This window comes from Microtus oregoni, unplaced genomic scaffold (assembly GCF_018167655.1).
Source record: "Microtus oregoni isolate MIOR12 unplaced genomic scaffold, Mior012 000113F_000, whole genome shotgun sequence".
Taxonomy (NCBI): Eukaryota; Metazoa; Chordata; class Mammalia; order Rodentia; family Cricetidae; genus Microtus; species Microtus oregoni.
The window spans coordinates 2,048,769-2,192,947 of record NW_024544739.1 but is presented as its reverse complement, the minus strand read 5'-3'; the positions used below and the strand labels follow the sequence as shown (position 1 = coordinate 2,192,947).

At 45.9% G+C, this 144,179-nt stretch overlaps 1 protein-coding gene and 3 pseudogenes across 1 annotated transcript; 2 read left to right on the top strand and 2 right to left on the bottom strand.

The window, feature by feature from the left end:
* Positions 1 to 13,616: 13,616 nt before the first annotated feature.
* Positions 13,617 to 19,426, top strand: LOC121443826 (uncharacterized protein C12orf45 homolog). Its single transcript, XM_041645600.1, has 4 exons — positions 13,617 to 13,731; positions 15,667 to 15,753; positions 16,849 to 16,985; positions 18,605 to 19,426. The coding sequence occupies exons 1-4, from the start codon at positions 13,617 to 13,619 to the stop codon at positions 18,821 to 18,823; spliced, it is 558 nt and encodes a 185-aa protein (XP_041501534.1). The 3' UTR covers positions 18,824 to 19,426.
* Positions 19,427 to 60,008: 40,582 nt separating this feature from the next.
* LOC121443797 lies at positions 60,009 to 104,651 on the bottom strand (annotated as a pseudogene).
* Positions 104,652 to 113,428: 8,777 nt separating this feature from the next.
* Positions 113,429 to 113,597, top strand: LOC121443828 (annotated as a pseudogene).
* A 17,456-nt stretch (positions 113,598 to 131,053) lies between these two features.
* LOC121443821 lies at positions 131,054 to 131,847 on the bottom strand (annotated as a pseudogene).
* Between the last annotated feature and the right edge of the window lie 12,332 nt (positions 131,848 to 144,179).

The following is a 144,179-nucleotide window of genomic DNA, read 5'->3' as shown; positions in this document are numbered from 1 at the left end:
GGAAATTTGAGAGGCCATAGTGTATGGAGCAGAAGCATCTTCAGAACCTTTGGAAGTTGGGGGTGGGGCGGGAGTCAATGAAGACTTATAAGAGGACATAATATTAGATTGAAATAAGAAGCATCGATAGTCATGGAAAGATAAATTTTAGGAATGGGGCATAAGAAAGGAAGGAAAGGGGCTAGAGAGATGGCCTGGGGGCAAAAGCGGTTGCTTTGCATGCCTAAGAACTTGAGTTCTGCTCCCCCAGAACCCACACAAAGCTGGGTGTGGTAGCTTGTGTTTGTATTCCCAACACTCCTGCTTCACGATGGGGGATGGGGGATGAGAAGGGAGAACTCCCACAGACTCAAAGACCAGCTAGTCCTTCATCCACAATGGTGAACAAGAGACTCTCTCTCAGATCAGGTAGAAGGTGGTACCCAACACCAAGGTTGTCCTTTGACCTCTACTACATGGTTGTGAGGCACCCACGCCGCTTGTTGGTTCCCACCGCTTAGCCCCAAAATGACCACACAGAAACTGTATTATTTAAATCACTGCTTGGCTCATTAGCCCTAGCTTCTTATTGGCTAACTCTGACATCTCAATTTAATCCATCTCCATTAATCTGTGCATCACCACAAGGTTGTGGCCTACCAGCTAAGTTTCAACACATCTGTATCCGGCGGCAGCTGGCTTCTCTCTGACTCCACCCTTCTTTCTCCCAACATTCAGTTTAGTTTTACCCACCTAGCTCTGTTCCCCCATAGCCCTTCTATAGAACCAAAGCAATTCCTTTATTAACCAATGGTATTCACAGCATACGGAGGGGACTCCCACATCACCATGCTTGCATCCGCACACAGACATGCATGCACACACATCCAGGGAAAAGCAAAATGAACTCCTGCAGTGCTGCCAGAGCACCCAGAGTGGCCAGGGGCATTTCTGTTTGGCAGCTGGGAGTGTCTCTGAGCTGTCCCTGCCCCCAGTGTCTTTAGAAGGTGCTCTGCCCTGTTAGATCTCTATCAACCTGGACCACTGAGTTCTTGGCCTCCAGACCTTTAAGCTCCTTGTTCTTTTTAATGAGGAAGACTCCATTCTACCAGAAATCTGCCCTGATCTACACCCACCAGACAGACTGAGTGTCTGTTTGTTGTTTCCACAGTAACCATTCCTTAAGGTTTCAATAGCACCCAAAGCCACCCAGTTGTGAAGATTTACCACTTGTCCACCTCTCGGAGTTCATACTCACTTGACTTTGCCAACCCTAAGGGAATATTCTATAATTATCCACTTGAAATGAATGAATGAACACATCTAGAATTTTTTTTTTTTTTTTATATTTTCGAGACAGGGTTTCTCCGTAGCTTTTTGGTTCCTGTCCTGGAACTAGCTCTTGTAGACCAGGCTGGCCTCGAACTCACAGAGATCTGCCTGCCTCTGCCTCCCGAGTGCTGGGATTAATGGCGTGCGCCACCACCGCCCGGCCCGAATTCTTCTGTTTTTATTTGCAATTTGGGTTTTGATTCTGGTTCTATTCCTAGCAGAATAATTTATTAATTAAAAAAAATGAGCTAGATGGCTCCAGCTGGCCTCAAACTTAAAATCTGTCTGTTTGACCTTCAAGTATTTTGGATTACAGGCTTACACCATCATCCTGGATATTACTTAATGTAGAATTTTTAACTGTAGGAGGCTGGAGCGATGGCCTAACGGTTAAGAGCACTGGTTGCTCTCACAGAGGACATAGGTTTAATTCCCAGCACCCACACAGTGGCTTACAACCGCTTACATCCAGTTTCGGGTGATCTGATTCCCTCTTCTAAGGGACTAGGCACATGGCAAGCAGATATACTTGCAGGCAAAACATTCATACAATATAAATAAAGATATTTATTTAAAAAAAAGAATTTAACTGCATACTGTATGCTTTAAGCTGCGTTGGTGGAGTTTTTTGCTAGGACACAGACTTTGGGTAATGGCCCTGCTTCTCTGTAACTGGAATTGCAAACCTGTGCGACCAGGCCCAGCACCTCTTACTCTCTATAGTTTTTTTTTTTCTGTCAACCGATTGGCTGTTTTGCCTCTTGACCTATGGGGTTGGCTTCATTTAATCCTGTTTACAATATTCAAGTAGAAAGCTCTTGGATTAAAGGTATGTGCTAGGGTTGAGCCATACCACAGCTAGAAGCAGGTTTTTTCAGTAAATAACTCAGTCTTGGGGTTCTCAGTATTATAAAATATTCTGCAACTCTACGTAGTGAGTTCAAGGCTAGCCAGGACAACACAGTGATATTCCATCTAACAAAAAAATACTCTTGAGTCCCTAGTGTACCCTTCCTGCCTCATCCAGAAAGAAAAATTAAGCCAGGAGTGTGGTGGCGCACTCGGGATGCAGAGGCAGGCGGATCTTTGTGAGTTCAAGGCCAGCCTGGTCTACAAGAGCTAGTTCCAGGACTGGCTCCAATGCTACAGAGTAAACCTTGTCTCAAAAAACCAAAAAAAGAAAAGTTAAAAAAAAAGAGAGGCAGAATGTACTTGTCTTGGAATCTGCATAACAGGTATATAGCATTGCTTTTACAACTTATCTATAAGAGAAATTATAGCAATACAACAGCAAAAACAAGAATGGGAGACCAGGGACTTAGCCAATACACTGCATTCTGCCGAGTTTCTGCAAGCAAAGAGGTACAAAGTGTATGTGCTGTGTCCACATCAGGTCCTGCAGCCATCTCTGGCCTTGTCCTCCCCATGTTCTCTGCTAAATACATCTGAAGTTTGTGCCCACTGTGTAGTATTCTGTTTGTGCCATTTCAAAGGGAATAGCGGATATTATGACCACATGAACGTATTTATTTTATGATAACGAAGACCTCTCTGTCCTGGATAGGGTCCTGGGAGCGCCTATCCCCATTTGTAATCAGAATGTGTAAACTTGTAAAACATTCTCAACAGGAAATAGATGGAAGAAGATTGCAGCTGCAGGACGAGGAGAGGAAAAGGTACAAGCTGTACATGGTTTGTCAACCTGGGAGAACAAGCGTTTTAGCTGGTCCTCTCCCACAGTTTAGCTCTCGACTGTTCCCCCTCTTGAGCTCTGCTGTGTTGTATTGATGCTATCCACAGTCACAGGAACAGCTTCGTCTTCTCTGTCAGTGGAAGAATTAAAGGCCAGGAAAGGACCGTTACTGAAACTTTGGGGAACCCCGCAGAGCTGTTATAGAATACCTGAGAAATCAGGGACCGTTCTTGGGGTTCTTAGTTTTGTTAGTAGAATAATTTAAGGATGGACACAAACAAAAGCGTGGGGACAATTTATTAGGTTTAAAAGGCAAACTCCAGGCAAACTCCTAAGCCTGCAATGGGAGGAGGAGAACGGAGAAGGAACAAACCCCAGTTGGCCTGAGATAAGGCCTTGCGGAGGTCTGTCACACAGAGGCACGCAGCCAAGTGCCCTGTGGAGGAGAGCTTTGTAAAAGATAAGGAAGCCTAAGAATTAGTTCTGGAGTCTGAAAAACATCCTCTGGTCAATATCTGAAAAAGACTAGAAGAAATAGGTCTAAGAAAGGCAGGCTGACTTGCAGGCATCGCGAGGCAGCGCAGCTGGTGAGGACAATGTTAGGGGCTGGGAATTCAGAACAGGAAAAGCAAAGATGAACCAACCTTCCTAGGGGTCAGCTAGCCTAGTCCTCACCTGGATTAACCCTTTAAGGAGGAGACAAGGGTCTCAACCTAGAGGTCGGTTCCATCCTTTACACGCGTCTGCATTGTAGTAAACATTTCTATCAGAAAGCCAGGCTAGCTAGTGTCCTAATTCTGAATGTATTTTTTAAAATACTTTAGAGCAGAGGCTGAAAAGCTAGTGTTAGATGCATTGTTGTGAAAGACCCCAGTGCTGGGCAGTCTTTCAGGCTGAGGAGACCCTCCCAAGGAGCAGCGAGTCACTCTTCGGATGCAAATAGCAAGAGGCTTTATTAAGTACTTAAGTACACAGGTACCTGGGGCGACTTAGTCTTTCGGAAGACAAGCGCGCCTGCAGACTGGGGGAAGGTCTTTTTATAGGAAAGAGGGCAGCAGAAGCAGATTACAGAAGCAAATGCATTGTTAGTGGTCAGTTGGAATGGGGCAAGGGGCACAGGGGGTTTTTCCTTTTCCCAGCACAGATGTATGGGAACAGACATCCTGTTAATTGATGTCCTGTCCGAATCTATGGATATAAATATCCTGTTTTGCAGCCAGGGACCCTGACCTTACTCTGCACTTACAGTCGTTTGTCAAAAGCTTTGTGAAATGACGTTACAGCAGCCAAGCTGGGATCTTTCATAGGGGGAGTTGTCTCTTCTGTGAATTACTGATATTCTAAGTTGGGCACATGTGCTGACTATAGGCATCCTGTTTCCCTAAGCAAACGGGATGTTCTCATGAGAGCCGGCTAGCTGCAGGTCCTGAGAGGGTCCTGAGGGTCTTAAGCGAACAGGATGTTCTCATGGGAGCAGGCCAGCTGCGGGTTCTGGGAGGGGGGGGTGTCCAGAGGGTCTTTCATTTCCCCCTTTTTCTTTTTTATGGATTTAATCATAAATCCATGTGTTTAAAAACCTCTACGTCATTCTGCTTTAATATCTGATATTGCTGGGAGAGTACCATGGTTTGGATAACTGAAAGCCTGTCTCTTATAAATTGTACCAGGCGATTTAAAATGCAAGGGCCGATTGTAAAGATGAGAAGTAAAATAAGTAGGGGGCCCAGCTATAGTGGAAATTAAGGTTTTTAACCATGGCGACTTATTAAATCATCCTTTAAATTATCCTTGTTGTGATTTAAACAGCTTTTGTCTCTGCTTTAATCTTTCTCTAAGTTTGATCATGAATCTTCTAACCAATCCACTATGGTCAGCATCTAAAAACAACCGAACCAGGCCCCTCCTGTCATGGAGCACCATCTCTGAAATATTTGCTCAGACAATAGCCACATGAAAACTAGTACAACTGATGGGACAAAATAACTCATACTTTACAGAGCAGTATTGGGAGAAGATAGTAAAACATCTCTAGGGTGTGCAGAATAGCTCTTAACAAAATTATCTGAATGAGGCTTGAAAGTAACTACATGGTAGACATTGTGAACCACTGTAGACCCGAGAATAGCACCCAACATTGTGGCAATAATAGTCTATTGACTACAAAGAGCTTAACTCAGCCCTAAGAAACACATGGATGCCTTCTCCTAAGAGGCAAGTTTAGTATTATGGAGACAAATCTCTTTTGCTGTAGACACCGGGAGTGTTGTTCCTCAGCTCCAGAGAATGTGCCGGAGAAGTCAGTTTCGGTCCAGCTGGCACCACATGGCATTTACGAGTTTCCATTGCATCCCGTAGCATCAGCTTTATCCAAATGTACAGGGTTGTGTCCATTGTGAGAACTTTAACAAACAATGAGAGAAAATGCAATACAGGATGACAAATGTTTAAAACAAAACAGAAAGCCCTAAAGCCAGAGGACAGCCAATGGGGACATAAATATCTTTTTGAGACTGACCTTACCCAGGCTTCACATTTGTAAGTACAGCATTAAAAAGTTTTAACATCCCATTGATATCTATTTTATCATATATTAAATTACATCTGTTTACCTTTTGAAAGCCATATCATTTTATAACCCCATAGATTAAAACAAGATTTTCCTGTAGAAAAACAAAACCTGTCAAGAGGTAAGGAGGCTTTAGGTGTGTTTGCTTCTCTCTGCAGTTATCTGCACAAAACGGTCTGATCTGGAAAAGTCTCAAACTGTACTAAATAATTCCTGTCAATAGGTCCCAGACACACAAAGGAGGAACAGAACAGAATTGTCTTTTGCTTCTGCTGTCTGATATTATGCTTTAAAAGACATTAAAAATGAGCAGAGCCCTGTGGGTTTCTGACTTTAGGAAAGAAGAGCCTTGAAGGTGATGTAAGCCCATCTTACAGCAGATGTGCCTACCCTGTGCAAGCCTTGAGCTCAGGATTCCATCATCAAGGTCAACCATTGTCAGCAGATACATGAGCAGCAGCTAACTAGCCAGGCAACAGAGCTAGTGGCAACGATGCCGGGGTGTTTTGAACCCAGAACAGGACAGGAGGGAGGGAGGTCTGTCCAGTCATTTTTGCTGGTCTCCAGGGCCAATTATATCAATTTGTTTTTTTAGAATCTTACTTATCCTATTTATCTGACCTGAGCTTTGGGGTTGGTAAGCTTAAGTTCCAATTGATTCCCAATGTCCTGGCCACACCCTAACTTACCTGGGCAACAAAGGCAGGCCTATTATGGGACATGATTATCTTGGCCATCCCAAACCTTAGGATGATTTTTTTCTGATCTTCTTAGCCATTACATTGGGTGTCTCAATCTTGGTCAATGTATGATGGCTATCTTCTTTGGCAAATGCGTGGCCTCCTGGAGGCTCAAAATTTCCGCAGATGTCAACAGTCCTTTTTGTCTGTATATTGCTTTATATATATATATATAGGTGAGGGCAAAAGCATACCTGCTGTTAGTATAGACGTTCCCTCTGCCATCTGTAGAGCTTGTATCAAAGCCACAAGTTCAGCGTTCTGGTCGGGCCACCATCCCTGAAGGGAGGCTACTGGCCCAGATCATTTGCTTCCTGTCCACCAATGTTGCCCCCGCCTTCCGCTTACCTTCGGTCTTCTGTACCTGCTTAGCTCGGACCGCCAGCCTTGTACCCCTGGCAAGCTTCACCCTCATTTTCGGCTCTGCCTGGCACAGCTTAGCCTGCCATTTTGCCATTCGCCTGTCCTTTAGGCAGATGCTGGTAGGATCCATAGTCCATCGACGTCAGCCCAGCACAGGAGCAGTAGTCTGGCACAGGAGGGCACCTGTGGTAGCATGGTGACTGCTGTATCGCAGTCTGACATGGGTGAGGGGAGCAAGACTGTAGAGTGAGCAGTCAGGGCTCATGCAGGCTTTAGAGCAAGCACAGCACCAAGGCAGTTGCTAGGAGGTGAGGATTTCTTCAGCAGTGAAGGCAGGAGAGGTGGTCGTCCTGGTGAGGAGGGCGTGGTAGAGACAGAGGCAGACAAGCAGCCTGTGTCTCCTGCAGAACTGAAAACAGCAGCGAAAGCAAAAGTCCCTCGTTTGGTCAACAAAAGGCTTTGGTCATACATTCAGAAGTGACCAGGGAGGAACGAGTCATTTATTTGTCTTTTTCCCAAATTTATAGTTCGTAAGGTGTCCAGTTTGTATTCTTTACTCAGTTCCAGTGTCCCTCTTTATCTGTCTTTGATCTTCTGTTGCCCAGGCTCCTAATCTGTCTGAGTCCTATCTTTCTTTTGCTTCCCCCCCCTCTCTCTCTCTCTCTCTCTTGTGGCTACTGCTGTCTGCTGACCTTCAGAGGTTGGGTAAAATGCCTGTAAACTTTCATTAATCATTTAAGGAACACAGATTTTAACTGGCCCCTGGAGAACCTCTCTTATCTCAGCCGAATTAGTGGGGTGCCTTGCAGCCCCCGCCTGAGATTTGCCATGAGCCCAGCATTTTGACTGTCAGTTTCTCCCTTTAGAAGAATGAAGATAGGTCCATATTTTTCTCTATGCACAAAACTGAAATCCAAACAAATTAAAGACCTTAACATAAAACCAACAATATTGAACCTTTTATAGAAGGAAAAAAGTTTAAAATTTATTTTAGCAAAGGATATAATCAACAGAACGTAATATCAACCTGTAGAATGGGGAGGTATCATGAGACGTATAAGGAATTTAGGAACTTAATCCTCATAAAAACAAATATTTTAGTACAATTACGTCACAGACCAAAACTGTAAATTCTCAACAAATGAACTTGAAGTGACTGAAAGATATTTAAAATTTGTTTAAATATAACATCCTTAATCATCAGGGAAATGCAAATTAAACAATTTTGAGATTTTATCTTATTCTTGTAAAACTGACCAAGATTAAAAATATCATTTGACAATTTATGCTTACAGCTACTTTGAACATTAGCATGGTGGACTTTCAAAATTAGATAACATATTACCTTAAAAACTTAGCGACATCCTTTATATTATCATTGACAGAATCTGAAAACAACTCAAAATGCACCTTTTTTATATTAATAATAAATGAGAATCTTCGCCATGTTTTTTTTTTTAATAGCCATAAACATTATAAAGAGTCAAAAGGACCATTTTAACTCAACCTCATCATTTAGTAACACCCCCTTTGCCATTGTAGTGGGGTGAGAGGCTTTAGCAGATCTTTGTCTTGTGGGGCAACTCAGGGCCCCCACCTTATCACAAGCATTGTGAGCAGACAAGTGTTAAATTCAGATCTAAACATGGGCTGGCTTAAAAGCTCAGCTGGGCTGTTCATATGGCCCCGGCCCTGTGCCAGGCCTTCTACAGCAATAGTTCTTGAAGACAGTGTAGTCCTGCATCCATCTAAACAGAACTGGGAATTTACTTTTCTTCTAGACACACTGCATAGTAGTTTTTTTTTTTATCACAAGCATATTATTTTAAAGTGACTTAATTTAATTTTCCCAATTTTTAAACCAGAGGCTTTTACCTGGATGCAGCACATGATGACTGGTATAGAGCATCCCCAGAAGACAGATGTTATTAGGGCTGGCAGGCCCTTTTAATGTCAGCTTATTCCATTAGCTACTACTCCTGAATCCACACTTATCATTTATCAACAGCCACAGGGAAATTTACTTGCAATCTCTTGCCCTACTGCCAAAATGGAAAGGTCCAGGTTCTTTAGGGGACCTTTGCTTTTTAATAGGGTATCCGACCCCAGAGAAATAGCCTACTGCAGGTTCCCAGGCTTAGTTCTGTGACCCTGGCGCTAGCACCAGCTATTTCCCCTGGGCAAGGGCCACAGATCTTTAGTACAAGGTTTTACATGGCATTTGCAGATGGGGGCTGCCATTCAGTCTCTAGCACCTTATTTTCTAAGGAAAACAAGCCTTCTCCACAGGGAACCCCACTGGGGATCCTCCCAGGACCTGGCTTCAGCCTCAGCTCTGTCCACAGTGAGCTCCTAGTTGTATAGCACAAGCTTCCCACATCCCATCTCTATACTCACAGCAATCTAGCAGCTTTTCTCTGAATGGGATTCCAGAGGCCCCAGGAGGCATTCCCTCCAGGGAACTTGTGAGGTCAGGATTGGTCCACTCAGTTCCTCTTAGCCCTCACACTGCCAGTAGCAGCTGGGAAGGCCTTTGCATTGGCTGTAGGGGGAGGGAACACCTTGGACTGTCTAAGGCAGCCCTCCTCCCCCAGTCCTCCCATGCGGTGCTGGTGGACTTCAGGTCAGCAAGGGAGGACGTCATTTTCAGCACAGGGATTTCAGGGGGGGCCACGGCTGCCCCCTTCTCTGACTCGGGCCAGGGTTGCTGCCATGCCCCGCCCTGCGTCCTGCTGAGAGGTTTGCTCAGAGCTGGAGCCAGTTGCCCCGCCTAGGCCTGGCTCCAGGCTGTGCCTCAGGAGATCACAGTCCTGTTCCCTCCCCCCTCGCGACAGCAAGCAGGGCAGTTCAGCAGCAGAGCCTAGAGAAGTAAAGGAAGGGCAGACTGTCTGCATTTCTTTTGGATTTTCCTAGAGTTAGGGTCAAAGAGATGGTTACTTACTGCCCCATGGTACCAGATTTAGACTCGAGTACAAACAGATATACAAAACAAAGAACATATTAAGCACAAAAATACACAGACAATACAGATGCGCGGGCGCGGTTTCGGCATAATGCCGAAAGCAAAATTTCAGACGGAGACTCTGAGGATCCGGATTCCTCGTCTCCCAGAAGAATCACGTACCCTTCGGACTGTGGGGGTGCCCCGAACAATCCTATTCGGTAAGGATTCACAGAGTTACCGATGGGCCAGGCACCACATCCGGCCCCCAGATGCCTCTGAGACGTCTCCCAGGGCTGCGGTCGGGAGTGAGAGCCCGTCGGCTCCTCCGCGGTCCGCCCGATACAGATCTAGTCAGCCAACTAGTACAGAGTCAGTCGCAAGCGCAAACACAGAAACACCGAAACACGGATACACTGAAACACTGATATTCAGGGGAAACAATCGCTGGCCAGCTTACCTCCCGGTGGTGGGTCGGTGATCCCTGGGCAGGGGTCTCCAGATCTCGGTGGGACCTCCAAATGAAAGACCCCAGTGCTGGGCAGTCTTTCAGGCTGAGGAGACCCTCCCAAGGAGCAGCGAGTCACTCTTCGGATGCAAATAGCAAGAGGCTTTATTAAGTACTTAAGTACACAGGTACCTGGGGCGACTTAGTCTTTCGGAAGACAAGCGCGCCTGCAGACTGGGGGAAGGTCTTTTTATAGGAAAGAGGGCAGCAGAAGCAGATTACAGAAGCAAATGCATTGTTAGTGGTCAGTTGGAATGGGGCAAGGGGCACAGGGGGTTTTTCCTTTTCCCAGCACAGATGTATGGGAACAGACATCCTGTTAATTGATGTCCTGTCCGAATCTATGGATATAAATATCCTGTTTTGCAGCCAGGGACCCTGACCTTACTCTGCACTTACAGTCGTTTGTCAAAAGCTTTGTGAAATGACGTTACAGCAGCCAAGCTGGGATCTTTCATAGGGGGAGTTGTCTCTTCTGTGAATTACTGATATTCTAAGTTGGGCACATGTGCTGACTATAGGCATCCTGTTTCCCTAAGCAAACGGGATGTTCTCATGAGAGCCGGCTAGCTGCAGGTCCTGAGAGGGTCCTGAGGGTCTTAAGCGAACAGGATGTTCTCATGGGAGCAGGCCAGCTGCGGGTTCTGGGAGGGGGGGGTGTCCAGAGGGTCTTTCAGTTGTTCTAGGACAAGATCCTAGAAACTTAACCCAGGAGAAAAAATTTAAAGGTATGGAAATAACTACAATAGTTTTGACTTAAAAAAAACGCAGTGTTTGTGGATGTAGCTTAATTGACAGAGTACGTGCCTAGCATGCAAGCACAAGGCGTTTGTTTGATCCCCAGAACTACACAAACCAGCTGTGATGAGGAGAGACAGGAGTATCAGGACATCTTTGGCTACAGGGTGAGTTTGAGGCCAGCCTGGGTTACTTGGTGGCAAGAGCCCGGAATCCCAGCAACCAGGAGGCAGAAGCAGGGAGCTGACACAAGTCTGAGGCCAGCTCGGTATAGAGTCCTGGCTCCTCCTGCCCCTTTCCACTTCCCAGCTGGATCACAGGTCGCTGTGCAGGGGAGTGGCCGTGACTTTCCTGGTGCAGGGGAATGGCCGCGACTTTCCTGGTGCAGTTCTTGGCAGATGGCTCAGCCTCACTTGCTGCCTCTTCTGCTGCAGCACAGTCAGGCAGCTGCCACCACGGCCCACTTAGAAGCCTGTCCTGTGTGTGCTCCTTTCAGGGACTATAACATAGTCTCCAGTCCCTCAGTCTGCTTGGAGACGGTCCTGGACTTGCGTGTGTCTGTGTGTATTGTGCATGTGAGCTCAGTTGTGGTCAAGGACGAATGTTCAAGCGACTGGTTGCAGTTCTGGAGTGACAAAGGACTGTAGCAAATAACCTCAGGCTAAAGATGTCACTGAAGGGTACTTTGAATGCAAGACGTGTCCAACGAAAAAAGCTCGTGCACTTTCAAAAAAGAAGAAATATGTATTCAAGCCCTTGGACCATATTTTGTGTTATCTGGGCTGACTGATAGCTCATCAGGTAAATTTGTCTGCAGTTATAATTTTTTGATTCATAGAATCAGGAAAGTGGAAGGAAAGAACTGACCCCCTAAAGTTGTCCAGGCTTCCACACCCATGTCATAGCATGTGGTCCCCGACCCCCAAACACTCAAAGTTGTTTTGAAATATAGATTGACTGTGTAGTTCTTACAGGTTTATGTCTTACTCTCTGGACCAGGCTGGCCTTGAACTCACAAAGAACCACTGGCCTCCTAGCCTTCTGAGTACTGGGACTAAAGGTTTGTGTTACTATTCTTAGGTTGAAGCAACATTTGCAGCAGCTCCTTGTTCACAGCAGCCATGAGGTGGAAGGAACTCAAGTATCTAAGATCAAAGAAAGCGTGCTGTTGAACTAGTCCTGGTACAAAGCCTGTCTGTAATCTGAACACTTTGGGAATGTTTGAGGATAGCCTGGGGTTCAACTACAGAGCCTGGGCTATATAGTGAGACCCTGTCCTCCCAAACAAATCCCTTCCTCCACAAAAGCAGATGTGGTACGTAATCCAATGACATATTATTCAGCATCAAAATAGAAAGGAATCCTTTCTGGTAAACCTTAAAGGTATTATTTTCAGTGAAATAAAGTAATCACAAAAACAAGTGGCTTACGATTCTGTTTCTATGAAAAGAGACAGGAGAGCCTCAGTGTCAGGGGCGGGAAGAAAGGAGGAATGGGGGGTTTGGTGTTCAATGGGTCTAGTTTCAGTTTCTTTTTTTTTTTCTTTTGATTTTTTGAGACAGGGTTTCTCTGTGTGGCCCTGGAACTTGCTCTTTAGACTAGGCTGGCCTAACTCACAGAGATCCACCTGCTTCTGCGTCCCCGAGTGCTGGGATTAAAGGTATGTGCCACCAGTTTCAGCTTTCTTAAAAATTGTTTTGGTGCGTGGCGGTGGTGGCGCACGTCTTTAATCCACATGCTCGGGAGGCAGAGGTAGGTGAATCTCTGTGAGTTCAAGGTCAGCCTGGTCTACAAGAGCTAGTTCCAGGACAACCTCTAAAGCTACAGAGAAACCCTGTCTCGAAAAACCAAAAAAAAAAAAAAAAAAATTGTTTTGGTGCTGGAGACCAACCTCAGGGTCCCCTTCATATTTTACCATTTAACTATCACCTGGAACAATCTTGTAGGATGTCAAGATGGAAAATGCTCGAAAGGCTTGTCGCATGGCAAATGTAAAAACTGTACTCTGAGATGCTGAACTTCGTGTTTGCAGTTCTATAGTAAATTTAGCTGGGTCCGCTAGTCCAGGTCTGTAATCCAAACTATTTAAGAGGCTGAGTGACATAGGGGGACCTTGATTACCAGACCAACCTGAGTAACTTGGCAAGATTTCATTTTACAAATATTTGAAACCAAGTATGATGATTAGCGCTGGTAGATTTAAGCACACAGGAACTGAAGCGGGAAAATGGTTAGTCTGAGATCAACCTAGGCCAGGATGACAAAATTATATATAGTTTAAGAACAGGATAGAGAAGTTGGGCGTGGTGTCTCCCACCCATAATTCTGGCCTTAGGAGACTAAAGCGGGATTTCTGCAAACTCAAGACCACAGAAACCTCCCCCCAAACAACAACAAAAATAGAAAGACAAAGGCCTCTTTGGGCTAAACCGAGCGCGGCTGAGTCTTTACCAACAAAAACAAGGAAGATTGTTTTTGCCCGACCCTCGGCGGGGGCGGATCAAGCCCCACGCGTGCTTCCCCGGCGCTCCGCCCACGCTGCCTCCCCCCCCCCCCCCCCCCCCCCCCCGCTTCCGGTCCCCAGCTGCCCACGCTTCGGCCACGCCTCCTGCACGAGGTCTCGCCCCGCTCCTCCCACTGTCCCCGCCCAACTCCCGGTTTCCGCCAATTGCCGCCTTGGCCCCGCCTCCCGCCCCCGCCCCTCGACCCGTGCCTTTCTCCATCCGGGTTAATTTCTCTCGTGCTGTCTTGCAAGCATGGAGCTGCACGGTGAGCGCGTATCTGCTCCCGCAGCTTCGTCGTCTTCTGGGGATCGCTCGCAGATCACGGTGTCCAGGAAGCTGCTGACCGCGGGGAGCTCGGGTTCGCGAGGTGAGCGGCGGCGGAGGGACCTCTATGCTGGCGGGGCTCGGTTATTCCGCAGGGCCCCGGGCGCTCCGGAGGGTGGGGTACTGTGGCGCCCAGGGCTCCGGGGCCTGGGATGCCTAGGACACCGGGGCGTTCCGGGGGATCGGGAATGCTTCGGATGGCGGGGATGCTGCGGAGCCCGGGACGCTCCGGAGGGCGGGGCACTGTGGAGCCCGGGGCTCCGGGGCCAGGGATGCCTAAGAGGCCGGGGCACTCCGGGCCCGGGGATGCCTAGGAGCCCGGGACGCTGTGGGGCCGGGGCGCTCTTGGGGACCGGGAATGTTTCCGGAGGCGGGGATGCTGCGGAGCCTGGGACGCTCCGGAGGCCTTGGTATTGTGGAGCCCGCGACGCTCCGGAGGTTGTGGTATTGTGGAGCCCGCGACGCTCCCGGGCAAGGGGTGCCTAGGAGGCCGGGGATGCCTGGGAGACCGGGGTGCTCCGGGGGACCGGGAATGCTCCGGGGCGCGGGGAGGCGGGGATGTCTAGGAGCCCGGGACGCTCCGGAGGCCGGGGTACTGTGGAGCCCGGGGCTCCGCGGCCAGGGATGCCTAGGAGCCCGGGACGCTATGGGGCCGGAGTTGTTGCTGAGCCCTGGATACTGAGAAGCCTGAGGCGTTGAGGGGGGGCGGATGGGCATGCTGAGGAGCACGGGGCGCTCCCGGGTAGCCGGTAGGCGGGGATACTGTAGAGCCCTGGATGTTGGGGGGCGGGGATGCTGAGGAGTCAGAGCTGCTCCGGGGGCGGGGACACTTGGCCCGGGGGCGGGGGGGGTGTTCCGAGGAGACCGGAACACTGTTAGGGGTCGCTGGGGGTTGTCGGTGATACAGGCCGGGTAGTTCTTAGGGAATGCTACAGGGAGGACCTGGGATAGCTTGGCCAGGATGGTAGGTACCATTTTTAATATTTGTCTTAGGCGCGCCCTCCTCATTGTCACCTTGGTGGAGGGAGACGCGTGTGCGTGAAATCCTCTCAGCATTTCAGATAGTGTGGTACAGAAGAGAAAAGCATGGGTTCAGCCAGGCGTGGGGGCTCACACCTAAATCCAGCATTTGGGATCCAGAAGCGGGCGGAGGGATACAGAATGGAAATTGTAGGTTCAAATCCCTACTCCGCAGTGGGACTTTTTATAAAAGTAGCCTTCTTTAGGCCTCCGTTTTCACATTTTGTTTCAAACAGGTGGGGGCTACCCATAGAACTTTAACGAACGCATAAAAACATAAAAGTTCTTGTGTCTGCGTATTAAGTATAGTGGGAACCTTTTGAGAACGAAGTGTATCTGAGGGAGTTGCACTCCTGATTGCCAAAGCTTGTGTAGAGAGTGGTAGTGTCAGAAATTAACCAGCTCAAGCCTCCCTGCATCCCCGACGCCTGCGGAAGTATCCCCAAAGCTTGTGTAGAGAGTGGTAGTGTCAGAAATTAACCAGCTCAAGCCTCCCTGCATCCCCGACGCCTGCGGAAGTATCCTGAGGACCCCGCTTTATGTAGGAAAAAACCGGCATGGTGGTAGTCACTGGCTGGGAACAGCAAAGCTATTGACCCCAAGCTCTGGCTTTGCTCCGAACGTAACACTAACCAAAGCACTAGGCTTTAAGGAGCATTCCAAGTCTCCCGGGTCATCTCTCCATTGAGAGTGACGGGATTTTTGATTTAGAAAGTAAAGAGATTTTTCTGTGCGTGAAAAGGCTTGAGCGGTCAGTGTATGGGATGGACAATTGGTTTGTACATAAAGAATCACAATGTTGTAGAGTGTTTGTCCCTTCTACCCCCGGGTTTGGAATGGTCCAGGTTGAAGACAGTCCCAGGAGCTGTTACTGATGGTTCCCTCTCATTCTTCATCCGTGGCTGAGTGGCACTCCTGGCTTGGCTGCATTCTTGGTGTCAATTGTATGTATTTTCAGGTATCTGGGACCAGTTGCTCATCAGCTCTAAGCCCCAGCCCAGGAAGACCTCTACTGTTCAAACAGTTCGGATGCAGAGGAGCCCTTGTAAGTACAGCCTTTCCACTCTAGGGGGCGCTCCCCCAGTTTAGGCCAATTAACTCACATTTGATGGGATTGGACGTCGTGGCTCATATCAGACCACAGAGTCAGACACCGCAAGTCTTGTATTGTGTAAATCCTTGTCTAAGGAGTAAAATTTCTCATCGTAATCTGCCTGAAGATTTTTTTCAAAATACATTTCTTTTTCCTTTTTGAAACTGAAAGTACTGTTGCTGGCTGCGATGCAGTGGGAAGGCTGAGGCAGGAGAATGGTAGCATGTTGGAGACCAGCTTGAACAGTACTCAAGACTCACTTGTTTGGAAAAGCACTTACCGTTCACATGATCTGGAATATTAAATACGGTTCTGGGGAACACTATTGTTAACGGCTTTGCTTTGATGCTGCTTGTGTAGCCCCTGTGTAGCCTGTGTTTACAGAAGTGTCCTCAGAACTGAAGCATTCCCTCCTAAAATAAAACATTTTCTTAAATGACATAAGGCTCTTAAGATAAGTAAACCGGGCGGTGGTGGAGCACACCTTTAATCCCAGCCTGGTCTGGAACTCAGTCTGTAGACCAGGCTCGTCTTGAACTTGAGATCTTTGTGCCTCTGCCTCCTGAGTGCAGGGATTACCGCCTGGCAGAATTCTCCGACTCAGGGTCTATGTTGCTCAGGTTGGCCCTGAACTCCCTGTAAGCCTTACTGTAAGGATCAGGCGCTCTTAGATCCATTAGGTCATTCTGCCTGTTTTCTCAGTCCCTTCGTGGAATGCCAACCTTCTAGAATTTTATAATTTCAGGGTGAAAGAGAAACAGAACATTTGAATAATAATTGCTGAATCGTGCGGGCTTGTTGCTCTGGGAGTCCCAAAGAGGGGCTGGGACTGTGACTGGTGGGTAGAGCCCTTGGCCTGGCAAAAGCAAGGCCCTGGTTCAGCCCCCAGCCATCTGAGCTGACCCCTCTGACCCTCCCACATGAGGCAGCTCAGAAGCTGGGCCTGAATTGTTGATGGGTTCATTGCTGCACTCCTCCGAAGTGTTCACCAGGAGTTGTGGAGTCTGGACATGACTAACATGGCTGCATTCTGTGTTTGCTCTCTAGTGTTAGACCAAGTGCAGGCGTTCCTCCCACAGCTGGCCCAGGCCAATGAAAAGCTTCGGAAGGAAATGGCGGTTGCTCCAGCGGATCGCTTCGATATTGAAAACACCGAGGGGACATCCGGGAACATCGTACAGATGGTAACTGCCCTGTTGACTCATGTGATGGGATTAGTGTACTTGCCACGAAATGGGGGAAGATAATGGGAAATTTTACTCTAAAGTAAAATGTGGTTTTTAAATTGTCGAACATTTCTCATAGGCTGTGCTGTCTCTGTTGCCCTGTTTCACGTGCTGTTCAGTGCCAGGCACAGCTGTTGACATTAACAAGAAAGCGGGACATTGTATGTTATGGCCACTAAAGCATTTTTAAGGCAAGAGGCTATGCATTTGACTCGAAGTTCAAGGGGAGTGTTTTTTTCATGGTAGGAAGTTGTGCCTGGGGCTCTCTGGTGGCAGAAGCTTGCAGTAGGCTACAATTTTGTATTTCATTCAGTATTTAAATTTTTCCCCTTTTCAGCCACTTTCTGGGGGCATTGGAACCATTTTTAGTTCAGGAGCTGGACAGAACCAGGGAGCAGGTGGGATCCAGCCTGCTGGGTATAATTTGCTGGTCCTTGCTCAGAAATGTAAATCTCATTAATTAATGAAGGAGCTGTAGGGTGTTCTTGAGGGAGTGGAGTTGGGTGTCCAGGCCTTACCTGAGGCCTAGGTTGGCCTCAAACTGTTCTGTCAATCTCCCCATTGCTGGGGTTAGAGGTTGGGATTGTAGCTGTGTTACCATGGCCAATGTTCCTATCTCTTGTTAAGTCTGAGGTGTTTGATGGGATGCCTGGTGGTTCTCAATCTGTGGGCCTCCACCTGCTTAAGGTCATCAGAAAACACAGACACTTACGTTGTGACCCCTCCCCATTATAGGTAATTGTGAGGGACTGGAACTCAGAACCTATAAGCAGCCAGTTCCATTAAACTCTGAGTCATTTTTCCAGCCCCTACATTATGATTCTAACAATAGCATAACTAAGGTTATGGAGTAGAAATGAAATAGTTTTATGGCTGGGGGGTCACTACAGCACGAGGAACTGTATTAAAGGTCACAGCATTAGGAAGGCTGAGGCCCACCGCTCTAGTCTGTTTTTATTGAGAATGGTGTTGGGTATGTACTAGGCAGGAGCGACTTCTTTTTCCATGTGCATTGGTGTCTCCCCGGCATGTCTGTATGAGGGTGTGATATCCCCTGGGGTTAAAGACAGTTGTGAGCCAGATGGTTGCTGGGAATTGAACCCAGGTCCTCTGAAAAAGCAGCTCGTGCATTCAAGCGCTGAGCCATCTCTCCCGCCAGGAGGAGCCTTTTTAACAACATCAGTAAAATAAACCCTTCAAACCAACCCTGACTTTGCTCTGATGTCTTCTGGCCACCGAAAGCGTTTACCTGTTGTTCATGTAAAACTCACAGCCCAACCCGTGCTCAAGAATCTATAATAAATATTAGTAATTTCTTCTGCTTTCATTTAAGAATTACTATTTTTTGTGTGCATGTCAGTGTGTGTGTCTGTTACCAATGTGCGTGGCTGTGAGGGTCAGAAGAACTAGAAGAAAGGGTTAGATTTTCTGAAGCTTGGTAATGGGTGCTGGGACCTGGACTGGGTCCTCTGGAAGATCAGTAAGCACCCTGATCCACTGAGCCAACCCTGCCACTTTATTAGAAAATGTTACAGAACTGCCCTGAAGTAGAGTTCTCAACGTGACACTTTCTGCAGGATGTGGCCTTATTCGAGATTAATCGGTCAGATTCAAAGGAAGAGGACAGCTCCGAAGAGAGCTCCCCTGACAGCTCCGCGGACAGCTCAGAGTACGAAGATGAAGACTGCACCCCCTCCGAAGTCACTGTGGACAACATAAAGCTTCCGAGTGCAGAAGGTGGCAGAGGCAATATTGAAGTGCTAGACAGTCCGGCAAGTAAAAAGAAGAAGCAGTGAGGTAGAGGGATGGAGAGAGGCAGGAGCCACACCTGCGACCTGTGGGGAGGGCGGCCCCCGGGGTCCTGGGCTTCAAGGTCCCTATGGCGCCTTAACTGTCAAAAAGGAAAATTCACAAATTTGGGGGTGTTGTACATAGAAAGTGTTCAGACTGCAGGGGGGGTCGTGCCCTTGGAAACTGAGAAGGGAAATATGGAAGAAATCACTGGGTTGGCTACATGCAGATATTTGCCCAAGTTGGTATGGTCTGAACTGTGAGGTCTGGGACTCATTGACGCTCATTCATGCTAAAATCAGGGTATTGGTTACAAAATTCCCACTTCCAAATTAGAGTTTGGTTTGTTCGTGTACCAAAGCAGGTTCCAGTTTGTTATATAGGAACCGGGTACTGGAGACCAGCCCAGGATAATGGCCCCCTGCCATTGAAGGTGTTTTTATTTTATTTTATTCACAAAAACCAAAGCTGCCTTTTAAAGTTCTGTAATGGACAGCATGTGATTGACATCCCGTGAGGGTAGACTGACCTTTGCTCTTGCCGTGAAGAGGTTTAGTGTTTACAAATACCTGCTATATCACTGTGTATATGTTGGTGTATGAATTCATGTAAACGTTGTCTTCAAACTGTAACGGTGCCGCAGCCTAAAGAATGACTCCAGTTCTCCTGTGACTTGGGTAGCTGTTCTGACTCAGCGGTACTGATTTATGAGGACTAGTGCCCGAGGTGAGAAGAGGAGGTACCGCCCCCCCCCCCCCCGCCAGGCGACTTGAGTGTAGGACCAGGCAGGTCCTGGCTACCTGGAGGGCATAGCAACAGCTCTCACCTACCTAGGTGGCTTGACATTCTGTGCTGATGCCTCCTCTGACCCTGGGTCTCTAGTTGGTCCTCTGGCAGCTGCTGCTCCTCCACAGTAAGGACAGGTTAGGGCATCAGCCCTGAACCCAGTCTCCCCCCCCCCCCTCCAGCTCTTGGCGCTTTCATGCATCTTCTTCCTTTCTCGTCCCTGAGCCTTAGAGATACTATTTCCCCTGAGAACTGAGCCATTGGGCTGCTGTACCAAACCAGGAGCAGACAATTGTGGAGCCTTCCTCCGAAAGCGATCCAGGCTGTCAGAAGGGCACACACTCCTGAGCCAGTGGTCAAAAGCATCCTGCATGACCAAGTATTGTATCTTAATTGGGTTCTCTGTTATCCAGTGACTGCACACATCCTGACCACAGCTGTGTGGTGTTTTTCCATTTACCAGAATTTTAGACTGAAGAGACATCTGATGGGTGTAGTTCTGAGTTTGGTAATAAGCTTAGCCAGGGCTTTGCTTATATTGCCAGCATAGGGCCCTTGCTTAGGGACTGGGTATTCCTGTGACAGATAATGGCTTCACACCTTGGTGAGTGCCAAGCTGCATAGCCACAGCACAGGCGTAAAAGAGTAAAGCGTTCTTTTTTACCATGTGCAGGAAAACAGATTGTATAGTTTTCAAACTGGACATGCTCCCCAACGAACGCTGGACTCTGTATTTGGGAAGTTTGTGCATAATTACAGAGGGAAGGCGTGTTGGAGGCCGATCCATTTCCCTCTGCGTACTTGGTTACAGTTGTATCTCAGAGAGGAAAGGTGGCAGGAACATCCTTAGGAATTGCCTATGTTGTAAAGACAGGTGGAGGGTGGTCAGCGGCTGACTGGGATAGCTAGGTTATAGGAGGTGACTGACAGCTCAGAGAGGGCCTAGGAGTGGCTCTAGGTGTGTCCCCTCGCATGGGAATAGAAAGCCCCACACATGACTGCTGTTTGTTTACCTGGTGCCCTTTTGCAACTTAAAGGAGGCAGCCACTGCACCCACTGGAAGTAGTGTCTCACTCCTTCTGGGCATAGTGGATCAGGATCATCTAATGCCCATTTCGGTCCAGTTTCATGATGCCCAGAAAGAAGCGTGTTCCGTGGCACACCTACCTGACTAGAGAGTCCGTCATGTGTGCAGATGTCGGTTTGTCGTCACCATGGTTTATAGTGGCTGCCGCCCGGTGCAAGAAGAGGCAGCTACAGTCTGACTCCAGTGCACAAATACTCAGAGGATAATTGTCTTAGTTTATTCTCCTATTTCTATGAAGAGGCACCATGACCAAGGCAACTTGTAAAACCGAGACTTCAGTTGGTTTCTTCCTGACAGTTTCAGAGGGTGAGTCTGTGATCCTCGTGGGGGAGAGGGGTGGCAGGCAGAGCTCCTTAGCAGCACATCTCTTACCCAAGCTGGAGGCAGAGAATGAGACTGGGCCTGGCTGAGCTTTTGAAACTTGAAAAGCGCATCCCTAGTGACACACCTTTTCCAAGAAGCCCCACCTCCTAATCTTTCTCTTTTTTTTTTTTTTTTTTTTTCGAGACAGGGTTTCTCTGGCTTTGGAGCCTGTCCTGGAACTAGCTCGTGTAGACCAGGCTGGTCTCGAACTCACAAATATCCGCCTGTCTCTGCCTCCCAAGTGCTGGGATTAAAGGCGTGCGCCACCACCGCCCGCAAAGGTCCACCAACTAGGACCGTTCTCTTTTGAACTGCCACAGTAATTGGGTATATGTTTTGTTTAGCAAAGTGGTGGCTGTCTCTGGATGTACGTTTCTGTTCGTTACCTAATGAGCGTTCTAACGGGGAGGGGCCTGGACATAAACTGGAAGACTGTTGACTGTACTTGTGCTGATGGCACCACAGCTGAACCTGCTGTTACCTGTGTAATAAGCAGGTAATGGGGTTTTTGGGGTCCATAGCCAAATGAGGCTGTATGGCCTGAACAGCGCCCCCTGATGCTGACAGCTAACCACTGGGGATGCAGTGTATCCTGGTTCAGTCCCGGGTTGGTGTTCTAGTCTCCTGAAGGCATATCCCGTGTTGTCGTTAGCAATGGGTAGATAACCACTTCTCTCAGCTACACACCAGGTCTAGTGTGGGAACCTCTGGGATCCATCTCTCTGGCAAGCAACAGCTAGGAAGGTAGACCACCCCTGCCATTGAAGTTTTTATTCAACAGCCTTGTGGTTGCTGGAAGCACCATTTGTGTGCACGTGGTGTCTTTATTTAAATGTTGGCTGCCATGTACACATTCTTGCCATTTCTGCAGTCTGATTCTGTGACACCTTAGAGACTTGGCAGAAGGCCCTCCAACGTCCCCTGTTGGATATGCTGATTTTACTCTCAGTGCACCCTGCTGGACCCACCTGCTTCAGGCTTTCCCTCTTTGGCCAGCAGTTGCTCCATTATTGTGGATATTGGGCTTAATACCCCTGTCTGCCAGTGAAATGAAGCCCACTGAAAACTGTTGAGGAGGGGTAGGCCCTAGAGACCTGATCTTGTGTGGCCCTATCCTTCAAACTCCTTTCCGCTCCCTTGTCCTTTTGTCCCATCTGTCTGTCCTCACCACTGGTTATTACTGACTTTTAAGACCGCACCGGTTTGCTTATGTCATATTTGAAGGGGCGTAAACAACCGGCAAATAGAATTAATCAGACTAGTTTTAATTTAAAATATTCCGCTTTAATAAGGGGACAAAAGGGGGGGAGCTTACAAAGCCAGGGTTCCAGCGAAGAGCGGCAAAGAAAGAAAAGGTGGGGAGCAGACCTGCCAGATTTATAGGTAAATATTGGCATAAGGGGTACCCGACCTACAAACAAGGTGATTGGCTGGGGCTTCCCCTTCACACATTATAGGTTGGGATCTCTACATGAGGGAAAATGGGAAGATTTTCTTCTTTTATGCCCAGGTTTTTGCAAATTTTATTTTCTTTTTATTCAAAACTAAAGTGTGTTCTGGTGTGTGTATATTATCACATTTTTGTTATCTGTTCACTGTTGATAGACAACTAGATTGGTTACATGTCCTTGCTACTTTGGAAGCAGAAACACCGATGTGCAAATGTCTGTTTCCTGTATATGGAGCCCTTTAGGTCTAGACCCAGGAGTGGTAGAGCTGGGTGGTGGTAGATCTGGTTTTAATTTTTTGAAATACCTCCATGATTTCCATAATGGATGTGGCTAGGATAATGATCTCTACCCCTCCCTCCCCCCCGACACCTGCACAGGCTTCTCTGTAGCTCTGACTATCCTGGAACTCTGTAGACTAGGCTGGTCTGGAATTCAGATCCACCAGCCTCTGCCTCCTAGGTGGTGGGATTAAAGGTGTGCATCACCACTGCCCACCTGAACGTTTTACAAAAAAGTACTTGGGGGACATGTGTTTCTGCTCTAGAGAACTCATTGTATTAGCCCATTCGTTTGTCAGAATTGCTTTTAATTTGTCTTAGTTGTTTTTAAGTTCTAGATATTAGCCTTCTGAGTATACTTGGTAAAGATTTTCTCCCATTTTGTGGGCTGTTGATGTCTTTTGATATAAAGAAAATTTAGTTTCATGTAGTTCCTGCCATTTGTTATCAAGGCTGTTTTTTGTGTTTCTGGAATAATGTTTAGAAAGTTCTTCCATACACTAAACATCTTTTTCTTTTAAGATTTATTTATTTATACAGTATTCCTTCCATGTGTGCCCGCATGCCAGAAGGGGGCGCCAGGTCTCATTATAGATGGCTGTGAGCCACCATGTGGTTGCTGGGAATTGAACTCAAGACCTCTGGAAGAGCAGTCAGTGCTCTTAAGCACTGAGCTATCTCTCCAGCCCCTACACTAAACATCTTAAAGAGATGTGTTTTCCTGGATCAGCCTCAGGTTTTAAATGAAGGTCTTCGGTCTGCTGTGCATTACTTTCCTAATTACTTCTGGGCACAGAGTCCTTCACTGTAGCTGAGTCAGCTGTAGACTGGGCTGGCTGTGATCTCATACGCACTCTTGGCTTTCTAAGTGCTGGGAATAAAGGCAGCGTCACTGTGCCGAGCCCTGGGTGAAAGATGGGGGTGAAATGATCAGATGCAGGTGAGAAGAAAACACGGGACACGAACAAAACCCACTTAGGAGTTTATTAGGAGGGAACGTGCACACGCCTGGGAAACGGTGTACAGAGAGAGCAAAGGTGGTGTGTCCAGCTTTTAAATGCTGGGGTTGGCGTGACTGTCATGCGCTGATGACGGACGACCCACGCCTGGCACATGTGCACAGGGTTTAGCATGACTGTCACACGCTGATGACACAGATGACAGGCGTCCCACGCCAGGCACCTGTGTACAGGGGGTTGGCCTGGCTACGTCACACACTGATGACGAGCGACCCACGCCTGGCACATGCCTACAGGGTTTAGCATGTCTGTCACACGCTGATGACACAGATGACAGGCGTCCCACGCCTAGCGCATGCACATAGGGGGTTGGCATGACTGTCACACGCGACCTGCACATGCACACAAGGGCTTTAGTTGAGTGCCACGTGGATCACGCTGGGCGTGACCAAGGGTCCAATCACCTGTGCCTGCCTTTAGAAGCCAGAAGTGCAGGGTCTGAAAAAGCCTGGGATAAAACCGGACTCGCTGAACATCGTGGACAGTGAGGACTACTGAGAAGTCAAGAACAATGGCACTGGGTTTTTGATCCTACTACATGTTCTGGCTTTGTGGGAGCCTAGACAGTTTGGATGCTCACATTACTAGACCTAGATGGAGTTGGGTGGTCCTTGGACTTCCCACAGGGCAAGGAACCCTGATTGCTCTTTAGGCTGCCGAGGGAGGGGGACTTGATTGGGGGAGTGAGAGGAAAAGAGCATTTTGACGTGCGTGGGGTAGGGGCTGCTCAGCAAAAGGGAAAGTGGCACCAGCGGACACCAGCAGAACGTTACAGATTGGTGACCGATAGTTTGAGGGAAAGCAGAGCCGGTGGGACACTGGCAGAGCACTCACGGGTCAATGGCTGATAGTGTGAGGCTTTATATTCATTCCATAGCTGAAAACACGAAAACCTGCAAAAACTGCAACACCGCAAGGCCTATAGGAGATCTTCTCTCTGCAGGCGGGGTGTTGATGAAGCCGACTGTCACCCATCTGGGTGACTTGAAGCAAGAGGCTTGAGTCAGTCCTGGATGCTCTCATAGCAGGGACTACTTAGGAGTGGGCAAATAGAAAAGATAAAAATGCCAAGGATTCCGTGCCCCACAGTAAAAAAGCACTGCTCCATGTATGTGGAGCTAACGCAGGAGCACTACCCTTGATTGTCCTAAAACTTTTAGGTATGGAAAGCTAACGTGGGAGCACTACCCTGCTATGGAAAGCAACTAGAGATGAATGTCAGCACAGGGCTTTACTGTAGCAGTGAAGGCTGTGGTTGGAGCGGATTCCCATCCCCTCCCCCTCGTTTGTAGTAACACCATAGGATTGCTGGGAGCTCAGTGTCAGTTCCTTGGGTTCAGAGAAATGGTTTAGCTGACTGGAAGGGGAAAACTCACCAACGAAGCTGCTGGTGTGCTTAGAGGTCGGCGCTCAGGTGACCCCCAGGTTCCTTGTATCCCCAGCTGGCCCGCCTGTGCACGGGAAGGAACATGGAGAGAGTCTGTTAAAAATGCTGCAAGATCCCCGGCGGCAGTAGGCAGCGGGCCCACCGAGCAGCTAGTCCCAGGCAGAGAGTATCGGTGGCTGGTCCCGGGCGGGGTGGTCCCAGTGAGCCTGGGGATGTGAGCAGGTGGTGGGTAGAAGGCACATGGACAGATACATCATACAGACTAGAATTGGATATTTACTACTTAGAGGAGGGGCAGGGGGAGAAAGGGAAGAGAGAAGAGGACAGAGATAGGGATTGCAGGGAATGTGTGCTCTGAAAGGAACACAGAGAAGCTAAGGTGGCGGGGGGGGGGGGGGGGGTTGGCTTCGGGTGTGGGCGTGGGTTGCCTCTTAAAGAGATGAAAGCCATAACAGTCTGGTCAAGTCACAGAACTTGAATGTTACGGTTAAACGGCTCATTTCCCTGAGGCTTGCTGCAGGCCACACTGTGGGTAATTCAGGGAAGTGGTGGGTGGGATACCCACCAGCGGAATGGCTGCCTCAGACCAGGGAAGCCCCGTCTCACCCAAATGTCTGTGCTGTGTCCTTGCGGGAGGCAAACATTACAGTGCATGGGGACTTGAAGCCAATACAAGGTGTGTAAAGAGAAAATACAGTGATCTGCAGCTGCTTCTTAGCAAGAAAGGCAGCTGTGTGAGATTCTCTATTGAACTGCTGGCTCTATGCACAGGCCACGGCCTGCTGAGGAAGGGCGGGCTCGCCGCCAAGCTTAGCACACTCCAAGCTGGCTGCAGGCAGCACAGCCGGGGGATTCTGAAACAAAACGTTGGGCACCACTTGATGCTGTAAAATAATCTCAAACCAGTTCAGAATTAGGATAATGAAAGGGTTATTTATTTAAGGGGAAAACTTAGAGATCACCATCCTAAACTTCAGCACATTGTCTGTTGAATGCCTTACCAGTTTGTCTACAGCACTGTCTGCAGCATTGAGCTTTTAGAAGGGGCAGCTAGCTACAGTGATGGTTTGGGGGCTGTTTTGATGGGCAGTGGGTTGGTAATCAGGTACTGGGGTACAAACCTGATAGGCTAAGGAAGCAACAGAGCATCAACCCTTGCTCCACCTTCCCAGATAGAAAAGGCTGTGAATCTCTGCAAGCCTTCTTCTGTTCCCTTTCTGTACCTCTCTGTGTGGGTCCTCCTGAGTAACTCATGTGTACTGCCCTTGATTTAAGACTTAACTTCAGTGACCGTCTCAGCATTGCTGCTGTTCATTAGATGTTGTGAGGACAAATCACACTGTACAAAAAACTCTTGTTGGAGGTTTATTGTTGAAAAGGGAGGAGGCTGGAGAGATGACCTAGAGGTTAAAAGCACTGACTGCTCTTCCACAGGTTCTGAGTTCAATTCCTAGCATCTACAAGGCGGCTCACAACCATCAGTAATGAGATCTGGTGCCCTCTTCTGGCCTGAAGGCATGTGTGCAGGAAGAACCCTGTATACATAATAAGTTTTTTTTTTTTTTTTAAAAAGGGAGGGAGTTGAAAGGGAGAGGCACTGAGGTCTTCCTGCCTCTTTGGAGGAGTGTTGGAAAAGGTACAGGGGAACGGGTGGAACTCACTTTTAATGAGGGCTAGGTGCATACCCAGAGACTACACTGTAATGGAGTGCATTCGAACAGACTGTTAGTGACATAGTGGCAGTAGGACCTTGGACTGGCCGGGTATCTGCCTGAATGCTGACAACGCCTGTCTGCGGAGATGTTGTCAGTGGGTTCAGCTGTGTCCCCTGGGCACACCAATGTGCCTTAAACGCTATAAGTCATCTGTTTGTAGGGAGTGATTTTGACTGGTGACATTCTGCTAGATCTGCAAGCGCGCAGGACAGCGTAATTCTAACCAATAGCCTTCCTCCCTTTTGTGGGTTATAATTAGATGAGGAACTTTGAGTAGCAGGTGAGGTGGAATGAGGGTGCCGATCCCTGAACACCCATTCCTGCCTTCTTAGGGGCCCTGAGAAAGCTGAGATAGCTGGCTGTTTCTTTCACTCCGCTGTGCAGGCCCTGTGGGACCTGGCAAGATGTCGAGAACAGATGATAAGTTGACTTAAGGGAGAAAAGTTTTCTTAGGTTCTGGGAGTTGAGGAAGGGGAGTCGAAAGTGTGAAACTTGGTCTGTCGATTGCCAGTACTTATCTGGGGTGCATCTTGACAGTGCATCTGACCTCGTCCAGGTGCACCTAAGTTGTCTCCCCAGACCTCACAGGAGGGTTTTTAGTTTACAAAAAGATAATCCTCTTTCGTATGGGATTCCCAGTCCAGTAGAGTTCAGCATGGCTTTTGGGTGAAGCTCATTGTTCTGGAATTACAGGCACAGCAGTTGATTGCAGTGTCCTCTGAAAGCCAATGGATGATGGAGTCTGCAAGACTATGCAGTTGTTCCTAGCTGAAGTTTAGAAAGGGGACCTTCATGTGGCTTCGGGGACTCTCCAGAGAGAACATCATCTTTGGGAGTCTTCTGACCCTGGACTTCCAAAAGCATTCAAGGACTGATCTGAAAGTGTATTCAAGTATGAGCATCAAGAAAGTCACAAAACCAAAAAATTGGAATCTTGTTTTAAAAAAAAAAGCAACCTGGCTTTTCCTCTCGTGGAGCTTGCTTCCTCAGGCCCAAAATATACAAAGGACTCAAGAAATTGGTCATCAAAACAACATGTAATCGAATAAAAAAATGGAGTACCGACCTAAACTGAGAACTCTGAACAGAATAATCTAAAATGGCTGAAAGACACTTAAGGGAATATTCAACATCCTTAGTCATCAGAGAAATACAAATCAAAACAACACTGAGATTCTGTCTTACACCTGTAAGAATGACCAAGATCAAAAACATTGATGACAGCTTATGCTGGAGAGGTTGTGGGGAAAAGGGAACACTCCTGCATTGCTGGTGGGAGTGCAAGCTGGTAAAACCCCTTTGGATGTCAGTGTGGCGATTTCTTAGGAAATACCCTCCTTCAAGACCCAGTAATGCCACTTTTGGGTATATATCCAAAGGATGCTCAATTGTGCCACAAGGACATGTGCTCAACTATGTTCATAGCAGCATTGCTTGACATAGCCAGAACCTGGAAACAACCTAAATGCCCCTTGACTGAAGGATGAAGAAATTGTGGTACATTTACATAATGGGGTACTACACAGCAGAAAAAAATGACATCTTGAATTTTGCAGGAAAATGGATGGAGATAGAAAACATTTTGAGTGACATCACCCAGACACAGAAAGACAATTATCACATGTATTCACTCATAGGTGATTTTTAAACATGGAGAAACCCAGCCTACAAGCCACAATCCCAGAGAACTTGGACAACAATGAGGACACTAAGAGAGACTTACATAGATCTCCTGAGTAAATTGGGAGCATGGGGACCTTGGGGGAGGATTGAAGCGGGGGGAGAGGAGAGGCAGGGAGGGGAGCAGAGAAAAATTTAGAGCTCAGTAAAAATCAATAAAAACCAGTCACACACCTCCTGCAACAACACTGGCAACGATGCAGTAGGAGCAGAGTGCAGGAAGGACAGGAGGAAAACGGGAAACCAAAGAAACAAGCCCAACGGAAAAACCAGGAGCTGAGTCCCAAGAAGCCGGTCAGCACACCGTTCATGGACACTCTGTGGTCAAAATTTCAATGAAGAAAACGGCCCCCAGTGCGTGGCTGTTTTTCACTGTCATTTGGTCCTAGCCTGACAGAGAAGCAGATCTACCAATGTTCTGTGAAAAAAGGGAAAGATCCAGGGAAGAGGTGAAGCGGAAGAGCAGAAGAAACAGCTGGGATGAGGCTCTGCAGACCTGAGGAAAGAGCGCATGTCAGTAATGACATCACATCTGATATCATAGAGACCAGTGATCGTATTTGGAATTCATTAAATTACACAACAGTAAAATTTAGCCAAAGGGCCTGGCGGTGGTGGCAAGCCTTTCGTACCACCAGTGAGAGAGGCAGAGGCAGGTGGATTTCTGTGAGTTGAAGATGGGCCTAGTCTACCGAGAGTTCCAGGAAGGCTCCAGATCTACAGAGAAACTGGGGGTGGGGGGTGGGGGGTGGGGGGGGATTTGATCCTCACGTGAAGATTAAGCAATCACTATGCTCCAGTTGCCAATTGTAGACCAGTTACCGAGCACTCGTTCCCAGCCCAAGGGAGGACTCTCACCACTTGAAAGACAGCGAAGATCTTTGCTATGCCTGCTGTTCCCCAGGAAGCTCCTGTGCGCAGGTGCAGAGTACAGCATCGCCAGCCAGACCCAGAAGACCACTTTTCCCAGGAGCACACGCACCCAGCGTCTGACACAAAGGCCCCTGCGTGCAGTGCATGGGGATCTCCTTTAAAAGCCGAAAGGCCGTTAGTTCACCCTTGCCTTTCCTCCCTTCACTGTCGGGCACGCTCCACCCTCCCCGCAATAAACCTCTCCACGTGGGTTTGTTGCACCTCGTGTCTCATTTCGACTCTCAAGAAGAACAACAACAGAAGAAGAACAACAACGATGCCTGTCACCAGAAATGGAAGCCAATTTCACCCCTTGTACCTTAGAGTCAAAAACTGAAATACAACCAAGCCCCCAAATGGAGTCACTTAGGTAGAGTTGGTTTGCCGAGCAGCAGCCAGAATGGAGCAATCAAATATGTGGACTTTGCCTGGAGTCACAATAGACCAGGTTCCATGTCCCTCACATCTAGGTGGAGCAAAAGGAGGCGGCCCTGAGCTAGCCAGAAGAAAAGACCAGAGCCAAGACTAAGATGACAGCATGCCTTGCCTGCTCTCTATCCTTCAACAGTGTTGCAAAGCCAGGGACTATTCCTAGGGGCAACTGGGACTGCCTTTCCCAGCATTGAGTGCTGTGAATAAGGAAGCTCAGCTACTGGGTAGTAGTGTGATTTGACCACCAAGGAACAAGTCTCAAGTGACTGAGTCTGACTTTGTGCTCTTCTTACTCAAATTCTAAAGCTTTTTGCTTCTACTTCCAACATGAATAATGCTCTATTCATTTGTTTAAAAAGAAAATTTAGAAGGGTGACCCTTGAGAAGTACTAGTATCTGTTGGGGGACAGCGCTCACTCAGCTCGACCTGTGAGGAATATCATTAAGTATCTGTCTCTCACTGAAGTTCTCCTGTTAAGAATTTTCCTAACTCCAGCTCTTGGCTGACTCAAAAATCCCAGTCAGGCCGAATCACAAGCAAGCCCAATTAAAGGATATCCAGGTTTAATGGGTAACAGGGAAGCCACGAATTCCACCACTGGGGCGGGGGAGAAGACGCCACAAAGGGACTTTCCAGGGAGCAGTTTAAATAGACCGGGGGAGTGGTCAAGGTTTGGAAGTCTGCCTTCCCCTTCTCAGGTGAAGGCTCAAGGTTTGGCGGGCAGAGGGGTGGGGGCTCTAAAGATGGAGGCCAGAGACCAGGACTTGCATTCCAGTCTGATTGTATAAGGGATGACAGGAAACTGAGGAGATACCTTGACTAACAGTTAGGCTCTCTGAAGGCATAAGTCACAAAACAATCCCACACGATTTTGGAATTATGATTAATACAAGTGTTATTCTTAAAAAATATACCTGGGCGGGCTGCTGGAGCCCGCCATGAGAAAAGCGGCTACAGCTTCCCACCAGCGGGAGGGCACGAGCCACACTGGCGGTGGCAGGCAGTAACAGACATATAAACACAGAAAATAGCCATAAACATTTATTAAGAAAGAGGGAAGGAGAAAAAGGGAGAGAGAGAGAAAAGAAAGAGAGGGAGAGAAGGAGGGAGAGAGAGGAGGAGAGAGGCAAAGCCCTGTGTGTACACTGGGAGAGAAAACAGCAATGGCGGGCGAGGTCAGAGGTTAAAAAGGAGTGGGCGTGGCTAGGGCAGGGGACAACAAGGGTTGTTTGTTTAAGGGTAAAGCTTCCAGTTCACTGTCCTAGACAGCAGTCCTCTGAGTGAACAGGAATGGTCTAGCAAAGCGGAGTCAGAAGCAAGAGAAGGAGCAAGGAGCATACTGCAGCTTTTTAAAGCCCAAGTGGGCTGGTATCTTAGGGGCTATTTGCTGAAGGAGCAGAATGGGCTTCCACAGCAGCTCTCTTAGGAAAAAGGGTGTTGTCTCAAGTCTGGCTTCTTTGGGCATGGGGCACGTGGGGGAGGGGAGAGCTGAGTGTTAGTGGGTCTGCGCTCAGCAGTATGGAAAGGAATCCTGGGTACTGTCATCACATCAACACAAGGCACGTGTTTCTTACGGGAGGTGAGAGGGTAGGTGTCCTGTGAGGTCCTGTCCATTGAGGTTCGGGAGACCTAGGAGTTAGCTAAGGATATCTCGACCCAGTAAGACAGGTGCTGGACAAGCAGGCATCAGTAAGAAAGAATGAGAAAAATTGTCCTGCAAGAATGCAGGGTAATGTCAAAGTTTTAAGTGGGTAGGAACGGGTCCCGTCTACCACCATAACTGAAATTGGTGAGAGGAACGTAAGGCCCAAGTGAAATGCTAGAACATGATAAGTAGCTCCTGTGTCCAATAGAAAAGTAATGGAGTTACCGCTACCTGCAGCTTTACCTTAGGCTCAGATAGTGTTACGGGATATACCAAGTATGGGCAGCATCAATCCTCTGCAAGGCTGAGTAGTTCGAAGGCTGGCACAGTTTCACTTGTTGATGTTGGTAAGGCCGGACCTCTGTGGCGTGGCATAGAGGAGAAGCATGCAGAGGGTCATTGTGATTTCCAGTGTGCAAGTTGCTGGCACATAGGGCATTGGGATGTCCCAGCCAGGTTCTGATACTCTGCACTGGCAAATGAAGATCATCACCCGAAACTCTTGAGAAACTTGCTAATTTGGGAAGGCAGAATCTAAGTGAGTGTCTGCCTCTGTCAAGGTTCTAAAAGGAAACCTTCAGCTATACACACAGAGAGGCTTATATAGCGCTTCTTAGGGGCAGAGTTTTCCCAGGGAGAAGATGGATTGGTTAGTTTTTCCCCACTGAGGATTGGTCAGTTTAATTGGTCAGTGGTAGATATGACTCTGATTTCATGGCCAAATTGTTTCTTTCATTGGTACATTTTAGCCTTTTGATTCTAATCTTGGGACCAGGACATATTTCTTTCACTGACTCTGATTCTCGGGATAAAGTGTATTTGCCAGTGGTTTTAGGATCAGGACGTGTTTCTTTGGTCCTGGGTTCAGGGATAAAGACGTTTTTTTCCCCCCTGGCTCAGGTCTCAGATTCAGGATGTGCTTCTTTTTCTGGCTCTGGGTTCCTAGTCAGGGTGCTCAGTGATTGGTTGGTTTCTTGCTCCTGTTGTCCCTTTTAGCTTACACTATGGCTAGGAATGCATATGTACCACGTAAGTCATACAGCTCTTCCAGAAATCCATCCATGGTAGAAATGAAAAGGTTAAATTTCTGGATGGTGATACTTTATGCAATTGCCTTGGGGTTGGTTTACAATTTCAAATATATTCCTTAATAAATCTAGTATTTATTACTAAACTAACGCGCTTGAGTTGTAGTTTTCTGAAAATTTGTGACAGTGTAATAAAGTTGATTGGCCAGCAAGTGGAGGCAGTTTGGCTGGCTGGTTCTTGTGGTTGTTGAGAGTTAAGGTGTAATAAGGATGTTGGCCAGCAGATGTCACAGTTGTTGCACTAAGGGAGGTCCCAGATCAAGACCTGAATTATCTATACGATCTAGAATAGGTGCTAACAAATTTTATTAAAAACAGTATTTTCTCACATGGAGCAGGCTTGGTTGGGCAAAAGCTCAGGGGACCGAGAACTTGCCTGCACCTGTGAGCCGCAAGGTTACTAACAGAGCTAGGGCCAGTAGATCCTATCACTTGCGGATTAGAGTGTGGCACGCAAGCCTGTGTTCCAGATGCAGGCTTAGAGCTTCCGGGGTTAGAGCTTGGCCTGAGCTGAGCATGCCTGGTGGTAGCTGGTCCTCAACAACAGATCCTTGCTTGGGTGGCGATAATGGACCTCATGGAATACGGGCCAGAGTACCCTCGGGATTGTGTGCTGCTCTGGGAAGTTGTGTGGTTGTGGTAAGGTATGGGGGATGGGATCCATGCGGTTGGCAGGTAGCTTACCTGAGCCATGTGGGCATGGACTGTGGTGGTGGGCAGGCCAAAGGCATGGGGTTCTGCAGCAGGGAGCAGCAGTAGCTGGACTGTGTCCATGTGGGCGCTAAAGTACAGACGTGTTAATGTAGTCCACAATGGAGCATGTCAAAGGTTTGTTTATTTGGGAATAAAACTCCCAGTAAGGACAGATCTGCTGTTCTCTGTTTCCACTGGAAGCTTGAAACCAAATCGAACTAAAAGATCTACCTTCCATCTATACTTACAGTACCTCATATCATGTCCCAAAAGGTCCAGAGGTGTGAACTTTACCCGGTCAAGGTACAGTTCCTGTGACGTTTTAGCAAGGGTGTTTTTTAAGCAGCTCTTTGTTTGTTCATTCTCTCTTTCTTTAAGACTGGGGTGGTATGGGATGTGAAAATCGTAAGGAATGCTGCTACTTTACATAAGGTTTGAGAAATTAGGTGAATTTAGGACCGTCGTCTGACTGGAGGGAAAAAAATCTCTCGTAGAAGAAGCTCAGTAGTGACTTGTTGCTTCCCACTGTTACTGCTCCCCGTCCTGGGAGTGCGGAGATGAGAAGCAATGACAGAGACTCCGGGAGATCTCAATGCAGAAGCTCCTTATTACAGTTGAGCAAGGCCAGTTAGGATGTCAGAGGACATTGTTGGTTGGTCCTTTTCAGAGCTGGTCGTCGCCGCTGGCCTGTTGTCATTGGCTTACGCTGGTGCGCATTTGGTTTCTATGTAAGTGGCTCACTAACAGGATGCTGCTGCCCAAACTGCTTATTCCTGCGTGTTTGCTGCACTTGCTTGTGCTTGGGCTGTTGCTCTGCCTTGTCTCACCATTTTGATGTTGACTGGAGGCCTGGTAGACTTACCTTGCCGTGCTGTGTTTCTGCCTCGGAAGCGCATCAACATTTTGGATTATGCCTGTTTTAGGTTGACCTGCCAAGCCAGGTCTTACCTGTCATTGATTTCTAGCACTCCAAGGCTTAGGTCCCCAGGAGGTCCTCACAAAATGAAGCAGCGACTTACTATGAGGTTTAGGGTCTCTGTGGACTCCTGTATTTGTATTAACCACTCATGGACCACCTCTTGTGGATGTTTTGGTCCTGTGTCCTCTAATGCCATTGGTATTTGAAGGGTTGCCTTTTTTGTTGTTGTTGTAGGAGACACTTAAGCAGAAGCATTAGGGCCCCCACCACCCCTTTCATAAGGCACCATGCAACAAGTTTAAGGAATTTTATGTGATTGCACACTTGGCCGAAGAACGTGGTAGACAAACCCAGTGGCTCAATTGATGTCTAGTTAAGTTGCATGATGTCATTTGTAGGTTGCCACATCAGTCTAATAAACTTCTTATGCCATGGTTCCAATTGGCTGTCTCTTAATGGACACTGTACAAGGACATACTGGATGTTTGGTACAGACTGGAATGATGATCACTGTTGGCTCTCACTAGGTAATGCAAGGTTTGTATTTCTTCATCCAGTAAATCAGTCTGTTGTTTTAAATTCATAGCAGACAAATGAACGTGAGCGTTAACTGTTCTGTACTGAGGGGCACAGGTAATGTTCTATGAGCTGTTTGTACGGTATTGACCGTAGCTCCTGTTTGAATAACGAATAAGAGAGGGCAGGGTGATCGCTGCTGTAATTGTTTTGGGCGTGGCTCTTCCTTTTGTTGCGGGTAGCCCACGCTCTTTCCTGATGGCATTATGGGACAGGAGGCTTTGAAAAGCATATTTGGGCATGGTGCTGGTGGCACATGCGTTTAATTCCAGCACTTCAGAGGCAGTTGCAGTCGGATCTCTGAGTTTAAGTTCAGCCTGGTCAACTAGAGGTGTTTCCAGGACAGGCTGCAAAGTTAAAGAGAAACCCGGTTTCTGTGAAAAACAAAACATATTTGGAGTTTGTGTGAACACTTAGGGATTTTTGTAGCATGAATAATAAAAAGAAAAGCAGCCAGGCACTAGTTCTTAACTCTACCTCAGACTGAAATGGGCAATCCTACCTTAACAAGTCTTCAGACTGAGACTGCTCTGTGTTTCCACCAAACCTCAGACTCCTGTGTCTTCTCCTTTATTCTCCTCTCTTTGCTCAGCTGTGTTGCGCCTGTCTCCACCTCCCTGCTGCTGGGATTAAAGGTTTGTGACTCTGAAACATGGTAATTACAGGTGTGAGCCAGCACCACCTGGATGTATTTCTGGATAGATACTGCATACCCTAGGGTAACCCTGAACTCAGAAAGATTGATCTCTGTCTGTCTCCTGTGTCCTGGGATGAAAGGTGTGTGCTACCACTCCCTAGCATCTAGGGCCTGTCTTTGCACTTTGATTTCTCAGTCAAGCTTTAATTATTAATATAGAAATAAAACATCACCATAGATTTTCTTGTGCCAATTTAAGGTACAGGGGGAGCTATTATCTCAGCCTGCTGGTTAGTGGTGTGCGTGGGGAGTGCTATGCCTCAACCACCCAGTTTCTGGCATTATGGTATAGCTTGCTTTTCGGTTGGTTCCCTCATTTAAGAAGGAGCTGCTGTCTTTACACCAGGTATAGATGGCCTAAGGCAATGTGTCGTCCTGTATATGTAAGGCATGGGGCCGTAGCTCCTGTAGGGTTTGACCTGTTAAAGTCTAATATATGATTTAATATTTTTTTTGTTGTTGTTGTTCCTGAATCCTGTCTCAAGCATTTAAAGCTGCTGGGATACATAGGGACAAGATGTGTTCATCGTAAAAAGCCTGATCCTAGAGATCAGTGTAATGTCCCTCATCAAGAATTTGATCTTGGGAAATCTTAAGTCTTACTTTTCCTTGCTGTTCAAAAATTTTTGCCCCTTCTGTTCAATAACACCTTCAAAGCAGCTGAGGTCCATCTTCTAGGACCTGCTGAGATTATTTGAAGCCAGCTGTGTGGGGTAGCCTGGGTCTAGGGGTAGCTCGGATGGCCACAACCCTCTGTAGTAAAATCAATCTCAGCTGGATGGACAGGCAGGTGGGCCCCCCACTGATGAGATCGGTGTCTCTTCTCCTGGTCGTGAATGACAATAGCCGTTCCCCATGATTGTTGGAATTCTGAGGGTACAATTGCTTCATTTCCAATTTAAGGTCTTTTGAACGGACCTGGTGAGTGGTGAACTTTTAATCTTCTTGGCTTCCTCATCCACCAATGGTAGGTGAGGCCTAAATTTCCCGTGGGGTAATTGGAGTGCCTCCATTTCTGTTAATATGGAGATGTCCTCCCCTGTGTGTGAGGTAACCCAGACACAGAAAGACAATTATCACATGTACTCACTCATAAGTGATTTTTAAACAAAAAGCAAAGGAAACCAGCCTACAAATGATAATCCCAGAGAACTTAGACAACAATGAGGACATTCAGAGAGACTTAGATAGATCTCATCTACATGGGAAGTAGAAGAAGACAAGAGCTCCTGAGTAAATTGGGAGCATGGGGACCTTGAGGGGGGGAGGCAGGGAGGGGAGCAGAGAAAAATTTAGAGCTCGATAAGAATCAATAAAAATGCCAAAAGTTACAGGCTCAATGTATAAAAAGGACCCTGGTAAGCCAAACTCTAAACATAGGGCGGAAGTCTCAGTCCTGTTAGCTCCTACAGGGGAGGGGTAAGAAAGTTCAGATTTACCAGTGCAGACACCGGGAGTCAAGTGAAAGGCAAATAGTAGACTTGTTCAGCAGTGGGGATCGCCTTATATACCTACCTCCCAGCACCCAGCCTTCTCAGCAACGGGGAGAGCCTTATATACCTGCCTCCCAGCACCCAGGCTTCCTCTGCAATGGGGAGAGCCTTATACAACTGCCTCCCAGCACCCAACCTTCTCAGCAATGGGGAGAGCCTTATATACCTGCCTCCCAGCACCCAGGCTTCTACAGCAACTGGGAGAGCCATATACACCTGCCTCCCAGCACCCAACCTTCGCAGCAATAGGGAGAGCCTTATATACCTGCCTCCCAGCACCCAGCCTTCTCAGCAATAGGGAGAGCCTTATATACCTGCCTCCCAGCACCCAGGCTTCTCAGCAATGGGGAGAGCCATATACACCTGCCTCCCAGCGCCCAGCCTTCGCAGCAATGGGGAGAGCCTTATATACCTGCCTCCCAGCACCCAGCCTTCCTCACCAGTGGGGAAAGCCTTATATACTTGCCTCCCAGCGCCCAGGCTTCCTCATCAGTGTGATGATGTGGCATGATTACCACTCATTGTGTAGCCACGATCATGACCTCTGACAATACCTGTTGTTAGGCCTTCAGACAGAATCCAGGTTGGATCGTCTCGGCCTCAGGGCTTCATCTTCCTACAATTGCTGGGAGGCAGGTTGTAAACTGACTTCTAACTAGAATTCTTCCTTGTTTATTATAGGTCAAGCGGATTTAGTCAGGGACTGCTTCCTTCTTGGCCAGGGGTGCTGTAGTAAATAGGGGCGGCGGGGCTGCATCCCCAGCACCCCGGCTGCCTGGCTAGCTTATGCCCGAAATAACAACACACGAACTGTATTCATTTAATCACTGCTTGGCCCATTTCTAGCCTCTTCTAGGCTAATTATCACATATTAATTTAGCCCATTTCTAATCATCTGTGTTGCGCCCCTAGGTGCGCTTACCGGCAAGATTCTAGCCTATGTCCATCCTGGGTCGGAGCTTCATCGCGTGCGTCTGCCTGAGAGCTGGGAGCCTGGCGTCTCTCTGAGGCGTCTGCTCCCAAGAGGAGAGCTGTGGAGTCTGAGCTCACTTCCTCTTCCTCCCAGCGTTCTATTCTGTTTACTCCTCCCACCTATCTTCTAACCAATGAGGGCCAAGCAGTTTCTTTTTATTTAACCAATGACCTTCCTCCATCAGGGTGCTGTGTTGTTTTTGTGGATTTCATCTGCATGTGGTCTGGAGTTCTCGCAAACTCACCTGTGTTACCCAGGAAGTAAAATGTTAGGTATGAGGTATACATATTGAGGCTGTATGATTGATTTGAATATTGGAGTGCTTTAATGAAGGAAGACGAGGTAGTTATATATGATCTCAGTCTTTTACTGTTTAAGATTGTTCACCTAACAAAAAGGGGAAGTAGTCTAAGCAGTCTATCCACTCCAGTGACCTCTTGCAGGGGTAGAATGGTGGCTCCATTTTACTTGGTAGAAAGAGATGAAAATGGTCCCGTAGCGGACTGGAATCAAGTCACAGGACAGGTGAAAGTAGGTACCAGAGTTGAGCTGTTAGAACGAACCTACATCGTGTGTTCGTTATCTCAGTCCAGAGTAGAGGAGGGTTCCTCTGGTTGAGATTGCAGTGAGTGTGGAGAGCAGCCAGTCCAGGGAGGGACAATGCAGTTCCGCGATTGGCTACAGCGGCCCAAAGTCTCAGACAGGGAGCTGGTTGTGGGTGAGAGACGTCAATGGGGCCACCAGTTTCACGAGGAGAGACAGACAAGTGGATACGCCACGATACCGTGCCACAGGTCTCCGAAAGTGGCTGCTTCTGGGCAGGGAGCAATGGGCGGGTACGAGACAGAGACATGGATAGGCACACCGTGCAGGGTGAGGTTGGATATTTATTTAGTCGGTTATGGAGGGTGATGTTGTCAAGAACATGAGCGAGGTAAGACCAACTGGGTTTTTCCAGGCTTCTGTGGACAGAGTGTCAGTGATTGGGCAGGTAACCAGATGTCAGTCCTCAGCCGCGGGGAGTCAATAGAGATGAATGTTCATGAAAGCTGACCTGGACGGGTGCTGCAATGGAGCAGGCACAGGAAGTTGGAAAATGGTCTGAGTTCAGGATCCTCACATAGCTCAGGCTGCTGGCTTGCGGAATGCGTAGGAGAGACTGGCAGAGCCATGCACCAGTGTTATTCATGACCCAGGCAACCCAAGGCCGCGCAGTTTTCCTGGCTAGTTAGAGGCGTACAGATATGCTATGTGGAAAGAGCTTGGGTATAGGCTGACTTTAGTGGGGGGTGGTGGAGAAAGAGGGAAAGAGAAGAAAGGGTATTGGGGGGAGAAGGGAGAGAGGTAGAAGCTACCTCTCCATCCAGAGGAAGGGCAGACAGAAAGTAAGTAGGCTGACTAGGAGGCAGGAGATCCACTTACCTTTCCTGGAAGCTGGAGATTGGGAGTAGGCATGCCTTGTCTTTAGAGGAACAGGGTATCCAGGTGCCAGGCCAGGCTAGCATATTTACCTTTACATAGTGCCTTCATGGGGATGCCTTGCTAGCCTATTATCTTTAAGAGGTTGGTCCTGGTTAAGGTATTGCTTAACTTACGGCTTTCTGGGACCCAGAGAAAATGGGTGCAAGGTCTAGGTGGGCTCTTTTTCTGTGATTACCGTTTGGCACTGGTGAGCTTGTTCCTGTTTCATGAGTTTTCCCCTCATAATAAATAAAAATACAATTGTTTATCATTTAGCTAGCTGGATTATTTCTTGTTATACTTCTCATCCATTTCTATAATGGCATTTTTTACATATTGTTTGAGGGACTCTATTGCTTTCATAAAGTCAATTTTTTCCACCTCTGTGCTAGGGTGTTCAAGTCCTTCTGTTATAAGATCGTTGGGTTCTGGTGTTTTCATGTTGTTTTTCAGATTGTTGGGTGAGTTCTTGCCTTGGCGCCTGCCCATCTCCTACCAATGCTATCTATTGGGTCTTCTAAAACAGGATCAGATTTCCCTGCTGGCCAGGGGCCCCCGCTTACAAAATGCCCCCGATCCGTTTCCTGGCTCCTGCCACGGGCCAAGATCCCTCTCACCACTCAGCAGGGTCTACAGTAACAGGACCATGCTCCCTGTTCACCAGGGATCTTGCCAACAAAAGGCCTACCATTCTGTAGGCCAGCCACCAAAACACCTTACTTGAATTAGTTGTAGTGAAACGATATGCTCTCAGTGTGGGCTTCACTGTTTCAAGCTTGGACCATCAAAAAATAGAAGTATGTGTCTGTGCCACATCTTGGATTATTTCTTGAATCAAGCTAATTACTTGACTGCTGGCAGGAGTTGCAATGGTTCTGTATAACATTTTGACTGATTACCTAAGGGGTATTTGGTCCATGCCTTATTACAAAGGCAGATTAGTCAAGCTCTTAGGATTCCTGCATTGTATTGGTCCAGTCCAGCTAGGGCTGACAGTGGTGGTCACATTGAGTCTGCAGTGCTCCGTCCCCCAATAGTGTCTATGCTTCTTCCCTGAAGCCTCTGTAGGAGCATTCATACCGCCTTGTCCCCTCACCTGTAGCCTTCACCGAAGCCGCCTTGTGCTCTTTTGAGGCTGTGCATTGGGCCACATGCTCAGAGTCACATTTTCCAAAGACCACGAGGGGCTCAACAGCAAGGTGGCTGTTGACAGCACAGCAGCTTGACACCTGCTGGTAGCACAGTAACACGTGGCCAATGACTGCAGGCACACAGAGTCTATGACATAGTGACTGTGCTCTCCGAGTTCCTGATTGTACCTAGCCAATCAGAGATGAGCATGAGATGCCACTGTGAACAGATGGGAATACCTTGGTGCTGGGAGGGTCAATAACTTTTCCCATGGTTAAATAAGTCTGCTGAAGCATGCTTTGTAAAGTATCTGTATTTGAATCAGGTAACAAAATGTTATTCATATAATGGTAAGTTATAGACTTAGCAAATTGCTTACGAATTGAATTTTAGATGTTTGCTTAACAACAAATACGGGAGAATTTCAAGGGCTCGTAGATTTTTTTATATGTCGAGCATCTAATCGCTTCTGTACCAGCTGCTTTCAAGCCTGCAACGTTTTCCTCAGCTAGGGGCCATTGCTTAACCCGTCTTGGTTCCTCAGTCAACCACTTTAAAGGTAGGACTGTTGGTACATCTGAAGGGTTATTAATTGCTCTGTATTCTTATACAGCCCAAATGGCTGGTGTCTGTCGCCTGTAATATCTTCTAATATTTTCCTCAGAAACATAAGTTTTGGGGGCTGCAAGAATGTTAATCTGGCTATTCCATTGCTGCAATAGGCCACGACCCCATAAATTCACTGTAACATTGGCTACGTAAGGCCTTAGTTTTCTTTTTGCCCTTCTGGCCCTTTGCATTCAGCCCATCTCATGCTTTGTTTTACACGAGATAGGGTTTCAATTCCCAGGAACTGAACATCTACCTCCTGAAGAGCCCAATTTGGATGCCAAGATTCTGGAGTAATGATACTTACATACTCAGCTGTGTCTAATAAGCCTTCAATTAAAATTTCATTTTTAGAAATCTGCCAGAATATATGTTTCCTCTCTCACCAGAGGTTTTTTTTTTTTGGTTTCTTTTTGGGGGGGGGTGGGGGTTAAAAACAGGGTTTCTCTGTGGCTTTGGAGCCTGTCATGGAACTAGCTCTGTAGACCAGGCTGGTCTTGAACTCACAGAGATCCGCCTGCCTCTGCCTCCCGAGTGCTGGGATTAAAGGCGTGTGCTATTGCCCGGCTTCACCAGAGTTCTTGACTCATCCTCCACATTTATCCCATCATTCAGACCATTAGTGCTTTTGACAGCAGGCATTGGAATTTTTAATTTTCCTGTCGAGACACATTCTCCACAGTAACTTGCAATGACTGGACCACATTTGTCATGGGGCCTGCGAGAGGCTTCCCATAGCGATTCCCGATGGTATGGGATTGCCTTGTTTATTTTTTCAATTATAATACATATTTTGTTATAAATAATATTTGACATAATCAATTAAACTTTTTTTTTCTACTTCTGAGCCATATCACTTTGTCCTATAAAATTGGAGCTTCAGTGCCAGAAAGCTTCTCAGCAACTCTCAGTTTAATTTAGATTATTGGGTGAGTTTTTGCCTTGGCGCCTGCCCACCTCTTCCTATTGATCCTATCTAATGCGTCTTTTAAAATCGGATCAGGTTTCCCTGCTGGCCAAGGGTTCCGCTTACCAACTGCCCTTGCTGTTTCCTGGTTCCTGCCACAGGCTAAGAATCCTCTCACCCCTCCGAAGGGTCTTCAGGATCAGGACCAGGCTCCCCGTTTGCCAGTGACCTCGCCTACAAAAGGTCTACCTCTTTGATTTAATTGTAGTGGTTCGATCTGCTCTTGTTATTGCGCGCCCGTCCCCGCCTCATGCCCGTCCCCGCTCATGCGTCTGCTGCCTTGCGGTCCCCGCCGCTTGGGTCTGCCTGGGTCTGCCGCGCCGGTCCCCCCTCGGGGTTTCTCTTTGATTTACTTGTGGGGCGATGTGCTCTTGTTATTGTGTGCCCATCAGCGCCGCTTGCGTCTGCCGCCGCTCCAGTCCCCCAAAGCCTATTCCTGATTGCAGCGCCTCTCTGCCGCTACTGTGTGCCGCGCCTCTCCACCACTCTCAGTTTAATTTAAAAAAAAATGGGATTGGAGAGATGGCTCAACGTTTACTTTTTTATTGATATTTATTGAGTTCTAAATTTTTCTCTCCTCCCCTCCCTGACTCTTCCCCTCCCCCCTTTAAGCCTTCCCCAAGGTCCCCATGCTCCCAATTTACTAAGGAGATCCTTTTTTCTTTTTCCTTTTTTCTTTTTTCTTTTTTTTTTTACTTCTTCGCACTCAAAATAATGGCTGAGATTCTGTTGAATAATCTCCTAGGTGCTAGTAAATCTGAAGCTCAGATGGTTATTCCTCATGGTTACCCGCTTTGACCTGTATATGTAAATCCTGGTCGGGATTCCCTCCTGCAGAAATCCCTGGGTTGGAGTTGGACCTGGGAGGGTTTCTGGTTACAGTCTGCTGCCTCAAAGGTCTCAGGCTCAGGTGCATCCGGACTGACAGAGGACCTGCTTACTCCCTCAGAGGTCCCAGACTCACACTGTGACCTGCAGGTCCCAGACCAATGCCCAAACTCACAGAGGTCCTGGCTCAGGACTACTCTCTCGGAGGTCCCAGACTCATGCCCCCCCCCCCCCAGAGATCTCTGGTATCTGCCTTTTCCTTCGGAGGACCCAGGTTTACTTACGCCAAAGCTGGCAGAGGTCCTGGCCCAGGCCTAGTTCTTGGGAGGTCCTAGATTCTTGCCCAGACCCACTGGGGTGTTGGCCTTGGTCTACTGCCTTGAAGGTCCCGGATTCTCAAGACAGGTTCTGCCCACAGATATCTGTTTTACCCTGGCCCAGTTGTTCACAAAAACATATTATGATGGAGACTAGAGACTAGGATTGGGGTCTTTCAAAGAGTCTGATATTTGTTTTTGACCTCCACCGCTGGTTGTTGCCTCGGCCCACGACTTCCTACCAGTTAGTCCCTGCCCTGTGACAGAAAGCGGAGGGAAACAAACAAACACAAATAGACTAACAAATCAGACACAGAATGCAGACCAGAAGCCATGCCTGAGCTTTTGCGAGCGCAGAAAAGGCTGGATGGACCTGAAGTCGGCTGGTAGCTGTCAGGACCGCTATGCCAGATATCTATACCTGAATGAGTGTGGCATAGCCACCATTGGCCAGAGCTGCCAGAGACTCAAGTGGCCCCACGAACTGGGCGCCAACCTTAACTGTTCCCTCAATTTGGGAAATAACCAGGCCAGCTTAAAGATAAACAATTATATTTTTGATTGTTATAAGGGAAAACTCACACCACAAGAATGGGAAGTCCGAGTTCTGCCGTGTCCCATGGGAATCACCTAGAGCACACGAGCACCTGGTCCACCCCAATTTTCTTCTTGGGTCTCAGGTAGCCATGCCTTAACTAGGTTCCACTTAGAGGTGTTTGGTTGACATAGCTTCCCCCAGCAGCCTAAATCTGCAGTAGCACAGCTCTGCAGGCTAGGACTGTGATAGGACCGCTCCGGAGGCTGGAGCCTAAGGAGAACAGCTCAGCCCTAGAGAAATGGTGCAGGGGCCCGTCTGTAAACAAATTAAATTGAGCCAGCCACCCGCAACTGACTTTGACTGAGGAGGGGAAGTATCACCATGCAGCCCCCAGGTTTCGGACACAGTGGGGAGCTAAGTCAAGTAGGAACAGATTATTTCCTTACAGAATGCCACGTAGAAAGTCTTTAAGGAAGTGGAAAGGGAATTATCCAATCACATCCGCATGAGCAGCGGCTCCTATAGCCCCTAATGGAGACAGACCATGAGGGCAGGAGACTGGTCTGAGTCTTTGTAGGCTGCTGCTTAGGGCTTCCAGATCTCCTGTTGTACCAGCTGGAGGGCTTGCAAGTGAGCCTGCAAAGTGGCGGAGGTTGCATAATTAGCAATATCAGAATCAAAAAAGGCTATAGCTGGAGGGGAACCTCCATGTAAGATTTCAAAAGGAGTTAATGTGTGCCAGGGGTGTTCCTGGCTCGATACAATGCCAGGGGTAGGAGCTGTGCCCAGTCCCTAGCGCCTGTCTCGAGCGTTAATTTAGTTAAAACCTCCTTGATTGTTCTCTTCATTCTTTCTACCTGCCCTGAGCTCTGGGGTCTATAGGCACATTGCAATTTCTAATCAATCCCCAGTAACTTGGCCACTAAATGACTTATCTGGGAGATAAACTCAGGACAATTATCAGTCCCAAGTACCTTGGGTAGTCCATACCTTGGGAGGATTTCTTCCTAGAACTTAACAGCGGTCTGTGCGGTTTCCTTTTTGGTAGGAAAGGCTTCGACCCATCCTGAAAAGGTGTCTATAAAAACTAGCTGATACTGATAACCATACATGCCAGGCTTAAGTTCAGTTAGATCTATTTCCCAGTGGATCCCAGGCCTATGCCACCTGAGTCCAGGCGGCCTATTTGTTTTGCCAGCATTCACTTGGGCACAGGCTTTGCAATTGCTGACGATTTGTTGTATCAGGGTTTCTTTCTTGGGTATATAGCTACCCATTTCCTGTCTGCTGAGCATGATGTTCATCTTTTTGGTGCTCAGGTGGATCAATTTATGCCAGTAGGAAATGATCTCTCTGGCTACCTGTACCGACATTACAGTCTTTCCTTGGCACATCCATCGTTGTCTCTGCCCCTAATTTCTGGACTATATCCAGATCTTCATTGGTGTAGTCAATCGTGTCCATGTCTCTTTCCGGGCCTTCCTGTCCAGTTAATATTGTTGTTGTCGAGCTGAGGGCCTAGGGCCGCCTGCTTGGCCGTTTCATCTGCCAGGCGGTTTCCTTTAATTATCTCAGTCTCCCCTTTCTGATGTCCAGGGCAATGAATAATACTTAGTCTCTTAGCGAGAAACAAGGCTTTAAGCAGGGCCAAGATTTCAGCCTTGTTTTTTTTTTTTAATTTATTAAAGATTTCTATCTCTTCCCTGCCACCGACTGCCATTTCCATCCCCCTCCTCCAATCGAGTCCCCCTCCCTCATCAGCCCAAAGAGCAATCAGGGTTCCCTGCCCTGTGGGAAGTCCAAGGACCACCCACCTCCATCCACAAAACTCAGCCTTGTTTTTAATGTCCTTCTGAGGTTAGAGGGCTCCTCCCTCCTCTGATATATTTCCCCATGAACGTGAGCCGTGGCAAAAGCATAGCGGCTGTCGGTATAGACATTGAGTGCATTACCTTCTGACCGCTATCGGGCTTGGGTGAGCGCAATGAGCTCTGTCCGCTGAGCTGAAGTTCGGGGTGGCAGGGCGCTGGCCCGGATTAACTGCTTTCCGTCCACTATTGCTGCTTCCGGCCTTCCTTTCTCCGTTGAGCAGGTAACTGCTTTCGTTGGTGTACCAGGTCAGGTCAGCCTTTTTCAGGGGTTGGTCCGTCAGGTCTGGCCAGGTTCCATGTATTTCCTCAAGGGTTTGTTGGCAATCCGGAGTGGGGCGCAGCATGGTAGGATTCAGGATGACTGCTGGGCTGAAGCGGACCCTGTCCTTACCCAGCAGGAGTGACTGATAATGAGTCATTCGGGCATTGGAGAGCCAGCGGCTCGGTGGCTGGCGAATGAGGGGCTAAAATGGTGAGGGGCTGACCCAGAGGTGGTTTTCCAGCGTCCTTTAGGAGCATAGCTATGGCAGCTATCATCCTCAAACAAGGGGGCCATCCTGAGGCCGCCGGATCCAGTTTCTTAGATCGGTAGGCTATAGGCCTCCTCCAGGGCCCCAATTTTTTAGTGAGGGCCCCCTTTGCAAACCCTTGTTTTTCGTCTATAAAAAGTTCAAAATGTTCTTCTTCTACCGTTGTTGTTTTTCTTCGGAGTCGAAATGAGACACGAGGTACAACGGACCCACATGGAGAGGTTTTATTGCGGGGTGGGTGGAGCGTGTCCGACAGTGAAGGGAGGAAAGGGGAAAGAGAGTGAATGAACGGCTTTTCGGCTTTTAAAGGGGATCCCCACGCACGTGAGTCAAACGATGCATCCTGCACCTGCTTGCAGGGGCCTTTGCGTTGGACGTTGGATGCATGTGCTCCTGGGAAAAGTGGTGTTCTGGGTCTAGCGGGCAACGTTGTACTCTGCGCCTTGCACAAACACCCCCCCCCCCCAGCATCCTATCAAGTTCTCCTGTTCTGCTCCACCTTTCTGAAGCCACCTGAGGAGCTTCACAGCAAGGTTTCGTAGCTCAGTCCCCTAAGGGACGTCCCAGCCAGGTTCTTGTAGTCTGGGCTGGGCAGGTGAATCAAGGCCATCACCAAAGACTGTTTGGAGAAAGATGTATTTGGAAAGGAAGAGTCCAGAAGTGTGGCTGCCTCTGCCAGAGATGGATGAACTGCAGTACCCTGTCGACCTTAGGGCAGCCTTTACCTGAAGGGCCAGAGAGGCCTTTATTTATAGGGCTTCTTAGGGGTGGAGATTTCCCAGGGGGAGGAGGACTTGTTAGTTTTATTCTGCTCAGGGATTGGTCTTTATCTGGTCAGGGGCCCAGATGACTCTGACTTCTTGGAAAAGTGTATTTATTTCGCTGAACTTCTTAACTTTTTGACTCTAATGTTACTACCAGGGCATATTCCTTTCACAGGTGTGAGGGCATATTTCTTTCACTGGCTCTGATTCTAGGGACAAAGTGTGTTTCTTTGACACTAGTTTCAGAGTCAGGGCATATGTCTTTAGTCCTGGGTTTAGGGATAAACATCTTCCCCTCCCTGGCCCAGTTCCTTAAAAACCTGAATAAGTGTCAATGGTATGGTATACATATTTCAATTTTTTAAAATCTGAAAGCAGAACACATCCATTATGTTCTAATTTTCTGTAGACCTATTTTATAATGTAGGATTGACAGAAGTTTCTCTCTATTTTTTTCAGGAGCAATTTTTTTTTGTTGTTGCAAAGTTTACTTCTTAAATAATACTTTCTATAGTATCTATGTTTGAATCAGACAGCAAAATGTCATCCATGCAATGGTAAATTACAGATTTAGGAAATTTCTTACATAGTATCTCCAATGACAGATTTACAAAGTATTGGCACAGTGTGGGGCTATTGAGCTTTCACCATGGAAGGATGATCCATTGGTATCTCCTAGTAGGTTAAGAGTTACTATAAGTTGGCACTGTGAAGGCAAAGTTTTCTCTGTCCTGTTCATGCTGCTGAAGAAGGTATTTCTGAATCTTGGAGACCAGAGTGTCACGTGCGGCAGTTTACAAAGGGCCAACTATTCTGGCCACATAGCGATGATCAGTATAAATATTGAGTGCCTCCTCCGGGGAGAGCTGCAAAGCTGGGATGAGAGGTATCAATTCAGTGACTTGAGCAGATTTTCTCTCCACTATAGCCTTTTGTACTGTGGGAAGGGACACTACGGCTGCTTGGCCTGGAGGAGGACCCATCTATAAAAACGACCCGTCCTCCTGGTGTAGGTTGAGCCTTAACAATTTTAGTATCAATCACAGGGCGCATTCTGAAAGAGTCAATGTATTTGTTGCGGGGGGGGGGGGTGGTTGTCAGATGACTCATCGCAGCACTGAGGGATATGGTTTAATCATCACCATTATGCTGAAGCCAGGATAGTCGTTGAGCTGTTAAAAGTTGTCACTATTACATCAGGCTCCTTGCCAAACTGCTGGACACTGAGTTTGGTCGCTATAAACAGAAGGACAATGAGAGCCTTAGGGAAGCCACTACTGTTGGAGGGTGAAGCCTGCGAGTGTACCCAGAGTATGGGCCCCACTCGCCAGAATGCCCTGTGGGTCCGTGGGGAAGGTGAGTAGCCTTAAAGGCTGAGAGCAGTCTACGTAGTTGACAGGTGTTTTCTGCAAGGATTGTTCAGTTAGTGCACTGGCGACGAGCTTCAGGAAGAGTCCCTGCTCAACCTAGACGGGTCCACCACCCCGCCATGAGATAGGAATGGGTGCAATGGTCGAAGTCTGCTTAGCAATGGCCCCTGCTAAAAATGCCCCAGTCACACGTGATTTCCTGACTGGCGAGCCACATGAGTCTTTTCTGTCACAGGTTGAGAATACCCTGTAATCTCCTCCCTAGGCCTTTGTTGTGGCAAAAATCACTGGGTTTTTCTAGCATCTTCTCACTAGCTGAGCGGTGAGCATCGCCCCCATGCCTTCCAGCACATTCCTCTTCCATGGGGTAATAGGATGTGAGGCAATACGTACGGCTGAAAGAGGCTGGAATGTCTCCCTCATCCTTCCAGGGGAGCAGATACAAACTTGGCAATGGAGCGTGCTCAGTGCCTACACCTTGGAGAGCTATGCTAGATTCATGAACAGGCCAAGCCTCAACCCAAAATCTTCGGGGTACAACAGAAATACCAGCTTCCTTTTCCAGGCGACCCTGGAATTTTCTGCTTTCTGTTATTGCGGCGAGCTCCCTGACCAGCAGGAAGGAACAGCCACCAGACGAGGATTCTTCTCAAATCACGCTTTATTGGAGCCTCTTGGTTGTAGGGAGAGCAGAAAGCAAGGGGCAAGGGGCGCTGAACTATAGCTGCTTATATAGGGAGTCTGCCTAGCAACTTTTGATACTTTGATACTTTCACTATTTTTCTGGAGACCCACCGGCAGGAAAGAAAGCAGGGGAACATCCCTGTCAATTACAGACCAGGATGTTCCCCTGCCTGTCAGGGGAAGTGTGGGCAGCTAGATCACAACAACTCACCCTGTTTTCCGGTGGAAGAACTGCAACCCTAATATGGAGTTATCTATCAAGCGAGGCTGGGGCCAAATGCCATCTTGTAATGGCAGCTATTCAAATCGGCTCCCAGCAGTTCCCCTTTTCTGTCTTTCTCTGTAGGCCAGTGAGAAGGTCTTACTCCTGTTCAGGTCCTCACCTCATGATGCGAGGACCGATCAAAGGAGGCCCAAAACTCCTGGTCCTCCTTCTCCCGTGCAATGGAATAAACTCCTGGGAGTTGCAAAGGCAGTACTCAGAGTAAAAAATGCATACCTTCCTCAGTGCAATGGAGAATTTCTCCCTGAGAGTGCAAAGGCTATGCAAGGAACAAACCTACTGGCCTTTTAGGACAGATAACTATACTTGGGGTGAATCGCCATTCTCCAAAGTGGCTAATGCTTGTAAAACCGCAACCTTCTCTTGAAATGTGAGCTCGGGGGCAGCATTTTAGTCTAGGGCAGATTATACATCCCAAACAAAAAAACAAAAAAGGGGGGAGCTTCTCACTGTCATGGAACCACCCCCTCAAGTCAAGCCCACCACCAAAAGGTCGTCTCTCCGGAAAGTCAAGACGAAGGAGAGGCTGAGCACACAGCTCTGAGGGGGAAGGAATAGCCCCCCTCAAAGTAGGGACTGAGGAGGCCTGCAAGAGCCAAACTGAGCTTGTTGCCCCAAAGGAATCCACCAGTGTGTTACCCTCTGAGCAATGTTCAAAAGTGCCAGATGGTGAAAACACTACACGCCAAGTGTCAAACAGGTTCAGCTGGGGCCTGCGAAACTGAAGTGGGCACCGAGCAGAACACAGCAGCAACGTTCCATGTGAAGGACTCAGCAGTCGAGCCAGGGTCAAAGAAGCTGCTTCAATAAACGGAGAAAAACCGCAGCATTGTGGCGAACAGGAACAGTGAATAGTGTTGGAAGTAATCAGTCTATTCCCAGTATGTCTATCAGTGCCTGCAGCCAAAGCAGCAGTGTTAACAGTCTTCCAGATACCTCGAATGACAAGAGTGAGCTTGACACGATGGAGGGAGACCATACAATGATGTCTAATAGTTCTGTTATCCGAGAACAAGAGCTTCGGATCCACCGTCTCCACCTCAAGTGTCCCATCACGCAACCATACCAACGGCATCACTGGTCTGATTATTTTCACAACTTTGTAGATTCTTGCCTCCAGAAAATCCCTCAAGATCGAAAGATGAAGAAACTTCTTTTCCAGGAGGCACATAACGGACCAGCGGTAGAGCAGAGATTGCGGGGAACGAGAGGCGCGGCATGGAGCTCCGGGCAACCGGCTTCTGCCTTGCACTGCTGTGGGGTGGCGCGATGGCAGTCACAGCGACACAGGGAAAGGAAGTTGTTTTGTTGGACTTCACAGCAATGGAAGGAGAACTCGGCTGGCTCACACACCCTTATGGCAAAGGGTGGGACTTAAGCTGATTGTATCTTCATTGAGTTCAAGTTCACTGTGCGAGACTGCAACAGCTTCCCGGGAGGCGCCAGCTCCTGCAAAGAGACATTTAACCTCTACTACGCCGAGTCGGATGTGGACTATGGCACCAATTTCCAGAAGCACCAGTTCACCAAGATCGACACCATAGCCCCAGATGAAATCACAGTCAGCAGCGACTTTGAGGCTCGCAATGTCAAGCTGAACATGGTGGAGCGCATCGGCGAGGCCGCTCACCTGGAAGGGCTTCTGCCTGGCCTTCCAGGACATCGGCGCCTGTGTGGCGCTACTCCCCGTCCGTGTCCAGAGATTCTGCAGAGCCTGGCTCGCTTCCCTGAGACCATCACCATGGCCGTCTCCGAGACTCACCCCCTGGCCACTGTGGCTGGTACCTGTTGGGCGGTGTCTGTGCCGGGCTTTCTGACAGAGAAGTTAGTGCTCTTATCCCCCGAACCAGTACCAGTTACCAGCCAGTAGGTGTCACGACACAGCTGAAGCCACGTGGCTGGCTCAAACCTGGTTTTAGCAGTAAATACTGAAAGATGCTCAGACTAAAAACAGTTATTCAGTGTTAGTCACTGAGAATGCGCTCTGCGGAGGTCCCTGACTGGTCAGCAGGCATACAAGGACAGCAAGGCAGCAATGCTGACAGGGAAGCTGGTGGGCCGGGAAACCTGGACCCAGAAGCCAGCCGCTCAGTTGCTGGTGGCATAGGTTGTAGATGTGTCCGCGTCTAGCGCTTTTCAGGGCCGCCACACAGCAATTCTGTCTTTAAATGCACCATGCGGAGCCTCACGTCAGCTGGAGACCCAAGCCCCACATTGCTCACCAACTGTTGAATTATCTTGGTCCTTGCAATAACCAGGCTAGCTAAAAGATAAAACAATTGTATTTTTATTCATTATGAGGGGGAAACTCATGAAACAGGAGTGAGAAGTCCAAGCTCAGCTGTGTGGCGAGGGAACCACACAGAGAGATGGTACATAGTGCTGGTTTTTTTTCTCCGCGTTTCAAAAAGCCACACCCTTAGTCCCACCTCTTTTTTTGTGTATGTGGTTTTTCAACACAAGGTTTCTCTGTAGCTTTAGATCCTGTCTTATGGCCAGCTGCTGTAGGCCAAGTTGGCCTCGAATTCACAGAGATTCGACTACATCTGCCTACCGAGTGCTGGGATTAAAGGCGTGCACCACCGCCACCTGGCTTGGTCCCACCTGTTAGAGATAATTGGTTGACAAAGATTCCCCATCAGTAGATCAGGTGAATGTTGGGATGAGCCAAATAAAATTACGTTTTGGAGGTCTTTGTTTAAGAAGAGCTTAACATTTGCAATAGATGTCTTGAAGGTAACTTGGTTATCCTAAGCATGCAAGGATGTTTGTACAGTAGTGCATCAGCTCTTTGTCTCGTGACCTTTTTTTTTTTTTTTCCATGATCAGCAGAGGCAGATAAAATTTTTTGCAACAGTAGACACTTTGAAGAATAGCCCCAATGTTCCAGGAAGGAACATTCATTCCATCTTAGTCAAATTAGCTGACGGTATATTTCCATAAACTGGAGGCTCACAAGCAAAAGGTGGTTTTTGCTGTCATTTAGTAATTCAAGGACTTAAAACAATGTTAACCACCAGAAAATATTGTACAGCTGGCTCATAGGGTGTGGTACGATCAGGACGTGTGCCCTTGTTGGAGGAAGTGTGTCTCTGTGGGTGTGGGCTTTGAGGTCTTACATGCTCACACTCGGTCCAGTTTTTCTCCTCTTCCAGTGTCTGTGGATCTCTGCTCTTTCTCCAGCATCTCATGCCTGCACACTTACCATGCTTCGTAATGGACTGAACCTCCAGACAGTCCCACTTAGTTTTCCTGTGTAAGTCACCGTGGTCATGGTTTCTCTTCACAGCAATCGAAAACCTAAGACACGGACATTCAGAGTTACCAAGGTCATTCTGCATGCCCAGAAACCACTAGATGGTAGCCTTCTATTAATGAAGATAAAATGCAGTTTGGTGGTTGGAGTAGAGAAAAATTGCTTAGGAGCTCTTGTACTAAAAAGTGCCCTTCTGATCACTCGGTTTGTAGTTTTGTGGGTTTTTATCCAGTGGTCCTCTCCCTTACCCTGGGCATACACGGTCGCAGCCAGTGTTTCAGAAGAAATAACCACAAACACCCCCCATTCTAAACAGTAGAAGAACACAGACACCGGGTCCAAACCAGGAAAGAAGGAAGGTGGAGGTGCTTCTTCCTCTGATTTTCCTGCCTTTGTGTGTGAGCTAATGTTTTCCTCTTACAACATTTGCTATTGTTTCTCCAGTTCGTATTTCCACGTCTTTGCCTGTGGTATGTCCAGCAGAGGATCTTCTGTTGTCCTGTTAGCCGAGGTATGCCTGGACTTGTGTCTTAGGTTGTCATTGTTCCATTACCCTGCCTGGGCTGCTTCCTCCATAATAATGGTGTCCACCAGTTAAATGTACTGTCTTGTAAGAGATGAGGGGGGAAATAATAAAGAAACTTTAGAATATTTTTCATCATTGACAATTTCATGTATACAAATTATTTAGATTATATCCAACCCCAGATCGTCCTCCCTTCTCTAACATTTGATTTGTATTTCTGTATATGTAGCCTGTTGAATCCAGTTAGTGCTGCCTACATGTGCATGGGTCAGGGAAAGTGAAAACTCGCTATGATGGCTATGTTAGCCCAAGTCAGTGTGAATGTGAGTGGACTCTTCAGGACAGGCTGTTTCTAAAACGTTATATTTAACATCCTGTTATACAAAGGTCATAGTCGTATGTATGTATGTATGTTTATATATGTATGTGTATGTATTTAACTTTTGATGTGTATATACACCTTGAAAATTTTCAATGCACAAGAATAAAATTATAAGGGCATAGTACTAAATTGTTATCACGTTTAAATAACAATTGAGAACACCTCCCCCCCCCCCATATAAGTCTGAAATCAGAAAGGAAAAAAAGTAAAACTTCACAGAAAGAGACTTCAAAAGTCTAGAAAACCCAGGGTACACGTTCGAAACTTGAAAATGTGAAGGTCCACATTACTCGATGATGTATCAGACATCAGTGGAAACAGGAACTTGGACATGAAAGCCAGATCCTGCGTCTTGGAGATCGGGGAGCATTAGTTTGCAGTGAGTTTCTGTGTCGTCAGCTCAAAAGCTGTTTGCATTTCCTTCGGACTTGGTAGAAGAGACTGGCTCATTCTCCCCCAGTCCATCCTGTATTAGTTACTGCCCAAAGTGCTTTCAGTGCGCATGTGTACAAACCCTTCTTCAGTTATTAATTTCATATTTGTGTATATTACTGTGTGGTGGTTGTTGCACTGTTTTTTTTGTTTTTTTTTTTAATTTTTTTATGTTTGATTTTTTTTTATTGAGAAAAGGAGAAGAAAAAAAAACAAGTTTCCACCTCCTCCCAGCCTCCCATTTCCCTCCCCCTCCTCCCACCCTTCTCCCCCTCCTTCCATCCTTCTCCCCCTCCTTCCATCCTTCTCCCCCTCCTCCCACTCCTCTCCCCCTCCCTCTCCAGTCCAAAGAGCAGTCAGGGTTCCCTGCCCTGTGGTAAGTCCTAGGTCCTCCCCCCTCTGTCCATATCTAGGAAGGTGAACATTCAAACTGGCTGGGCTCCCACAAAGCCAGCACATTGCGTAGGAACAAAACCCCGTGCCATTGTTCGCCATGTTCAGAGAGTCCAGTTTTAACCCATGCTTTTTCAGTCACAGTCCAGCTGGCCTTGGTGAGCTCCCAGTAGATCAGCTCCACTGTCTCAGTGTGTGGGTGCACCCCTCGTGGTCCCGACTTCTTTGCTCATGTTCTCCCTCCTTCTGCTCCTCATTGGGACCTTGGGAGCTCAGTCCAGTGCTCCAGTGTGGGTCTCTGTCTCTATCTCCATCCATCACCAGATGAAGGCTCTATGATGATATGCAAGATATTCATTAGCGTTGCTCTAGGATAGCGTCATTTCAGGTTCCCTATCCTCAGCTGCCCAAGGAACTAACTGGGGACCTCAGCTTGGGCACCTGGGAGCCCCTCTAGGGTCAAGTCTCTTGCCCACCCTAAAGTGGCTCCCTTAACTAAGAATTGTGGTTCCAGGAGGATTGGGATAAAGGAAGGTTGCACTGTTTTTTTTTTTTTAAAGTGCTTTTTGAACTGTTCTGTGGTCTGTGGAAAGGGAGTTAGAAAACAGCAGGTCAATGACTTTTGTACCGAATTGTCATGTTCAATTGTTAATTTAATTGTGTAACCAGACCGCATATTGTTTGTATTGCTGTATTGGAGTGTAATCCTGTGTGTCCACTGCTGTTATGAGGCCCTCTCTGTGTCTCCCAGTGCCTGGTACAGAGCCTTTATTTGGAATATATCGTGTCAATAAACTCTTCTTTCAATTTTGTGTCAATAAATTACTTGAGCTTAAACATTGGTTCATTTCCTGACTCACAGTTCTGAAGAAAACAGAACGCATTGCTAGGAGACTCTCATCTGTGGATTCCCCTCCATCTTGTCACAGAGCCTTCATGTCCATTAGTGTTAGAACAGGGTGTGTGAGATGAACCTTCCAAGCAGGAGGTGCAGGGATACTGTAGTGTCTTAGGGTCTTTCCTGGAACTAAGAGGTGGCAGGGAGACCCAGCAGGTGACGGAGGGAGGGAGGGAGGGAGGGAGAGGAGGGCAAGTCAAACGTTGCTGCCTGGAGTGGCCCTGCACAGGACGGCCTGCTGCTCTGACTCCCGGCCTGGCAGTGGGTTGCGTTTCCTCACTGTCCCTGCCGGCAGTTTTTCCACATTTAACGTGAGCCATCAGGCCTTGGCATCACTATGCCATGAACACAAACTCTGTCCCAATTCCAGCCCAGCCGCTCCACTGTTGCCAGTGATCACCTGGGATCTGTTCCCCTGTAGAGGTACTGTAAGAACTTAGGGTCTCTAGGCATGGTGCGTAGAGCAGCGCTCGGTAAAAGCCAAGTTGTTGGGTCCTGTGTGATGAATATTACAGAACAGCAGCAGACGTCTTGGGAAACACGGTCATTGTGCATTTGACCCAAGACTTGCCTTCTTAGGAAATTTCCTCGTCAGTATAACTTTGGCCACGAGTTTTTATTTGTGTATTTGTAGCATTACGTATTTTTTAGTGGCCTTGAACTCAAGACCTTTGTCCCTCAGTCTCTCCAGTCCTAAGGACACAAATTCTTTAAAAAATCGTATTTCTTAGCCAGGTTGTGGTGGCGCATACCTTTAGTCCCAGCATTCAGGAGGCGGAGGCAGGAGGATCTCTGAGAGTTCAAGGCCAGCCTTGGCTACAGAGTGAGTTCCAGGACAGCTAGAAACCCTTCTCGAAAAACAAAACAGAAAATAAAAAAGAATATTATTTCTTCATTGTGCGTATAGATACAAAGTGCAGGGCAGAGGTCAAAGGAAGGTCAACATGTAGGAGTCAGTTCTCTTTCTCAGTCATGTGGACTCCAGGGCTGGAACTTAGGATGTTAAGTTTGACACCAAGAGCTTTTGTCTCTAGAGCCATATCATTGGCTTCTAAAGCAAGTTACTCAGTAGGATGTGTTGTGACATCCATCACACAAGCAATTTTACAATGAGTCGACATCTTGGATTACAGTCACCAAACCGTACAAAGACGTGTTTATTGACATGAGTGATTATGGCCTCGCTGATTGAAAATGGACGTGATCAGTTAACGTTCAATTGACAAGTGTATCAGTGAACACAGCAGTCTCAGGTGTGTGTTCATTTCTGTGAAAAGGAACTGATGTTGAGTGAGCTTCGTGTGGTTTTCACATGATTATATACTATTGAAGGTTCACTTGAGTATTTATGTCAGGATGAAAATCCCTCACAATCACTATGCCCCCCCCCCTTTTTTTTTTAATTTTGTCTTTGAGTCAGGGTCCCACTGTGTAGTCTTGGCTGACCTTGCAGCCCCTACTAGCCCAGGCCTACCCCTGCCTCCTAAAGGGCTGGGATTAAAGGCATGAGCCACCTTATCTAACTTCTCAGTCTCTCTTAGCTCCTTTTGTGTTTTTGGAACCTGATTGGGAAGAAAATTGCGTCTTTTCTAAAAAAACATCATTTGATACGGAAGTGAATTTTTAGAGTGTCCTCGCAAGAGCAGTAATAGTGCCCCTCCCATGAGCCATTCTTACCTGCCTTCCACTGCTCCGTGAACCCTGGGCTTCCCCCGTCTCCCACTCTCATGGGACGTTAGTATGGAGCAGCAGGTTCGGCTCATTCCCCCTCATCCTAACCACTTCTGGAAAAGCTCTTGTGGTTTTTTTTTAGTTTGTGAAGTCATTATTTGTATTCCTCTCTCCAGTCTCCATGCCCTATTGCAGGCATTGGGAGTAAAAATCCCATGGTTAAGACCATGAGGTCACTGCACAAATACTCAACAGCTGTGTGTTTTAGGCAGGTCACCTGACCCCTCAGCTGGAAAGCAGATGTTTCTTGAACTCCAACATCTTAGGCACAGGAGGTACAGCACTGAACAAAGCCGGCACTTGTTCTCGGAGGTTGTCTGCACTGAGCTGGTTGGTACAGACCCGGTTGTGCCGAGCGCTTTAGAAGGAACACAGAGGGAAGCACAGGATGACAGAGCGGTAAGAGCTGTCATGGAACACGGTTATTGTCCAAACCTCAGTCTGAGGCAGCAGGAAGCTATGACCAGCCAGAAGACTTCTGCAGGAGGCAGAGGTGTGCTGCTGTAGGCCTGACTTTTCAATTGCTTTTCTTCCCAGCTCCACGTTCATTGAAGCAACCTGGTAAGTCAAAGTCGGCTCTAAGAGGATATTTATACGTCGAGGGCCATGTGCTCACCCCCCAACAAATACTTATACCATCGGGGCTGGAGAGAGGGCTCAGCGGTTCAGATCACTGCCTGCTCTTCCAAAGGTCCTGAGTTCAATTCCCAGCAAATGGTGGCTCACAACCATCTGTAATGAGGTCTGGTGCCCTCTTCTGGCCTTCAAGCATACACACAGACAGAATATTGTATGCATAATAAATAAACAAATATTTAAAAAAAAAACTATTACCATCACCGTGGTAGCATAAGGAAGCAATGTCTTCAGCAGCCCCGAGGTGGGCAGGTTTGGTGTGTCAGGAACATCAGAGCATCCAGGACAGACAGAACATAGAGAAGTCAACAGAGGTGAAGTCAGAGGACTGAGATGCATGGATGTAGTAAGTACACTGAGTTTTATTTTAAACAAACCTTTAGGTTCTGAGGAGAGATTCAAGGCTGACAGACTTTGAAAAGGACCACATGTGGTAGGAGCAGAGACACAATATTCTGTAAGATGATGTCGTGTATGGGCGCAGGTAAAGAACAGCTTCGTTCACCATCATCTGGCAAGATTGAATGGGTTAACTGCTATAATGGAATGTAGTGTAATAAAACGTGCTGGAAGGCAGTATTTGCTGCGTTGGTCAAGCTAGGGTCTTTCCTTGGGAACGTTTTCTGCCTCTCGTGTTATTCGTACACACCCCTGTATAGTCTTCAAAGGAGCGAGCACTTCTCAGGAGTGTCTGCCATGCTGGAGAAGGAGTGTTCATTGAAGTTGCACTTCAAAAGAAAGATGTAAGTGAAGCTAACTGATGTGGCCACCTTCTGTGACCAGGAAGTCTCCCATCATCTGGTTACATGTCAGAAGCAGTAGTTTAACCCGTGTCACAGCGGGATACAACGTGAGCACCACACAGCAGCAGCGGCCAGCTCTTAAACGATGTCATGCAGATGCTGGGCAAATGCAGGCCATCACTATCCAAATAAGTCATGGCGTTCGTTCATCACCGTCTTTCATACACCAAATGAAGCCATAGAGACTTGAGGTCGCCAACCTGCCTGACATCCCACAGCCAGCGAGCAGCAGAGCCAGCAGGTAGAAGAGTGGGACTCAAGAGTGTCCTGTGGGGGGGTGAGTAGGCAGCTAGGAGGAAAGCCACGGAGAGGGTGATGCTTTCCCTGGTGCCATTGACATTTTAAAGACTGGCTTTTGTTACTGTTTTTGATACCCAGACTGGCCTCGAGCTTTCTGCATAGTCCACATGACCTCAAGTGACAGCGGTCATCCTGTCCTGGCCTCCTGAGTCTGGCGTTACAGACGTGGACTATTGCAAATGAGCACCGTTTTTTACAGCACGACAGTTGTCACATTGTGCTGTATGTGACGTGTTGTACTGTATGTGGCATGTACTGTCGCATGCCATAGGTGAGGAGAATGGGCGGGAAGAGGAGTCCAAGCACTGATGACTGAGAAGTGTAGGTAGTTCATTTACCCACCAGTTAGCTTCACTGATTAGTGAGCCTTCTAAGAAGTTCCCTCATGCTGCCAGTTAACTTACTACTTCTAAAATAGTGACAGAAAGAAAGACTTCAATTGAGTATTTCCAGTGAAGCACCGTGGTGGGGCATTGCTTATTGCACGGAGTCCTTGTAGGCAGAGCTGTGAGAAGGCACTGTGATCCCCTCTTTACAAAGAAGACATAGAAAGCTCAGAGAAGGTGGGTCATTTTTTCCAAGCCAGACAGTAAGGCAGTCTATTACGAGTAAGATTGGCTGTCTCACGCTGTTCACCTCCCAAAATTCGCTTAGAAAGATGTTTACTGGGGTTTAAATTATAGGACCAAGACAATGTCAGTAATTTTGGTGTCCTCAGAACTTAACTTTGTACCAGGCTGGTAGTTCTGGAGGACGTTTTCCTGGGTGCTCATCTGTCATGTCATGATGGGCAACAGAATAGTCAAAGGCACCAAAATCACTTTACTATGGGAATGAAAAGGACAGCCATCACTTTCTATGGGGATAGCCTGTTCTTTGATAGCAGAAGTAAAGAAATAATTGTCGGTATCCCGTATGTATGGCTCAGAGATTAGAGACCCAGAAGTCCTATATATTATCGCTGAGTGAGGAAGGAAGGCCTTGAAGAGAATAGTTCTTCCCGAGAGATAGCAGACTCCCACACTTAGAAATACCAACAATAACCAACGTTGTTAAAACCTGACGGAGATAAGACATTCGGTGAGAAGAAAGATGTGTACTGGAATTTACTGAGGTCCTTGTGCAAATGCTCCCCAAGAGACCCAACACTCAGGCAAATGGCCGCACAAGTGGTGCAATCTTCTTTTTGGTTTTCTTTGGTCCTTCTGTATATTTTTGTGGCTCCCAGATTGTTCCTTGTTCATCAGCGACTGTTGGTCAATGGCTTCCTGATGCTAGCGTTGCTCTAATACTCCAGTGTCACTGTTTTGGTTTTGAGGTATTCATTCAGGGCTTCCTCACCTGGGGGAAGAGATTAGGCAGTAGAACACACACAAGGATAGGTAAGAACTTGTGGCCTAGACCTGTGCTCCTCAGGTTCACACGAGATGTTCGAGAGCTTTGAAGTAAGTTAGGGGAAGACCCTGACATTAGGCATCGCTAACAGTCCTCACAGTGCGGATGCTAGCAGATCATAGACTGTTATGAGTAGTGAGGGCTAGAGTAGCCTACCAGGCCCTTCAGGGATTGGCGCGTTGGTGAGCTTCAGCCCTAACCTTCCTCCTGTTCCCTGCTTTATGAACTGATTCTTTGTTTTGCGGTCCTGTGACCAGGGTGCTGTCTGTTCAGTTGCATTTAATAAAGCAGAGTTGAGTACAGGGACGGAAGCTTGGGGGCAGTCACTGAGAGGGGAATGGAAGTGCAGCTTCCTTTGCTTGTTGGAGAGAGAGCTGTCAAACTTGTTCCCTCATTAGAGCAAACTTGTTCCCAGCCTTCTCCAGAGCAATCAGATCAGATATTTTACAGCCCCTAGGTAAGTATAACCCACGATTGCCGAGATTGAGACTACACTGAGCCAAGGAGCCTTCAGTCGTGTTGGTACCATGAGGAATTTTGTTTTGTTTTATAGTCAAACAAGCCTTTAGCTGTAGGTTACAGTGTCAGAGAACAAACAGAATTGGCTTCTTCTGTGACAAAAACTTTCCAAGAAAACCTGCAACTGTGTCTTAGACCCAAACCACTTTTTATTCCTATAAATACATTGTCAAAAATCTCTAGGAAACAGAATCTAATGCCTTAAATGAGCCAAATTTGCAGGGAAGTTTCAGCAAATCAAGTATTTTTATTTCAGAGTGTTTTGAGATTCACAAAGTATAGGCTGCTTTCAAATTTGCTATTTGGCCAGCGATGCTCTTGAACTGGTCCTCCTGTCTCCTGTGCTCCTAAGTGCTGGATTGTCGGCACGAACCACCATACCATGCTCTCCCTTCCTAAGGTGTATTTTTACACTTGATATTTTTAAGCCATGGAGGACTACAGAGTAGGAGGTGAGATCTGCAGGCGGACTGGCTGACTTTTACTTCTCTGTCTGCACCTGTGGGTGTGGAATTTTGCACCTCATCCCCCTGTTCTGGGCCTGGTTTCCCCTGATCGGAACAATGGCATCCTAGCAGCTTCCTGCTGGGTTTCCTCAGTTGTGCTCATCAGGTAATGTCTTCCACGAGGGCCCAGCACAACCTCAGCATCCAGAGTGAGCTGTGTCTTGAGAGATGGCAGGAAAACCGCTCACCATGAACTGAGTCCAGCATCGTGTGTTCTCTGTGCCTAGAAGCCCTACGTGCCCAGGAGACCCTGCTTATCTCTGTGACTCTGCAAGACTCACAGAGAGGACCAACCCCAGAGCTACTTTGACCCCCCCAGACTGTCGTCTTGGTTCCACTGAGTTCCACAAAACCAACTTCATACTGAAAGTCAGATTTAAAAACATGTTTTAGCTAAAACAATTGACCCAAGAGATTTCTGAGTAGGGAAAGGCCCTTCTCAAGCAAGCCCCATGGCCTGTGTTAAATCTCCAGGATCCATGGGGTGAAAGGAGAGAACCAACATGGACAGTTTTCCTCCGAGCACATGTGCGACGTGACACACGTACCCATGCATGGAAACAAACAGTTGTGGTTGTCTTACAATGTACTTAATGGTTTTTAGAATTCCAGTGTCCTTTGTAAACTGCTGTGTAGGAGATCCCATTTAAAATAATAAGGGAGTGCAGTGGCCTGGAAATAATGTTTCTGTGTGGTGCAGTGTGAATGTCCAGGAGCAAAATAAGCCACACTCACCTAAGTCCTTCCCAAAGCCAGACTGCTTCACTCCGCTGAAAGGGGCGGCCACGTCTGTCTTGTTGTAGGTGTTGATGAAAACTGTTCCCGCCTCTAGCTTGTCACTCACGTACATGGCCTTGTTGATGTCTCTGGTGAAAACCCCAGAGGCCAAACCATATTCGGTGTTATTTGCTCGGCGCAGAACTCCATCGATGTCCCTGTGAGATGTTTCCAGAAGCAGAAAACACCATTAAATGTGCAGGGAGAGTATTCCACTCTCCACACAGGTCAGGGAGTATCTCTTCCCATTTCACCAGCATCATCTTTTTTAGTCTGCAGGGATCATGTGTGTGCTTCCTCTGCCAGTTTTCGGAGCCTTTTTTCTTGTGTTCACCCCTCTTCAGAACTGTCCAGCCTCAAAGCTCTCCTTTCTTCCCCAAACGCAGCTACTCTGTCTCCTTAGCTTTTGAGACAGGGTCTCTCATTAAACCTGTAGCTCACCAGTCAGGCTGGATTGGCTTGTGGGATGATGTTCCTCTCTCTGCTCAGTTCTGAGTTTGCATCTGCCATGATGCCACACCTCCCTCGTAAGTGGGTGCTAGGATCTGCACTCCGGCCCTCCCCTTTGCCCAGGAAGCCCTTCATCCAGTGAGCTATTTCCCAGCCACCAGGTGCTTCTAACTTATTAACCCGTTGGTTTACTCTTAGGGTGGAGAATTGCACATCCATTGATTGCATGCTCTAGGGACAGCACCAGGCAGAGGAGTCATCTCGCTGAAACCCATGTTACACAGTGTGCGTAGGGAACACACCCATTTGGAAACTTAGAAATGACCATGATAGGCCCGAAGGATTCCTCCTTGGCGAGGTACCTGTTGTGGTCCTCGACGTCTGTGAACACAGTTGGTTCCATGAAGAAGCCTGGGAGGAAGAATAGAAGCATCAGCCACAGAAGATGTTGTTTTCATCCCCAGTTTACTGAGGTAGTCCAGCCCCCACCCCAGGCTTATCTAAAGAAGAAGAGAACTGTCTTCTGTGTAGCAGGGGCCTTTCTGGATGCTCATTTTTTTACATGACTATTGTGGAAAGTTTAAGGATGTAAAAGAGTATGTATTTAATATATATTCATAGTTCAGCTCCTTTGAGTTGTTGTTTTTCCCCACTGACGTGTTTTGAACCTCCATCCTGCCTCAGGTTCTCAAGTGCTGGAGTTAAGGTGTATGCTGCCCTACCTGGCTGTACCATTGAATATCTTAGAATTTTTAATTTGCCATTGCTTTGTTAGGTGATATTTGTTTTTCTATATTGTCTATTCCTTTAAAAAAATAACTGGGGCCTGGTAAGATGGCTCAGTGGTGAAGAGCACTTGCTCTTCCAGAAGACCCGGGTTTGATTCCCAGCTCCACGTGGCAACTCACAGGTACCTGGAACTGCAGACCCTGGAGATTGAGACCCTCTCTTGACTGTCACAGACCCCAAGCAAGCATGTGATACACAGACCCACATACAGGCTCAACACACACATAACCAAGCATGTGATACACAAGTCCACATACAGGCTCAACACACACATAACCAAGCGAGCATGTGATACACAGACCCACATACAGTTTCAACACACATACATATAAAATAAAAACAGATCAGTGCCCCATTTTTTAATTGGGTTAATTAGCATTTTAAAGTCTAGTTTCTTGAGTTCTCTATATATTTTGGAGATCAGACCTTTGTCTGTTGCGGGGTTGGTGAAGATCTTCTCCCAGTCAGTAGGTTGCCTTTGTGTCTTAGTGACAGTGTCCTTTGCTTTGCAGAAGCTTCTCAGTTTTAGTAGGTCCCATTTATTCAATGTTGCCCTTAATGTCTGTGCTTCTGGGGTTATACATAGGAAGCGATCTCCTGTGCCCATCTGTTGTAGGGTATTTCCCACTTTCTCTTCTATCCTTTTCAGTGTGTTCGGGCTGATATTGAGGTCTTTAATCCATTTGGACTTGAGTTTTGTGCACAGTGATAGATATAGGTCTATTTTCATTCTTCTACAGGTTGACATCCAGTTGTGCCAGCACCATTTGTTGAAGATGCTTTCTTTCTTCCATTGTATACTTTTAGCTCCTTTATGAAAAATGAGGTGTTCATAGGTTTGTGGGTTAAAATTCGGGTCTTCTATACGATTCCATTGGTCAACTTCTCTGTTTTTATGCCAGTACCACACTGTTTTCATTACTGTAGCTCTGTAATAGAGTTTGAAGTCAGGGATGGTAATGCCTCCAGAAGATCCTTTATTGTATAGGATTGTTTTGGCTATCCTGGGTTTTTTGTTTTTCCATATAAAGTTGATTATTGTCCTCTCCAGATCTATGAAGAATTTTGATGGGATCTTGATGGGGATTGCATGAATCAATTAAAAAATGGGGCACTGATGTGAACAGAGAATTCTCAACAGAAGAAGTTCAAATGGCCAAAAGACACTTAAGGTCATGCTCAACTTCCTTAGCAATCAGGGAAATGCAAATCAAAACAACTTTGAGATATCATCTTACACCTGTCAGAATGGCTAAAGTCAAAAACACCAACGATAACCTTTGCTGGAGAGGCTGTGGAGGAAGGGGTACCCTCATCCATTGCTGGTGGGAATGCAATCTTGTGCAACCACTGTGGAAGTCAGTGTTTCGGTTTCTCAGGAAATTCGGGATCAACCTTCCCCTGGACCCAGCAATACCACTCTTGGGAATATACCCAAGAGATGCCCTATCATATGACAAAAGCATTTGTTCAACTATGTTCATAGCAGTATTATTTGTAATAGCCAGAACCTGGAAACCACCTAGATGCCCTTCAATGGAAGAATGGATGAAGAAAGTATGGAATATCTACACATTAGAGTACTACGCTGCGGTAAAAAACAATGACTTCTCGAATTTTGCATGCAAATGGATGGAAATAGAAAACACTATCCTGAGTGAGGTATCCCAGACTCAAAAAGATGAACATGGGATGTACTCACTCATAATTGGTTTCTAGCCATAAATAAGGGTCACGGAGTCTACAATAGGTGAATCTAAAGAAGCTAAGTAAGAAGGGGAACCCAAGGAAAAACATATAGTTATCCTCTTGGCTAAGGGAAGTAGACAAAATTGCCAGGGAGAAAATTGGGATCTTGGGGGTGGGGTGGGATGGGGGTAAGGGTAGATGGGGAGAGAAAAGTTAGAAGGGAAGGAGGTCGGGCCTTGGGAAAACAGGAGGATTGGGATAAAGGAAGGTTGGACAGGGGAGCACAGAACCACAATTCTTAGTTAAGGGAGCCACTTTAGGGTTGGCAAGAGACCTGACCCTAGAGGGGCTCCCAGGTGCCCAAGCTGAGGTCCCCAGTTAGTTCCTTGGGCAGTTGAGGATAGGGAACCTGAAATGACCCTATCCTAGAGCAATACTGACGAATACCTTGCATATCATCATAGAACCTTCATCTGGTGATGGATGGAGATAGAGACAGAGACCTACACTGGAGCACTGGATTGAGCTCCCAAGGTCCCAATGAGGAGCAGAAGGAGGGAGAACATGAGCAAAGAAGTCGGGACCACGAGGGATGCACCCACCCACTGAGACAGTGGAGCTGATCTATTGAGAGCTCACCAAGACCAGCTGGCCTGTGACTGAAAAAGCATGGGATAAAACTGGACTCTCTGAACATGGCGAACAATGAGGGCTGATGAGACGCAAAGGACAATGGCATGGGGGTTTGATCCTATGTAATGTGATGGCTTTGTGGGAGCCGAGCCAGTTTGGATGTTCACCTTCCTAGATATGGACGGAGGTGGGAGGTCCTAGGTCTTACCACAGGGCAGAAAACCCTGACTGCTCTTTGGACTGGAGAGAGAGGGGGAAAGGAGTGGGGGGAGGGGGAGAAAGGTGGGAGGAGGGAGTGTAGGGTGGGAGGAGGGGGAGGGAAATGGGAGGCTGGGAGGAGGTGGAAACTTGTTTTTTTTTCTCTTTTTCTCAATAAAAAAAACAGTAAGTTTTTTAAAAAATAATTATATGTTCGCCTGCATGCGTGCCCACTGTGCTCTCGCTCGGTGCCCACAGATACCAGAAGTCCTCTGGAACTGGAGTCACAGCTGTGAGCTCCCATGTAGGTGCTGGGAATCAACCCAGGTCTTCTGCAGGAGCAGCAGTGATGTAGATGCCTTATCCCTCTCCAGCTCCCAGTTCCTTGGTCTAAGGACTCCAGTCTCCATGGACCACCATTTTCTCCCTGAATCAGTGATTTTCATCTAGAGAATTGCGGAGCAGTGATTTTTCTACTCTGTCTTTTTTTTTCCTTCTCCCAAGACGAGTTTTTTTTCTATGTAGCCCTGACTGTCCTAGAACTCACTCTGTTGACCAGGCTGGCCTACAACTCAGAGATCTGCCTGCCTCTGCCTGCCTAGTGCTAGGATTAAAGGCGTGCACCACCACCACCCGGCTTTTTTATTCTTTTGATTTACATCAGCTCTTTTCTGGAAATGTCCCTGTACCACCTATTCAGACTTCTGGAAACTCAGCTCATCCAGGGAACACAGGATAAATACTTTGATTTTCCTTGCTTTCACCATTATTTAAAATGAAGAGCCTGTGTACAGTAACCGTCCAATCAGTACTTGTCTGGTTTTGAAGATCAACATATCAAGCCCTGTCTTGTCAGCAGGTGAAACCTGCATGCACACACTGCACCTCCACGCATATGCACCCATGTGCACAAACACGTACACACACACGTAAATACATACGCTGCACAGATACATATTCACACACATAAGTACACACACACACTGCACCTACACGCATATGCACCTATGTGCACAAACACATGTGCACACACACATGTATATCCATACGCTGCACATATACACACACATATGCACACACACATGCCGCACCTACACGCATATGCACCCATATGCACACACACATACACATGTATATACATACACTGCACATATACATATTCACCCATATAGGCACACATGGATGTGCACACACACATACACACACTGCACATACACACACATACATACACATTGGCGCATATGCCACACCTGTATCCATAAGCATACATGCACACACGTGTGTGCACACACACACATGCACACACTGCACATATACACATATAAGCACACATGCACACGTGTGTGTGCACACAGACACACCACTCTTCTGCAGGGGAGGCACTGAAGCATAGTTCATTACCATCCATTCTGGGTTTTGGGGGTGGGGCAGGCACCAGGCACTTCCCCAGAGACGTTCTTACCTGACCACTGCACCTGTCGTCCTCCGTATACCAGGGTGGCCCCTTCCTTCACCCCAGTTTCACAGTACTGCAGCAGCTTTTCTAGATGGGCTTTGTGGTTTTGGGGCCCGTGGTCTGTAGATCTGTCCAGTGGATCACCAATCTTCATCTTCTTAATCTCTTCCACCTGTATTTTACCCAATCCACAAAACACCATCGCCGTTAGTAGTAGCAGTGTTACCAGTAACGTGTTCTATGTGTATATTTGTGTCGTGGTGTCATGAGCGGTTGACAGATGTGTGGTTGGCTCTTTCCAGCTGCACTGGAAGCAAGTCTTCAATGTTTCCATGTTACAGAAGGAGAAACCGAGGCCCCGAAGGGGTTAAATGGGTTTGTCTTCTCACACACAGTCAGTTTACACTGTGACTTTAAAGGTCAAGTCCCCAAGTACTATATTGTCACAATACAAGCCCGGTGCTGTGTATCCAAGTCCTGAAGGTTAACCCATGAAGAGCAAAGTGACATTCTGGAGTTTTCATTAACGTCTTAGACTCTTGATGGGAAAAGAATTTCTAGTGTTTTTTCTTCTTTAAGTGTGGTAGAGCGGCCTTGTGAGATTCTCATGAGATTGCCAGGTTGGAAGAATTGCTGGAAATTTTTTGTTGTTGTTTTGGGTTTTTTTGTTTCGTTTTGTTTTTTGGGTTTTGTATTTTTGAGACAGACCCCATGTAGCCCAGGCTGTCTTAGAATCCCCTGTGTAACCAGGGCCGACCTGACCCGTAACCGGGATGGAATGTTCTGGTGAGAAGTGTCGCACTACTCCTCCCTGGCACAACTGTGTGTGCTGCTTCTCATCCTGGTCGTCCTCTGTGTCGTTTTCTGGCTGTAACTCCAGCTCAATGAGGAGAAAGGACAGAAGCCCCCATGGCCCCGTCAGTTTGAATATAGATCTGCTACTGATCTCTTGGTGTCTTGCAAACCCTGTGCTGGAGAGATACTCTGCATGATGATGACCCTGGCTGCCTGCCTGTTCTGTATTGTCAACGCCCAGAAGATGGTGACCCTGGCTGCCTGCCTGTTCTGTATTGTCAATGCCCAGCAAATGACATTGCTGGGTGCTCAGCACTTAGCTGTTGAGGGGCTGGAGAGATGGATCAGAGGATAGGAATGCATATTGTCTTTTCAAAAGACCTGTTTGGTTTTTAGTATTTACATCAGGTGTTCACAACCACCTCTGACCTACAGGGTGCACGCATGCGCACACACACACACACACACAGTTGCAAATAAATCTCATCTAGTTTTGGTGGTGCGTGTCTTTAATCCCAGCATTTAGGACTCAGAAGCAGGAAGATCTCTTGAGTTTGAGGGCAGCCTGGTCTACCTAGCAAGCTTCCAGTTATGCAAGTTGCACAGTGAAAGCCTGCTCATCCAAGTCTTAAAAAAGGAAACAGGATAAATGAATACAAAAATTGCCCATTTAGAAAACAGGCCTGTGCTGGACCAATACAGCAAGTGCTTGACATTTCTGGTCTCTGCTTTGGAAATGTCTCATGTGTCAGATCCTATGAGCCTCTCTATGGCTATACTGCGGACTGGATTCTAATGAGACACAAAGTAAATTACTCTGTAAGCCTGAGGAGTCAGTGACTACTGCCTGCTGATTCCCCACGACCTGCCTTTGAAAAACTGTCGTGCTCTCTGTGAAGAAAGGATGCCTCGGCTTTTGTGTGTTTGTTTATGTGTCTGTATTGGTGCAGGTGAATGTGTGTGAGTGCGCACACAGGCGGAGGCCAGAGAACAACATGGCTGTTTTCCCCGGACGTGTTCTCCACCTGTGTTTTGAGGCTGAGTTTCTCCTTTGCCCGAAGCCTGCTGGTCAGTCTATGGTGTTTGGTCAGCCAGTCCCTGGCCTCTGTGTTTACTGCCTGTCCAGCACTGGGATTACAGGTATGTGCCAGTGCACGGTGTGTGTGTGTGTGTATGTATGCATGTGCATGTATGTGTGTGTATTGTGTGTGTATGTATGTGTGTATTAAGTGTGTATGTGTGTGTATTAAGTGTGTGTGTATGTATGTGTGTATTAAGTATGTGTGTATGTGTGTGTATTAAGTGTGTGTGTGTCTTGGAACACAAGGCCATGTGTGTGTTAAGTAGTCACTGAACCATCTGCACCCCTGGCCACCTCAACTATCACAACTCTGCCATTGCTATCTCACATCTGAAATTCAGGAATAATCCCAGAAGTGCTTTTCCAGAGAACTATTCGTGTACAACCTGCAGCAGATCTAAGATGCCTTACCACCCTGGTTACGAATTCGTCGTGGATGGACTCTTCCACAAACAGCCGTCCTGCTGCAATGCAGTTCTCTCCTTTATTGAAAAACACTGCACCCATGCCCTTCAGCAACAGAGGAGAAAGCCACGTTAGTATTGCTCAGGTCAGCCGGTCATCCCATCACAGAGAGAGGGCGGCACTCCGTGTAAGAACATGTTCATGTGTGTGTGCACATGGAGATGAGGTCAACACCACATGTGTTTCTCAGTTGCTCTCCATGTTTTAATTTTTTTTTCTTGTCAGAGTCTCTTGTTTAGCTGGACTGACTGGCTAGTGAACTCCAGGGATGCTCCCCTCTCCCAGTGCCGGGACTCCAGGTGCACACTGCCCTATGTTATATGGGTGCTACGAATCCAGATGCTGGTCCTTGCACTTGCTGTACTGACTGAACCCTCTGCCCTGGCCTCACCTGTTTTTATGCAAGTGTCATGGTAACAAGAGACTGGAGACAGTCCTGTAGATTGTTAGTGACTCTTAGCGACTGCTGGGAGATCGTTGTTTTGACTTTTCCCAGTTGCAGCTCGTGAGCACTTATTTAAAATGTGTGACAATGAGGATACACCTAAGATGATCCTGTGCAGGGTTTATAGATGAGTACCGCCATGCCCGGTTATGATGTGCTGGGAGTCAAACCCTGACTTCCATTGCAGGCAAAGGCAAGCCCTGCTAACTATTTTTCTCCTTATTTTAGAAATATTTTACATGTTAAATTTTGGAGGCAGGTGCATAAATATTCTAACATGTGTATGGAGGTCAGAGGTCAACTTGCAGGAAGTGTTTTTTTTCTTCCACTTCGTGAGTCTGCGGATGGAACTTGGGTGTCAGGCATGGAGGCAAACCCTTTGCTGAGTTTCTTTAAAGAGTTTAGCCAGAGCCTGGTTTCTAGACCAGAAGAGGGATGAAGGAGACAAGGTGCTAGCAGACAGGAGGGAGCTATTATAAAAAGCCATTTAAAGCAATTAAGCATCCTTAGGATAAACACAAAGATGGCATTTGCTTCTGAGTAGCTCAACTAGATCCCATCTGAAGTCCTCCAATAAAGGAAGGGAAGCGTGTTGTAGATCTAGGCGCCTTCTGCCTGGTCTGGGCCCCCTTACCATCCTCACAGCCTTGTCAAGTTCACAGTCATTGAATATTATAAGTGGGGATTTGCCGCCCAGCTCAAGGGAGACTTTCTTCAGGTTGCTCACAGCGCAGCTAGAGGAGAACAAATAGGAACAAGCAGTTATTCTGTCCGTCCGTCCGTCCATCTGTCTGTCTGTGTCTCTCTCTCTCTCCTAACCATGTTCGTACTTGACATGCAAAATACAACTGAGCGTCAGAAACATTAAGAACCTCATTTATGAGGGCATGGAGTGCATGCCTGTAGCTCCCACATTCAGAGCGTGGAGGCAGGAGGATGGCGAGTGCAAGGCCTGCCCTGCTGCACAGAGAAACCATGTCTCAGAGAGGAGAGGGGAAGAGAAAAGAAACCCGATATGGCGGCTGGGCGGTAAATGTGGGAGGTTCATGTGGTTTTTCCCATGGTTTGCATACTTCAGAGGTGTTCTGTAATGTTTGAGAAATCCGGTGGTCTAATAATGAAATAATGAAATAAGGGAAATTCACCTTTAGGGATTTTGTATATCAAGGTCTGCAGGCAAATCCGCTACTAGACAGCCTGCGAGACCGCCACAGGCGGGATAGCAATGGTTCAGGTACACTTAGTTCTTCACTCCTTATTACGTAGCTTTTTGTTGGTTTGCTTTTTGAATGGTGATGGAGACAACCCACGAGAAAGCCTTCCCAGCCTTCCTAAGCACTCTTATGCTGAGTGGATAGAATTATTGATAGGAAAAAAAATAGCCCACAGAATTCTCCCGTGTCTTGGTGCAGCTCTGTCTCCAGCCCAGGGCCCTGGTTTCAACTGTGGAGAGTTTTGTCTTACATTTGTGTGTCTCAGTATTTGTCAGTGATAAAGGCAGTTTCTCCGTTCGTTACTGTTTCTCTTATTTCTTGTTTTATTGTTGTTGCTTATTTTGTTTCCTGAGACAGCATCTCACACACCCCAGCTAACCTTTCCCTTCTGACCCCCCACCTCCACCTCCAGAGTGCTGGCATTGCAGTGTGGACCATCACATCCTCTCTCTGCAGCCATAGGAATCAAATCCAGGGCATTGTGCAACCTCGGCAATCAATCTGCCAGCTGAGCCTTATCCCCAGCCTTTTCTTTGTTCCAACACACTCTGTTAGATGTCAGGTCGAAGCCTGATTGAGTGGGCTTCCCACAGAAAGCCAGTACCTGCTCATGATCTGTTTGCCCACAGACGTGGAGCTGGTGAAGCCAAGCTTGCGGGTGTCCAGATGCTGAGACAGCCGCTGTCCTGCGACTCCGCCTGCAGAATTCAGTGAGGGGAAGACACGACTCAGATCGTGCAGGGAGTGTGGGTTTGCGTTTGCTCAAGTAGGTTTCTAAGCTTAGATTCGAACCCACAGTTACATTTTCTGTGTTAATTACAAATGGATTTAAACAGTGTCCTCCATGCAGCGGTGCCCATTGATGGAGAAGCCTCAATTGTTACCTTCCAAAGTCAATATGGCCCCCTTAGGGTGGTTTTACAATGCCATTCCTCCCCACACTCCACACACATTAGATTTCAACTCTATATTTCCATTGCACCATAAATGTATTACGCTTCATGAACTGTATTCAGTTGTATCACAGTTCATTCAGGCCAAGACTGCAGTGGAAAACAGCATTCAGCTTCCTGAGGTACCCGTTGGTCCCCTGCTGACTTACCTGAGCCTGGCACGATGTTGATTACCCCCTTTGGAAACCCAGCTCTCACTGTCAGCTCTGCAAACTTCAGGGCTGTCAAGGGCGTGACCTGGAAGTGAAGACAGTCGTTGCCTTCCTCAGACCTGTCCTGTCCTTACCAGGGCCCTGATTCCCTCGTTTGTGGGTGTGGTGCACACTTGAGGTATGTGCACAGGAGTGTGGGTATGCACACTTATGGAAACCAGGGCTGGATGTTGGTGTCGTCCACCTTATTGCCCTGAGACGCGGCCTGTCACTGAATCAGAAGCATGGCGTTTCAGCCAAGCTGGTTATAATCAATCTGGCTGCATCCACGTGTTCCCCATCACTGCACGGGCTACAGACACATCCATCTGTGTCCAGCTCACCACACAGCTTCTGAGAATCCAGACACAGGTGTACATGCTGGCAAAGCTTGTCCTCCCGCCCAGTGAGCCATTTCCCTGCCCCTGGGAGTTCATTCTCTTTGTATCTTACATTTCTCTATTGTTATGTTTTTAATTTGAAGATAACTTCAGACTTATGGTAAAGTTTCTAAAATAGTCCAGAGAATTCCTTGTTCACCCTGGCCACCCAAATATGAAGTCTTCACTGCGTTTCTTTCTTGTTCTCTCTATCCTTTTATTTTTCTCTATGCTAACGCTGATTAACTAAACGAGTGCTTCTTTTTCTCGTTTGACCTCTAACAGTGGGGTAGGCGGAAGATCCCAGGGAGGTATGGAGAATATCTGAGCTTCTGTTTCCACCGGCAGGTACACAGTAAACCATCTGTGACTCACGTTTAGGGCTGGACAGTAGTGTTCAATGTAATGGAAGTGGGGTGGGAGATCACAGAGGGTGTCAGTGTCCTGTGAATGAAGCACACGCAGAATCAAGGGGGACCTGCCCTCCCTCCATCTGTCCGTCTCTCCCTCTCCCTCTCTCCCTGTGGGAGGGTGGGGAAGGAGTGGGAGATCACCATAGTCCCCGCATTCGCTTTGTGTGTCTGTGCCACTGGCCCACTCAGTTGTTCCTCTGCCCTGAAAGTTGCCCTGTGTGCAGTCAACAGGCCTGGCTACATGGAATCACAGATCGTATTATTATTTTAAATTAAGCAACCTTCACAGAATGGACAAGTAGCCAAAAGACCCGGCGTGGAACCTGCATGACAAATACCGCAGCCCACGTGGAGAAAGGGCACCTGCTCCCTCTTCTAGTGACAGGTTCCTTAGCTACACAGAGAGGCTTAGACAGGGCCGCCTGGAGAAACTCTTGAGAAGCCGGCCGCAGTTGCTGCAGTGCCAAGAAGCCTACTGTGCCAGCCTGTTGTTTAGTCTACCACAGCACTGTCGTTGAAGAGGGGACTGATCCACGGTGTGTTATTATGCCCTGGAATGAAGCCACCATGGGTAGAATAACGCTTATACCCACTCCCAAAGCTGGGTATGGCCTCTGCCTGTGATCATAGCCCTGGGGTGGTGGAGGCAGAAGGACCAGATGTTTTGGTTTCAGGCCAGCTTCAGGTGCAGGGAAGTTCAAGATCAGCCTGAGTCACATGAGGTGTTCTTAACACATACAGAAACTATTGCAGCATCAGTAGGCTTCTCGGAGAAGTGCCTGAGGTGTGTTCTTAAGCATTCCCTTGTTGTCCATGCGTGTACATGATTTCAGGCGTGTTCAACCTGTGGCCCTTCTGTCATTTGTCTCACTGGATGACTGTGCATATGACCGAGTTACATCACAGAGTCGAAGTTTGTACACCCCCGGACCTTACACAGTTGCCCAATTTCTACGTTAATCTTATGTACTTTCCCCCATCTTCCATCCATTGGCGAGATTTTTGGTAATTAAATGTGAATGGGGTCAGTAAGATGGTGCATAGACAATGCCCTTGGCACCAAACCCTGTGACCCAAGTTCGATTCCCAGATCTTACAGGGAGAGAACAAATTCCTCAGACTCGTCACCTGAGCTCTGCACCCACGCACGCACACGCTCCTCCCCAACCTGCGATTTCTAAAAATGAGAATTTATAAATAACATATGAAGCGTTGTCTGTGAACCGTGGGAAGCTTGGGGGTGTGCTGTTCACAGATGTGTGTCTGTGTTAAGTTTACAGGCAAGCGGAGCCCTCTGCCCGCTGGTGAGGCTCACCTGTGCCGGCTTGAGGACCAGGGTGTTGCCCGCCGCCAGGCATGCTGCGCTCTTCCAGGCCAGCATCATCAGTGGGTAGTTCCAGGGGATGATGATGGCGCAGGCGCTGCGGGGAGAAGGCCCACGCCCTTAGTGCCCCCCCCACGCTGACATAACGTCCATGTCATCCCAAGGCTCGAAGCTCCACACCGTTAGACCCCCATGCTGGCGCAGCGTCCACTCCACCCAGAGGCTCGAAGGCCCACGCCCTTAGTGCCCCCCGCCACACTGGCACAATGTCCACGTCACCCCAGGCTCGAAGGCCCACGCCCTTAGTGCCCTCCGCCATGCTGGTGCAGCGTCCACGTCACCCAGAGGTTCTCCTCTTACCCAAGTGGCTCCTTCTTGGTGAAGGTTAGGTTGTGATTTGGACGGGCCTGGTTGATTGGGATTGTAGAGCCCTAAAGGAAACGGAGGTAGATATTTTATTAACTTAAATTACTAACCTTAATCGCAGATAATATGCTTTTATGCTCTCTCCTGTTCAACGTCTAGGAAATAAATTCCTGTGTTAGAATGAATTGCTGTTTCTTTTTCAAATGAACTATGATAGGACTGGGGAGATGACCCTGCTCGGGAAAGTGAATGCTGTCAGCTTGATGACCTGAGTTCAGATCCCCAGCATCTACGTATAAAACATGAAATGGCACATGTCTATAATCCCAGAACTGGAGAGGCAGGACAGGCAGACTTCTGGAGATCTCGGATCAGACAGTCTAACCGAATCCACAAGCTCCAGGTTCAATGAGAGACCCTGTCTCAAAAAATAGGTGGAGGGCAATTGAGGAAGAGACACCCAACATCCACCAAACACACACACACGCATGCATGCATGCACACTGCACGCATGAACACATGTATACACACAGATCAAGAAAGAAAAATTCTTAAAGGAGGCTCCTAGTGGGTTCGCCTGCTTTTCTGCAGCACGGGGATCCAACACTGCTCCCCCCCCCCCCAGAGGACGGGAAATGAAGTGATGCCACAGAGCTAGAGGCCAGCCCTGCCACAAACCAGTGCTCTTGAGGCCACCTCCCTCTAGGGATGAGGAGCGTGTGTGCCTACCTGAATTTTGTCACACCAGCCTGCGAAGTATCTGAATGTCTGCACAGACATTCCGATGTGAGTCTTCAGAGCCAGGGTGTAGACAGCCCTGGAATCCAGTGCTTCTATGGTCGCCAGCTCCTCTTGGTTTTCTTCCATCAGATCAGCGAGTCTGTGTGCACAGTGGGAGGAATCCACTCAGCACTTACATGCTAGCACTAGTTGTACATGCTAGCGCTAGTTGTACATGCTAGTCTAGTTGTACATGCTATCACTACTTGTACATGCTAGCATTAGTTGTACATGCTAGCGCTAGTTGTACATGCTAGTCTAGTTGTACATGCTATCACTACTTGTACATGCTAGCATTAGTTGTACACGCCAGCGCTAGTTGTACATGCTAGGACTAGTTGTATGTGCTAGTCTAGTTGTACATGCTAGAACTAGTTGTATGTGCTAGTCTAGTTGTCCATGCTAGGACTAGTTGGACATTCTAGCGCTAGTTGTACATGCTAGGACTAGTTGTACATGCTAACACTAGTTGGACATGCTAGCACTAGCTGGATATGCTAGCACTAGTCAGTTGTACATGCTAGCGCTAGTTGTACATGCTAGCGCTAGTTGTACATGCTAGCGCTAGTTCTACGTGCTATCTCTGCAATTCCAGAGACTGATCCAGAGCAACATACCTCCCCCTATGGAGAGCATAGTCTAGGAAGGCAGCAATTAAATAAATCATTGTATAAATGGTGTAATTCAGCAGGTTATTAATACAAATTTTGCAGTGCTATGGATCAAACCCCAGACCTCACATGCTAGGTAAGTGCTTTACCACTAAGCTGCAGGGAAAAGCCAACCTGGCCTCCTAGGTATAAGCAGTGGCGTGGTGGCGGAGCCAGAGCAGCCACAGATAGGAGGTGGCGGGTCAAAGGAACCAGCAGCAAGTGAGTAGTTCATTATCACACAGGGAGGGGTCAGAACACAAACCGCACCCCACTCAGGACCGTGAACACTTGTGGCTTTTTGGTTGGTACAGAAATGTTTCAAAACTAACTGCAGAGGACAAAGCAGGCATGTGGAGTGGATCCCAAACCCCACAGCAGATTCTTCAAGCTGCCAGTTTCCTCAGAAACATGAATGGGGCCTGTGGGATTGTTGGGAATAGTCAAAAGAGCCATTTGTACTCATGCCCTGTAGTAATAAGGGCGGCGGGGCTGCGTCCCCAGCACCCCAGCCACCCGCACGGCTAGCTTAGCTTATGCCCCGAAATAACAACACATAAACTGTATTCATTTAATTACTGCTTGGCCCATTCTCTTCTAGGCTAATTCTCACATAGTAATTTAGCCCATTTCTAATCATCTGTGTATGGCCCCCCAAGGTGCGCTTACCAGGAAGATTCTAGCCTGTGTCCATCCTGGGTCGGAGCTTCATCCCGGGAGCGGGGCATGGTGTCTCTCTCAGGCGTCTGCTCCCGAGAGGAGAGCTGTCGAGTCTGACCTCACTTCCTCTTCCTCCCAGCGTTCTGTTCTGTCTACTCCTCCCACCTATCTTCTAACCAATAAAATGGGCCAAGGTAGTTCCTTTATTAGCCAATGACCTTCCTCCATCATTTCCCCATTTTTGATTTAAACAAAAAAAAAGGCTTTAACTTTAACATAGCAAAATTACATATAACAAAACAGTTATCAAGTAAAAGTTACAATAATCTGTATCATAACTAAGGAAAACTATAACTAGCTATTCTTAACTCCATCAAAGACTCCAGAAAGATATAATATTACCTAAGTAAACAAGAATTAAGAAACTTCAAACTCTAGAAATGACAAAGACATCTCGCTGCCTGGACAGTCATCCAAAGTTTCTCTGTACCGTTGGGGCATTCATCTTCAGCCTTCAGGCCCATGGTATCCAGCAGACATTTCCATAAAGCAGGAAAATTCAAAGTCAGTTCAGTCACTATCTGTTGTGTCCTGCAGAATGTCTTGCAGACTCTTTCAAAATGAATCAGGAACCCCGAAAGATCATCTCACCTTAGGCAAGTTCAGTAGTCCTCTCTCTGCAGGTTCTCTGTGTCCAGTTTATGCAATAGTCCAGGCAAGAGCAGTTTCTTGCCCAAATGGCTATCAAACTCCATAAGGTGCCTCTTTGATGCCCATCTTCCTCTTGAAGTACATTGGTGCTGCCAGGAGCAGAGTGTCTCATTGTCATGAAAAGTCCTCAGTTATTAAAACATTAAATGTCCTATTCTGTAATCTTTGAAAGACATGAAGAATGTCTATCTAAAATATATCTATGCACATCTAGAAAATATTAACTAACATGACTACAAACTTGACTATTATTTATGATTATCTATTAACAACTTATATTTCCTAATTATACATTACATTTTTTAATGAACTACACAATCACAATACCTTAATCAATATCAGAAATACATATACATATAACAAAATTGACCGTAAATCTCTATCAATAAAGCAAAATCTATACTAATGCAAATTATTCATACCTATATCATATCCCCCTTTAAATGTAAAAGAACATTTATAAACATTTTTTGGGAATATGGGCGCAGTTATTTCTCTCCAAACTGCTTCCTGCTGAATGGGGGCATCATTAATTAGGTCTTTCATGGTATAACCTGTGTGCTAGTTTCATCTCAGTTGGCAGTTGAGCAAAGCAATTTTCTGAAGGTGTTCACACCAACCCTTCAGGAGGGCGTGGTCCATCATACCAAATCGGAATAGAAGAAATGAACAGCGTCTCATCCTCTGTGAAAACAAAATAAGAAACTCCTTTCCAAAGTATCATATCCTTAGATCCAAATTCAAAATATCATCATGTTGGATTAGTTCAGCAGCATTTATAAATAAATATCTTTTAGTAGCTTTTGCTCTTTCCTCAGCATTCAAACAATTCAAAGAGAGCATAATAGCATACAGTATCAAAATTCTCTGTGTATTTTCCATCTTTGTGCAGCTTTGTTTTAACCTCTATTTTGTTTATTTTTACTTTTAACTCTTTGCTTTTTGAGACAGGTTCTCTGTATCTTTGACCTGAAGTAACTCTGTAGACCAGGCTGTCTTTGAACTCTCAGAGATCTGCCTGTCTCTGCCTCCCAGGCATTGGGATTAAAGGCGTGTGCTACCACACCTTGAAGTCACAGAGGTCTATCTCCCTCTGCCTACCAAGTGTTGGGATTAAAGGTGTGTACCTCACACAACAACTCTCTTCCTTTTTTTTTTTGTTACTTTAAGAACTTTAAATTTTAGTCTGCATATATTTTTAACACACCTCAAACCATTTAGAAATTTTCTTTGTCTTTGAATCTCTCTTTACTGTATATCTCTCTTTTTCTGACCACACGAGTCTTTAATTTACCAAGCAATATCAGTAGGATTAAAGGCGTGGCTTTGCCGGCTAGATCCAGCCCATTCCTTAGCTTTCCAGCCTCGTGGCTGAGGTACTGGCTGTAGCCAGCAAGCGAGCTTCAGCAGCCTGTGCTTGCAAACCGCACAAACCGCCTGCATAAAAGAGTCAGAGTTTGTCCTGGCAGGATAGCCCAGAAAGCTGGCATTTTTAAACAGCACAGCTTTTTTCCTGCTACGGCTGAAAACCGAAAAGCATGCGTTCAGCTTTTCGTCAACACCGTTTAAGTGTTTCGTGGCAGGACCTCTTAATGAGCTGCAGGCTTTGCAGCTAAAGCTGAGTCAGGAAGCTTCTCTTAGAAGAAAGCGCATGCTTGCCTCTAACAAGCAGAGCAGACCCGAGAACACAGCGAGTCTAGTTGCCATCAAACAAATTGTAGCACTTTACTCCAAATGCTCTATTCAAAAGCTCTGCCTCCCGCAGGAGCCAGACAGAGATCGCAATGGCGGCACAGCCCCAGGAAGTCGCACTTTAAAATGACACAGCATTTTTTCTGCTACTGTTGCCGAATCAGGAAATCTCTCTACAGCATGCCACCAACAAACAGCAAACATCTGTGTTAAACTCTCTTTCCCTTATTTTTAAGCCTTCTCAGGTTTTTTAAGTGGGTTTAGTCCATCACGTGGAGCGCCAATCTGTAGTAATATGAGCTGGTGGCGGGGCTGCTTCCCCAACACCCAGCCGCCTGCTCGGCTAGCTTAGCTTATGCCCCGAAACAACAACACACAAACTGTATTCATTTAATTACTGCTTGGCCCATTCTCTTCTAGGCTAATTCTCACATAGTAATTTAGCCCATTTCTAATCATCTGTGTATGGCACCCCAAGGTGCGCTTACCAGGAAGATTCTAGCCTATGTCCATCCTGGGTCAGAGCTTCATCCCGGGAGTGGGGCATGGCGTCTCTCTCAGGCGTCTGCTCCCGAGAGGAGAGCTGTCGAGTCTGACCTCACTTCCTCTTCCTCCCAGCGTTCTGTTCTGTCTACTCCTCCCACCTATCTTCTAACCAATAAAATGAGCCAAGGCAGTTCCTTTATTAGCCAATGACCTTCCTCCATCAATGCCCCACCCTGATTCCCCCATTCCTCTCCCACTCTCCATCCTTCCCTCCCTGGGGTGGTTCTGGACATTCAGGAGTCTGGCTGCACAGGAGCCTCCATGCTTCTACTAAATCCAGATCTAAGAGGTCTGTCAATTCAGGCCAAACGTTTAGCTGTGTGTAAGCAAAAATCAGGATAAATTATTGGAACTACTTCTAGAATACTCTCTCATTTTTAATATTCTTCCAGAGTGTTGGTATTTTTCCTCCTTCCTTTTTTTTTTTGAGACAGTGTTTCTTTGTGTAATAGTCCTAGCTGTCCTGGAACTAGCTTTTATAGACCAGGCTGTCCTCGAACTCACAGAGATCCATCTTCCTCTGCCTGTCTTGGGATTAAAGGCATGTGTCACCACCACCCGGCTATCCTCCTTACTTCTTTGTCTTAAAAAACAAGGCGTATCATGTCCCCATGTGCACTTTTGTCCATTTTCTCTACTCTTGTCCATGACCTTGGAGAATGACCTGTGTATCCTATTTATTACCTGGTGACTAGGACACCTCAGGACATTTGTAACGATGGTGAAGTGTGTGCAGCTACAGAGACTCTAGAGTGCTATTATGCAGCTACAGAGGACTCTAGAACACTCTTCTGCAGCTAAAGAAGGTACTAGAGCCCTATTCTGCAACTATAGACCTTGCCAGGTTCTAGCCACAATCTACTCCTCTATCTCTTCAGACCTCGGGGAAGCACCAACTTTCTTTGCCACCAGCCCTATCTTCCCCTGGTCTTTGTGGGGGTTCCATGATGTTCTCCACATCTTACTTAATCCTTGATGAGCTCTGACTGATACGAGCAGTAATGCAAACGTCAGGAACATGTATGGCATTTTATATGACTCAAGTAACAAGAGACACATTACATCTTCCGCAGGTGTATTCAACATAGAATGTTTGTTTTGTGAGAATTTTTAAAGTCTTAACAATATCAATCAATACCCAGACATCACACAGTTGTTTTTACAGAAAGTGTACCTGTACATCAGCCTTCCTCTTTCTCCAATACCCAGATACCAGAGATCACACAGTTGTTTTTATAGAAAGCGTACCTGTACATCAGCCTTCCTCTTTCTCCAATACCCAGATACCCAGAGATCACACAGTTGTTTTTACAGAAAGTGTTCCTGTACATCAGCCTTCCTCTTTCTCTGGCATTCATTCTTCCCATTCACCATTTTCAAAGGCGTCCTTGGCTGCAGCCACCGCTTTGTCCACATCCGCTAAAGAGGCGTAGGACACTCTGCAGATCGTCTATTTCAGGGCAAGCGAAAAATAGGTCTCCTAAGGGATCTATCGGTATGGCTCTTGGAATTAATATTCTATTACCAGGAAAAGTAGAGTGTGACAGGGGGTGGGCAGGAGAAATCCATGACAGGAAACCAATCCACGTGAGGCAAAGAAAAGGGCAAAGTTAGGACAGTGAAACTGAACCTGATCATGGTCCATCCTATGCCTCATCTTATTCCAGAAGAACCCATTCAGGACAGCTGTTCCGTTTTTCCTCAGGGAAGTGGGATTGTTTGCCCTGAGTTCTCAGAGTCTGAAGTATCCCCCTCCCTCATGGTGCTTGATACAGAGAGATCTTCTGTGTGCAGGCACAACAGTCTAAGTTCATCATAAATACTCAGTCTCCTTAAAACGAGGTTTCTGTGGGTCACAGTAGCCAGTGTTAGAGCTGAAGGGGTAAGAAATGCACGAAATGTATTTGAGGAGCTTGGGGGCAGAGCTAGAGTTGAGTGACCTCAGCCTGCCTGGTGACCAGCCTTGTGAGCCCAAAGCTCATGGCTGGTGGTCCCTGCGGCTGTCATTACTCACAGATCCATCTGTGGGGTTCACAGTGTCATAAGTCTCCCCGTCCTCGGCATCCACAAACTGCCCGTTTATGAAACATTGATATGGCATGTTCACGGTCATTTTGTGTACCTCCTAGGAGACCTGAGAATAAAACAAATGTGTTTCTGGGCTTATCAGCTTGATAGTAGATGGTGATGGAGAAGTATTTCCAGGGCTGGACAGACTGCATGTGGTTAAGAGCACTTGTTCTTGCAGAGGAGCCAGGCTGGGTTCCCAGCACCTGCATAGCTCACAGATTTTCTGTAATGCAAGTTCCAGGGCATCTGGTTCCCTCTCTTCATCTGTAAGGGGGCCAAGTATACACATGGTCCACAGGCATACATGCAGGCAAAACACGCAAACACATAAACAAGTTTAAAAAGGAAGTTTAAAACCCATAAAATGAGAGAGAGAGGGAAGGACAGAAGAGAGAGAGGGAGAAGGAGGAAGAGAGAGAAAGAAATTTTCACTGATGTGGAAAAAAGGCCAAGTCACAGGGATGTCACGGGACAGAGACAGGCATGGTGTGATGCACTCAGGTGGCAGTTCTGCCCTGGGCTTAGCTCAGATGTTCTTTATTACAGACAGAAGAAATTCCTCAAACACCCACAGACAGCGCCCTGTAGCAGCAGACGCAACAGCGCCCCTGTGGCACCACTTCCATCCTTGGAAAGTTTTCTCTTATCTGGGACCATCTCCAGTTCTCCTCCTTACGCTCTGTCTGTTACACATGAGCTACCGCATGGTTCTCTCTGCTGCCAGGTGGTGAGCAGAGACTGAAACCACTCTACTTGCTTCCGTCAAGCTCAGAACCCGAGTTATAAAAACAGTCGCTATCAGCCTGTGAGGAGATGGTGCAGTAGTTAAGAGCACTTGGTACTCTTGCAGAGAACCGTGTTCAATTCCAAGCAACCACATGAGGCAGCTCAGCTGCCTGTAACTTTAGCTCCAGCAGGATCTGACACATTCTTGTGGTTTCCATGGATACCTACATTCATGTACACACACACACACACACACACACACACACACAAAAGCCAAATAGATACACATGCATACACATAATTAAAAACAGAAAAAAGACATTTATATAAAGCAATAATTGAAAACCTGTGGTCTGTTTTATAGCAAATCCAGAAAGAATTCATATGAAAAATAATAGCCCACATTGCGGAGTATATAACAGAGATGTGTGGCAGTGGGGGTTTCCTGTACAATTGGTATTAAGTTGGTATTAATCTGACCTAGATTGCTTTTAAGCAAAAAATGCTTATTGAAAGAAAATAACTAAAAAAGTAGTAAGACAAACAAAGCAGGATGGTAAAGGCTCACACATCAAGGAAGACAGGCGAAGAGAAATAGACACCAGACTAGACAGATAGAAGGCGCAGTGACGAAGAGTTTCACAAAAATAAACATCTGCACTGAATGGAGTTCCTCTTAGGAAGCAGAAGCAGGTGGATCTCTGTGATTTTGATGCTAGCCTGGTTTACAGAGCGAGTTATAGGACAGCCAGAGCTACATAGTGAGATCCTGTCTTGGAAGAAAAGTTTGTTTTGTGTCAAAGGATGTTACCAAGAAAGGGAAAAAACAAATCAGCGTGCACGCACACACACACACACACACACACACACACACACACAGAGAGAGAGAGAGAGAGAGAGAGAGAGAGAGAGAGAGAGAGAACCCATTCATAGGGTAAAAGAAAATATTCACAAATTCCTATGTGATAAGAATTGAGTGTCCAGAATTGACAGAGGACTTTGACTCTAAAAAATCAAAAAAGCCAATTTTTTAAATGGACAAAGATTTGAATAAGCATTTTCACAAAGAAAAATAAACAAATGCACAGCAAATACTTGAAAAGATGCTTAATATTACTGTCCATTAGCGAGTGTAAAATCCAAATTATACTGGGGTGCTTTCTCACACACCTGTGGAGAAAGTAAAGAGAGAGAGGCAAGCGATGGAGCTTGAGAAAGGGCTCGGAGAAGTGAGATCTCTCCATTACACTGATGGCGGGATTCCTAGATGATATGACTGCTGTTGGCAATTCCTCAAAAGATTAAACACAGGGTTACAGTCTGAGTCCCCTGCTCCACTCTCAGCACGGCACCCAAAAGAACTGAAGATGTGTGTTCACGTCAAAGCATACGCCTTGAAGTTTTATATCAGTATAATAATAACGGCTGCCCAAGGGAAATGGTCTAAACACATGTAGTCTGACGAATAGATTTATAAAAAGAGAGCATGAATTTTAAAAAGGAAGTGTACCTGCACACAGTGAGATAATATTGGCCAGAAAGAAAGTTGAAGTGATGATAACTGCTACCGGGTGCACCTTGAGCAGGTGTCAGGTGGAAGAGAACAGATACAAAAGGCCACATGCTGCCCACATATACCTATATAAAATATTTACTTTATGGCAAATCCATAGACACAGAGAAGAAACTGTGGTTTCTGAGGGCCTGGATACAGAGTAGGTGAGCAGAGAAGCATAAGATGGTCACCAATGGGTCCAGTCTTTCCTTGTGGAGTGATAAAAATATTCCAAAATAAGATAGCAGTGTTAATGATGATTGCAAAATGTGTGAATGTTCTAAAAATCACCAAATGGCTAATTTAACTGGGTAAATTGTGTGACACCTGAATAGAATCTCAATACAACTAGTCCTAAAGGCCATCAGTATAAATGCAGATATGCATGCTCTCTGTAGCAGTGGATTGGAAGTGTTTGGAGTTGAGCATCAACGAGACACTTACATAATCCACCACCAGCTCCACCTCTTCGTCCTCTCCTCTCAGTTTCCGCACGACCTTCTGGATGAAATCTTCGAACTTGGTGGCCATGTAGACGTCTTCGTTCTGCAGTTGAAGGCCACCACACTTCTGTCTGATCTCTTCCACCAGCCTTAAAGTGAGAACCAGCTCACGTTAGAGTCTCACAGCCTTTTCGCTAATTTTGGTCAAATGATTTAAGAATGAGTCCTGTTTGCATCATACAAGATTGTCCACGTGGCAGGTACAGATGCCATGATGATAAGATGGGGGACATCCTGGAGAGACACACTTTCTGCTCTCACAGAGGACCTGGGTGCAATGCCCATCACCCTCATAGGGCAGTTCACAACCATCTGTAACTCAGTCCCTTTCAGGCCTCTGTGGGCTGCTTGCATGTGATGCATGTAAGACAAACATGCACACATGCACGCACAGAGACATAAGATAAACATAAATTTAAAATATAATGTGGCATGAGAAAATCACAAATCAGTCTGGAGAACAGTTCTGTTGCTTTTAAGTTTACCCGCAGCTGTAAGTTAGGAAGTTAAGGAAAGATGTTTTAGCTACAGCGGATAGTTAGGAGCACAGAAGTCTGAACCTTTCAAATGAACTCAGAAAATGAGAAAAAAAAAAAGAGGCAACTTTCTAATTGGAAAGATCGTGATACCTGAATGAAGTAGAGAATATTTTCTGTAGACTATCTATAAGAATAATTTGTTTGTCTTACATGTCTAACTTAAGTACGAGATAGCACCCCTAGAAGACCAGTGTCATTCACAAGTCCTTGCAGATAGCACCCCTGAAGGCCAGTGTCATTCACAAGTACTTCTCTGTCACTTCCGCTTCTCCATGGAACTGCTGTTGTTCATCAGTCTTTCTTAAGTGGGAAAGGTCCACCAAGTCCAGTGTGGAAAGCCTGCTATTTAGAGTCCTCTAATAATTTATTCCCTGAAGAAGCTGACATACCTTGTAAATTGTTCATAACAGAGCTAGCAAGATAAAGTAGACAGAAGCTCTTACCAATAAACCAAGAGTTTGACCCCAAAACCCCAAATGGTAGAGGGCAAGAACAGACTCCCACTGGTTTTCTCCTACTTCCACATGGCATGTGGTTGCCCAGTGCACTAACACAAATACATACATGATTTTTATAAAGATAATAATGAATGATCAAGTTAGACCAACAGGAGATGGGCAATTCCTGCAGGCATCTTGTCAGCAGTAGACAACAATAACTACAGTACGGTCTTGGAATCCTTACCAAGCTAATCAGAATTTCCTCAGAACTCACGAAATTATAGTTTATAGGCCCAATCCTCTTGACTTTGATGATGTCACATGCTCATGAAATGAATACTTTTTTGGTTACTCTGTGAATAAGAGAGAGGTGTTGGGAGTGGAGAGAGTGGGAAACGGTCATATTGGGACACGGGCAGGTAAGGTGTAAGAATTAGTGTCCTGGGGCTACAGTGAGACTCAGCAGTGAAGGGCACATCCTCCTGCAGAGGACCGGTTTGGTTTCCGCACCATTTGAACAGTTCATAACTGCCTGTAACTCCAGCTTCAGAGGACCAATGCCTTCTTCTGGACTCTCTGGGTACCTGCACACACTGACACTGGCATTCACTCTCTCCCTCTCTCTTTCTCTCTCTCACTCTCACACATGTACACATACACATAAACAAAAAATAATATATTTTTTTAAAATAGCAAACAATTCGAATCATGAAAGAAACGTGAAAACAGTCTGGTTAGCAACCAATAAATAACCAGACCTGTGAGTGTGGCCATGGAAACAACAACAAAAACCACAAAGAAGAGGGAAGTATGATGGACACGTTCCCAGGGAAATGTATGTGTGTGCACGCATGCGTGCGTACTCACAGAGGTAGTGCCTTTACCTCACAACATCCATTGAGCTGGCTCCAGATTTAAAGAAGTCTGTGGAGTCTTCAATCACAGGGACGTTGCTTAAAATCCGAGCCCAGATAACCTGCACAGAAAGGGCCACTTTCATGAAGAAGGACCGTATGGAATGCCGGGGCAGAGACCTCTTTGACCTTTACATGAAGATGCAACGTGGAGGTATTGTTCGCCCCAGATGCCCAGTAAACATGACAGAACGGGAGCATTCCACCCCACCAGTCTCGTCCCGTGAAAAACGACATGCAATTATAGGTGAGGTTTTGTCCTCGTTAGCGTAAAATGACCTCCAGCCTGGGTTTCTGAATGGTTCGACCTTTGTCCTCCATATCCCAGGAGAAAAAGTCACGCTTCTACTGCACTAAGGATAATTACACCAGCTACAAACAGGTCTCTTTTTTCCTCAGGTAAGAGTCTCATTATGGACAATGCACGTTCACCTTGATGGTCTCTGCCACCTTCATCTCCTCGGCTGTGAGTTCTACCACTGAGGTCTCACCCGACGAGAAGTACTGGGAGGCAGGGATCATCTTCCCATCCTCAAACTGCAGATTTCTCACTACCAGCTACGAGACAGCAGGAGAAAGAGCTGAGCATCTGGACCTTCTGAGAGGGAGGCTTTTGGGAGGCGGAGTCTAATGTGTTAGATGGGTGTGGAAACCAGCTTGTTTGGATAATACAAACATATGGTTGAACTACTTCCCTGTGTCTAAGAGGACTCAAATGACATCTTAATGGAGGCAGGAAAAAAGGATAGAGTCAATTCTAGGGCCAGATGCATCTCAAAATGGATAAATGGTACACCTATGGAAAACTCGCATTGCGGTTACAGATGCCTGGACCAAAGACTCCTACAGGATGCTACACTCCACCGCTGCCAGCACACAGTCATTGTGGTGCACTGTGGACACATGTGCTGGGATCTGACGGAGATGAATGCTGTTGTGCCTGCTTTGCTATTGCGGAAGTGGAGGCTTAGTGAAATTCATTCTCTAGTGTCACCCGGGTAGTAAATAGCAGAGCTGGTTTAAGATCTACCAGTGACCAGGTGGTGGCACACGCCTTTAATCCCGGCATTCAGGAAGCAGAGGCAGGTGAATCTCTGTGAATCTGAGGACAGCCTGGTCTACAGAGCTAGTTCTAGGACAGCCAGGGCCACACAAAGAAACCCTGTCTTGAAAGACAAAAGCAAAACAAAACAAAAACCAAACAAACAAATAAAAAAGACCCAGCAGTAGCTGGCACTAAAATGTTGTAACATTAACAATCCATTTATCCTTAATGATAACTAACGATATTTATGGTTAAGCGGGGACAGCTCTGTAAACTACAAATATCCTTTTATACTTTTAATGGGAACTTGTCCAGAAGGCCCAGAGATAGCCACATGGGTGGGGCTGGCTTGGGGAGGGGACAGTAGTGGACAATGGAAGAGGCCACTTGTGTTTCACTGGATCATCTCAATCTCTGACAGGGGGAGATAAATATGGATCTCTCCTTGCTTTATAGATAGGGAATCTGAGAACCAGCAGGGGAAACTATCCTTCCCAAGCCATCAGGTGGAAGAGCAGAGGTGAGGGTCCATGGGGTCTTCCTGAGGAACCTTGTCCTTGGGCATGCAAAGGTCTCTCATCTCGGGAGGCAGGGCACACACCGTGACCCTCCCACCTCCCAGTGAAAGCTGGAGGAGTTATCCCCTGTGAGCTATGATTATAGAAGGAAGGCAGAAAAAGTGACTTTGTACACTCACTGCTTTTCCATCGTTACCAAAAAGAACAAGTCCATTTTTGGTAACAAGGCCAGGCTTCTCGGATCCTCTAATGTCCAATGGCTCTCCAGCAGGCACAGAGCTAGTTAATAACGATGAACCATAGAATGTCACCATCTGAGGAAGACATCAAACCCTGTGAACTCGGGAGGTAAAGCCACTGCCCAGTGTGTGTGTGTGTGTGTGTGTGTGTGTGTGTGTGTGTGCAAACACCGAAGTTCAGATTTGTGTAGTAACGTTGAGACATGGTTTTGTCGTGTGTGTTTATGAACCAAGCATCGGTAGAAAGGGGACAAATGAGAATCTCTGCAAATGTGTGGTCAAAGTCTCAGAGATGCCTGGAGAGAAGCTCGAGGGTCAAGAGTGCCTGTTAGCACCCATGTGACCCCTTAACAACCACCGTAACTCCAGTTCTAGGGCATCCAATGCCTTCTGGCTCTGAGGGCTGCTACACGCAAGTGGTATACACACACACACACTCAGGCATGCACATATGTACAAGTAAAATGAATAAATAATTTTTTAAAGTCTTAAAGATGGGGGCTGGGGAAATTCTCAGCTGCTCAAGTGTGATGTGGGATTCCCCTCTGTATGCTATGAATATGTTTTATTACCCTTGGTTAATAAAGAAGCTGCTTTGGCCTATGGTGGGGCAGAATATAGCCAGGCAGGAAATCCAAAGAGAGAGAGAAAGAGTAGGCAGAGTTAGGGAGATGCTGTGTAGCTACCCAAGAAGCAAGAAGTAACAACCACAAGCCTTGCGGTAAAATATAAAATAATAGAAATAGGTTAATTTAAGATGTAAAAGCTAGCTAGGAATATGCCTAAGTTATTGGCCAAACAGTGTTGTAATTAATACAGTTTCTGGGTTATTATTTGGTTCTGGGCGGCTGGAAAACGTAAAAGCAGTCTCTGTTTATACAAGCACTTGCTGCATAAGCTTGAGGACCTGAGTTTGACACCCAGGTAAAAAGCGGGGTGTGATCGTGCTGGCCTGCAATCCCAGTGCTGGGGAGGCAGAGACTGGAGGATCCCAGAGGCTCAGTGGCCAGCCGGTCTAGCCCGTTGCTGAGTTCCAGGCTCAGTGAGAAAATATCTCAAAACCAAAGCAGAGAGGAAATCAACACCAGTCTCTGCCCTCCAGACACACTTATGCACATGTATGCACATGTTCCCACACATATATGGCCTCACATGCTATACTCCCTCACACATGCACACACACACACAGGAGCACATATATACACATACAAGGAAAAGGTTCAAACAGTTGCACAACCAGGTGATATGGTGTGTCATTCAAACTGACTGAGATTAAAAGAGAAAAAGTGGAGCCTTTTTATCATAAAGATGTGTGTGTATGTGTATGTGTGTGTGCACGCATGGTGTTGGCCCTGGGGGTGGCCTGTAGTCCTGGGGACTGTCCTGGTTCTCTTTTGTTTATTTGTTTGTTAACTTGGCACAAGCTAGAGTTATTTGAGAAGAGGAACCTCAATTGAGGAAATGTCTCCATCAGATTGGCCTACAGGTATATCTGGGGAAATTTTTATTTTTATTTTTTTGTTTTTATTGAGCTATATAATTTTCTCTGGTCCCCTCCCTTCTCCCCTCTCCCATGGTCATGGGGCATTTTCTTTTTTTTTTTTTTTTTTTTTTTTTTTTTTTTTTTTTTTAATAATTTTTTTATTAAGAAAAGAAGAAAAAAAACATAAACAAAAAACAAGTTTCCACCTCCTCCCAGCCTCCCATCTCCCTCCCCCTCCTCCCACCCTTCTCCCCCTCCTCCCACCCTTCTACCCCTCCCCCCACTCCTCTCCCCCTCCCTCTCCAGTCCACAGAGCAGTCCAGGTTCCCTGCCCTGTGGCAAGTCCTAGGTCCTCCCCCCTCCGTCCATATCTAGGAAGGTGAACATTCAAACTGGCTAGGCTTCCACAAAGCCAGCACATTAAGTAGGATCAAAACCCCGTGCCATTGTCCTTGGCGTCTCATCAGCCCTCATTGTTCGCCATGTTCAGAGAGTCTGGCTTTATCCCATGCTTTTTCAGTCACAGTCCAGCTGGCCTTGGTGAGCTCCCAGTAGATCAGCTCCACTGTCTCAGTGGGTGGGTGCACGCCTCGTGGTCCCGACTTCTTTGCTCATGTTCTCCCTCCTTCTGCTCCTCATTGGGACCTTGGGAGCTCAGTCCAGTGCTCCAGTGTGGGTCTCTGTCTCTGTCTCCATCCATCACCAGATGAAGGTTCTATGATGATATGCAAGATATTCGTCAGTATTGCTCTCGGATAGGGTCATTTCAGGTTCCCAATCCTCAGCTACCCAAGGAACTAACTGGGAACCTCATGTTGGGCACTTGGGAGATGGGGCATTTTCTTAATTGATGATGCCATGGGAGGGACCACGCCACCCCTGGGTGTGTGGTCCTGGGTTCTATAAGAAAGCAGGCTGAGTAATCCATGAGGAACAAGCTGGTCAGCAGCACTCCTCCATGGCCTCTGCTTCAACTCCTGCCTCCAGGTTCCTGCCCTGGCCCTCAGTGATGGACCGGTTCCTGGAGGTGTAAGATGAAATAAACCCTTTCCTCCCCAGGTTCCTTTTGCTCGATGTTTTATCACAACAATATCTCCCTAACTAAGACAGGGCTGAACTCAAGGGCTTCATATATGCTAGGCAGTCACTCTACAACTAAGCCCTCAGGAACATGGGGACCCTTCCAGTGCAGGGTGATGAGAGGTGAGCTGTGCAGGATGTTCTGGGGATCAGTTCAAGAAAACAAGACTAGAAAAGGATGGTGACCAAGTGCAAAGGACACTGATTTTTTTTTTTAAATTATCATTCTAGCCAGGCGGTGGTGGCACACGCCTTTAATCCCAGCCTTCGGGAGGCAGAGGCAGGTGGATCTCTGTGAGTTCGAGACCAGCCTGGTCTACAAGAGCTAGTTCCAGGACAGGCTCCAAAACCACAGAGCAACCCTGTCTCAAAAAACTAAAAAAAAAAAAAATCATTCTATAAATTTCGTTATTTATTAAGCTCTAATGATTATATGTATTGAGTATTTCCTGCATATCAGGAAATGGACATGTATTAACTCATTTAACCTTCGTCACAGAGCGAGGCTTGGGTTTAAATGCCAGTAGTACAGACGAGAGAGAGAGAGAGAGAGAGAGAGAGAGAGAGAGAGAGAGAGCGAGCTTGTATGGGGGAAATGTATCCCGTGAACGCATACCTGACCATTTATCTCTGCCCAGGCTCCAGGGACCTTATCATGACCTAGAATCCAGTTATGCAAAACTTCAGCAGGCTGGTCCCAAGAAATCTAGGTGGGCACAATAAAGACTGTAAGGGCTAGCTAACCTTTTTCTCCATCAGGGACAGGCATGGGGACACGTAGGGTCAGCTGGCTTGGAGGCCAGGAAATGGTATACTGGGAACTTCTCAAAGGCAGAGGGCTGTGACCTGGCTGTGCGTTATTGATGTAGGTACCTTGGCATTTTCCTTCCTCTGGATCCCTTCGTATGTCGCCCCCTCTTCTGGCTGGGGAACACGAGGAGCTTTTCCATCAGCTATGAGTTGCACGGCTTCTACCTAAAGCCGAGAGCATCACTGGTGTTACATCCCCGTCATCCACAAAGGCATGGAAATCTGTGTCCAACAGACTGACTGCATAGAACTGCTCAGAAGTCAGCCAGGCTGTGATGACAGCTGCCCTCCATGGCACACATATGGCTACTTATGTAAGTTACCCCCTGGAGACATCACAGGTATCTGACAGGTGTGTACCACTTTCCTGGTTTGCAAATGAGGAAGCTGTGGAGTTTCAGGAAGAGCCAGAGAACTAACTCTAGGTCCAGCCACATTTGGCTAGGGATAGTTATGAATGCCACCAAACACGACTTCATACATAAACTAGCTTAAAGCATCAAAAGTTTTGGGGTTTTTTGTGTGTTTGTTTGTTTTTGAGAAAGGTTTTTCTGTGTGGTTCTGACTGTCCTGGAACCCTCTCTGTAACCAGGCTGGCTTTGATCTCAGAGATCCTCTTGCCTCAGCCTCCCCGGTGCTGGCAGTAAAGGCATGCGTCACCCTATCTGGCTGATTTCTTTTTTCTTTTTTGCTAATACAACTGCACATCTTTTGAGTGTGAACTTTGTAGATCTCAGTGTCATTTCACAACAGCGAAAGGTTCGACATGCCTGGAAGGATGTCGTGCCCACTAGGCGTGCCCACTCTCAAGATCAACCTGCATTGAAGCATGGACTCTTGTTGGAGCTGGAGGTGGAGCTCAGGGGCAAAGCTCATGCTTAGCATCTGCAAGGCCTCAAGTTCCACCCAGAAAGACGGGAGGGCAAGGGCGGGAGGAAATGGGCTGTTGTGTTGTCATGGTGATGCTCGCCACCGTGACTTCACTTCTTTGGGGTGTGTCTATATTCTCTTTCCTGACACTTCACTGGGACGTCCCCGTGTGCCTGTGTGCTGTTTGGATTATTATGTTCTGTTTTGAGCACCTGCCGTGAGCTAGGTTCTTTACATGAATGATGTTGTTTAACTTTGAGAATACTTCTACAAGCCAGATAGTGTTTTCCACAATCTACATAGGAAGGAACCAAGGCCATAGAGGCTGAGGCGCTGGCTGTCTGTTCAAAGCATCATGTGTAAGTGGTAGAACAGGAATTGCAGATGAGTCTCTGTAACACCAAGGACCGTCTGAATTGATCACTAAGTGACATAAACAAAGGGCTCAATTATCCCTCACATCAGTGGTGACTTAGTAGAACCTGGCTGCTTTCCCTACCAAATTCTGGTTGGGGGGGGGCGGGAGAGGATGACCAAATGACTTGCTGAATCTCTGGATATGTTTATGGACAAAATATTTTACTTCATGGGCAATATGTATGCTCGGAGTTTTTCTCCTCCATCCTGAGCACATCTGAATGATTAAATCAATCATCATATTTCACTCTGTTATGTAGACTAAGTAAAACACCTTTACAGTAAGTCTGTTACTCAGATAAAAAAAAAACTGAAAGATTCTTTATACTTCCTTATAATCAGCCATTATCTACAGGGTTGACGATTCAGGTATTTAACAAAAAGGATGGGACACTTTGGCTGTCGTCCCGTCCGTCCCCTTTCTTTCTTGTCAGCATCACAGAGTGAGTTTCAAGCTCACACTGACACTACAAGCGTGAGCCACCAAGGGTCACAAGCGTGTGCCTGCATGCCCGGCTTAGCAAACTCTCAACGAAAAAAAAAAAACAGCCCTCTAGCCTTAGAGGTTTCCTATGTTGGTGTTGGTGGTGTAATTATACTGACCATGGCCTTGATTCCCTCGGGAAAAAGGAACCGGTTATAAAGGGCATCCACTGTGTCATTGGGTTTGACGTCACATGCTCTCTGAAGAAGGATAGGTCCTGTATCTAAACCATCATCTGCCCAGAAAACAGAAAACCCAGCTTGCTTATCTCCCGAGATCAGAGTCCTGCGAAAAGAAGAGGTTTCAACTTAAAATGGTGGTTGCTTGTGTCAAGTCAAGAATTAATACGTCATGTTAAAGGAAAGGGGAATTGCAATGAAAAAAACAGGTAGTGAGTGAGTGGCCCGAGAAGTTGATAACAGAGCTCACAGCAGGCAATCCCCCCACGGTTGCTGTCCATGCATCCGCATTGTGTATTGCAGTAATGGCTGGTACAGCAGGCGACCCCCCACGGTCGCTGTCCATGCATTCGCATTATGTCTTGCAGTAAAGGCTGGTACAGCAGGCGACCCCCCACGGTCGCTGTCCATGCATTCGCATTATGTCTTGCAGTAACGGCTGGTGGTGCCTCTTAAAAGGCTTCAGAATCCGGCCTTACTGCCACCCCTGGCAGTTTTCCTCTTCTTTGGGACTGAGTAATTTCCATCCCTGCCTGTCCTTCCTACGTCCTGCTTGGTCATGTGTTAGAACAGAGTGGAGACTAAAACAGAGGGCACCCACCACAACGTGCAGAGGAAAACCGGTGGTTGATTTAGGCTGCATCGTAGAGTAAAATGTCACTCAAGGTTAGAATTAGCTCTAGGCTGGCTGCATAAACTGTAGTAAAAGTCAGTTGATAAAATCAGCTGTTCATACTGCGTGCTGTATACAGCCTAGACTGAGAGAAATACTTATCTCTATAGTGGCTTATAATGCAAACAATATGCAGTATATGTGGGAAACGCCTAATGCTGATATCAGAGCACAGGCACACACAGAGAGGTTGCAAACTGTCTGTTCAGCAGTGCCCTAAATCGTCTTTTTAGATTTATTCTAATTTTTATGCATATGTCTCTGAGTGCATGCCATGTCTGTGCAGATGACCACAGAGGCCAGAAGAGGACATCAGATCCCCTGGGATTGAAGCCACAGGCTGCTGAGAGCTACCTGATGTGGGTGCTGGAACCAAACTCTGGACATCTGTAACAGCTGCAAGTGATCTTAACTTCTGAGCTGTCTCCCCAGCCTTAACCCCTTCTCTGAATCATCTGTATTTCTCTGAGTGATCGAGTAAGCAAGCGCTAAATGTTTTCAGAAATATTGAGGAATTAGCATTACACTGCCAGGCGCCTTGAAAATACTTATATGCTCTTTCCCAATGATTCTGCATATAGAAATAATTCAAAATGAAAAAGAAAAGATTCAAATGCAAAGGTATCTACTACTATTATTTATAAGACCAAAAGAAAATGAATTCCTGGCATCAACTTTTAAACAAGTATTTTCCTTTTTTTTTCCAGCCATTTAATCCACACGTCGATGTTTTTATATACTCGATAGCTAATGCCAAGCTTATCAGGAAGGTGGCAGATATGAGAATGAAGGTGGACATGGTGGGGAGACCCAGTTCAGCCTCAGCATGGGGTGCTGTGGTGTTAGGAGCTTAGGGAGTGCCAGGAGCTGTGCTCGACACAGATATGAGGATGTTGGACCATCTCTTGAGGAACTTTGAGTCAAAGGAAGGGGATGGATGATAAAGAAGGCAGATTAAAGTGACACACATCTTCCTAAATGTACTTGAGATCCTTTGTGTAAAAAGGGAAAAATTTTCCGAGAGCATCACACACTGTGAAGACCGTTAAAGTAGATGTCAAAAGTGCAAAGAAGTCCTGCCGTAAGCCAGCATGATCAAACTGATCTCATTCATCTGACCACAGAAGCATAATGCCTCGCTGAGAAAACGTACCAAGTCACACGGCTGAACATGGGTTAATTTAAGTCGTAAGAAGTAGTTAGAAATAAGCTTGAACAATAGGCCAAATAGTTTATAATTGGTATAAGCCTCTGTGTGTTTATTTGGGACTGAATGATTTCAGGACGGGTGGGATAGAAACGTCTGTCTACACAGCGCTTTGCTGACTAAGCCATCTTTCCAGCCCCAAGCTCCCCCAGTGTCTGCATCATGTAGGAAATACATAACACAGCGTGTGGGAACAGCCACCATTCCTGCTATTCCAAGTCTCACCAGTTGATGGCAGAAGTGCCCCTGTGCCTGGGAAGGAGGGAAGGGTGGTAGATGATGGAGCCATGCTTTGGGCTGTCAATGACATCCATGGGGATGAACTGTGTGCAGAAGGGGAGCACGTTGAACTCGGCGCCCACTAACTGGTAGGCTTTCACCACCTCCTTGATGGTTTTACCCTTGACTCTCCATCTAGGGAACTTGAACACAGGGATCCCATCTTTCTCTGCAGCCAAAGCTGAGCACAAAATAAATAAATAAATAAAAATAAATAAATAAATAAATAAATGAAAAGTTTTTTTTTTTCAGGTCATGTTCTTCTATTCCCACACGGTAATATCACAGTTTCACAAAACTTTGACAGGTTAAGCGTCACAGAGGGGAACTTGGACCGTGACTAGAGTTGGATGTTGTTTGTATCAGGCCCGTCTGTCTTTCTAGAGGGGCGTGCATCATCTATGTGTTGGCACGCATCTATGTTAAAAGCATAATGCAGCCAGGCGGTGGTGGCGCACGCCTTTAATCCCAGCACTTGGGAGGCAGAGGCAGGTGGCTCTCTGTGAGTTCGAGACCAGCCTGGTCTACAAGAGCTAGTTCCAGGACAGGCTCCAAAACCACAGAGAAACCCTGTCTTGAAAAAAAAAAAACAAAACAAAAAAAGCATAATGCGTTCAGAGGCTGATGAGTAGATCATATTTTCAGATACTGACTTTCATTACTTTTTTTTTTTTTGGGATTTTCAAGACAGGGTTTCTCTGTAGCTTTTTGGTTCCTGTCCTGGAACTAGCTCTTGTAGACCAGGCTGGCCTTGAACTCACAAAGATCCGCCTGCCTCTGCCTCCCGAGTGCTGGGATTAAAGGCGTGTGCCACCACCGCCTGGCTCTTTCATTACATTTTTATTCATTCATTTGGTGTGTGTATATGTTGTGTGTGTGTGTGTGTGTGTGTGTGTGTGTGTGTGTGTATGTGTGTATCTGTGTATGTATGTCAGCCCTCTATATATCCATACTAGGTCATTTCCAGGAGCCACGGCAGGAGGGTTTGACCCAGTGTTCCCAGGTGTACTAGAGGGTCAGCCTTCCCATCCTTGTCTGGAACTGTGAACACCCCCACTACTCGGTGGCCCTCTTTCTGGAGGTGGCTGTAGACTTCCTTTCCGAGGAGGCTCTGGCCAATAAGCGCCAACTTCAGCTTGTTTTTGAAATAGACCTGTGAAAGAATGTGGTAATGGTGGCAGCTGACATCGTGGGCAGAAAACACTGGATGACAGATAGCGGGAAACGTCGTAAGATGACTCAAGGACCAGAAGTTCCAAGACCTCCAACACAAAACGATTAGTCTGGTGGCTATGGTGACTGGAGGGTTGCTAGTACTAGACCAGCCTGGGTTACTTAGTGACTTGCAGTCCTGCTGGCCAATTGGGGTAATAATGCTCTCGAAAACTAGACTCTAACAAAAACTACCATTTCAGACATGAGAAACCTTCTGTCAAGTTGTTGCTCCGGGGAGTCCAAAAAACTCCCAAAACAACACTGTTACTGTGCCCTTGATTGCCTCTCAGAAGCTGAAGGCCAGACCTTATTGCTGAAAATGCCATGTACTTCAGATATAGGATTCAGAAAAATCAAGCTGGATTTGGCTGCAACGCCTCTTGATACAGGATACCTTTCTGTATGCTGTGAATATGTGTTGCTTTTATTGGCTGATGAATAAAGCTACTTCGGCCTATGGCAGGGCAGAATATAGCCACGTGGGAAAGACAATCCAAATATAGGGAGAAAGAAGGTAGAGTCAAGAGAGACGCTAGCAGCCACCGGAGGATTAAGATGCCAGAACACTACCGGTAAGTCACAGAGCACATGGATTATTAGAAATGTGTTCATTTAAATATGTAGAGCTAGCCAGTAAGAAGCCTAAGCCATTGGCTAAACGGTTTGTAATTAATATTAATCCTCAGAGTATTTATTTGGGAACTGGCGGGTGGGAGAGAAACCTCCAGGTACAGCCCCTTCCCTGAGTACTAACTTTTATAGCACTAGAGGGGGCATTGCCAGCAGCCAGGGGAGAAAATCAACAATAGCTGTGACATTTGCATACACAACAATCATTATGGCAGGATATCCCAAAAGGTGCAATGGTTGTGCTCACATCTTGGTGCAACCAACAACTTGATTGGGCAAGGACTTAAGACCCTCTAAATAGGGAATTTATGGTTGGTAAGATAAACCTAGCCAACTCCCCATGGCTAGTGAGGTGGTCGACCTTAGAAGACCCTACAGCACTGCCTCTTTACTAAACTAGTCTGAGTCCCAACTGCATCCTAAATACTCATCCTTGTATCCACAGATAAGTGTAGCTCTCGCCCCTCATCAAAGGAGCTTTTTATTCATAGTGGATGGAGATAACTATAGAAAACCACATGATTGGTTAAAATGCAGAACTGGCCATGGGATGCTTAACCCCAACTATAATACAGTGCCTGCACCTCAAATCCCAAGTGACCAGCCCTAAGCATGTATGCTAAATGGACTCAGAGGGTTTTCACACACACACAAACACACACACACACACACACACACACACACACACACGTATGGACTCAGAAGGTTTTACGCATACACACACATACGGACTCAGAAACTTTTACACACATACATGTATGGACTCAGAAGGTTTTACACACATACACATGTATGGACTCAGAAGGTTTTACACACACACACAAACACACATGTATGTAACAATAATAGTTGAAGTGGCACATGGGAAGAGTTGGAGGGAGAGAAGGAGGAGTACCTGTGTTATAAACCCAGGTACTCATGTATGAAATGCTCAAAAATTTAATACTGAAAAAGCTGGATATGGGGGCATGCATGTGTAATTTCAGTGCGGAGGAAACAGAAGCAGGGGGATTACTAGAGCTTGCTAGCCCACCAGTCCAGCTGAATAGGCAAGTTCCAGGCCATGAGAGACCCTGTCTCAAAAACAAGGTAAATGGGCACTGAAGAGCTGGCTTGGTCGTTCAGAGCACTTGCTGCTCCTCCAGGGGACCTGTATTCCATTCCCTGCTCCCGTGTTAGGTGGCTCAGGACCATCTGCAACTCCAGTTCCAGGGGATCCTCTTCTGACCTCCATGGGTACACACACACACACACACACACACACACACACACACACACACGACACACATGCACACACTTATTAAGAAATAAAACCAGCCAGGTGGTGGTGGCACATACCTTTAATCCTAGCACTTGGGAGGCAGAGGCAGGTGGTTCTAGTGAGTTTGAGGTCAGCCTGGTCTACTAAGTGAGTTCCTGGACAACCAGGACTGTTACACAGAGAAATCCTATCTCGAAAAAGAAAGAAAAAGAAAAGAAAGCAAGCAAGCAAGAAAGACAGACAGACAGACCAAAGTAAAGAGTACCCAAGGAACAAACCAGAGTTGACCTCTGGCAAACACACACACACACACACACACACACACACACACACACACCAAGAAAAATTAAAAATGCTCCATAACTATTTGAACTCTGTATCCTATAATTAGGGCAGAAACAGAATCTTCCCATTGGCCACCTTACAAAAATTTCAACTTCGCCCCACACAATTGTTAATGCCAGATATTTTAAGGCATCTGAAACTCTGCTTTCAAAATGCATAGAGGGGCCAGGCCGTAGCTCTCTGGGGGAGCATCTGTTCACCATGTGCAAGACCGTTGGCTCGACAACCAACATTACCAACCAAAGTGTGGTGGGCGTGGACAACTTCAAAGCACACAGAAGTCAAGAGTCCTCGTCCTTCAATGCAGTGTGCTTCTACATTTGACTGGACTGTCATCTGGCTAGCTGGAGTTCAGTTCCAGATCAGCTGAGAAAGACTCTAAAGCAACCATGTTGCATTCACTGACCGCTTTCTGAGCGTGGTGGGTGACTCCGCACCCCATCCCCCTCTCTGATGCTGTGAACAACCGCGCAGCCTTCAACCTGAAGCTTGCATTTTACTACAGAGCCACCCCACACACACCCAAGCCCAACGTGAGTTTTTAATGCCGGGAAACGCTCAGATTCCAGGACTGTAAGTCTATTTGTGAATTCGCAGGATTCCAGAAGACTGAACTTAAGATATTTCTTGCTTCTGTGTCTCCGAGTACAGTCTGAGTGCTGACTTGTCCGTGCTGGCGGAATCCACCAAGAAGATGCTCTCGTTTGTTCTCGGTGCTCGTTTCCCTTTCGGACCCCCCACCCCATACTACAAGATGCATAGAAAGAGTGGTCCCTGTCCTCAGAGACTTCATCAGTTGGGAGGGAGGATTACTTGAGACCCCCGGGGGAGTTCCCGGGAGAAGGAAATGAAGAAATGGTAGCGTCCAGAATGGGGAGCCATGGAGTACTGACAAGCGGCAATCGAGACAGGAGCGGCAGAGAGCTTTATCGATTCCAGTTTTTTTTTTTTTTTTTTTTTTTTTTACCATATTATGAAGACAGTGGGAATCCCTGAGTGACTGTGGGCAGGAGGGTGCTGTGGATTCCTCCCCGGGTTAGCCCATCTCTGAGGCAGCTCTGTCGAGGCATGAGCCGGCTCCGAGGTGTGCCTCTCGTGCTTGAAAATGGAGCAGAGAGGGAAAATAACAGCTGCTTTTCAGTGTGCTCCCAGGATGCATTTGGAGTGTGCAAAGGCTCTGGCTAGTGTGACAAGCTCTCACCTGAGCAGGAGCAGCGTGTCACGCTTCAGATAGAGGTGAACCTACGCACGATCTAAGACATCAGCGACAAGCTTGTGCAACTCGGTTTCCTTATTGCATCATAACATAAAGAAGGCATTCATATCCATTGTCATTCTGATTTTTTTTTCTCAGTGCTGGGGGTCAAAGCTGAGTTGCTATACATGGCAGACCAGTGCCTCTAGCTACACCCCCAGCCCTCATCACTTTTTAAAATGCTTTTCAGGGTCTGGAGAGATGGCTCAGAGGTTAAGAGCATTGCCTGCTCTTCCAAAGGTCCTGAGTTCAATTCCCGGCAAACACGTGGTGGCTCACAACCATCTGTAATGATGTCTGGTGCCCTCTTCTGGCCTGCAGACATATACACAGACAGAATATTCTATAGATAATAAATAAATAAATTTTAAAAAAATAAAATAAAATGCTTTTCAAAGGGTTGTTATTTTCACATTATTAATGTGTATGTGACTGCATGGGTTTATGCCATGAGTGTTGTGATGGTCTCAGAGTTACAGTTGGTGGCGAGCTGCTGAACAGGGCTACTTGCAGAGGGTAAAAAAAAAATCCTTTTGTACACAGAAAAGCACTGGAGAGGCCAAGAAAGTTAAACACATAACTTATCTCTTCCATGGAACAAAATACATAGTTGTTTTCCTGGAATGGTGTTAAGAGGGGATGTGGTTTACAACCTGGTAATCCTGTGCTACATGTTGGGAGAGGCTACCCATGTATTCCCCAGAATATTGTTCGTTTATCCCGGACTCCCCGCTGCCCTGCTTCCCCAAAAAACCCTTGAACATTACTTCTAGGCCATAAAACTCATCTTTGTGAGCGATGTCACTGTACTTTACAGCCTAAGTAATTTCTATGCCATCTTAGAGCCGGGAAGTCCTGAGGCTCACGGCCGTTATGTTTACCTCACTCGTCTCCCAGACCTCATCTTGAGAGTTGTTTCTAAGTCAACAATTTCACTCACAGGGCTGAGCTAATTGTTATCTGAATGCTTTCCTCCAAAACTGGGCCGTGGTTACTCATGGCTGAAGTCAAATGATCTGTGTCAGACCCTAGAAGCCCTAGATTTGGTCAGGTTACCAAATCAGACTGATGAGAGTTTTGTTCTTCACCCTACTGGCTGTGAAGTCTGCATGGACCCTCACACAGATGCTGGGAATCAACTCCCATCCTCGGTGAATGCAGCAAGTGCTCTGATCCTCTGAGCCAGCTCCCAAGCACCCTGCAACACGTTTGTGTCTCCCCCTTCTCCCCTCCCTCCTCACAGTCACCCCAGACAGAGTTTCTCTGTGTAGTCCTGGCCCCTGTTGTCCTGGCCCCTGGCTGTCCTGGAACTCTCTCTGTAGACCAGGCTGGCCTCGAACTCACAGAGATCCACCTGCCCCTGCCTCCTGAGTGCTGGGATTAAAGGCATGCTTTACTACTGTCACACACCCCACCACGCCCGCCGCAAAAAAAAAAAAATCATAGTTTTTTTTTTTTTCAACTCAAGATGTCAATGTCAACACAGAGGCCTGTCAGGAGGTGATGCCTGAAGAGGGATGCTTAGCATGGGGGAGGGAAGAAAGAGAGAGAGAGAGAGAGAGAGAGAGAGAGAGACAAAGAGAGAGAGAGAGAGAGCTAACATTTCTGACTTTCAGGAAAGGGGAATGCATCATCTCCACTCTCCAGTGTGTCCCCATTGTTGTAATGTCATCTATCTGAGGCCTCTCCAGAGCCCAGCTGATACTGGTACCATGCTCCTGGGCTTCTAGAACTGAGAGCTAGAGAAATCTCTTTTTATACAGTTCCTAGCCTCCTGCATTTTGTAATAGCCACAGCAAACAGACTAACACAAACTCATTAAATGCAACCAGACATACCCTTTCTTATGTACTCGTGTTCATGCCTATGAATTCAGAACACATAGGCACTGCCACACCAGCGGACATTCCAGCACTCGCTACCATTTCCCTATGCCACCAATACTTGCTCCATCCGACTAGTGATCCTGAGATCCAGTGACTTCTTCTGTCTCTAGATCCTCTTTCAAAAACGTCAGATCTGTGACTATCCAGACCTTTGGGGGGGGTTCATATGCTTAACATACATATTTGAGTTTCATTCCCAGTGTGGACTCCTGTGGTTCTTTTCTCCCCATGCAAGGTAAAATCCATTATATCGTGGTTTTGTTACATTTTGTTTATCCTATCACCCGATGAGAATGATCTTTCCAATTAGGGATGGTTATAGAAACACCCTATAAATATCTGCACACAGGTTTTATTTCCTGTGGGTAAACAGGTACCTAGAAGTGTGGAGCTTAGCCTATAACTCAGGAGTGCAGGGTGTGCTTTGCCCATGGGAGGCTCCGGCCCCATCCCTAACACCATGAAAACAAACAAAGACCTGATAGAGCGGAGGCAGCATCCTGTGGTGGAGATATCATTTAGCACTATACCAAATGGCTCAGCAAGAAGGCTCGTCTGGTAGGGACACTTGCTGCCAAGCCTGGGGACCAACAAGAGGGAAGGAAAGAACAAGTCACTGACTTCTCCATGTGTGCTACGGCATGTCACCGCCTCAAGTAAAAATGTGATTGAAAAATTTTGCAAAAGGAACTGGCAAGCTTCTAAAGTGGTCGTACCATTTTGTATTCTTATTAGCTGTGTGTGTTTATTTTAAAATAATTCTTAGGGAGCGGATCAAAGTCCAAAGGAGGTGATCTATATTATCTTTAGAGTAAAATGTCCCTAGTTCTTCTCCATCTTCCTTTTGACCATGCAGAACTCTGCCTGATTCTAAGCTCTCTCCATGGCCACCTTCCCACATGTACCCCTGGGGACAGTGGTCCCCTGGGACAGCCTGCTGCTTCCCCCAGCCTTGTTTCTATTTCTGCTGTCACCTGGTCTGTTCAGTTTTTATTACTGAAAACTTCTGTAACTCTACATGGAAATCCTCATCCTTCGAAACTCCTTCCCTTCAGCTTTCCAGCAGCTCACTGACAGGTGGTGACAATGGCCGGTGAGGTGACAGCCCCTTGCTGTCTTGTGAGTGGTTGAAGAAGCTAAGGAAGGGTCCAAGGGCAGCCCAGCTGAGCAATGAAAAGCCCCGGGCAGGCAGGTAACTGTGACTCTTCCCCGAAATCACTAGAGTTCATTCTAAGGAGCAAGATGAATTCTGACCATTTGAGTTTATCTAGGAGACAGAAAACTTTGAAATGAATGAAAACCAGGGACAAATTCTTAGCACGATTCAAGATTCTGCCTTATACTTGTTTTACATATGGCACTGTCAGAGAAAAACAAATGGGGCAAAATCCTTTATAACACAGCTAGGACGTACTGCTTACAAAAGAGATTATGTACACAGGATAACCGCTTTCCTTGGCCTGAACAGCCTGAACCGTCTAGGCTCAGAAAGGCTCTTCTCCCAAGGCCCACCCAAGTGCTGAAGGCTGAGCCATTTGCAACGTGTCGGCTCCCATTCAGTTTCTAGAAGCGCTGATGCAATCTCAAGCCTGAGGGCTGGGCCATGGCCGGTGATCCTTACTCCCACAGTTTAACAACGTTCCAGCGTGGCTACTCCAGCAGTGCTGGGTGATCCTGGAAATCTGGCCGCTGCGACTCGGTGGGAAGCACCAGGCAGTCACTGCTTGCAGTGCTGAGCTTGCCTGAGTCACGGTAGCATCTGACAGACCGTGCAAGGCTGATGCCTAGTGCTCACTCTAATTCATCATCCCGATCTTATACCGTTCACGTCGGGGCCAGGGAACCTCTCGGTTGAAATGCAAAACGGAAGAAAACAGATGCTAGCTCCTGTTCCTTTACTCATTGTCATTCCCCAGCTCGTCATCCCAGCCAGACCTGACACATTCAGTAACCTCGTCTGCAACTCATTCCCTGCAAGAGACAAAGGCTCACTTGACAATCCCCATCCCGGATACCGCAGCAGTCTTCTCTGAAGTCGCCCAATATGAAAAATGATGCGGTCCCATCTTGTAAGATCTGGGCATCACTGCCCACCCCAGCGTCTGCCATGCTGACCCTGAAGCCCCTGAGGTCTGGAAAGCAAGACCAGGACGTGGATGCTCGCTTTGGTTGGACTCACCTGACCGGTGGAGAAGTGCCGAAGCGCCTGGCTGCCCGGCCACCGCATGATGAAGAGCAGCACGCGATTGCCACGGGCTCGGGAGGCAGGCGCTGGGAGTGGGCACCAGGGCTGCAGAATGTTCAATCCAAGCTCCGCTCACGGCCCTGCCCCTCAACTGGCAGGTCCCGCCCCTCAGCTGGCAGAGCTCCTGCTCCCGCGCCCTCCCACGTGACCCGGAGCAGTCTGGAAACGAATTGGTGCCCAGCTGCCCGGGCATCTCTTGGAAGCTACCTGGACTCCGCCTCTGTTCCATGAATAACCAAGGTGTTCACCAGCGGTGGGACCTTCAGATCTCTCGGAGTCAGGAAGAGAGATGCACTTTAAAATGATCCATTGGACACCCTGCGAGGGTTACTCTTCTTTAACAACTTGGCACAAGGTAAACTGGCCTGGAAAAGGGATTGCCTAGATGGTATATTTCTTTTTTTTTTTAACTTTTTTTTTTTATTGAGAAAAGAGAAAAAAAAAACAAATTTCCTCTTCCTCCCAGCCTCCCATTTCCCTCCCCATCCTCCCACCCTTCTCCCCCTCCCCCCACTCCTCTCCCCCTCTCTCTCCAGCCCAAAGAGCAGTCAGATTTCCCTGCCCTGTGGTAAGTCCTAGGTCCTCCCCCCTCCGTGCATTGTTAGGAAGGTGAACATCCAAACTGGCTAGGCTCCCACAAAGCCAGCACATAACGTAGGTTCAAAACCCCGTGCCATTGTCCTTGGGTTCTCATCAGCCCTCATTGTTCGCCATGCTCAGAGAGTCCAGTTTTATCCCATGCTTTTTCAGTCACAGTCCAGCTGGCCTTGGTGAGCTCCCAATAGATCAGCTCCACTGTCTCAGTGGGTGGGTGCTCCCCTCGTGGTCCCGACTTCTTTGCTCATGTTCTCCCTCCTTCTGCTCCTCATTGGGACCTTGGGAGCTCAGTCCAGTGCTCCAGTGTGGGTCTCTGTCTCTGTCTCCATCCATCACCAGATGAAGGTTCATAGACAAGAGGACAACTATATGCTTTTCCTTTGGTTCACCTTCTTACTTAGCTTCTTTGGGATCACCAAGTGTAGACTCCGTGGCCCTTGATTATGGCTAGAAACCAATTATGAGTGAGTACATCCCATGTTCATCTTTTTGGGTCTGGGATACCTCACTCAGGATAGTGTTTTCTATTTCCATCCATTTGCATGCAAAATTTGAGAAGTCATTGTTTTTTAACGCAGCATAGTACTCTAATGTGTAGATATTCCACACTTTCTTCATCCATTCTTCCATTGAAGGGCATCTAGGTTGTTTCCAGGTTCTGGCTATTACAAATAATACTGCTATGAACATAGTTGAACAAATGCTCTTGTCATGTGATAGGGCATCTCTTGGGTATATTCCCAGGAGTGGTATTGCTGGGTCCAGGGGTAAGTTGATCCCGAATTTCCCGAGAAACCGAAACACCGATTTCCAAAGTGGTTGCACCAGATTGCATTCCCACCAGCAATGGATGAGTGTTCCCCTTCCTCCACAGCCTCTCCAGCAAAGGCTATCATTGGAGTTTTTGATTTTAGCCATTCTGACAGGTGTAAGATTGTATCTCAAAGTTGTTTTGATTTGCATTTCCCTGATTGCTAAGGAGGTTGAGCATGACCTTAAGTGTCTTTTGGCCATTTGAACTTCCTCTGCTGAGAATTCTCTGTTCAGTTCAGTGCCCCATTTTTTAATTGGGTTAATTAGCATTTTAAAATCTAGTTTCCTGAGTTCTCTATATATTTTGGAGATCAGACCTTTGTCTGTTGTGGGGTTGGTGAAGATCTTCTCCCAGTCAGTAGGTTGCCTATTTGTCTTGGTGACAGTGTCCTTTGCTTTACTGAAGCTTCTCAGTTTTAGTAGGTCCCATTTATTCAATGTTGCCCTTAAAGTCTGTGCTGTTGGGGTTACACATAGGAAGCGATCTCCTGTCCCCATCTCCTGTAGGGTACTTCCCACTTTCTCTTCTATCAGGTTCACTGTGTTCTGACTGATAGTGAGGTCTTTAATCCATTTGGACTTGAGTTTTGTGCATGGTGATAGATATGGGTCTATTTTCATTCTTCTACAGGTTGACATCCAGTTATGCCAGCACCATTTGCTAAAAATGCTTTCTTTCTTCCATTGTATACTTTTGGCTCCTTTATCAAAAATGAGGTGTTCATAGGTTTGTGGGTTAAAATTCGGGTCTTCTATACGATTCCATTGGTCGACTTCTCTGTTTTATGCCAGTACCACACTGTTTTCATCACTGTAGCTCTGTAATAGAGTTTGAAGTCAGGGATGGTAATGCCTCCAGACAATCCTTTATTGTATAGGATTGTTTTGGCTATCCTGGGTTTTTTGTTTTTCCATATAAAATTGATTATTGTCCTCTCAAGATCTGTGAAGAATTTTGATGGGACCCTGATGGGGATTGCATTGAATCTATAAATTGCCTTTGGTAGAATTGCCATTTTTACTATGTTGATCCTCCCAATCCAAGAGCAAGGAAGGTCCTTCCATTTTCTGGTATACTCCTCAATTTCTTTCTTCAATGCCTTAAAGTTCTTGTCAAATAGATCTTTCACTTCCTTGGTTAGAGTTACCCCAAGATATTTTATGCTGTTTGTGGCTATTGTGAAAGGTGAAGCTTCTCTGATTTCCCTCTCTGCTTCCCTATTCTTTGTGTATAAGAGGGCGACTGATTTTTTGGAGTTTATCTTGTATCCTGCCACATTACTAAAGGTGTTTATCAGCTGTAAAAGTTCTTTGGTGGAGTTTTTGGGGTCGCTTATGTATACTATCATATCATCTGCAAATAACGAAAGTTTAACTTCTTCCTTTCCAATTCGAATCCCTTTGATCCCCTTATGTTGTCTTATTGCTATTGCTAGAACTTCAAGTACTATATTGAAGAGGTATGGCGAGAGTGGACAGCCTTGTCGTGTTCCTGAGTTAAGCGGGATGGATTTGAGTTTCTCTCCATTTAATTTGATATTAGGTGTCGGCTTACTGTATATAGCTTTTATTGTATTTAGGTATGACCCTTATATCCCTAATCTCTCCAATACTTTTATCATAAAGGGGGGTTGAATTTTGTCAAATGCTTTTTCAGCATCTAATGAAATGATCATATGGTTTTTTTCTTTCAGTTTATTTATATGCTGGATTACATTGATAGATTTTCGTATGTTGAACCAGCCCTGCATCTCAGGAATGAAGCCTACTTGATCATAATGGATAATTTTTCGGATGTGTTCTTGGATTCGATTTGCCAGTATTTTATTGAGGATTTTTGCATCGATGTTCATGAGTGAGATTGGTCTATAATTTTCTTTCTTGGTTGAGTCTTTGTGCGGTTTTGGTATCAGAGTAACTGTAGCTTCATAAAAGGAATTTGGCTATGACTCTTCTGTTTCTATATTGTGAAATACATTAAGGAGTATAGGTATTAGGTCTTCTTGGAAGTTCTGGTAGAATTCCACATTGAAACGATCTGGTCCTGGGTTTTTTTTGGTAGGGAGGTTTTTGATAACCTCTTCTAATTCTTTGCGACTAACAGGTCTATTTAGATTGTTCACCTGGTCCTGGTTTAACTTTGGTATATGGTATTTATCTAAAAAAGTGTCCATTTCCTTTACATTTTCCAGTTTTGTGGCATATAGGCTTTTGTAGTAAGATCTAATGATTCTCTGAATTTCCTCTGTGTCTGTGGTTATGTCCCCCTTTTCATTTCTGATCTTATTAATTTGCAAATTCTCTCTCTGCCGTTTGATTAGTTTGGATAGGGGTTTGTCAATCTTGTTGATTTTCTCCAGAAACCAGCTTTTTGTTTCATTGATTCTTTGGATTGTTTTCTGTGTTTCTATTTTGTTGATTTCAGCCCTCAGTTTGATTATTTCCAGTCTTCTACTCCTCCTAGGTGAGTCTGCTTCTTTTTTTTCTAGAGCTTTCAGTTGGGCTGTTAAGTCTCCAATGTGAGCTTTCTCTGTTTTCTTTAAGTGGGCACTTAGTGCTATGAAGTTTCCTCTTAGGACTGCTTTCATAGTGTCCCATAAGTTTAAGTATGTTGTTTCTTTATTTTCATTGAATTCCAGGAAGACTTTAATTTCTTTCTTAATTTCTTCCTTAATCCAGGTATGGTTCAGTAGTTGACTGTTCAGTTTCCATGAGTTTGTAGGCTTTTTGGGGGTAGCATTGTTGTTGAATTCTAAATTTAATCCATGGTGATCTGATAAGACACAGGTGGTTACTAATTTTTTTTGTAACTGTGGATGTTTGCTTTGTTTCCGACTATGTGGTCGATTTTTGAGAAGGTTCCATGAGCTGCAGAGAAGAAGGTATATTCTTTCCTATTTGGGTTTAATGTTCTATAGATGTCTGTTAAGTCCATTTGATTCATTACCTCCATTAATTCTCTTATTTCTCTGTTAGGTTTCTGTCTGTTTGACCTGTCCATTGGTGAGAGAGGAGTGTTGAAGTCTCCTACTATTAGTGTGTGCGGTTGGATGGCTGCCTTGAGCTTTAGCAATGTTTCTTTTATGTACGTGGGAGCTTTTAAATTAGGGGCATAGATGTTCAGAATTGAGACTTCATCCTGCTGAACTGTTCCTGTTATGAGTATAAAATGCCCCTCTCCATCTCTTCTGATTGATTTAAGTTTGAAGTCAACTTTGTTAGAGATTAGTATGGCCACACCTGCTTGTTTCTTAGGTCCATTTGCTTGATAAGCCTTTTCCCAGCCCTTTACTCTGAGTAGGTGCCTGTCTTTGTGGTTGAGGTGTGTTTCTTGTAAACAGCAGAATGTTGGATCCTGTTTTCGTATCCAATCTCTTAGCCTGTGCCTTTTAATAGGTGAGTTGAATCCATTGACATTAAGTGATATTAATGACCAGTGGATGTTAACTCCGGTCATTTTTTTAGTCGTAGAGTTTGTGTGTTTCCCTTCTTTGATTTGTGTTGGTGAAGGGTCTCTAGATGTCTGAGTTATTGTGGTCATTGTTGGACTCCTTGATTAGTGATTTTCCTTCTATTACTTTCTGTAAGGCTGGATTTGTGGCTGCATATTGTTTAAATTTGTTTTTATCCTGGAAAATTTTATTTTCTCCATTTATAGTGAACGAAAGCTTGGCTGGGTATAGTAATCTGGGCTTGCATCCATGGTCTCTTAGTTTCTGAAGTACATCTATCCAGGACCTTCTGACTTTCATGGTTTCCATGGAGAAGTCAGGTGTAACTCTGATAGGTTTACCTTTATAAGTAATTTGGCCTTTTTCCTTTGCAGCTCTTAATATTCTTTCCTTATTCTATATGCTTTGTGTTTTGATAATTATATGGCGAGGGGATGTTCTTTTTTGATCCAGCCTATTCGGTGTTATGTATGCTTCTTGAACCTTCATAGGTATATCTTTCTTTAGGTTGGGAAAGTTTTCTTCTATAATTTTATTAAATATATTTTCTGGACCGTTGAGCTGCACTTCTTCTCCTTCTTCTACTCCTATTATTCTTAGGTTTGGTCTTTTTATTGTGTCCCATATTTCCTGAATATTTTGTGATGAGAGTTTGTTGGACTTGCTGTTTTCTTTGATCAGAGTGTTTATTTTCTCTATGGTATCTTCAGAATCTGAGATTCTTTCTTCTATCTCTTGTATTCTGTTGGTTATGCTTGTTTCTGTAGACTCTGTTTGTTTATTTAAATTTTCCATGTCCAGCCGGCCCTCTGTTTGTGTTTTCTTCTTTGCCTCCGTTTCAGTTTTCACGTTTTGCACCGTTTCCATTATCTGTTTGATTGTTTTTCCTTGGTTTTCTAGGGTATCATTCACTGATTTATTCAGTTCTTCAAACTTTCTGTTATATTTCTCATCCATTTCTATAAGGGCATTTTTTACATGCTGTTTAAGGGCGTCAATCACTTTCATGAAGTCAACCTTTTCTACTTCTTCTTGATTAAGGTGTTCATGTCCTCCCGTTGTGAGGTCTCTGGTTTCTGGTGGCTTCATGTTGCTTTTCAGCTTGTTGGGTGAATTCTTGCCTTGGCGTCTACCCATCTGTTCTTCTAAATGCTCCCTTATGGATCTTCTTTACGGGATCAGGTCTCCTTGCCTACCCAATGCTGGATCTCCCCAACGTTGTCTCTCCCCAATGCTGGGTCTCCCCAAGGCTGGGTCTCCTGGCACCGAGAGATCAGGCCTCCGTGCTGATGGGCAGGTGGCAAACACAGCGCCTACCCTGCTTGGTGCAGGCAGGCCAAAGAAACAAAGGAACTCCCGCCTGCTTGGGTGCCCCAAGGATTCGGACCCAGTGCCCAGACAGGCTGGGCTGGGTGATGTTATGTGCAGAAAGAGGGCGGTGGGGCAAATTGGGGAGGGTTCTGGATGGAAGCTGGGTGCGCTAGGAAGAAAGAGGAGGTATGCAGGGAGTGGGGGCCCTGCCGAGAGCTCAAGAAGGATAGGGGGCCAAGGAAGCTCTGAACTCCCCTTCCCGGGCTGGCGCCGCAGGGTCAGAAACTCACCCCAATGCTGGGTCTCCTGGCGCCTAGAGATCAGGCCTCCGTGCTGGTGGGCAGGTCGCAAACAAAGGTCCTACCCTGCTTGGTGCAGGCAGGCCATAGAAACAAAGAGACTCCTGCCCGCTTGGGTGCCCCGAGGATTCGGACCCAGTGCCCAGACTGGCTGGGCTGGGTGATGTTATGTGCAGAAAGAGGGCGGTGGGGCACATTGGGGAGGGTTCTGGATGGAAGCTGGGTGGGCTAGGAAGAAAGAGGAGGTATGCAGGGAGTGGGGGCCCTGCCGAGAGCTCAAGAAGGATAGGGGGCCAAGGAGGCTCTGAACTCCCCTTCCCGGGCTGGCGCCGCAGGGTCAGAAACTCACCCCAACGCTGGGTCTCCTCGGAATATTTCTTGTGTTAAAGTGAGAAGATGCATCCTAATTGTGGGTGGCACTCTTTCATGGGCTGGGTCCTACAGTAAGCTTGCACGCATTCTCTCTCTCTCTCCCTCCCTTCCTCCCTCCCTCCCTTCTTTCCTCCCCCCCTCTCTGCCTCAGGTTCCTCCCCTTGCCTTCCAGACCATGATGGATAATAACCTAGACTCCCAAGTTAAATAAATCCTTTCTCTGCTAATTTTTTTTCTGGGGGGGGGGGAGATTCGAGACAGGTTTCTCTCTGTAGCTCTGGCTGTACTGGAACTCGCTCTGTAGACCAGGCTGGCCTTGAACCCACAGAGATCAGTGTGCCCCTGCCTCCTTAGTGCTGGGATTAAAGGCATGAGCTAACACAACCTAGCTCCCTAAACCACTTTTTGTCAGAGTATTTTGTAACAGAAATTAAATTAGAACACTTCCCAAGTCACCCGGGAAATAGTCTCAGGAAATCGACCGGCTTGAGCTGGGAAGCTAAGGGGCTGTCTGGGCAGCCTTGCTTCAGAAACAGCCTGGTACCTCGATCATCGGAGGATGAAGGTCGGTGAGATATGGTTCCCTGGGCTTGTCGTCTAGATCTGGTCCCCAGTAGATAATCCATACCTGTCTTTGTCCCTTGCCCCTCTGAAGACATCTCACACGTGCTGTAGTGGAACCTTTGTCCCAAAAAGACGTCTTATCCCGGAGCTCGGGGCTGCTCGGGGCTGCTCGGGGCTTGGCATTCATCCTTGTTTCTTCATGTTCTTCACATGTGATCATTTCTTCGCAGCTGTTTGTTACGGACTCATTGAACAGAGCAATAGCTTTCTCTGCCGTTTCCATACTTAAGTGTTGCTCTTTGATGGACCCCACAGTCCCTAATACCTTTCAACAATCCACGTGGTTTATTTAGACAGCCCTGCCTGGACAGCAAACAGCACTGAATGCCATAGACTTTAAAACAGCCAGATGTGAAAGACATTAGGTTTTCTTCCCCTCCCCACCTCTAATTTTGTGAATATTTTTTTCTTTTTCTTTCTTTTTTCTCCGATCCAAACATGTAGCCAACACTCTGGTCTTTTCATTGTAACTATGTGAAGACATTGTTACTGAATTCTTGCTTCTGTGAAGACATTGTTACTGAATTCTTGCTTCCATCTGTTTCACTTTTGAGCCCTCAGAGTTCAGGTACGCTGTTTAGGGAGCTTCCTTCATTTTTAAATTTTTACTTCATTTTGAATTATGTGCACTGTGTTGTTTATATGTGGGTATCTGAAGGCGACTGCTGGTGCCCTCAGAGGGGACTTGCAGGAGGTTGTAGGTCACTTGAAGTGGGTGGTGGGGACTGAACTCTGATCCTCTGTAAGAGCAGTCGGAGCACTAAACCATTGACCCTTCTCTCCAGCCCCCAGCCAGGACATTGCTTATAATCCGACCAATATTTTGAGACTAGATTTTTGTTCCAGTTGTACTGATATGTCTGTTAGCAACTGTGTGGAACTGTGCGGTCTGAACTGAACCTTTCTGGTAACAAATATTTGGACGGATATCCAGCCCAGATCATTTTACTTCAGAGTCTGCCTTCCGGTCAGGGGGTGGTGGTGCATGCCTTTAATCCCAGGCAGGTGGATCTCTGTGAATTTGAAGCCAGCCTGGTGTACAGAGTGAGTTCCAGGACAGGCTCTAAAGCTACACAGACAAACCCCGTCTCAAAACACCAAAACCAAAACAATAAAAAAGAGTCTGCCGGGCGGTGGTGGTGCATGCCTTTAATCCCAGCACTTGGGAGGCAGAGGCAGGCGGATCTCTGTGAGTTCGAGACCAGCCTGGTCTACAAGAGCTAGTTCCAGGATAGGCACCAAAACCACAGAGAAACCCTGTCTCAAAAAAAAAAGCAAAAAAAAAAAAAACAGCTTTGTGCAGTGGCAGTGTCGTAGCCAATGAGGTTTATCCGAGGTGCGATTATTGCTAATTGAAAAAAAAAAGAGTCTGCCTTCAGTATCGAAGGAATAAAACGGACTGAGCAATTTCTAAGCTTTTAACTTACTTTTATTTCATTTATTTGGTGTGTGTGTACATAGGTGTGTGGCTGTGCCTGTCCATGCATACACCAAGAGATCGGTGAAGGATGCCAGGTATCCTGCTTTATCCCTCCCCATCTTATTCTCCTGAATTAGGTTTTTCTCATTGAATCTGGAGCTGTATTGGTGACTTGTTGGGGACATGCCTTGGCAAAAATACCACTTGCCAGGATAGGGGCTTGGGGATCAGAAAAATAGTAAAGAGATCAAAGATATGAATGAAAACAATAAAGCAGAAACATAGGATAGAGGGAGGGAGTTCCAGTGAATACTAAAAATGTCCTCATTTAATTTCCAATTGCTTAAAATACCCAGACCCCAAGGGGTAGGAGTAAGACAAAAAAAACTGCATTAACATGATATAAGAAAATGAATAAACCAGCTGAAGGTCGTGGGTTACATTCTTAGGTAAACATTTTGTTGCTAGAACAAGACAAGTAAAACTGGCACCCTAGACCAAAGCATTCTGTAGGCAAACTACTCCCTGGGTAGAATCCATAGTTATCTCCTTAAGGGAGTAGAAACTTAGTTGGATCCTTAGATTTTGTTTGGAGTAGAAACAAAATGTCTACTTCTCTATTCCTGAAATTCAAGGTCTGGCTATTAGCCACACCTGTTGACAATAACCTTGAGAGAGGAGAACTCTCTGACCTGAATCTAGGTGGGACCTTTGTTTGAGGTAGAAACACAATAACTTTGAAGGAATTGAGGCAAGTTCCCACTCTCTGACCTTTGGTCAATGTGGAAATAGGCTCACATTTTTGGGCCTCCACAGAGGCTGCTTAGCCCCAGCAATCCACCCATCTACACCCTGTCACTAGCACTGGTGTTATAGGTATACAACTTTTTGCTGTGGGATAGTGTACACTGTAAAGATTTGTCACTTGTATTGGATTAATAAAACACAGATTGGCCAGTAGCCAGGCAGAAAGTATATTTGGGGCAAGCAGACTAGGAGAATTCTGAGAAGAGGAAAGAGAGCGATGCAGTCACAAGTCAGATGCAGAAGAAGCAAGATGAGAAGGCCTTACTGAGAAAAGGTACTAAGCCACATGTGCTAAACATGGACAAGATTTATGGGTTATTTAAGGTGTAAGAGTTAGTTAATAATAAACCTGAGCCAATAGACCAAACAGTTTATAATTAATATAAGCCTCTGTGCATTTCATTGGAACTGAACGACTGTGGGACCAGGTGGGACAGAAACTTTTGCCTACAAGCTTTTTATGCAGGTGCTGGAAATTTGAGCTTGGGTTCTCAGGCCTGCACAGCAAATTTTTCAGCTAATTGAGCCATCTACCGGCCTGGATAAGTCTGTTCTTTTGCAGTTGGTGAGATGCTCACACCTGTGATCCTAGTGCTTTGGAAGCAGAGGCAGGAGCATAGCTGTAAGTCTGAGGACAGTCAGCCTCAGCTGCAAGCCAAGGTGAGCATGTCCGGGTCAGAGGACAACTTGCAAGAGTCAGCTCTTGTTCTGTGTGGCCCCAGTGGCTCTAACTCAGGTTGTTAGTGGTGGCAGACATTTTTCCTCACTGAGCCATCGTGAAGGTCCAATTACAAACTTTCTGAAGTGTAGAAAGTATTTACTCCTACAATAACTAGCAATTTTAGGGTAAAGTTCCATGTGTCTCCACACTGTCTGCATTTGGTGGCTTGTTTTGACTGAGTGACTTTTGACCACTTTGCCTATGCTGGAATGCTGCTGTTTGACTCTCTGTTTTTATAAATTGCTATACTGAATATTCATTTTATTGCATGTGAGAATGACATAAAACTTATGAATCCCATTTTTATTAACTGTAGCGAGCTGCATGGTGTCACACCTGATGGAGATGTATAATCAACTCCTATGGCTAAAGTCTGACCTATGCTATGGTCACGCAATGATTATCAGCTGCTTGCATATGCATGGGCCTATGGGAAGTGCCCACCTGGCAATCCGGGATTGGCAGCCCGTGCCTACTTAAGGGCTGGGAGTGAGGTCAAAGAGAAAGAAAAAGAGAGGTCAAGGAGAGAAAAGAAAAAAGGAGAGAGGTCAACGGAAAGAGAGGTCAAAAGGAGAGAGGAGAGAGGTCAAGGAAAGAGAGGAAGAGAGAGAGAGAGTGAATAAAGGTCCTGGAATAAACTGCAGTGAGGAGAGCTCCGGTGGTCGCGTCATCCTTGCGGGACGAGGGTGGCCGTGACAGTTGGTGGCCCATACGGGGACAAGCGTACAGGGAACCTCCAAACCTCTCTCCATGGAGCCCAGAACATGCTGCAGTCAGGGGGTGCACCAAATAACCCTCAAGGTAAAGATTGGGGATCCGCAACAAAAAACAGGTTTTCCGCTCTCGCCGGTAGAAGAAGGGAGAGTGGGGGTAATAGGGCCGTGACCAAAGCAGATGGTTTAAAGTCAGAGCCACGATCAAAGTGGAGGGTTTAAAGTATAGCCACGACAATAGTGGACGGTTTAAAATGAAAATAAAAGGAAGAATAGGAGTTTAGAATGGACGCTTCAACATCACACCTGATTTTTCTGGCTCTTAACGAGCTGTTACGCAGCGCTTTGGAGAGGTTTTGGGCTAAATGTGACACAATTGCTCTTTGGTTTGCTGTCTCTGGCAATCTTAACGTGTCATCCTGGGATAGGCTTGGTAGAGATCTGGATTTTGCTGCTGAACAAGGTATGCTAAGGAAGGGAATTATATTCGTGTGGTTTGAGTTACCGAGACCTCCCGAGTTTGTAGTGGAGTGTGAGCAGCTGCGGCTCCAAGACCCAGGAGCTCTAGGCGGCTCCAAGGCCAAGCAGCACTGAGGGTCTGCAAAACTGCAAACACCGGGACCTGCCTCAGGGCACAGAAGCACAACTGTGGTTAAGATCTGTTGGCCTGAACCTCTGTCCTAGCCCTGGGCAACTGGCCAGGACCGGATCAGGCTGGCGGCTCAACCCCCTCACGCCTCCACCTTTCAGTTTGGTGGGGAAGTCTCCGCCTCTCCCCTGCTGTCTCTGCGACCTGAGTCCGAGCACGACTGGAAAATGGCTGTACATTGTAGTAAATACCCAAAAGAATGCAACGTCCCTGCTCAGCAGCAAGTAGCCAGAGAGATTGACAACGCCCAAATTCCCTAAAACACGGTTTAAGCGGGGGCCCTTTCAGAGCAGAAGCAGGATTAGTTGGGTTGCTAGGGAAGCCAAAGAGGTGCACGAGGGAGAAGGTGTCTTCCATGCACTCAGCTGACAAGAATGAATGTGCCATGGGGGTATGGCAGCTGGGGAATTTTAAGTCTATACCTTAGTCTGTCAGACATTTCTATCCATCCGGGGCTGTGTGTGTGATATGAAAAATCTAAAGAATTGTCCAGCTATCTTTTAGGTAATTGGTCTGGTGAATTCGAACAACAACTGGAAAAGTTGTGGGTGATGATGGTGACTGTGAACTCCACACGCATCGATACCAGCCTGGCAGAAGAACTATCTTCCTGGATCACTCCATGGATCATCTGAGGGAGTGGGCAGGAATAAGAGCCCTGGCAGGCTTAATGGTGCTTGCCTCCCTGGTATGCCTATGGTGCATTTGTCACATAAGGGTTTCACAGCATTGCAATGCAGTTATGATCATTCAGGCCTTCACGGCCATTGAAATAGGACAGTCTCCCCAAGTTTGGCTAGAGATGTAAGAGCAAGTCTGATTGCATGTGGGTTGGTGTCTAACTCCCACCTCTGTAAAAAGGCACCAGACAGGTCTAGTGTTCTCTGAGAGGATGACACCTGGACAAACACTAGTATATGTTTCATTTTTAACAGAGATCAGACCTCTACTCTTACCTGTTGTTTTACTAAACAAAGGGGGGAACTATAGCGAGCTGCATGGTGTCACATCTGATGGAGATGTATTATCAACTCCTATGGCTAAAGTCTGACCTATGCTATGATCACACAATGATTATCAGCTGCTTGCTTATGCGTGGGCCTATGGGCAGTGCCCACCTGGCAGTTCGGGATTGGCAGCCCGTGCCTACATAAGGATTGGGAGTGAGGTCAAAGAGAAAGAAAAAGAGAGGCCAATGAGAGAAAAGAAAAAAGGAGAGAGGTCAATGGAAAGAGAGGTCAAAAGGAGAGAGGAGAGAGGTCAAGGAAAGAGAGGAAGAGAGAGAGAGAGTGAATAAAGGTCCTGGAATAAACTGCAGTGAGAAGAGCTCCGGTGGTCGCGTCATCCTTGCGGGATGAAGGTGGCCGTGACAATTAACTGCTTTTTAACTTGTACTGTTATTACTGCTCAAAATTCTTCCATAGAAATAATAATAATGTTATAATAATAAAATATTGTGAAGAAATAGCTCAAGCAGTTAAGAAGCACTTGTTCTTCCAGAGGACCTGGATTCTATTTCCAGAACCCATGTGGTGGCTCAAAACCATCTGTAACTCCAGATTCAGGGGATCCAATGCCTTCTGCTGGCTTCTGTGGGCACCAGGCACACATTGTTACACGTACATACACAGAGGCAACAAAACACATAAGCATAAAATCACAAAATGTTAAAAAATGATGTTATGATAAAAACACAGCCCTAGAGGATGCCAGTCTAAGCTCCTGTAAATGGGAGAACTGAAGTCTAATAAGCAAGTTTAATATTGATTAAAAACAAAAAATCTTAGAGCTGGGCATGGGTATACTGCCATAATCCCAACACTACAGAAATGGAGGGATAGAAAACTTCAGGCAGGGCTGGACTAGATAGTGAGATCTGTCTTGAAAACTGAGGTACTGGGTGAGGCGCTCTCATGGCGTGTACCAGGCCATGGGTTTGGCCCTAGCACACACGGAGTTGGGGAGAGAAGGTAAAGAATGAGAATGAAGCTTATGTTAATCAGACCAGTCAATATTAATGCGGAATAGGCTTTCCTCCTAGTAAATAATGTAAGTCTTTGTACTTGCTTTTTAAAACATTTTATTTTTAAAACTTATGTCTGTGTGTGTGTGTGTGTGTGTGTGTGTGTGTGTGTGTATGTGTGTGCTCGCACGTGTGTGTGTGTGCACCTGTACATTTAGGTGCCTGTGGAGGTCAGGAGAGGGCATTGCATCCCTTGAGCTGGAGTTAGGTTTTTGTGAGTTGCTGTGCACAGATCCTGGTAACTGAACCCTGGTTCTCTGGAAGAGCAGCAAACATTTTTAACCACAGGGTCATCTCTGTAGCTCTGGGTCTTCTACTCCTATAAATGTCACTTTGCTGTGGTGTGTTGTCACCGAGTTCATGAAGAGACATCATCTGGCAAGGGAGCAGAGGTGCTGGGCTCTGGGAAAGAGGCAGAGCCCAGTGGGGAACAGTGAGATCCAGGAGTGAGTTGGGATTCCTGCAGTTGGGTTAGTTTTGAAGGGTCACTTTGTGTGCTTGGCCCTCCCTGCAGAAAAGAGGCTCCCTTTCTGCCCGTCTGCCATGTTGGCACACAGTTAGAGTCCTCATAGATGTCAGTGCCATCCTGTTTAGATTCCACAGACACTGGAACTGTGACTCCGGAATAAACCTCTTTATATATTCTTCAGAGTCATGTGATCTGTTTACAGAATAAACCTAGGGACACTAAGATTCAAAGTCATTCCTTTTTGCCTGCTATTGATCTCATTGCAAATAAACATTTCAATAAAGGTCTTTAGGGACAAACCTACAATGATCACCAGTGACCTAAAATACCTCCCTCCCTCCAATTTTCCTCTACATTTTGACTAGCAGAGAGCTCATAGGCCAGGCATTTCTGTTGGCTCTTATTTCTCTGGGTGCAATGGCTCTCCTGTGGCCAGTGGTTGGAAATGGCATGCTACAGCATTATCTACTGGCAGATTGCCAGCAGTGGGGGGTGCCAACGTGGCTTCAGCTGCTGTGTCCTCAACTTCTCTGCACACACCGCGGTCAATGCCTCTCATGAACTCTGCCCATGGAGCTAAATATATTTCTTAAAATATACATTACAAACAAACCTGATACCTTATTATTATTATTTAAAATTTAAAAGCAAGACTGTCTGAACTCTTTGAACAGAGGATGGTTTTTGGTCATTCCTGGCAGCCTCCAGAGCCATTCCTGGAAGAGATGTCTCTGAGCACATTTTAAGCCAATCTCTACAACAGTGCTTTCACTGAAGCTGGGGGGAGGTTTGCAGAAGGGAGAGGCAGGGAGAGACTGCAGCCAGCCAGCCATAGGTCAATGAAGCTGAGAAGGTGATGGAAATCTTTCTCTGTTATTTGCTGTTGAATATTACAAAATAATGAAATGGATAAAGACATAAAAACAAGTCAATGATAATAATAATCCCACAACCCAAGGATAACAACTATTTCGTCAAGCCAAACTAAAACCAAAATGAGAGATTTTTCGAAGAGAAAAAATAAGGAATAGCTATAAGGGAAACAGTCAGTAAACTCCGGGCATGTTTGAGAGGCAGAGGAAAAAGGGAGGTTTTAATGGAAGAGGGTTACATCAGTTTGTGAAACCATTTTTGTTGGCCACAGTGATTATAACAGGGGGCCGTATCAGCTCATGATTGGACAGTCACCCATCAGGTTCTTTCGAGATTCTTCTCCAGAAGGTTGCCTAGCCCTCCTTGCAAACATTGAGATATGACGGAATATTTTGTGATGATGATTATTAGGCAGTCGTGGGTACAGGACCCTTTCTGCACAACCTCCTGGCTTCATTCATTTTGCTTTTTTTTTGTAGGGTTGACAAGATACCTCATTTTATTTTAACGTTTTACTTATCTACGTACAACACAGGGCGGGCATGTGGAGGTCCATGGACAAACATCAGAAGTCAGTTGTCCTCTCCTTTCACTGTGCGGGTCCCAGCAATTGAACTCAGGTCGTCAGGTGTGGTGACAAGCACCTGTACCTCCTGGGCCATCTTTACCTGCATGAGACTCCATTTTGATCCTGGCGATGTTTGCATCTCATTTGAAAAAATAAGATTCCTTTAACATTTCACTGATTTCTAGAAAGAATATGAGAAACAGAAAGCCTTGTGGTTGTACCCAGACTGGATGAGTCACACAGCTATTAACTAAGTAAGCCGTGGATCTCACACAGGGTGGGAAGCAGGTCTGGGAGTGGAATACCCAGAATTCTGTTGTGGGTTCAATGATGTTGATCAGATGCCCACGTAAAGTTCCTGTGGAAATGTCTAGTTGACATAGCATGAAATTATAGTATATTTAAAGACCTTATCAAACTTTGGTGATATATGTGTTCTTAGACTCATGACTTTCCTCCAAACATATTTCTGCCAGACCCTTTTCTTTATTTTTTTATTTTTTTAGGTCCTTTTCTTTCTATAGATCAACAAGCCCTGGTTGCCCATTCTTCAACTCTTTCCAGATTTCTGTTTCTGTTTGGGTTTGTTAGAAAAAAATCATTGATTTTTTTAAAAAAATTCCTTGCAAAGTTAGGCATAGTGTCACATGCTTGTAATCCCACCACTTAGCAAGTGGAGGCAGGAAGATTTGGAATTCAAGGCCAGCGTCAGAGAGTTCAAGGTTAGTCTGAGTTCCCTGGGCTTAACAATAACAACAGCAATAAGCACAAAATAAATGTTATCTGCGTTAGTAAAGTCCTAGAAGTTCTTTTATCTAAAATTCTAAATGTAAGCACCAAAATATAAAATTATTACAAAATAGTCTTTTTTTAAAAACAATCTTCTTACAAAGATTTTACTTATTATGTATACAGTGTTCTGTCTGCATGTATGCCGGTAGGCCAGATGATGGCACCATATCTCATTATAGGACGGTTGTGAGTCACCATGTGATTGCTGGGAATTGAAGTCAGGACCACTGGAAGAGCAGCAAGTGCTCTTAATTGCTGAGACATCTCTCCAGCTGAAATAATGGTATTTTAAAAAAGCCGTCCTGCTGTAATAGTTAATTGCTAACTCCAATACCTACACCATAGTCACCGTGAGATGCTTGGCTGCTAAGACCAAGTGGCTCAGTGGTAAAATCACTATCATAGCTCTCCCCGGCCATATACACCCTCTCTTTGTGCTAATAATACCCACTAGTTTCCATATAGGCTAGTCTCTTCCACTCCCAGGCCAAACGATTCCTGCAGTGTTGCTTTTTCCTTTGCTCTCTGCATCCGCAGAGCACGTGACCTACACTCAGCCAATCTGTCCATCCCTCCCATTCTTCCTGTTTCCAAGACAGGCTGGAAGGTGTGCGCCAGTACCAGGAAAGGCAATCACTACTGGCAAGACTTGATTCCGTGACTTTTGTTTGAGTTATTCGTTAAGCGTGTTCTTTTTCTCCCGTAGGCTGGATTTAGTTTTGTGATGATTTGAGTCAGAAGCTGCCAACAGCTACCATATGGAAGCTAAAGAAGGCTGCCAGAACCCTGCACGCTACAGAAAGACACCGAACATTCCAACGGGACATCCGGAAGGCAGAGGCGCAGGAAGTCCTCTCAGGTGTGACAGGTGTCACTGTAACATGTTCTTGAGATTGGTATCTTACAAAGAAGATGGTCATTTTTTGGCTCAGATCTTCGGAGGTTTCGGTCTAACGCCCTGCTGCAGACCCAGTAGCAACAGGGCTACTCAGCTATGGTATTGGGATCTTGTCTCAAAACCATGTCCAAACCTCAACATCTCAGAACATGCTTTTCAAGAGAATATTCTTTATTGATTTTTGGTACTCTATGATGCAAATAACTTAAAAACTATACTTGCAAAAGAGTCAGCTAATAGACAAGAAAAATATAAGAGCCACTTTGTATATATCAGCATCTACTCATTCCCAAGTAAACCACTGTCTTAACGAGATTTGAATTCTCCTATGTATTTGCAGCCACATGGGCATGTTTACATAGATTGTAATTTAACGGCAAATATGCGATGTTCTAAAATTGCCTCCTGTCCTTTTATTTTTCATGCCATTTGAGACCTATTTCATTACATATCTCTCTAGGAATTCAGAGTATGAATTGATTAAGTTTTATATTATTACTTTTTGATGGCTCTTTAGACTGTTTCATATTAGCACTTCTTAAAAACTGGGCTGATAGGAAGCTTTTTGTGTAAATTTTAGGGTAAATGTAGAACTCGGGGTAACAAATTCCAATCCCACCGTCTTCCAAACAAGGGAGGAAGAGCAGTAATCGGTGTAAAGCAAATCCAGTAGTGGGGTTGTTTGATAGCCTTCTTAAAGTCACTACTCTTCTATACACAGAGGTCTTTTGTCAAAAAACAAAACAAACAAAAACAAATGGGGCAGGACATGCACGGGGTGGGAACTGCGAGGGTAAAGTCAGAAAAGAGCTGGTGAGGCAAGCATCTTGGTCCGAGGGCCAGGGCAGTGTCCTGGTGAAGGACCCTGTCTTTGCGTTGGTCCCCACCCCGTTATTTCTGCTCTTTCCCCATTAGACTTATAGAGTAGCTCCCTCAGGTGTTTAAACAGCCTGGATGCAGCATAGGAGAAACTGAATGTGGCTTGAGAACAGATGCAAACGGCAGCGAGGACAGGGAAAGGGTGCAGGATGCCAACAGCCATAGTCACGAATAGCGGCCCCGCTGGGCGCAGGCAGACGGACTCGCTTTCCCAGAGGCCCCCGCGGTCCGTAGGGCCGAGCGTCCACTGGCTGTGGCGCGCGGGGGCGGGGCCGGGGCCGGGTCCCGGAAGTCATGTGCCACGACAGCAGCTGGGGTGAGGCCTGTGTCGCGGCCGTGGCAGCTAGGTGCTGTGTCTGTGGGAGGCGCCACCGCAGCGATGGCCGTGGATACTCTGTGGCCAGACTGGAAATTCGACCGCGTGGACGATGGCTCTCAGAGTGAGTCTTCGGGTGTCGGGGGCGAGGCCGGCCGGGTGGCGGGGCTGAGGGACTTCGGATTTGTGGGGAGGCGTGGCCGCCCGCTGGGGACTGTCCCCTGGGGTGGGACGCAGTGCTGCATGACTGCCGGGGTCGCGTCGAGCCGCTCGGGTGCCCGGTGTCCCTCCCGGAGGCGGGGGACCGGCCAGCGGTGCTCGCTCCCTGGGGGCCCGCCACGACAGGCCAGCCTCCCCGGGATGCCCATCCCATCCCAGGGCTGGCGCCAGATGCTCTGAGCCTTCAGTTTTAGAAGAGTCTGGGTTCCCGTTTCGGTTTCCTGTTTTCTTTTTTTTTTTTACTTCTCAAATCAACTTTATTGAAGTTTGGGTTCGCGTTCCTAGAACCATGGAAGATAGCAGAAAAATAACTCTTCCTGGCATTTAAAAAAAAAAAGCCAAAACCAAAACATCAGACAAAATGGGAATGTCATCTTATCAATCCTAGGCCTTTTATTGATTTTATATGGTTAAAAACAAACAAACAAACAAAACCTGAGTTGCTGAGGAATCCCATCAGGACGGGTGAGTGTGTGCTATCCAGGGGCAGACTGTCCCGGAAGAGAGCAAAAACCCCACTCCCCCAGCTCCTGCTGCAGGGCTGTCTTTCTTTTGCACGACCCAGCCCCCCCAGCACTCCTCCCCAACCATGCCCTGCTGTATGCTAGGACCAGTGCTCAAGAACAGTTTTAAGCTCCTTCATTAAGGCTACCCACCCAGAGCGGTGAGTGCCTGTCTACCGGGCAGGTCTCAGGGTCCCCTGTAAGGGAGCCTGGGCACCTTCAGCTCCAGCGCCAGGCTTCCTGTGCGCACCTGAATACCCCCTCCCCTTGCTCCATTCATCCATATGGCCCTGGATCTTTGGGCTACCGGAGGCCCTGTTTAGTTGCTGAGGAATCCCATCAGGACGGGTGAGTGTGTGCTATCCAGGGGCGGACTGTCCTGGAAGAGAGCACAAACCCCCCTCCCTCAGCTCCTTCTGCAGGGCTTTCTCTCTTTTGCACAACCCAGCACCCCTCCCCAACCCTGCCCTGCTGTATGCTAGGACCAGTGCTCAAGAACAGTTTTAAGCTCCTACACTAAGGCTACCCACCCAGAGCGGTGAGTGCTTGCCTACCGGGCAGGCCTCAGGGTCCTCTGTAAGGGAGCCTGGGCACCTTCAGCTCCAGCGCCAGGCTTCCTGTGCGCACGTGGATACCCCCTCCCCTTGCTCCATTCATCCATCTGGCCCTGGATCTTTGGGCTACCAGCGGCCCTGTTTAGTTGCTGAGGAATCCCATCAGGACAGTGAGTGTGTGCTATCCAGGGGCGGACTGTCCTGGAAGAGAGCACAAACCCCCCTCCCCCAGCTCCTTCTGCTGGGCTGTCTTTCTTTTGCACTACTCAGTCCCCCCAACACTCCTCCCCAACCATGCCCTGCTGTATGCTAGGACCAGTGCTCAAGAACAGTTTTAAGCTCCTTCATTAAGGCTACCCATCCAGAGCGGTGAGTGCCTGTCTACCGGGCAGGTCTCAGGGTCCCCTGTAAGGGAGCCTGGGCACCTTCAGCTCCAGCGCCAGGCTTCCTGTGCGCACCTGAATACCCCCTCCCCTTGCTCCATTCATCCATATGGCCCTGGATCTTTGGGCTACCGGAGGCCCTGTTTAGTTGCTGAGGAATCCCATCAGGACGGGTGAGTGTGTGCTATCCAGGGGCGGACTGTCCTGGAAGAGAGCACAAACCCCCCTCCCTCAGCTCCTTCTGCAGGGCTTTCTCTCTTTTGCACAACCCAGCACCCCTCCCCAACCCTGCCCTGCTGTATGCTAGGACCAGTGCTCAAGAACAGTTTTAAGCTCCTACACTAAGGCTACCCACCCAGAGCGGTGAGTGCTTGCCTACCGGGCAGGCCTCAGGGTCCTCTGTAAGGGAGCCTGGGCACCTTCAGCTCCAGCGCCAGGCTTCCTGTGCGCACCTGGATACCCCCTCCCCTTGCTCCATTCATCCATCTGGCCCTGGATCTTTGGGCTACCAGCGGCCCTGTTTAGTTGCTGAGGAATCCCATCAGGACAGTGAGTGTGTGCTATCCAGGGGCGGACTGTCCTGGAAGAGAGCACAAACCCCCCTCCCCCAGCTCCTTCTGCTGGGCTGTCTTTCTTTTGCACTACTCAGTCCCCCCAACACTCCTCCCCAACCCTGCCCTGCTGTATGCTAGGACCAGTGCTCAAGAACAGTTTTAAGCTCCTACACTAAGGCTACCCACCCAGAGCGGTGAGTGCCTGCCTACCGGGCAGGCCTCAGGGTCCCCTGTAAGGGAGCCCGGGCACCTTCAGCTCCGGAGACAGGCTTCCTGTGCGCACCTGGATACCCCCTCCTCTTGCTCCATTCATCCATCTGGCCCTGGATCTTTGGGCTAATGGCAGCCCTGTTTAGTTGCTGAGGAATCCCATCAGGACGGGTGAGTGTGTGCTATCCAGGGGCGGACTGTCCTGGAAGAGAGCACAAACCCCCCTCCCCTAGCTCCTTCTGCAGGGCTGCCTTTCTTTTGCATAACCCAGCCCCTCAGCACCCCTCCCAAACCCTGCCCTGCTGTATGCTAGGACCAGCGCTCAAAAACAGTTTTAAGGTCCTACACTAAGGCTACCCACCCAGAGTAGTGAGTGCCTGCCTACTGGGCAGGCCTCAGGTTCCCCTGTTAGGGAGCCTGGGCACCTTCAGCTCCGGAGCCAAGCTTCCTGTGCTCTTCTGGATACCGACCCCCCCCCCCTTGCTTCATTCATCCTTTTGGCACTGGAGCATTGGGCTACCGGCGACCCTGTTTAGTTGCTGAGGAATCCCATCTGGATGGGAACGGTTCATGCTTCTACACTGAAGAGATATACCCAGAGACAAAATCACAGCAAAGACTGGATCAAGACACCAGGCCTCTCCTGGCTCCATTTGAAGGAAGAGATGGGAACGCGCCAATGCAAGAATTCCTACAACAACCTGAAAGGCAACATGACACCACCAGAATCCAGGGATCCCGAAATAAGAAGTATTGTACACCCTACTCCAGAAGAAATAGAAGATATCCACTCAAAAGTGAACTATTCGAAAATAATAGAGGACCTTAAACAGGAGGTGAAAAACTGCAATAAACAATTAGAGATTACAAACAAAAAGGTAAAGGAAATGAATAAATCGCTCAAAGACATGCAAGAAAACCAAGAGAAACAAGAAAAAGCAATCAAACAGGTTAGGGAATAGGTTCAAGACTTGAAGAATGAAATGGAAGCAATGAAGAAAGCACAAACTGAGGGAAGAATGGAGATGGAATATCTGGGTAAACGAACGGGAACTACAGAGACAATTACTAACAACAGATTACAAGAGATAGAAGAAAGAATGTCAGACACTGAAGATACCATAGAGAAAATAAACACACTGATCAAAGAAAACAGCAAAACCAATAAATTCTCATCACAAAACATTCAGGAAATCTGGGACACAATAAAAAGACCAAACCTAAGAATAATTGGAGTAGAAGAAGGAGAAGAAGGGCAGCTCAAAGGTCCAGAAAATATATTTAATAAAATTATAGAAGAAAAATTTCCCAACCAGAAGAAAGATATACCTATGAAGGTTCAAGAAGCATAAAGAACACCAAATAGGCTGTATCAAAAAAAAAAAAACCCTCGCCATATAATTATCAATACACAAAGCATACAAAATAAGGAAAGAATATTAAGAGCTACAAAGGAAAAAGGCCAAATTACTTATGAAGGTAAACCTATCAGACTTACACCTGACTTCTCCATGGAAACCATGAAAGCCAGAAGGTCCTGGATAGATGTAGTGCAAAAACTATGAGATCATGGATGCAAGCCCAGACTACTATATCCAGCCAAGCTTTCGTTCACTATAAATGGAGAAAACAAAATTTTCCAGGATAAAAACAAATTTAAACAATACGTAGCCACAAATCCAGCCTTACAGAAAATAATAGAAGGAAAATCACTAACCAAGGAGTCCAACCATACCCACAATGACTCAGTCATCTAGAGACCCATCACCAGCGCAACTCAAAGAAGGGAAACACACAAACCCTACTATTAAGAAGGTGACCGGAATTAACAACCACTGGTCATTAATATCACTTAATGTCAATGTGGTCAACTCACCTATAAAAAGGCACAGGCTAAGAGATTGGATACGAAAACAGGATCCAACATTCTGCTGTTTACAAGAAACACACCTCAACCACAAAGACAGGCACCTACTCAGAGTAAAGGGCTGGGAAAATGCTTATCAAGCAAATGGACCTAAGAAACAAGCAGGTGTGGCCATACTAATTTCTAACAAAGTTGACTTCAAACTTAAATCAATCAGAAGAGATGGAGAGGTACATTTTATACTCATAACAGGAACAATTCATCAGGATGAAGTCTCAATCCTGAATATCTACGCCCCTAATATAAAGGCACCCACGTATGTAAAAGAAACATTACTAAAACTCAAGGCAGCCATCAAACCACATACACTAATAGTAAGAGACTTCAACACTCCTCTCTCACCAGTGGACAGGTCAATCAAACAGAAACCTAACAGAAAATTAGAGAAGTAATGGAGGTAATGAAGCAAATGGACTTAACAGACATCTATAGATTATTCCACCCAAATAGGAGAGAATATACCTTCTTCTCTGCAGCTCAAGGAACCTTCTCGAAAATTGACCACATACTCGGTAGCAAAGCTAACTTACACAGTTACAAAAAAATATTAGTAACCACTTGTGTCTTATCAGATCACCATGGATTAAAGTTAGAATTCAACAACAATGCTACCCCCAGAAAGACTATAAACTCATGTTAACTGAACAGTCAACTACTGAACCATACCTGAGATTAAGAAAGAAATAAAGAAAGAAATTAAAGTATTCCTTGAATCCAATGATAATAAAGAAACAACATACTCCAGCGTGGTTCAGGGTCACCACAATCTCCAAAACCCACTGAGCGTGAGGTATTCAGAACCAGAAGCCTGTGTGTGCCAAATCACATGAAATCAGCGTGAGTACACCAATCTGTTTTATAATGCTACATTCTTTTGTTCCAGAAGAACCATGTTTATTACCCATAAACATTACGTGCTGCATCTTTGGTGTCCTAGAATTGCTTTAAATTGTTGCTGAGACAGTCTTACAAAACTTCCTGTTTTTTTATGAGACCTTAAGGGGACAGCACTTATTTCAGAAATCAAAGGCTGTTGTGTTCAAACCTATGGTTAGCTGTTGGCGAGAAATTGGTTTGCCTATAGCTACTCTATGGAAGGATGGATTTGACTAAGAAAGGGAGACAGCATAAATGGAGGCAGGTAACCTTACTTTTGCAAAACGACCCATTTTGACGCCTTACTTCAGGCCCCTCTCTTCTCCTAATTTGGTTACTTTATTAGTTTAGGAGAAGAATTAAAACTCAATCTACATGATCTGTGAACACTGAATGAGTTAAGTACGTGTGACCATCTTGATGTCTGCCTGTCTGACAACAGGGGCAGAGTTCAAGAGCATCTGAGGCATAGCACAGGATTGTCAGCAATCAATCTCTGGTCCACCTAAGTCTCCAGCATAAGAGTTGTCATGGTGCTCATCTGATTTTCCTCTTATGACCTCAATCCACAGAGATGTCAGAATAATCCTTCCCTGAGAGGGCAAGTTCTTTACAAATGAAAAATTATACAACAGAAGAGACATGGAAGATTTATTTGGGCAAGCTGTTGAAAGGATAAAGTGATGGAAGAACGTCATTGCTTAATTAAATAAAGAATCTGCTTCCCCTGATAGGTTAGAACATACGTGGGAGAAGTAAAGAGAACAGAATGCTGGGAGAAAGAGGAAGTGAGCTCAGAGACGCCATGCGCACAGCTCCCGGGCAGACACAGTAGCTCTGCTCTCTGAGGCAGATGGTGATGCAGCCAGCCATCAGGTCAGACATGCTGAATCTTTTCTGGTAAGTGCACCTCATGCTGCAACATACATTAATAGAAATGGGTTAAAAGGCTGAAAATAATGTGCCAGGCAGTGTTTAAAAGAATACAGTTTTTGTGTTGTTATTTCAGGGCATAAACTAGCAAGGCGGCCATGGTGCTTGGAATGGAGCCCCGCTGCTCAAATTACTACTATCATGTAATAAATGGAAGAAGGGAAGGAAGAAGAGAATGAGAGAGATATGGAAGAATGGATGAATTCAATCATTCATTGGAAAAATGAGTGAACCAATGAATGAGGAGACCTAGAAGGATAAAATGTGCTGCATTCCCTGTGAGAGTCAGGTCATATGAAACATGGACATTGTTTTCCACTGAGGAGGAGGCTTATTCCATTTTGCCTTCTTGTGCTCCAAGCCCACCCACAAGAGTGATGATGAGGACTGGGAGAAGAAGAGGTGAGGGTGTACCAGAATGCCATGGAACAAGTTCTCACCAAATTGTAGCCAAATCATGTGACCTGGGACAGCTGATCTACATGCTGGACCCTAACTGGCAGTGTGACAACTCTAACATTTTAACCAAGTTTGTAAAGATGAAGGAACCCAAAATCACCCCGTTACAGAATGGCAGGTTCCTCACATGATGGGAATCAGACATCAGTACAAGACTGGTATTTGGGGGTATGATGGGTTTGTGGGGTCTTTGCCACACTCCACCTAGCATCAGGGATTTCCTAGTTTACTGATTTGATGGAGCTCGGTGCATTCATCATATGTGTGCATGTCACACATTAGTGAGCATCAATGTGTACTTGTTTATCTTATGTGTGGGTGCGTCTGTTGATGATTTTATAGCCCAAGTCCCACAGAACATGATCAATGAAAGGGAACACTGTTTTCCTTATATGGCAGGGCAATTATTTAAATGAACTCACAAGGGTTGGATGGCATGCAAAGGACCTATGAGAGTTCAAGGCATACTGAATCCAGGCATGACAAAGTAGTTGGCAGACAGAATTTTGGCAAAAGGAAGTAGGTAGCTTGATGTCCATCCCACTGCAGAAGAGCAACTGGGAGGAGACACTTTTCTCTAAGCAGGAGGTTCCTGGTCACTCAACATGCTCCAGTGGAGATCAAACATCCAGTGACTTACAGCCAGTACGAATTAAACTATTCATCAAATGAAACCTAATTTTCTCTGATTTTGAGTATACATTTGTGTCCCTTCCTGATTAATCTACTCTTTATCCTCTTAAGTCCCAATACCTCACTCTGATATCTGTCACATCTTTCCATTTGACATGTTTTTCCCTCAAGCTTTATCCCGCCCCGAGATCCTACAACTTTTTGTCCCCTCTCCACTACTTCTTAGACAGCCATCTTGTCCTTTACCACACCAAGCATCCCCAGTCCATCATTTCCAAGGGGAAAAGACCATAAATCCTGCTTTGTTTTGAGGCATGTATTTCTGTGATATCCCATCCACCAAACACAATCCATCATTCATCAAAGAACACAACATGTTCACAAATTTTTATTTTTCGAGCAAGAATATTCCATTGGAAAAAAAATACCAGGATTAATAGAAGACCTGAGGCATCTCTGAAAAAACACATTCCCCAAACACAGTTTTAAGTCTGCCCCTCAAAATTTGAGAATTTCACTTTAACAGATCTTCACCAAATCATAGACATAGATATGGAAGTCATTATCAAACTTGATGAAATACACAGAAGGTTTTGTGGGAATTTGGCAAATAATTTTACCTATCTCTTGGGTTCCATCTTTTTTGTTGTACTGCACACTTTTGCCTGCCAAGGAATCCCTGCCTAATTCCATAGTCACCTCTACTGGAGGACATTCAGGCATGATGTGGATGTTGCCTTCAATGGAGTCATCAAGATGGTGGTAAAGGTACAGGAGTGGATCATTCTCATTGACAATGTAGAAACAGGTCATCATGGTCTGCACCTCATCTGGGACAATGCCACTCCACTGCTCCTTAGAGCCTGACATGATGTGGAGGTTGACTTCAAGGTAGTCATCCAGGAGGTTGTAAATGTACAAGACCAGATCTTTCTTGTAGGTAATATAGAACCAGGCCTTCATGATTGGCATCTCCTCTAGGACCATCCCATTCCAGTCTTCCTTAGAGCCATTTGTGCCCGTGAATGTATGTTTCACTGCTCTGCCAACTATGGTGTTTGAGAGATGAGTGTCTGTCACCTGAGAAATGGCACATGATTAGGCAGGATCTTAAGGTTTAAAATCCTTTCATCGCTGTGAAGCTCCAAACCATAGACACAATCAATCCCATCATATTTCAACAAATAGTGAGAGGGATATGTTGGCAGTTGATCTAGAATGATGGCTTTCCACTGGGTGACTAGTTCATTGGCTTCCTTCCATCCATGAGAAATTCTGTGGCCAACAATATTCTCCAGAGCCTCAAAAGGCTTACTCAGTTTTTGCTTCTGGAGAGTTGGCCCATTCTTCTTCTGGAGAGGTAACATGCATCTCATACTAAGGAGGCATCTTCATCATGGCAGTAGACTTACTGAGATAGGCCACAGCACTGCTGTTCCACTGTCTCTTGGTTCTATTTCTGTGCTTGGGCTTCATAGCTGCCAATCTCTGCATTGGAAGAACTCTTCAGTTTCAATCAGACACAAAGTGGTTTCCTCCACCATAAGTGCCTGCAAGGATAAGAAGGTGAGGATGTGAGGTCAAGACTGTTTTCTGGAAGATCTTTGGGGCGGGTGACAAAGGCAGTGCTGAATAGATTTCGGCTGCCTAAACGTAATATTGTCTTAAGAAATTCATAGGAAAATTATCAAACTATTGTCTACAGCTCAGTATATGTGTATCAGAGACACATTCCTGCTGGCCAAAGGCAATGGACCTCTAGTGAGAAACCTAATTCCTGACTGACTGTGTCAATGAGAGGAGACTGTATGCCTATGCCCAAAGTGAGAAAGAAAAATCTGAACAGATGGCAAAGAATTCGAAGGACAGCCACTTCTTTCCTTCCCACCCAAGCTCTTGTTTAGGTGGTTGATCCAAAACCACCTGCCCAAGGTCATGGCACTCCAGTCCACTGGCTCTCTATATTGTGTCCCCTGATCCAGACCCATGTTTATTACATAAATCCATACTGTGTCTTCATTAGAGAAGTGAGAATTGTGAGACAAACTGAAAAAATAAAGTCTCATTAATCTGGGCAACAGTACCATTTAGAAACAATTAATCTCGTTTAAAACACATATAGACAAAGAGGATCTTTGCCACTTTCGTGGACTGATGAATTGGGCATTGATAGCAAAGAAAACGTGGGAAGAATACCTGGCATTCACAGTCCCCACAGCTATCAAATATAGAAGCTGTTAACAACATAAATTTTAGACTCACAGGAGATTTGAAAGAAACCTTTCTGGGACTACAGAGGTCCCAGTTGCTTCCTAAACATATTTACCAAAAGAAAATGTCTTGTCTCTCCAGATTCCATCTTCTGGAAATGTTCAGCTGCCTAATCCTGTTGAACAGTTGTGGAGCCCAAGAGCTGAACTCACCTCCTCAGCCACCGTGAAGTCAGTAAGCCCACCGTCACAGAAGACTAGTGCTTCATGTGGAACAGTGTTGCCACCCCAAACCACAGCTTTGTGACATCACCAAGGCCCTACTTATGTCATAAAACCCCTCATAGACAGGTTTCTTCCCTACTAACCCACAGAAATATCCAGCATACAGGTCCTATAATGCTGCTCATACAGCCCACAGGAGACCAAAATAAAAATCCCACTCACCTTCCCAAATACATGAGTCATATTTTGCCAAGTAACTCAATCTCTTTATGTGTTTTTTTCTGTAAAAGTCTTTGGTGTCTGAGTCAACAACTTACATGAATTTTTTTTTCCTATGTCCAATCTCTTCATTGGTTATCTTCTATTGATTTTTATATTACTTTATAACAATAAGTATCAAAATTTCCACTTTGTTTCCTCCTCCCACTTTCTTCTCGCTCCCCCTCCAAACCTCTCCACTCCAACTCCATTCCAAATATGAAGCACGGTACCTTGACCTGTCGGTAGTCCAAGCCCCCCCTCATCCAACCAGATTTAGGAAGGTATGCATCCACATAGAATAGGATCACAAAATCCTGTATATGAAGTGCAGAAAAATGCCAGTGCCATTATCATTGTCTTCTCAGTCAGCACCAATTGTCAGCCACATTCAGAGCTTCCAGTTTGATCCCATGTTCTTTCATTCCCAGGCCACTGGTTTAGTTGAAATCCCCCTTAGTTCAGGCACAGAGTCTCAGTGTGTGGACCAAGCCATTTTATTCCTGACATCCTTGCTCTTATTCTCCATCAGTCGGCTATTCAACTGGAGCTTGGAAGCTCCATCTAGTTTTCTGATTTTTACCCTGACTTGATCTCCATCATTTGCCAAACAAAAGTTCCATGGCAATATTCAAGATAGTCTTCAGTCTGACTATAGGACAAGGCACCCATCCTGCCCATTGACATAGCACAGTGCAGTCAATCTCTCCTAAACTGCCCAAGTTCTTAGAGAAGGTCACCCCATGGCTATCGAAGAACCCCTCTAGAGATAATGATCTTGATATCCCGAGAATGGCCCACTAAATTGATATATCATCAGTGTATGTGCATTAACTTGTGTGTGTGTGTGTGTGTGTTTAAATCACAATAAAAACAAATGGATTATAATATTGAAATTTCTTCTCATCTTGAGAAGAATGTTTGCTACAGAAACACTGTCAGTGTAGTACTGAGAGTGTAAGCTGTCTCAACAAGGAGAAGTAACTGGAGGAATCCCCCAGGAGTTAGGCTCAGTGTCCCAGGAATTACGCTCAAGGAAAGTCAATGAACTCATGGATGGAAGATAGAACTCAGCCTAAATAACACTCCAAATCATTTAGGTGGAACATTAGATACTCTTGCAACAGTTACAAGATGTCTAAAATGCCTGGACTTGAACATAAGGGGAACACAATGATTTGGTGCTGAGAGTGCATGGCAAAACTGATTGAATTGGCAAAAATTATGGAAGCATACCAAGGAAACCACCAGTGGGACAAAACACTAGGAAATCTCTATGACAACATATCATGTTGACAATTCTGAGATTTATAGACAAAGGAGAGGTCTTAAATATATCACTGTCACACTGGTGATGATTAATCCATTCCTTCGTAGTGTTACTCCCTGCTTTGTTTAAGATAACCTGTCAATTCTGTCTATTTAGTTACAGGGAAATTTGCATTGCTTACACAGATAAACAAGCAGCATCGGTTACTGCAGAAGCAAAGGCAAGGCAAAGCAATCATAGACATGTTGTTGAATGCTGATGATGTTATTGGGAGTTTTGCGGGGTTTTTCTTAAAGGGAAATCATCAGTGACTCTCATGCATGAAGCAGATCCTGTCTCTGTGATGTATCTAGTAGGACTGAAATAAATAAAGTTAAATAGTTTTTTTTTCTCACATTCTAGTAACCTTTTTTTTGCTATATCTAAATAAGTGTTTTGCATGAGCTCCTTCCTCTCCTTCAGCTAAGAGCCACTGAGATACCAGCCCATTGAGGTGTGGTCTCTCTCTCTTTCAAAAAGCAACATTTACCTTCAGCTTGATTTCTTGCTTCCAGTTTCCCTTCGGCTACTTGTCTCCATTCCTGAACCTGCGGAGGTCTTTTGTCAGGGATGGTCATCTGTAAGTTTCTGCCCTTTAAAGAAATAATCATGCTATTAATCACAATTCTAAACTGGTGTGGGAGATAGTTTGTGACTTATGCCTTCATATGTGATACAAGCAACCTGGGTGTGGAGGGTGTTCTCTCTGTTCATGTGTGGAAGTCATGGCAGCAGGAGTAGATGGCTGCTCATTCTCTGTAAGGAAATAAGAAAACAGTGGAAACCAAGGACAAGGATGTCCTGAAATATCAAGGCTTGTTCTTTCAGGCCCCAAAGCTTCCAGCTAGGTTCAGGGTCACCACAATCTCCAAAACCCACTGAGCATGAATTATTCAGAACCAGAAGCCTGTGTGTGCCATATCACATGAATCATTGTGAGTACACCAATCTGTTTTTTAATGCTACATTCTTTTGTCCCATCAGAACCATATTTATTACCAATAAACATAACTTGCTGCATCTTTGGGGTCCTAGAATTGCTTTAAAGTGTTGTTGGGACATTCTTACAAACATTTATGTGTTGTTTGGAGACCTTAAGTGGACAGCACTTATTTCAGAACAAAGGCCGTTGGGTTCTAACCTATGCTTAGTTGTTGGCTAGACATTGGTTTGCCTGTAGCTATGGCAGGATGGATTTGACTAAGGAAAGGAGACAGTATATATGGAGGCAGGTAACCTTACCTTTGCAAATTACCCTTTTGGCGGCCCTACTTCAAGCTCCTCTCTTCTCCTAATCTTGGTTTTTTTTTTATTAGTTTAGGACTAGAATTAAATCTCAATCTACATAATCTGTGAACACTGCATGAGTTAAGTATGTGTGACCACCTTGATATCTGCCTGTCTGACAACAGGGGCAGAGTTCATGGGCATCTGACGCATAGCACAGGATTGTCAGCAATCAATCTCTAGTCCACCTAACTCTACAGCATAAGATTTGTCTTGGTTGCTCATGTGATCTTCCTCATATGATCTCCATCCACAGAGATGTCAGAAATATCCTCCCCTGAGAGGGCAAGTTCTTTACAAATGAAAGATTATACAACAGAAGAGACATGGAAGATTTATTTCGGCAAGCTGTTGAAAGGATAAAGTGATGGTAGTAAGTCATTGGTTAGTTAAATAAAGAAACTGCTTCCCCTGTTAGGTTAGAACATAGGTGGGAGGAATACAGAGAACAGAATGCTGCGAGGAAGAGGAAGTGATCTCAGAGATGCCATGATCCCCTCTCCCGGGCAGATGTGAGAGCTCTCCTCTCTGAGGCAGATGGCAATGCAGCCAGCAACCAGGTCAGACATGTTGATTCTTTCCTGGTGAGCGCACTCAGATGCTACATAGATTATTAGAAATAGGTTAAGCAGCTAAACTAATGGGCCAGGCAGAGTTTAAAAGAATACAGTTTGTGTGTAATTGTTTCTGGACATAATCTAGCGAGGCTGCCCTGGTGCTGGTGATGCAGTCCCGCTGCTCAAATTACTACAGCATGGCACTCAGACATGTGGAAAACTGAATCCACTGAAAGCTTGAGAAAGCTTGGGAAAGCGTAAAGCATGTTTTCTTGGTAGCAGCAATATCTCGGGTCTGCTCTACTTGCTAGTAGCAAGCAAGTGCACTCATTTAAGAGAGGCTTCCTGATTCACCTTCAGCTACTGTTTGAGGCAGGAGGGCCACCTACAGAGAGAGGGCTTGAGTGTTGTCTGTTCCACCTTGTTTGATGGCAAGGACCTTGAAACACTGTAGACTTGTGGCACTGAATGTGGCTCAGGCCAGTACCTCAGCCACAAGTTTGGAATGGCAGAAAGCTACGGAATCTGTTACATCTAGCTGGCAAAGCCACCTCTTTATTCCTACTGAGATTTCTTTGTAAATTAAAGACTCCTGTGGTCAGAAAAACAGAGAGAGATATAGAGTAAAGAGAGATTCAAAGACCAACAAAAATTTTAAATGATTTACAGTGTGTTAAAAATATGTGCAGGCTAAAATTTGAAATTCTTAAAATTAAAAAAAAAGGAAGAGAGTTTGTGGTTGTGGTAGTACACAACTTTAATCTCAACACTTGGGAGGCAGAGAGAGATTGACCTCTGTAACTTCAAGGTGTGGTAGCACACACCTTTAATCCCAGTGCCTAGAAGGCAGAGACAAACAGGTCTCTGTGAGTTCAAGGTGTAGTACCATACACCTTTGATCCCAATGCCTGGGAGGCAGAGACATGTGGATCTTTGAAACTTCAAGGACAGCCTTGTCTACAGAGTTATTCCATGTAAAAGATACAGAGAACCTGTCTCAAAAGGCAAAAAATAAAAAAGGAAAAATAAACAAAATAGAGGCTTACATTGAAGCTCACAAAGATGGAAAATACACAGAGAATTTTTATATTGTATGCTTTTGTGCACTGTTTGAATCACTTTAAGGTTGAGGAAGGATCAATAGCTGCTAAAAGATATTTGTTTATAAATGCTGCTTAACTAATCCAACATAGATATTTTGACCGTGCCTTGACTTTGAAATTTGTATCTAAGGACATGATGCTTTGGAAAGGAGTTTCTTATTTTGTTTTCACAGAGGGTGACAGTCTGTGGATTGTCTCTATCCCGTTATGGTATGATGGACCATGCCCTCTTGAAAGGATGCTGTGAACATCTTCAAAAAATTGCTTCCCTCAACTGCCAACTGAGATGAAACTAGCACACAGGTTATGAAGGCATATGTCATAAACAATGCCACACCAGTTTGGAATTATGATTAATAGGCTGGTATTTATTTAAAGGGGAAATAACTTACAGATCACCGTCAGCCCTCTGCGCAACCAGGAAGGGAGTATAGTCGTTGGCAGATCAGAAAGTGAATAGAGCGAGGAGAGGGAAGTGGCCGCTCTTTTAAAGAGAGAGAGACCACGCCCCAATTGGCTGGTATCTCAGCAGCTATAGGCTGGAGGAACGGGAGGACCTCCCACAACACCTCCCCCTTTTGTTTAAATAAGAGAGTTCTAAACCTGCTATGAAATTATATACAATAAGTACAAATATCCTATTCTAACTAGCTTAGGTCTTGTATAATAAATAACTTGGCCAAGTCATGAGAGAAAGTAATTACATTTATATAGTCTTCAACCCCATCAAAGACCTGAGAAGGGAAATAATGTTATCTGGTTAATTAGGAAGTTCAGTAAAACAACTTCCAAAACATGCAACAAATCACAGAGACAACTAGCTACCTAGGCAATCACCCAAATTCACGTTAGCAGCGTTGAAGCAACCAACTTTGGCTAAGGCCTAACATAACTGACATACCATTTTCAAAGGCAAGCAACTTTTCAAAACTATCTTACCCTGTCTAGGCAGGATATGACAGTCCTGTTTTATCCATTGATGCACCATCTGTATCTCTGTCAGTGGTTGTGGTATGGGCATTTCTTTGCCCCAAGGCCAGTTCTGCCAAAAAGAAAGGCTCCAGGTAGAGTGTCTTTGGTGTTCAACATTCTCTCGGGAATAGAGTGATGTTGCCAGGAGCAATTGTGTCTCACTACCACTAAACTCTACATTAGATTAAAAGCCATTTTCTACAGCTCTTTGAAGAAGTTGAAGATTATCTATCTATATTGAGTATAATCTCTATATATCTAAAGAACCTGATTAGTCTAATTGTAACTGATAAACTTAGAAGACTTAGTCTATATAATTCTCAATATCTATCTAACTTAAAGACTAAGACAATAAATGACTTTAAACAAATGAGGACAATGACCTCCAAATATAAACAATGTACAAATATTTATTGCAGTAGTTAAATATATATCAATACACAAACATTATATAAGTATCTTCATCAGAGGAAGAAATGTACACTGCAATATGGTAAATATATAAAATATATATATATATCAATACAATATATGTCAATACATAAAAATGTTTTAAACAGAGGTAGAAACATTCATGCATACAATAGTCAATATTAATGAACTTTGTATCAATATACAAGTATCTATACCAATATATTTGTCTAAAAACAGTAACTCAGAATTACAAATCTATTATCCTATCATCACTCTTTTTTTTTCAAAATGATTCCTGAGCTTATAAAATTCCTCCCCCAACCCTCAATCTTATACTAATTATAATCAACCCCTAAATGATGTCCCTAAACCCAAGGGCAAACTTTACTGTGAGAGGGGCGTTGTCCTCTAGAATTACTTCCAGCTGTCATGGGGGTGACGTTCTCTCAGGGGGATCCTGTGAAAGTAAAATGATGGTTAAATTTCAAGATCAATGTCTTTTAAAATTGCCAATAGTCTCTGAATATTTAGTGCTGGTCTGGCCAAAATGTTGTATAAGATGTGCACCATTTCAGCTAACCAAGTTGGAATTGTCTTGTGCAGCAGGTACCCAAAGCAGGTCTTGTAGTAGCACTATCAGTATCATGACATCATATCAACCAGGTGGAGTTGTTATGGGGCCCCATCTTCTTCCTGGAAACTTCAAATGTCACTTCAGGAAAAACTCATTGTTCATTGTGAAAAACTTAAACTTTAGTCATATATATATATATATATATATATATATATATATATTCATTGAAAGGCGTGATAGATATATTCAATGAAAAGTATGATAGATATGAAGAAAAGCAAAGATGTTTTCTAAACTCATATTTCTTTCTGTCCCATATCAAGGCTCTTAATATGAGACAGAAACTCCAGAAATTCTGGGGTTTTCTCTTACTAACAGGCTTGGAATTGGAGAGGGACTGAGCCAGAGTCCAACTTCAACACCGGATTTATAAATTTAGAAATATGGTTTAATATATTTTACCTACACAACTCAATCGGTTTTGTTGATATTTCCTATTGGGCAGGTATTTTTCCATCTGTCAGTATCCAAACATCCAGGGTCCCTTGAATTTTTCAAAGATGAGTGTTTTCCTGTGGAGATAAGAACAGAACCCTGCCCCCATTCTATATGTTTTGCTTACCACCTGTATGAATATCATCATTGTGGATGAGTTGTCATTTCTCCTTTCCAAGAGGTTTCTCCTCTTCAAATCGATTCTTTATTAATTTTGATGGTATCCAAAATTTTTCTTTCTCTGTGGAAACAAGAGCAAAACCCCTTCCCCAATGTAGCACATCTCCTGGCTTCCACTTAGAGGTCAGCGCATCTTTGAAATAAATCGGTTGATTTAGTTCAGCAGACTTTTCCATTATCCAATGTCTTTCTGCTGCTGTCGTTCCTTTCTCATTGGAGTTAAGAAAATTCAAGCTTAATAAAACATTATGTAATCTATTTCTGGGGGTATTTTCGGTCCCTTTCTGTTTGTTCAGCATATCCTTTATAGTACAATTTGATCTTTTTATTACTGCCTGACCTGTAGGATTATTTGGTATACCTGTAATGTGTTTTATACTATAATAATCAAAAAAGCGTTTCATTTTCTTAGATACATATGCTGGACCATTATCTGTCTTTATTTGAGCAGGTATACCCATGATGGCCATAACTTGCAATAAATATGTGATTACTGAATCAGCCTTTTCTGAGCTCAGGGCAGTAGCCCATTGAAAACCTGAATACGTGTCTATGGTGTGGTGTACATATTTTGATTTACCAAATTCCATATAGTAGAACACATCCATCTGCCAGATTTCATTTCTCTTAGTGCCCTTAGGGTTACTCCCTGCAGGCAACGATTATAGAAAGAACAAGTAGGACATCTCTTTATAATGTCCTTCGCTTGTTGCCAAGTAATGGAAAATTCTTTCTTTAGGCCTTTACTATTGACATGATGCTTCTTATGAAATTCTGAGGCCTGAAACACACTTCCAATCAATAATTGATCAATCTCAGCGTTGCCTTGGGCTAGAGGACCAGGCAGACCTGTATGGGGACGAATGTGTGTTATGTACATAAGACAAACCCTATTCCTGATTATCTCTTGTACCTGGATAAACAATGAAGTCAACTCTGTGTCATCTGGTATAAATTCAGCGGTTTCAATATGCAAGATAACTCTTTCTGCATATTGTGAATCTGTAACTATATTAAGAGGTTCTTTAAAATCCCTTAGCACCATAAGAATGGCATATAATTCTGCCTTCTGGACAGAATTATAAGGGCTTTGTTCCACCTTACTCAATTCATCTGACTTGTAACCTGCTTTCCCTGATTTATTTGCATCAGTATAGAACTTACGGGCTCCAGTTATTAGAGCATCACGTACAATTACAGGAAGAATCCAAGAAGCTCTTTTTATAAGGTTAAGTCTACCATTTTGGGATAGTTGCTATTAATTTCTCCCCCAAAATTAGCAAAAGCTCTTTGCCACGGTTCATTGTCTTCCCATAACTTTTTTATTTCTTCAGTAGTAAAAGGCACTATAATTTCTGCTGGGTCTATACCTGCTAGTTGACGTAGTCTCAGCTTACCTTTTATAATTAATTCAGAGACTTTTTCCACATAAGTTTTTAATTTTTTACTTGGTTTCTTAGGTATAAATATCCACTCTAAAATAATATCTTCCCTCTGCATTAGAATCCCTGTAGGAAAAATTCTGGAAGGCAATATGACTAGGATGCAGCTAAGATTTGGGTTCACCCTATCCACATATGCCTCCTGTAATTTTTCCCCAATCATTGTCAGTTCTTTTTCTGCTTCAGCTGTCAGTTTTCTTGGACTATTCAAATCTTTATCACCATCTAAGGTTTTGTTTAAATGAACTATTAGATCAGGTGTTATCCCAACAGCTGGGCGTAGACTGGAAATGTCTCCTAACAATCTTTGGAAGTCATTAAGATTCTTTAACTGGTCTCTCCTAATTTGTGCCTTTTGTGTTTTAATTTTCTCTAACCCTATTCTGTAACCTAGGTAATTAATAGAATTTTCTCTTTGAATCTTTTCAGGGGCAATTTGTAATCTCCACCTAGGCAAGACTTTCTTTACTTCTTCAAACATCCTTTCTAAAGTATCTTTATTTGAATCAGATAACAAGATGTAATCCATGTAATGATAAATGATGGACTTGGGGAATTGTTTACAAATTATTTCCAATGGCTTACTTACAAAATATTAGCACGATGTAGGCCTATTGAGCATACCGTGAGGGGGGAGAGTCCATTGATATCTCCTATTAGGCTGAGAATTATTTTAAGTAGGCACTGTGAAGGCAAATTTTTCTCTGTACTTTTCTTGTAATGGTATAGTCTAAAAACATTCTTTCAAATCAATAACTATAAGAGTCCATCCTTTTGGTAACAGAGAAGGCAAAGGAATTCCAGATTGTAGTGGGCCCATTGGTTGAATTACTTTGTTGACATCTCTTAGATCTGTCACCATTCTCCATTTTCCAGATTTCTTTTTTACAACAAACACAGGAGAATTCCAAGGGCTGGTTGATTCTTCAACATGGTGAGCATCTAGTTGCTCTTGCAACAGCTGTTCCAATGCCTGTAGTTTATCTTCAGCTAGAGGCTACTGTTTGATCCATATTGGCTTTTCAGTTAGCCATTTTAAATGTAGGGCTGTTGGTACCTCTAAAGGTTTGGTATTTGCTGTATGTTCTTGTAGAGCCTGAATGGCTGGTGACCTTTTTCCATAATACCTCATCAAATCCTTCCCAGAATTATGAGTTCCTGGAACTACAGGAATGTTAATCTGTGTATTCCATTGCTGTAGCAGGTCACGGCCCCATAAATTTATGGCAATATTGGCTATATATGGCCTTAGTCTTCCTATTTGTCCCTCGGGCCCTATGCATTCAACCCATCTTGTGCTTTGTTTTACACGAGATAGGGTTCCAATTCTTAGGAACTGAACATCTACCTCTTGAAGAGGCCAATTTGGATGCTAAGATTCTGGGGTAATGATACTTACATCTGCACCTGTGTCTAATAAGCCTTCATTAAAAGTGCCATTTATACAGACTCTTAGCGTTGGTCTTTGATCGTTAATAGAAATCTGCCAAAATATTCGTTTACTCTCTCCTACTGTGTTTATTGACTCATCCTCTACACTTAATTCATCATTAAGACCAGTATTACATTTTACAGTGGAAATTGGAGCTTTTAATTTTCTTGGTGAGGCACGTTTTCCACTTTGACTGGGAATGACTGGGCCACTGTTGGCTTGGGGCCTGTGAGAGGCCCCTCAAGGAGTTTCCCGATGTTATTGGGTTCCCTTGTGTGTCTGTTGTTGACCTGCATTCGTTGGACTAATTTCGGCCTTTACCACATCTCCTACATATACCTGAAGGCCTAGGTCTCCTATTTTTGTCATTCCTGGAGGAGATTTTATTCCTAGAAATTCTTTGCCTGCAATCCCTTTTCAGATGTTCTAATTTACCACAATTAAAACACATGGCAGTTTGATGTCTCCTCATTGTTGTGGAAATCGCTTCTCCTACCCAAGATTCATCGTTATAGCTAAATGTCTCAACATTCATCGTATGCTGAATCCATTCATCCACAGATGCTGATCTAGACTTTAAAGGCCCAGTTATCTTTTTGCATTCTATGTTTGCATTCTCAAAAGCTAGAGATTCAAGAAGTATTCGTCTAGCTTCTGGGTCTGTTACCCCTACGTCCAGAGCCTTAATTATTCTTTGCAAAAAGTCAATAAAGGGATCTCGCTTTCCCTGCCTAATTCTGTTATATGATTCTATCCTTTTTGCTGGATCTTGTATCCTATTCCAAGCATTTAAAGCTGCTTGGTGACATAGACACACTTCATCATCATAAAACGCTTGGACCTGTGAATCAGCATATTCTCCTGCACCAAGAATTTGATGTTGGGAAACCTCAACACCTTTTGCTCTCCCTTGCTGTTCCATATGTTTGGATTCTTCTCTGTAATAAATTTCAAACATCAAGGAAGGTCCATTATCTAAAACTGCAGACACAAACTGATGGAAATCATGGGTTGTAGCTCTAGTATTAGAAGCCCAAGTCCTTATCTTTTCCTTTACATATGCAGAGTGCAGCCAAAATTAATAATAGCTTGCTTAATTTCTTTTAGATCATTCATTGCTATTGGCATCCATCTTGCATCTCTGACTCCCTTTGAGCCTTTAGAAGTTGACGCTTTGTCAGAATTAAGTATAGTTTATGCCACTA

Bases quoted from the DNA above. Each gene is read 5' to 3' on its own strand.
- LOC121443826 (XM_041645600.1), top strand. From the start codon at position 13,617: ATGGAGCTGCACGGTGAGCGCGTATCTGCTCCCGCAGCTTCGTCGTCT. The intron at 15,754-16,848 runs GTAAGTACAGCC...TTTGCTCTCTAG, and splicing joins TCGGATGCAGAGGAGCCCTT to TGTTAGACCAAGTGCAGGCG. The intron at 16,986-18,604 runs GTAACTGCCCTG...CACTTTCTGCAG, and splicing joins CCGGGAACATCGTACAGATG to GATGTGGCCTTATTCGAGAT.